The sequence below is a fragment of the Vidua chalybeata genome, chromosome 7 (assembly GCF_026979565.1).
Source record: "Vidua chalybeata isolate OUT-0048 chromosome 7, bVidCha1 merged haplotype, whole genome shotgun sequence".
NCBI classification, from domain to species: Eukaryota; Metazoa; Chordata; class Aves; order Passeriformes; family Viduidae; genus Vidua; species Vidua chalybeata.
Genome location: NC_071536.1, coordinates 1,037,980 through 1,178,841, shown reverse-complemented (window position 1 = coordinate 1,178,841; position 140,862 = coordinate 1,037,980). Strand labels below are relative to the sequence as shown.

General features: G+C 50.7%; 2 protein-coding genes and 3 long non-coding RNA genes across 13 annotated transcripts; all 5 read right to left on the bottom strand.

The window, feature by feature from the left end:
• Positions 1-40,095: 40,095 nt before the first annotated feature.
• LOC128791100 (uncharacterized) lies at positions 40,096-47,019 on the bottom strand. Its single transcript, XR_008431972.1, has 3 exons — positions 45,150-47,019; positions 44,368-44,564; positions 40,096-41,448 (listed from the first exon to the last, which is right to left on the bottom strand). It is a non-coding gene; the product is annotated as an uncharacterized LOC128791100 (long non-coding RNA).
• Positions 47,020-51,761: 4,742 nt separating this feature from the next.
• LOC128790378 (uncharacterized) lies at positions 51,762-58,649 on the bottom strand. 2 transcript variants are annotated; one of them, XR_008431730.1, is made up of 4 exons: positions 58,561-58,648; positions 57,849-58,036; positions 56,954-57,103; positions 51,762-55,422 (listed from the first exon to the last, which is right to left on the bottom strand). It is a non-coding gene; the product is annotated as an uncharacterized LOC128790378 (long non-coding RNA). The 2 variants fall into 2 exon arrangements; XR_008431729.1 differs by having other exon boundaries at positions 57,849-58,649.
• Positions 58,650-62,347: 3,698 nt separating this feature from the next.
• On the bottom strand, positions 62,348-112,710 carry NDUFA10 (NADH:ubiquinone oxidoreductase subunit A10). Of its 8 annotated transcripts, none has more exons than XM_053947035.1 (10): positions 112,187-112,492; positions 111,609-111,777; positions 110,986-111,201; positions 110,816-110,902; positions 109,742-109,863; positions 108,168-108,247; positions 105,049-105,103; positions 101,040-101,125; positions 95,745-95,853; positions 62,348-62,368 (listed from the first exon to the last, which is right to left on the bottom strand). In XM_053947035.1, exons 1-10 carry the CDS (start codon positions 112,268-112,270, stop codon positions 62,363-62,365), a joined length of 1,014 nt encoding a protein of 337 aa, XP_053803010.1. In that variant the 5' UTR covers positions 112,271-112,492; the 3' UTR covers positions 62,348-62,362. The 8 variants fall into 8 exon arrangements, 7 of the variants coding, with proteins under 7 accessions (XP_053803010.1, XP_053803014.1, XP_053803012.1 ...); XM_053947039.1 differs by lacking the exons at positions 62,348-62,368; positions 112,187-112,492 and adding exons at positions 85,458-86,158; positions 112,506-112,710; XM_053947037.1 differs by lacking the exons at positions 62,348-62,368; positions 112,187-112,492 and adding exons at positions 85,458-86,158; positions 112,563-112,600.
• A 4,009-nt stretch (positions 112,711-116,719) lies between these two features.
• Positions 116,720-117,854, bottom strand: LOC128790961 (uncharacterized). The gene is made up of 2 exons (XR_008431920.1): positions 117,433-117,854; positions 116,720-116,889 (listed from the first exon to the last, which is right to left on the bottom strand). It is a non-coding gene; the product is annotated as an uncharacterized LOC128790961 (long non-coding RNA).
• Positions 117,855-124,764: 6,910 nt separating this feature from the next.
• LOC128790960 (uncharacterized) lies at positions 124,765-127,488 on the bottom strand. The gene is made up of 8 exons (XM_053948187.1): positions 127,449-127,488; positions 127,083-127,147; positions 126,630-126,968; positions 126,297-126,445; positions 125,892-126,039; positions 125,498-125,688; positions 125,278-125,415; positions 124,765-125,007 (listed from the first exon to the last, which is right to left on the bottom strand). Exons 3-7 carry the CDS (start codon positions 126,966-126,968, stop codon positions 125,379-125,381), a joined length of 864 nt encoding a protein of 287 aa, XP_053804162.1. The 5' UTR covers positions 127,083-127,147; positions 127,449-127,488; the 3' UTR covers positions 124,765-125,007; positions 125,278-125,378.
• Positions 127,489-140,862: the final 13,374 nt, after the last annotated feature.

The following is a 140,862-nucleotide window of genomic DNA, read 5'->3' as shown; positions in this document are numbered from 1 at the left end:
GTTATTACCTGAAACCACTTGGAAAAATAACACATCCAGGAGGCTGCCATGAAGCCATCCTGGAGATGGGGGCTGCCATCGGTGATGCTGACATTTCAGGGTGTATTTAGGACACCACGTGGGGTTAAACCATCTGTAATGGTTTCAAACAGGTTCAGTCAGTCAGACCACTGGAAGCCACAGTGCTTTCCAGCAGGTAATGGTGGGTTTTTTGTAACTAAGTGGTAAAAATGGGGTCTTCATGGACACCCAGATCACACTGGGACCACACAGGCAGCCAGGAGAAGAAAAGCAGGCAAAAAGCAGGTGGGCATCCAGGGAAACCTCCTTGGCTTCCTTGAAGTCAAACTGAGCCCACTAAACATTTCCATATCAGCACAAGAGGGTTTCCCCCTCAGCCCTGTCAAAATTACTATTTACCTGAACAGCTTCTCACGAGGTGATTGAGCAGAGGTTGTCTCCACAGGTCCCTGGAGACATCCCTGTCCCAGACAGACCTTCAGGATGCTCTTCTCTCCAAGAGCACACCAGTTCTAGCTGTAAAAACATGCAGTGTTAGCTTAATGGTTGGGCTTGGTCCCAGGAACCTTTTCCAGCTGTAATGATTCTGTGGTTCTACAAAGAGTAGCCTATGAAGTTTCTGCTCCTCTTTTCCACACCTATAAATTCTGTGGGCTAAAAGACCGGGAAAAAAAGAGCAGCAGAGAGAGCCCAGCTCCCGGCACCACAGAATTCCCACAAAAGCTCTTGCTGCAAAAGGGTGTGAGCGCCAAGTAGACACAGAACTGGCTACAGGCAGGAGAAGGATGGAAAAGTAGGATTTTCCAAAGGGAATGGGGTAAGAAGGGATGCCCTTGCCAGGATTATACAGCTGAAGCAGCCAACATGGTAAGAACAGCCTGGAGTGGGATGCAGGGGTACTGGGCTGTACCAGGCCCATGGTGGGAAGGGGGTTGGCACAACAGAAACGCTCATGGTTAATCCTGAATACACAACAATTCCTTTGAAAATGTTGGCTTTGGGGTAGAATTCCTGCAAATGGAGATCTCTTGGATCACCTGCCCGTAATCCAGGGGTAATGGAGAATGATCCCACCATCCCTCCATGGGCCCAGATGCCCATGAACTTGAGAAGGGAAACAAGGACTGATGTCTTCCAAAGGGAAGAGCTGCCCTGTTGAGCGGTGGATTGCATGATCTGAACCAGAAGCAAAAGGTCTCCTGCCCACTCATCCCACTCCCGGCCCATAACTCTGTAGGACATCAGCTCCCAGCACCACAGGGAACAGCTCGAGGTCACACAGAGAAACCATACACATGCAGGAAGGCAGAAGTAGGGGAGATAAATAATTAAAAAACAAAAAGGAAAAAAAAAATTTAAAACTAAGTGGCAGTGGTTAATTGTTCAGTGTTTCAGCTACTTTCCCCTCAGAAAAGAGGAGTTCCTGGGGCTGGAGAACACTCCAAGGAGCAGGAGGGCCTGATACTCTCAGTGCTATGGGAAGCCTCTGGAGCCCAGCATCTGATTCCTGTTCAGCCCTTTCAGGGCGTGGAGGGTCCCAGGTGGGTCCCTGTCCTCTGTTCTGTTTTAGGGGACTGCTTTCAGGCAGGCAGGAGGTCCACAAATCTTGGAGTTCAGCATTCCCGACCTCCTGTCGCTCAGGTCAGTGGGACCATCACCTGCACCCTATGGAGCCTATGCGCATCCATATTTCATGGGCAGGATCATACACTTCAGCTGGCATGCCATTGAGGGAAGGAGGAATCCTCTGCTCTGGGATATGCTGTTGAGGACCACTACAGCCAAAAAATGAGTTACTGAGCTCAGCATCTCAAACTGGAACCACCAGGAGCCTTGCAGCAGGTGGAAGCCCCTTTCCCATCCTTCCAGCCTCTGCAAGAAGTGGAAGAGAGCCACAAGCCACCTGGACCAGGCCAGCATGGCTTGGAGCCCAAGCCTGGTGGGATGAGGGACACCAAAGCCACACCTGCAGCAGCTCCATGAGCCAGAGAACCTAGAAAGGGATGGAGGTGCTCTGCTACCCCAGGGTTGCAGAGAAAACAGCTCTGAAAACTGCATGTCCAGAGCAGCATTCCGTCTTTCCCCCACCCCCTTCTTTGTGGGGATGGCAGAGCTGGGTTTATTCACCCCCTTCTTTGTGGGGATGGCAGAGCTGGGTTTATTCACCCCCTTCTTTGTGGGGATGGCAGAGCTGGGTTTATTCACCCCCTTCTTTGTGGGGATGGCAGAGCTGGGTTTATTCACCCCCTTCTTTGTGGGGATGGCAGAGCTGGGTTTATTCATCCCCTCTCCATTGATGGGCGTGCGTCAGCGGCTGCACGGGTGTGGGAGGCGCAAGCGTGCCTCAGTCAAATCCCAGCCTTTCAGCTTAATAACACCTCAGGGGGCGCAGGCCCGCTTCCCCTGGCACGGAGAAAAACAGCAGGGGAAAGAAATGATCCGTCGATATAAACCAAAAAGGAAGGGGGGGTGAAAAAAAAAACAAACCCCACCCCAAAGCCTCCGCAGCAGGAGGTGAAGAAAGAAACAACGCCTGGAAAAAATACATCAATAAATAATTGAATCTCATTTTCTTTGGCACGAGGCAGATAAATCTCAGAATGGTTTGGATTGGGAGGGATCTGAAAGATCATCCCATTCCACCCCCTGCCATGGGCAGGGACACCTTCCACTATCCCAGTGTGCTCCAAGCCGCATCCAATCTGGCCTTGGATGCTGCCAGGGATGGGGCAACCTATGCCAGGGCCTCACCCCCTCACAGGGAAGGATTTCTTCCTAAAAAAGAGAATTATTAAGAATGGATGGTTGATGGTGAGGGTGCTGGAGCAGGGATGCCGAACAGAAGCACGAGAGAAGGGGACTGGGCTGCACAAAAACACACAGTGGTGGAACCAGCCACTGACCTTGTGATGAACATCACAGACATGCCAGTGGTTTGCACCGCAGGGGTAGGAATATGGAGAGTAGAGGACAGCAGACATTTCCCATGGGATGAGGCAGAGGGTGCCAGCTCCCATATACACGGGATTCCTTTAGAGCAGGATAATGCTGACCATCCCTAGACAAGGAGCTTTTACACCTGAGTGGCCTCAAGAGGAGTAGCACAGCCTGGACAGACCCACATCCCCAGCTGGGAGCCAGGAACGCTGGCAGGAGCCCATTCATCCCATTATGATGAACTTCCCCAGAATGTGGGCACATTCAGACACAGAAAAAAGCTGTGCTTTGAGAACAGCACTCAGCAGGGAAGCACAGACCTTGTGGAGCTCATAAAACCCCTCCATAGCAAGACACTGCTGGCTTTGCCACTGCCCCTCGTTGCCCAGCAGCGCTGGCTCCACAGCCTGGGCTCGTGGCTTGCTGTCCCAGCTGGAACTGGGATGCTGTGGGCTCCAAAGCAGAGCCCCAGCTCTGCCTGGGCAGCAGGCAGAGCCCCAGGCTGGCTCAGGGCTCCCAGGGTGCTGCCACCCCTCCCGAAGCCATTCACGTGCTGCCGGGCGCTGGCTCCCGTGCCACAAGGTGCCCGTGCCGCACAGCCCACGCTCCGGCAGGCAGATGATGTTTTTCTGAATGCATCCCCATCTATAATGAGACATTACTCACAAGCTGCGGAATAAAATGGAATAATAGCATCTCTCGGCGTTAGTCATGCTTTAAATGCGTACCTTTCAGAGCAGGAGGGGATTTGATAGGATAATCTTCCAAGAGACACGTAGGAAGCTTTCATTGAGGGACACGGCCCCATTGGCAAATTACAGCTTGCTGCTCTTCGTGCTGCTGCACTGAATGATGCTGTCGGGGGAGACCAAACGTGGGGCAGGGGGGCCCACAACCCCCTGCGGAGCGGTTTGGGGCAAGACAACAGGATTTGGGAGTTTCACCAGCTCCAGGTGCCACAACTCTTTCAGTTCTCAGTGCCAGGCCATGCCTGACCACAGTCACACAAGGGCTTTTTCTTCCCTTTGCCCTGCTCTCTGACTCCGGCATCCTCGGTGGATGTGCTCCCTACCCAAACAAACCCTGTGTGGCTGGAAGGGAGCACGGGCTGCTGCAGAAGAATAAACTCATTTTGCACATGTGGAACCAGGCCCCAGACCTCTGCGAGCAAGGAATGCTGCAGCCTCCCGCAGGCACCGCGCTGGGGATGCCTTACCAGAAGGGGCCGGGAGTGCTGCAGGGAAGCTGCTTAGGCTGGGAGAAAGCAGTTTTGCCCCAAAGCCACGTCTGTTTGGATGACCCCTGACAAGGACCAGGAGCCCACTTGCTGGGAAAGCCCAGCATGCTGAGGTCTGCCCTGGGGGAGCCCAGCGAGACGAGCTGGCTCAGCACCGCTGAGCTTTGTTTGGGAAGATTCATCACAGGATCTCAGTCCTCTGATGAGCAACTCTCCCCTCGTTTCTTTACCCGCGTTTGAGGCATGCTAAAGTCTGCCAGGCAATCTTTCCTGTGTGCTCAAGGAGATGGAGAGGAAATTTGGTTCCCAGTCAGAGGCTCTTAACCAATTTCAGCCGCGGCGCAGCGCAAGAGAGAAACAATTTCACGCAGCAGTGCAGGGACGTTCCTGCAGCCTCCTGCCGACCTCAGAGAGACTTCAGTGAGGGAGGAACAAAACACAGCAGAGGAGGTGAGGTGAGGCCCAAAGCCTCCAGTCCTGCCCCAGGGAAGAGCCCCTCAACCTGCCTAAGAGGGTTTTGTCCTTAGGGGCTGCCAGCCCCAGGGCAGCACGGTGGGGCCACTCAGGCAGCTCTCACCCTTCAGCTGGAGGTGCAAAGGCTCCAGCTCTGGTAGAAAACGCAGGAAGCCTCCAGGAAAGCAAAACCTCACCCCCATGCCCTTCTTTTATGGTCTTCTTTTATTAAAAAAAAAAAAACCAACCAACCAAAAAAAAAAAAAAAAAAAAAAAAAAGCAAAATAGGGTAGAGAAAAGCAAAAAGGGAAGGGAAAGAATCACATGAGGATGTTGCAGTTCTTCCACTGAGAACCACCTCCTCAGCCACAGGGAGCTGGCACCTCCCTCCCTCCCTCCTCCTAAGATGTGACCAAGCCTGCACACCTGTGTGGCAGGGGATGAGATCTGGGGGCATCCCAAAGCCCCAGAAGGGGATTAAAGCCACCCTGTCTTCAAGTGATGGACCCTTAAAAACACATGGTGCACAACTCAGGTCTCTTCTGAACTTCCAGTGGTGCTTCAGATCACCCCAGAGAAGGAAAAATCTCCATTTTCCTATGGCAGTGCACACCTGCTACAACACCAGTGCAAAAATTCAGAACAGCAAGACCCAAAACACTCCCTCTCCTTTTCTTCTGCATCCAGATAGTGAATTAATTTGGAACAGCAGCAGCTAATTGATGCCACAGAGAATTTAACAGCAGTGCTGATGATTCCTGCACACCTCCCTGGTCTCTACAGGCACATCAGGCCCTGGTCCCTGCTAAAAGAAGCAGGTGGGAAAGCAACAACTTCCCCTTTAAACTAAATCAGGGTGAAAGCAAAAAATTAAAAGCGTGCCCTGCACATTTCCAAGCATGAGACTCCCATACAAATGGTCCCCGCAATGTTTAAACCATTTGGGCTCCTTCCTTATGCTGTTTCTAAGTTTGAAGAATGCCTGCTGGGGATGATTAATATTCCTCCTCCTACACTTACCCGTTACTCCTGACAGCAAAAATTAAAACAGGAGCTTCTCTTCATTCAACCCCGGCCCACAGGAACGTGGTTACATGGGGAGAAGCTGCTAATAAAAAAGGGAGAAGGTTTGTAAATCTGCTGCATTCACAGGCAGGAGAGGTGTGGCTCTCATTCAGCATCCCCGCTGGATGAAAGCTCCCTCACCTCCTCCCAGCAGGATGCTCAGACAACTTTTGGGGGAAGGCAGGAGCAGGCAGCTCCTCGATCCGGGTGCCTGGCACGGCCGGGATGCCCGCGGGATCTCTCCAGCCCAGCTCGCACCAGTTGCTATGGGCACTGCCTAGGAGCAGCCGGCAAGGCGGGGAAGAGAGAGGAACCATCCCAGAGCCTTCCAAACTCAGCTCCTCGCTGAGCTGCTGCTTGTCCCCTCAGCCCTGCTCCTCCTGCGCCTTTCACCAGGGACTAAAGCGTTCCCCTCAGCCGAAGCCCTGCTGGCAGCTGTGCTGGTGCAGCGCCCAGACAGAGGTTCCACGCCGGGGCAGGAGGCAGGGAAAAGCTCGGTATCGATCCGTGGTCAGCCTGGGCAGCCCCGCGCGCTGCGCCCATCCCTGGGCCGCCATCCGACAGGATGCAGGGGAGACGTTCGGAGCTGGGTGTTCTCCCCGTCACCCTGGCACAGCTTGGGGTGAAAGGGGCCTTTGAAGCTGCCCCAGGACACAGGATGCTGACCTGGGCTGCACCTCAGTGACACAGGTGCAGCTTTGTCACACTACCCTGGACCGAGTCCCACAGGGTAACCCTCAGCTGGTGCCTGGATAGCGTAATTAAAATCCCCACCAGGAAGACAGAAGGACTCTTGAGCTGCTGGAATCCAAGCAGGTTCATTGAGGACTGATCAAAGGAGTAGGGAGGCAGAAATAGGAGCAGGGGGACAACCACACTCAGGGGAGGCAGACTCCGAGAGGAAGGAGGGGCCAGAGGATATAACTGGGGAGGGAAGGAGTAACTAGGGTACAAATGATCCAATGGGAAGAGGGTGTAAGGGATGGGGCAACATAAACTGGGCCAGTGAGGGAAAAGGGAAGGAGTGGTTTACAGAGGGAACCATTAGAAACAACGAGAACGGGGAACTTTCCAGAACTTGGGTAGGTGACAACAGTGACAACTCACTGACAGGTGATGGGCATGTGCTCATTTGCACTGGGGGGCAGAGGACTCTGGGGAAATGCCTTATGCCAAATGACTGTAGTTTCCCATGGCATTGCCACACTGTCCTCCCCATGGGCACATCCCACAGATCTGCTTTGAGAGAAGACTTGTTTTGCATGTGGGGTGGCCTTGACCTGTCACTGCCACAAGACCCTCATGGGCTCCACCTCAAACTCGTTCAAAACTCATCAAAGACTCTTCAAGGTTGTCCAGCATCCTGAACCTGAATCCTTGACAAGTATCCCTGCCATGCTCAGGAGGGTTTGTGCTCATCACATGCAGGCAGGAGCCCTAAGTCAAAGCCCTCAGCTCCCTATAAAAATGGTTCCCCATCGGTTTGGCCCATTTATATTTTGGGCAGGGATAGTGGTTTGCCTTTCCTTTGTCCTCCTTGCATGGAGGGCTGGGGAAGTCAATTTTTTTTCCCTGTGCTTCACCATGTGGCTTGGCTACAGCAGATCTCCAAGTTCCAGAGGGCAGAGTTAACTCTGCGTCTGGAAAGCTTCAAGGGACATCGTGCAAGAGACACTTACACAACCCTAATGAGCCAGAGATGTCCTCAAGACAAAAAAAAAAAAAAAAAAAAAAAAAAAAAAAAAAAAAAGAAACCATGGTAATTGCAGCCCTTTCCCTCCAATTAGCTTCCCTCCATTTAAAAGAAGGAATGAGAGATCAGAAATTTCAGGCAAGCCTAAGAAAATGGGTGTTCCACAGCAGCTGAATGGGGCTTGGAGCACCCTGGGATAGTGGAAGGTGTCCCTGCCCGTGGCAGGGGATGGAGCTGGACAGGCTGTGAGGTCCCTTTCCAACCCAAACCATTCCATGATCCCAAGTGTGCTGCCCCGGGAAGGAGGAGATTGCCCAGCCCCATCCCCACCGTGACGTTTGGATGTCCTCAGACTCCGCAGGTCTTTAACAAATCGATTTAATCACTGCCTCACACAATGCACCTTCACGGGGCGGGTGCAGAAACAGCGAGGAGCAACGGCGTTCCTCTTTAATGAGGATAAAGATCAAAATGAAGTCAGTTAAGTCTGCCGCTGGTGACATTTGTCTAAGCACATGAAAATTGGTATAAGCTGAAGCAAGACAAGTTGTTTGAACTCCGTGGGCAGGATTATTTCTTTTTTTTTTTTTCCTTTCCCCCCCCCCCCCCCCCTTTCAAAATTAGTTTTTCATGATGCATTTCAATTCTGTTTCCCTGCGTTACTGGGTAGGTTCAAGGGACATGTGGGACAGATTCCACTCGACAGTTTGTAAACAGCTGACGTGGGAGGGAGAGGGCACTCGAGCTATTGGAATTGTTTTCATTCAAAAAATTTTGTAAATTAATTCCTCCCCCAAGTGCCTGCTCTAAACAGCGCGGAGCCGCGTTCCTCCCCTCGGAGCGGCGCACGCAGACAGATGTGCCTTCTGTTCCTTCCAAACATCAAGGCTGCCTCGCTCGCCGCGCAAATGTCAAGGTGCTAATTAGCTGTAGCAGGAGTCAGGCGAGGACAAGGCGCAGCGCGGGAGCGCGAGGAGCTTTCCGAAGGCTCCTCCGCAGCCTCCGAGCAGGAACAGGAGCGGGAATTAGGGCTGAGGTGTGCGGGATGCCCTAGGAAGAGCATCCACAGGCTCCCTCGCTGACGGACCTCTGTGAGCAGGGACAAGGGACGTGCATGTCCTGTCCGTGCTCCTGGTGTGTCCTTCCCAGCTCAGGATATTCCGTGATTCCACGTCAATCCAGCCCGCGCGGAGTTTATGATCTCTGTTTCTGTGCTAAACGCCGGCCCGTCGCCCTCCAGCGTGGCACCAACAATCGGATGTTTCCTCCTCTCACTCAGGGGAGCCAGAGTTGTTACATCCGTCGCACTTCCATCAATACTTTCCCGTCTCCATTGCCCCCCTCCCCGCCTTTACCACACCGGAATATTTTAAGCCTCAGGACAGGGATGTCGCTTAAGCCCTCTTTGCTCAGACGGTGCCGGCTGACCACTTAATGACAGAGCCATTACCAGGCGTAATTACACACTGTGAACCTCCCCCTAGCAAAGTGGAAGCTGATACGGTGGAGGTGGCACCAGGGAGGTGCCTGGCTGCAGAGCCACAGCCCCCGGGTGCCAGCACCCGCGGAGGGAGGGCAGGAGCTCAGCTTGGGCACAGCTTTGCTCGACACATCTTTGCTCTCGGCCACCAACCCCAGCAGCAGGACCCGAGTGACCCGTCCTGCAGCCCCAGGGATGCTCCAGCCCTCGTTCCCCGGGCTGGTTCTGCACCTGGGCGAGAATACCCAACCACAGCCAGGGCCCTTTTCCACCAGGCATCAGAGCTCTCCTCTCCAGACTGGTGGGAATGAGAAGTAATTAAATGTTATTTCTCGCTATTATTGCTTCCCCTGCCTCTGTGAGCAGCTGTCTCCTGGCTCTCTCTCACATTTGGAGCTTGCTGGAAGCATCCATTGGATTGCCCTTCCTGCTCTCCAGCAAGCTGCTTTTCCCAAGGACTCCCTTCTGCATCTCCCTGCAGGAAACACAGAAAGCACTGCCTCCTCCACTGACTCAAAATCCTTCCCTCAAACATACAGATTATTCAAACATAAGCAGGGATTTCATGCCGGGTTTCAGAACGCCGGGGGCTGCAGAGCATTAAAACCCACCATTTTATCCTCAGCGTGCCCAGTCCCAACACCCAGAAACAGAGCCACGGAGGAACAATCGCTCCCCCAGCCCGGAGATGGAGCCCAGCGCCTTCCCCTCAGTGGGAAAACGCAGACATGGCAGGTCAGCCTGCTCCTGGAAGCAAAACCCAAACCCCTCGTGGCACTGGGCTGTAGGGTCACCTCTTTGACACCAAAAAAAAAACCTAAACCTGCTGAGGTTGTACCGTGGTGGCCCAGGGCTGGGCTTGCTCTTTCACTCTCCTGGAAGTCTCAAAAAAGTCACATTTCACCCACACCTATCAGCAGGCAACAGTACAGCGATCCATAGCCCAGATCCCCAAGATATAAGCTAATTGGAATAAAAAAAAAATAAAATAAAACAAAACCAAACAAACAAACAAACAAAAAATCCACCAACCAACAAGAAAAACACTCACACACACACAAAACAAACAAAAAAAAAAAAAAACAAAAAAAAAACCAAACAAACAAACAAAAAAACCCAAACGAACAAAAAAAAAAAAAAAAAAAAAACCCAAACAAACAAAAAAAACCCAAGCAGAAGCACTGTGGGATATTCCCAGTTACAAGAACCAGGCAAACACCCTCTGAGACATCAAGCAGTGTCTCACACTCCCCACTGCACTCCCCAGATGTCACTCTCCCAGCAAGCCCATGGATCCGCACATCTACACCTCCCTCCCCAGCAGGTCCCATCTTTCCCAGGGAGCTGTTCCCCTCATACCATCCTAAAAACCCCAACAGGGCTCCTCACCTGTGGCTCATGCAGCTCCAGGAGCATTTACAGCCCCTGCTGACACCGCAGCCCCACAAAACACTCCCCAAAGCCTTGCTGCAGCCCTGCCTTTCCTTTTAAACCTTTATTCAACATTTTTTCATTGGCACTTGATTACAGCCTGGGTCAGTGATGAGGCACCTAATTAACCCCTTCCAGGCAGGAGTGAGGTGGGATGTTCTCAGTCTCCTGGTCGGGCTGAGAGGGTTTTCTCTTGTAAATCCATCTCTGCCAACACAGCAGCCCCACCGTGGAGGGACGGGGCCGTGCTCTGGCAGCTGTTGGGCGGCTCCCGGGCCACCAGACCTGATGGGATGGGGTGCAGAACACCAGGGAGCGGTGCCACAGCCGTCAGAGCCCGTGTGCCCCATGGCGTGGCACGATTTTAGAGTGAAAAGAAGGAAAAAAGCATCTGGGAATCTGCAACCAGGCCATGCTGCTCACGGTGGTCACCATCACTCATCCCCGAGCTGCTCTGCTCCAGCACCATCCTCTTGCTGGAAAAGTCCTCACATGAAAGCCCTTGGTGAAAGGTCTCCTCAACGTGTGCTTCAGTCCGTCTTTATTCCATTCCTGCCCTCGTTTGATTCCACCCAATCAGCCCGACACAGGGAAGCTGCTGCATTCCCTCCCCTTAGAGAGGGACGGTGTTTATTGTCGACTCGGTGCTCGCCACCGGTGTTTTCTCTTCAGTGGGTTTTTTCTCGTGATTCCAGCGCTTCTCCACGGATCCCTGAAGCTGACACCGTGCTCGAAGCAGCCGCCCCCTCCACCCCATCCCCGCCCTCCCCCCAATGTGGTCATTGTCACCCAGCTCCAGACCCGGCATCTCTATCAGCAGGTGCTAAATTGCCGCTCCAGCTGCTGAATGCTAACAATTAACTCAATTAACATCTAAACAGATGCAATTTTTGAGGAAACGAACAACATTAATAACAAGCGAAAGGGGGAAAAGCTGCAATTACAAATGTGGGAAAAAAAAAAAAAAAAAAAAAAGCCCTGCGCGGCTACAGACAGGCGTGCGCTGTTCCCAGTGTCCTCTGGAGAGCTGTCAGAGCACGGCCCTCTCTCGGAGGGCTGGCAGGACGTGCAGCTGGGGATATCCATCCTTCCTGCCGCTGGATGTGCCAGGGATGCAGAACCCCCCGAACGTATCCATACACCGGCTCCTCAGCGGCCCGTCCCACTGAAAAGGCGTTTCCTCGCAGGCAAAAGCTGCAAATCCCACTTAAAACAGATCTCTGCCTTGCTCCGGCTCGGTGACCTTTTTCTGCCAAGAGTGACCTCCTGCCTGAGCTCCGTGTAGGACACAGGGACATCTAATGGCAGGAGAACAACACTGCGAACGGCAGTGCGAACACGGAGGCAGCAGCAAAAAAAATTGGGTGAAAACCGCGAATTCCCAGCCTCGAGCTGGGGCTGTGTCCTGGCCCGCACCCCTCCAGCGCCCACGTCCTGGGAATGGCTGCGGAATGAGATGTTGCTGCCCCAAACGTTCATGGAAAGGAAGATTTGTCGCTTCCAAAAAGCCTTTATTTTTATATCCACAGCTATTCCCTGCCAGCTCGAGTCTCCAGACTGCCCTCCTGGCGTGTTTGGGTTATCACAAAGCAGCTTCCCTGGAGCCGTGGAATCACAGGGTGGTTTGGGTGGGAAGGGACCTTGAAAACCACCCTATCCCACCCCTGCCATGGGCAGGGACACCTTCCACTGTCCCAGGTGGCTCCAAGCCCCAGTGTCCAACCTGGCCTTGGACACTGCCAGGGATGCAGGGGCAGCCACAGCTGCTCTGGGCGCCTGTGCCAGGGCCTCAGCATCCTCCCAGGGGAGGATTTCTCCCCAGCACATCTTCATGGACCCCTTTCCCCAGCCAGCTGTGCTCCCTACAAACCCCTTCCCTGGGACCCTCTGTGCTCTGTGCCACAGCGGGCAGAGCCCTGAGTGTAGCTCTCTGCTAGGTTTAATGTTCAGATTAAATTTTAAAGAGCATTTAATTGGCAATTGCTCTGCTCTCTCCATTTATGTACATCTCCCTGGGCCAGTGCTTTTCCATGGGCAGAGGGGGAAGAGGAAGGTTTACAAAGAAACGGGATGGGTCTCCCCTCAAAGCCAAACCCCCCCTCTCTGAGGCTGAGGACGTTCTGTGTTGATTTGTGAGGGATTTGCCCTAATTTTGTGGGTTTTGGAGATTGATTGTTTATGTACATTTGCATGTCATTCCAGATGTCGGCACAGGGAAAAGGCAAAACCCAGACTTGGAGTTTCCATGTTCATTTTCCTTGCATTCAGGAGGAAAATAAAATGTGCTGGGACAAGCAAGAACATTCCCCCCCCACCTTTTTTTTTTTTTTTTTTTTTTTTTGTTTGTTTTTTTTTTTTTTTGTTGTTTTGGTTTTTTTTGGGGTTTTTTTTTTTTTTTTGTTCCAGCCAATTCTCAAAATTCTGTAATTACCATTCAGGTCAGGGGTTTCTAAAGAAAGCAAACTCCAATTTCTCGTGGAAGGAAGGAAGGAAGGAAGGAGTGTGGTGTTTCACTCTGTTTGCCAATAAAGCAGGATTTCATCCCAATAATACCTCCTCAGAAAAAGACTCCACTTTGGTTAAACAGCAAGAGACTTGGCTGACAAATTTGGGGTTAAGGATACACAAACAAGCTAACAGGGTTTTGCCCTATCCCCAGTTTACACCTGTCCTTATTTCGGTGTAAATAGGATTTCTGGAGCAATGTCCTGGGTCCTATAGCCCACATCACAGCCAGTTGTTGACAAATCCAACCCACTGCTCACTGCCATCCTCTCATTTAATTTTTTATTCCCTGTAATTAGGAGGTCTACTGGAAACAAGGCAAACTTGGGGATAAAAACAGCCCAGGGTTTGGCGAGGTAGAGCCTTCACCCAGGATTTATCCTGGACAAGGCAGTTGAAAGAGACTCAAGACCTTTCCCGATGCAAATGGGAGCGAGCATCAGTCTCCATTTCATCTTTATTTAGTCTCCCAGTGTTATGGACTGGGCTGGCTGTTTGCAGAGTGCACGCCCAGGCTCTGCTCCTGCTGCATCCTACATTCCAGGATCTTCAGCAGCATCCCAGGATTCAGGGGTGCTCTGCAGCTTTTCAGGCAACACACAGAAAAAAAAAACATGCCTTGGCACCTGTGCTCCGGGTGCTTTTGGGTTTTTTCCCCCCCAGTGGCAGTGGGCAGTGACACCTGTGCAGTTATTTATGCCCAGGCAAGGTTTGGGAAGGGCTTTTCCGGGCCATGGGTCCATCCTAATTTCCTTCTGGAGGGGGGAGGTGGAGCCTCACACCAAGATTTCCCAGGGCAGGCATCAGCCTCCTCCTCCAGGCTAGCAAACCCCAGCCCTGCCCAATCCTCTCCCACTGGAATATTGAATAAGGAGCTGCAAGGTAAGTAAGCAGTGCTTGGAGGGGGCTGAAAAAAACCAGGAAACATTGGGATTTTGGCTTTTCAGAAGCAGGCGCCTGGAGGGGCTCTCCCTGCTGGCCCTCCAGGCAGGAGGTGCAGCAGCATCCCTGGCTTTGCCTGGACACAGTGGATGAGTTCACCCTGTGGAACCCCGAGCTCAGTCAGCCTGCAGAAAAAGAAACCAGTAAGTGGAGTGAAGGAGGGAAGTCTTTTTGGCCACATAACCCCTCACACATCACTGGCTGGGTGTGGAGCTCCCCTAAAGCCTGTGGGCCTGATCGGGTCACCCTGCTGCTCACTCATCCAAAACCATGCAAATTCCTGCCTTTTCCCCCCAAAATCTGCTCCCAGCAGAACCCAGGAGTGCTGAGGAGTTGCTGGGTTAAAATCTGGATAAAGAACCATGTCCCTCAGCAGGGAGTCTCCAGCAGAGTGGTCTACACAAACACACTGACAAAACTTGGGTGCTTTTTCAAGCAGTCATGAAAGTTGTGCAGGATATGAGCCAATTCCCATCTCTTTTAGCATCCACTTACTCTCCACGCCAAAGTTTTTTGGAAACCCTTAACTGGTAGCTTTGAAGCATTTGGGAAAAAAATGGTTCCCCTTTTCATTGATGTACTGTCTCTTTTTTCTGCCAAAACCCACTTTTTTTTTTTTTTTTTTTTTTTTTTTTTTTTTTTTTTTTTTTTTTCAAAATAAAAACCCACTAGTGTATGAAAGCAGAGCTCATCCCCCAGGGAGGGCAGAGCTAGCAAGTAAGAGCTGACAGAAATAGAAAAGCTTCCAGGAAATAATATCTTCAGTGCTGTTGTATCTGCTCCATCATCCTGCAGTTGGGAGAGCAATTTTACCAGGGTCCAGATGAGCCAAATTAAAGCTTTCTAATTTTCACAGACCTCTCCAGAAAATATGTGGTGTACAGAAGTCACAGAGACCTCGTGGAGACAGTGTTGGTGCTCACTCCCTCCTCTGGCAACACTGACAAGCCTGGCTGTGATTTGCTTTGCCACACACGGGGGGTTTATTCCAGGTCCCACATTGCCCTCAGGAGCACGGAGGCATCCACCAGACCATCAAACATCTCCAAGAAATTCATCAGCTCTCTGTAGTTCTTTAGGGAGGGACAGCAGACCTTTCCTGCCAGGTTTGCAGAGTAGGGATGGTAGGATTGACCCTGTTTGGCTGGAATTTTTGGGGCTGAGAAAGCAAGCACACTACGGACATCCAGCTCTCCAAGGCCCAGCACGGCTCACCAAGATTTTTTCACCAAGGGGGCAGAAGGAAAACCCCAAAAGAAAGCCCCTTCCACAGAATCGGGGGCAGAGTCACATCCTCGGTGACCTGAGGACTGCAAGCACCCACAGTCCTGGTTCCCCCCAGGTTTTCTGAATGCCCATGCCAGCACATCTGAGCTCTCCAGAGGAGACAGACAGGCAGGGTGCCTCTTGCAGGGCAGATGTCTGGGAGGCATTTGCCATCAGCTCCTTCCCAGCGGTATTTCCAGAATGCAAAGGCACACCGGGGGAGGGCTTTGCCTCAGGGCAAGAAAGGCTGGCTAAAAACCTCAAAAGAACCCCAACCCAAGTTACTTTGAGCCCACAGCTTGCTGAGGGTACAGGGGTGACTTTGTGAGAGAGGGAGTGAACCCATGGGGACACTTGCTGCCCTCCTGCCCTGCTGTGGGTGTGCAGGAGGGTGGCACCAGCCCAGGGACATCCCAGTCAGCCCAGCACATCGCCCAGTCCCCCCACACCAGAGCGGGAAATCTCCCAGCCTCAGCTTTCAATTAACCTTTCCCACAGGGAAATCCAGAGGTTTACAGCTTCTCCCCCAGCAAGGACTGGGAAAAAACCTGGCAAGTCTGACTTACAGATGCTGCTGGCATGATTTCAGAGGGTGCCAAGCTTGCCCCCATGGCTGGTGCTCAGCAGGGCTGCGATCAGCCCAGGGGGGTGAAGCCTCTTTCCACAGCAGCTTTCCACCCCCAGGAGAGGCTCTCTGGGGAGATGGGCAGCAGGTCGGGCTGGGAAAGTCCTGCTAGGACACGTGTGCTCCTTTATGGCTCCGAAGGGAACATTTCTCATTATCTCTCCTCTCAATTTAATTAATCTGCATTCAGTAATGAACCTTGAAATTTCAATTAAAAACATCATTACTAATCAGGACAGGATTCAAAGCAGTCAAGGGCTCTTGATAGCTTTGCAGTGGCAGGAAGTTTGGGTTTATGTGCTCGCGTCTCTTCGTTTTGGACACAGACCCACGGTGGTTTGCCTCTCCTCTGTCAAACCCAGGCACGGGAGGTACATCTTGAGCTCCCTTTGTGCACAAAACCACGGGGCTCCAAAATATACCCAAAAACGGGGGAGTCACCCAAAAACTCAGCAGAACAAATAAATAAATAGATGTCTGTCCCGGGACATCACTGCCTGGAGCGTTGTCCAGCGATTAAATTCTGGGGAAATGGAGACCTGCATCTCCTCAGCCCATTAACGAGGCACGGGCGGCTGGCAGCAAATCACAGGAGCTGCGGGATGAGCGCTGCCCCAGGAATGTCAGAACAGCCTGACCCGAGCGAGGCATCCCTCCCCATGCCCCACAGAGATTCCCCTCCTCCAGCAGGGCTGGTCACGCCCTGCTGCTCCCGAGTTTGTCCTCCCAGTGCCGGCATTGGAACATCACTCCTGTGGCTGTAAATCCCGAGGTAACGGAGCCCTTCCCCTGGTTCCAGTAACAACTGGATCATGGTGATAAATACGTGGAAAAAATAGCAGAAGTAAGCAAAGTAGGAAGGGGCGAAAGAGAAATTAATCCTGCGTTCCCCGAGTTGCCTGTGTTCTTTAGAATAGATAAGAATAATAAATATATTCGCTGGAAGAGAATAAAATTGATGTTTTTGCTTTGTTTCAGAGGAAAGCTACACCTCCAGCAAGGCTGCAGGAGGATGAGGAAAGCTCAGGGGGCAGGAGACACAGGAATGCCAAATGTCCTGGCAGTGCAGCCTTCAAAGGGAAAGCCAGACAGTGGAAGGCAAAGCTGGATTTTTTTGTCAGCTCCCCCAACTTTTGGGCTGTGCTTTTTAGTGCACTGCAGGTGTGTTATTTCCCAGATCCATGATCCCATGCTGACTGTAGCCCTCTGCACATCCCAGCAGATTGAATTATCCCTCCCAGGAGGTATCGATGGGACGATGCTCTCCTGGCATCCAGCACTGCTCCAGCCCAAACCCCCTTCTGACCACTAAACTCCCATTTGGGAGCAGAGACACAGATTATTCCCTGAGGCCCTTCCACAAATAGTTCAGAACTGTGAACAGAGAGAGGATGGGTGTTTAAGCACAGCTCTGTGCAGTGCAGGTAAAAGCCCCATCACCCCAGCTGCCTCTCCAAGGAAAACGCAAATGGAAAAGGGTAAATGGCAACTCCGGGATCAAACCCCGCTTATTCTGCGTGCTGTTTCCAAAGCCTGGCCAGTCCACAGCTAGGATAATGAGATTTAAGCCACAGAGGTAGAATTCACAGAATAAATTATTAATCACAGGTTGCTTGCCCAGGATCAGTGAGAAAGGGGGGAGCATTCTGAAAGCTCCAAGAAGCAGCGTTTGTGCTGCACCACCAAAAGGTGAGGCGCAGCACAACCCACAGCTCCAGGACATTCTCCTCATTCCCTGCCCTGGGTTAAAGTTGGGATGGGGTGAGGTCTCGTTCACGTGCAATGTGTTCATGTGCCCGGATGACAGGACAAGGGGAATGGCTTTAAGCTGAAGGGAGGTTAAGGTTGGATATTGGGCAGGAATTGTTCCCTGCCAGGGTGGGCAGGCCCTGGCACAGGGTGCCCAGAGCATCTGTGGCTGCCCCTGGATCCCTGGAGTGTCCAAGGCCAGGTTGGATGGGGCTTGGAGCAGCCTGGGACAGTGGAAGGTGTCCCTGCCATGGCAGGGGGTGGGATGGGACAGGCTTTGATGTCCCTTCCCACCCAAACCATTCCATGATGACCAGCACAGTCATGCCATGGCTATGGAGAGAGCAGGTGCCTCTCCCCCAAAATCCCAGCTGGTACACACTGAGCACGGCCCTGGGGGGGTTCAACCTGTTCAAGAGGGGCTCTAAGCCCACTCTGGGGCCTCTGCAGCTGCTTTGTACCTTTGGCTGTAGCTGCGTTTCATTTCCCCAGGAGCTGCCCACCCTTTCTGTAAGCCTGGCTGGGCTCAGGGCTCAGAGATGTTCCCTGGCACAGAGAGCTGGGGTAATTTTCAGTGGGGCCCACACCCAGGATTATGGCTTTGAAAAAGGAGGAAACACGGGAGCTTGGCTCAAAGGAACAACACTAATTGCCTGAGCAGGAAAAGAAAAGAGCCTTTTTTTTTCCTGGTAGAAGGCATCTGATAAAAGCCTGAGACCAGTGGTATTTATATTAGCAGATTTTACATCCTCCTTGTGTGTACTTGGACTGTGAGATATAAATCAAAGCAGGAGTTCATTCCAAGAACAGTTTATTTTTATCAGAGAAGTATGTGCTGGCAAACCAGATATTGGTATGTTGATTTTGTTGGTTAGGTGTGATTTATAATAGTTCCTATTGTTTTATGGTGTGTTTCACTTAATTTATCCAAGTCATGGGTTTAGGGTTTTTTTTTTTTCTCCATTTAATGTATATTTTCTTATGGGTGGTTTTGCATTTTAGTGGTTGGCTGCAGTCTAGGAGCACTTTAATGTGAAGAAAGAGCCTGAAACCATGAAAACAAATCCTAAATGGTTTTGCAATCTAACATCCCCCTCTCTAAATGGATCCCTGCGAGGTGGAGAGCAAAGCAGCACAGAGTGCTTCTCAGTCTATCAGTGCTCCTTAAGCAGGGCAAATCCTCAGCAGGGTTTGGGAAGCAGCTGCATTCCTGGGAGCATCCAGAGGCTGAGTTCCCAGGAGGCATCTGCAGCAGGGGATGTAAAACCACAAAATCATGGAATATCCCGGACTGGAAGGACCCCACAGGGATCATCGAGCCCAACTCCTGGCCCTGCACATCCCAAGAATCCTCTGTGAATGACCAGGAAGGGAACAGCCCAGAAAAAGGCTGAATTCACAGCACCCAGGTGTGCCCAGCGTCCCCCCAGCTCTCCCTGCAGCTTAGAACCAGGGTCCTCAGGAGCCTTTGCAGTGGAATTTCAGGGATTTCAGCAATTCCCTAAGCCTGGGCTCAGCTTGCAGCTCTGTGGCAAGGAGAGTGTGCCCTGTTCCTTAGCTAGATGCCTGCGGCTGGTAATTAAAGCAGGGAACGAGAGAGAAGATTAAAAAAAAAAAAAAATCACCTTCTTCAAGATTTATGAGAATATAAACTCGGAGCTGAGATGTTCCTATCACCACCTCCAGGCCCCAAGGGACAGCTTTGCCCTAATGCAGAGTCGGATGTTTGTCCCAGTGATGGATTTGGATTTGGAAGGTGAGCAGGGAGCTCAAGATCTCCCAGAGGAGCACACGGGAGCCTTGGGGCTGCCGGGCTCTGATTTCCCCAAAGCCTGTCCAGCTGATGGGGGGCAGTGAATGTCCCCCAGCCCTGGCCAGGGGGAGGCTGGGGAAGGAGCATGTGGGCAGCGGGGTCTGAGCCACCCCCCCAGAGCCACATGGGCCCCTCTCTTGCACAGCTGGGCTGGGCCTTGCCTGTCCCACCAGGGAGGGCTTTGCTGCCCTGGGGGGTTCTGAGATGCATTTTGGACCCTGCCCTGGCAGGGGTTTGCTGCTGTTCCTTCCTCCCTGCTTGCCCACAAGCCCTTTCTTTCCAGGGGTCCCTGGTGAAGGCATCCATCAGAGAGGCCAGAAGGATCATGGCCCTGCTCTGATCAGGAATTTGTGACTCAGGGAGAGCAAGGAAGAGCAATGCTTGTGGCTGTGCTGCCCCAAGAACCGCAAAGCCATGGCCAGGAGGAATCTATCAACAGGCATTCCAGAACCTTTTATCTCTGAATCAAAAAGAAAGGTGAAATAGATAAATAAGTAAAAGCAGGGCCAAGGAGGAATTTCTTAAAACACAAAAATGGAAACATGCAACACGAAGACTCCATATGCACTCTGGAGCCAAAGTTTCTGTAAGCAGCTGCAAACTTCCCGTAAAAGCAAGGAGAGCCTTTCCCATTTCGGGTTTCCAACCCTCCACGGGGAGCCTGCCCACCCCTCGGAGTGAGCCCCAACTTCACTGTGGAGGGAAGAGCCACATCCATTCCAGTTAAGGTAATCTTCTGCCTTAATAATTCATGGGCTGCTTTCAGGAGAGCTCGGAGCTCTGAGGAAAGCTGTCAGCAGCACCAATCAGTGCCTACCTCTAGAACAGAATAAAAATCAGTGAAAGCATTTTGATTAAGCGACAGGGTCAAGTACTGGCTCCTTCCAAGCCACAGAAGTCACATCTGGCTTATTTACACATTTTTTCTCCCCTAAAGTCACGTAATAAAAGCATAATCCTGAAAAGAAGAGAATGATCTTGGGCTGATAGCCATGCTACCTGACAGATACACTTTTAACTCCAGAGTGCCTTGTGGAGATTGTTCCCAAGGAGTTGTCCTTGGGAACATCTCCTTGGATGGTTTGCATGCCCATTTCCATATTGTCCCCCCTCTCTACCCTCATTCTACTCTTTACTTGTCCTTATTGCATTAGTGCTGGTGGATATTATCCTGGGGAACCTTGGATCTGTCAATTAACTTGGCAGAGCCTAAAAAAACGCAGCTGGGAGGCAGTGAAATGGCAGAGCCCATGGATGTCCAGCTACACCAGCTCCAGGTCTGATCCTTTACTATTCAAAGACATCCTTTGCTGTAAAAAGGCCAGGGCTTGGAGCAACCAGGCCCAGTGGAAGGTGTCCCTGCCCATAGCAGGGGGTGGAACAAGAAGAGCTTTTTTTGTCCCTTCCAAAGCAAACCAGTCCACAATTCCTGGTTACCTCCTCTGCTGATGAGGAGGTGTTGGTTTCTCCCCTCACAGCCCAGACTCCTCTTTTCATTTTCTCACCACACCCACCCCTTTTCTTTTCACACACCTTTCCCCATTTTACAAGGAGTTCTGGCTTTCAGCGGGGTTTTGTAATCCTTTATGAGCCTGCGCTGATTTAACAGGATTCTCAGAGATGACTGAGGAATGGAGACAGGCATCTGGCTGGGAGAGGGGAAAGTCCTGTAAACCAACTTCGGGCTGTTTGAGAAGCTGGGCTGACACAGGCATGGCCTGACACACCATCAGAGCTCTGGGATCCATATTCCAGGGCTCAGGAAGATCCCAGGTGACTGTCCCAAAGGATGTTGGTTATGAAATGCAAGCAGCTCCCCAACCGCAGCAATCATTGGAGTGGCACAGGCAGAGCAGCTTTGAAGTTCATGAGGACTCCTCTAAGATCCTCCCAGGAGGTTTTCCCTATGAAGATCCATCTCCCAGAGTCCCTGCCCGAGGACAAATGCCATGTTGCTACGAATCTCCCAAGCTCCCAGCCTCCAAGACCCTGACTGCTGTCTGCTAGCCCCTGATGTCCCAGCCAACATGGGATTTGCGGAAGAAGCACGTTGTGGCACCAGGAAAATTGTGTCTAATTACACCAAAAGCCTCCACAAACCTCTCAGTGTGGCTCTGACTCCGTGTCACACTCGCAGACACTGTACTTTTATTTCAGGCAGCAGAGAATAATCCTGCAGTCAATTACTCCCACTTTCGGCCTTTGTGCACTGCCAGGTATTTCAGACAGCATGAAAGACACTCTTAAAATATTCTGAATGACTGCTCCAGGCTGTTGCGAGCAAGCACTTAATACAATGCACAGGGAAAAAAAAAAAATCTCTCTTTTCACTGAAGGAGTCAGTGGGCTGCATCCGTGATGAGGCAGGAGCTGATCCTGCACAGCACTTGGGCTGGAATGAGGAGGCTCAGCACGAGGGACTGGTGCTGCTGGAACAACATCCACTGACACTGCACAGTTCAGGGCTACACCCTGATGTCAAGTGATGATGCTCCTTTTTAATTTCACCTGCAGCAGAGGCAGAAAAAAGAGCCAGGAAAGGAACAAATAGCTCAGAGGCAGCCAGGGCCAGGGTGGGGAGGTGCAGAATCCTGCAGCAATAGCTCCAATAAACACTGATTTTTATTTTTCCAAGTAGCTAAAATCACTGACTTCCTCTCCCAGCAAAGGCAAGGAGACACACAACCCCACACAGGAAAAGCAAGGAACAAATGCAGAGGCACAAATGGCTTTTTTTTAGCAGGAGATGCAGCTTCAGCTGGTTGGTTTAGCACCTGCATTCCAGCCACACTGCTGGGAGCCAGCAGAGATGGTGAGGCCACCACTGTGCCACCAAATGAGCCCAGGCTGCACGAGCATCCCGTTCAGTGCTCTCTCTGTTGATCCCCAACTGCTTTACCACCTGCTGCAGACACAGATGTCCCAAAGCCGGGGTGGGGATGCAGGAGGGTGGGATTGGTCACACAGCAGCCGCTAAACCTCCCCTTTCAGGCCTGACACCTTTTCCTCTCTGCTCACGATGAGGAGAGCAACTGAACATGTGGTGTCTTGAACCCCAGGCAGGAGCAGGTCTGACCCCAAATTATCCTTCGGTGCCCACCCCCCCAAACACACAGCAAGAAATTCCAGAAGGTCAGCAGCAGATGAGGCCTTTCCTTTTGAAAGGAGGTGGGAAATTTCAGAGGCCTTTCAAAGCAAGCAGAAAATGTCTACTTTGAAACGCCTCTTGCCATCACTTAAAAAGAAAATACTGAAATGTCAGCTCCATGGCTGGGTGTGCAGACAATCTTTCACGCCATCGAAACCTTCTGACTCCCGCTCCAGGATGCTATAAATAGCTGTGTGCACAATTAGCAGCTTTGGGGGCAATCTACAGAAAATCATAATCCACGTGAAATCAATAGGATCAGCTTTCCCAGCTGCAACAGCAAAGGTCAGGGGGAGATGCAAGCAGCAGGAGATCTGGCCCCAGGGGCGGGTGGCAGTGGCAGCTCTGCAGCCTGGCGATGCTGCGGGCTGCCTCTGCTTCCACGGGGTGATCCCAAGGCCGTGGGTGCAGGGCAGCACCTCCCCAGGGGCCTGCACCATCCCGCTGCAGCGGCACACGTGCTCCTCTGATGAAAAATGCATGGCAGCCACCATGGCTGAGGCTCCCCAGCTGTGCTTTCAATGTTTCACCCGTGCTGGCTGTTTGGCCAGAGAGGATCTATTACCTGTCTCTCCAGCTGGCTGCTGCCCCAGAGCTGGGGTGACACAAGCTGAGAAGGAGTTTTTCTCCTTTCTCGCCCCTGCAGCAACCAGGATATGCAAAGCTGACTTCACAAACCAGGGTTTGCTTCAGGCTTAAAACAGTTTGGGTGCCAAAAGCATGGATGGAGGCTGAATCATAGAAACACAGAATGGTTTGGGTTGGAAGGGACCTTAAAAGCCCATCCCATTCCACCCCTGCAGGGACACCTTCCACTATCCCAGGTGGTTCCAAGCCCTGTCCAACCTGGCCTTGGGCACTTCCAGGGATCCAGGGGCAGCCACAGCTGCTCTGGGCACCCTGTGCCAGGGCCTGCCCACCCTCCCAGGGAACAATTCCTTCCCAATATCCCATCCATCCCTGCCCTCTGGCAGTGGGAAGCCATTCCCTGTGTGCTGTCCCTCCATCCCTTGTCCCCAGTCCCTCTCCAGCTCTTCTGGAGCCCCTTTAGGCACTGGAAGGGTCTCCGAGGTGTCCCTGGAGCCTCCTCCTCTCCAGGTGAGCACCTCCAGCTCTGCCAGCCTGGCTCCAGAGCAGAGGGGCTCCAGCCCTTGGAACATCTCAGTGCCTTCTCTGGACTCTCTCCAGCAGCTCCACATCCTTCTGCTTTGACTCCAGAGCTGGAAGCAGCTCTGCAGGTGGGGTCTCACCTGAATGGGGCAGAGGGGCAGAATGTCCCCTCCCTTGCTGCTCACACTGTGGGATCAGCACAGGGCGTGGCTGCTTCCTGGAGGTCAGCACTTGTGACCAGGGCGTGTCCAGCCTCCCATTCACCCGCACCCCCAGGTTCTTCAGGGCTGCTCTCAATCCCTTCCTCCCCCATCTCCTACTGATCCCAGGCATTGCCCCAAACCCCTGGGGAAGTCTCTGTACATGGGAGAGACCAGTGCAGGCCTGTCCTATTCTTCCTCTCTAATCTTGGCTGGGACAGGGAGATGGAGCCTCCAGTGTTGGTCAGGAAGGAGAGGGAAGCATTTGGGCAGCTCCTGAGCAGCCTCTGGAGCGTGCTGGCTTGCTCCCGGGTGTGTGCTTGTCTTAGGCTGGAATTTGGGGGTGTATTCTATTCCTATCTGACGGGGCAGGTGTCTTCTGTTCATTGGGCAGTTTTCTTTATCTCTCCCACAGCCAATCCTCCCTCTGGGAGATCTCTTCTGTTCATGGGCCAGTGAGTGTCCCTGCATGGCTGAGAAAAATTCCATCATCCCATGGAGAGATGCTCTGCCCAGGGGGAGGAGCCAGGCATTCCTACCTGGATAGTATCAGAGATCTGGAAGACCACAGGCAGCCTTTTCCACTGCATTCCCAGAGGAAGACCAGGCCCATCTACACCACCACTGGATCTTCAGAGGAAGAGTACACCCTTTACAGGATCACTGCTCCAGCAGAAGCACATGTGTCACTGCAGGAGGGCTGAGCCACCATTTAATGGGACTGCCATCAACACCCTGACCCACAGCGTGTCAGGTTGTGTTCTGACTCTGTCAGTGTTGCTTTGTATTACTGCTTTTTTTTTTTTTTTTCATTTTCTTCCCTAATAAAGAACAGTTATTCCTACTTCCATATCTTTCCCCAAGAGCCCCCCTTAATTTGAAAATTATAACAGTTTGGAGGGAGGGGGTTTCCATTTTCCATTTCAGGGGAGGCTCCTGCCTTCCTTAGCAGACACCTGTCTTTCCAAACCAAGTCAGTGCTACAGGTTGGAGCGTGTTCCCCACACATTCGGCAAGGACCGCGGCGGTGACAATGCCTCCAGGATCCAGATGGAAGGGGATGGATCTCGGCCCACACTCTGCTCAGAGTCCATCAGAGCCGTCGTTTTGCGTGAGAAAAAGAAGGACAATGCATTCAAAATAGAAGAGAATAATTCCAGAAATGCCTTCTCCCCCTGCGTGAGATGGCTGGGATGGGCCTGACCACCGCATCAGGCAATTTGAACGGCTCACTGCTCTCAGGGCCGTGCTGGAGCTCGCCCTGCCAGCACTTCCTGCCGGGCAGAATTTCCCTTTACAAATGTCACGGAGGGAATTGTTTCCCCGGGAGGTTTCCTGCTGATTTGACACAGAAAGCCTGGCATGTGCTTTTTCGGGGGGGGGGGGGGGGGGGGGGACATTTGGCTTTGGAAGCCACTATGGAACGGTTTGCAGAGGTGAAAGCCCAAAAGCAGGAGAGAAAAGGCTCTGCCTAGGGAACACATCAGGATGGGATGATTTCCAGGGCAGGCAATGATTTTTCAAGTTTCCATCCCCCAAAAGCCACAGGACTTTGCTGTGTCACCTCTGAGCGTTTTGAAGGCAGCGGATGTTTGTGCAAAGCTGTTCTCCCGCAAAGCCTGTTGATAATCAGGTGCTTTATTCTGGGTAGAATGATCTCTTTTGGTGCTCCAATCACACCATATTCACCCTTCTCTTTCCACACCTTTAATCTTCTCCCCTTCCAAATAAGCCGTTTTCCCCTCAAGTATCTCCATCCCTTCCACCCAAAAATGTATCAACCAGATGACTAATGAGCAATTAACACTCATTGGAAAGCTGCAGTTGACTCTTCTTTACATTAAATCACTCACTACAAAAGGCACATCACCCTGTCCATGTAAAAGGCAGGTTATTATATCTTTTTCTGCTGCTTGCTGGCTTTTTCAGGTGAACAATAACGAGCTCAGCCTCATTTCTGACCTTGGTGTGCACATCCCAGTGAAGCATTGCATGAGAGGAGCGACCCACAATCAGAGGGATCAGATGCCTATTCCCTGGCCAGAAGGAATTACCAGGAGAGGCTTGTGCCTTTGATACTTGGAATAAATTCTCACGCAGAAAATTGAATGCAGAGAAGCTCAGGGAGAGCAAAGAGCAGAATGCTTTTTTCTAGTGTCGTGATTGGGCACAGCAATGCTGAGCCCTCCAAGAGCTGCCACTCTCTTGCCAGGAGATGCTGGGAGGCTCTGGTTGAATGCAGGCCATGAGGAGGTGTGCAGGCTTGTGATGCAGGGTTGGGAAGTGGAAAATGACGTTCCCTGACTTGTCTGAGGTTTGTCAGACAAGTTTTCTGTCTGGTCATGGGAAGTCACAAACTTCTCAATGCTCCGGTGTTTTATGTGTTCCATGCTGGGAGAGGCAGCATGGCAGACAACTGAGGTCATGGCAGGAGGCACCACAGCTGGGCGATCCTTTTCCTAGACCAGAGTGGCTCCAAGTGACCTTTTGGCATTCCCAGAACTTGTTTGCTCACCGTTTAAGCCCCTTGGCGGAGTGACAGTGAGCTTCTCTTAACGCAGCTTCTCCGAAACACTGGGATAGTGGGAAGGTGCTATTTTGAAAACCACCAATGTGACTTTGGAGCTGCAGTCTGGCTTCCAAAAGCCTTTTAAACAATCAACATATGGAGATAGTGGACACAACATTATAGGCCCGGTCCTCCAGATGTGAAACCTCCCAGTGAGCTACTCGGTGTCCCCTTGCTGAGGGGTGACAGAGGATTCCAGGCAAAGCCTGCAGTTTATACAGCAAAGAAAAGGAAGATTAAGCTGTGCATGTCTGGTCTTGTGCTTCTGGATCCCAGACTGGAAATGTCCATGACAACACAAGACAAACACAGCAGCAAATATGTAAATATGCATGTGCTCTGCTGGATACTGCACAGAGCAGGGAAAATGGGGAATTGTGGTGGCACTTTTCACCAGATATCCATGACACTCAGGGATTTTCCACTGTGGATAGACCGGGAGCCTGTAAATCTATAGAGAGTGAGGACAACTGCTGTGGGGTACAAATTCCAAGTGTTCAATATGGGGAGGAGATTTGCTAGTCTGTATATTCCTCCCATTCATCAGCTTGGAATCATGACCCCTTAAAGGAAAACTTGGAAATTCAATTGCTTCTACATTTTAAAAAAGGGGAGAAAAAAAAAAAAAGGGGGGAGGGGGGGAGAAGAAAAAAAAACCAAAGAGAAACTAAACAAAAAAAGCCCACTGAACCATTTATTGCCATGAGCCATCCCTTCAAAATGTGGGTGTTCAGCACGTGGCAGCCTGTTTTCCAAGGATATACAGCAGCACAAGGCAGGATTGCCTCCAGAGCCACTCGAAGGGGAGTGTCAGGACCAGGCTGCTCTGAAAAAAGGGAGAAGAGAAAGGAGAAAATGACGGGGAAGAATGGCAGGGCGTCTAACACTTTGCATCTAATGCCTCCACATGGCTGCAAGTGCCATGGCAATTTGGCCCCGATAACACGGATGGAGAGATGTTGCTAACATATTGCTTCCTTGTCAAATGTCTCACTGGTTTTGCAGCCAAGTCTCCTGCCAGCGAGGCCGCAGCAGCGCCTCTCCGCTACTTTCATATGCAAAGAGGTTGTTAACTCAATTGCCAATAAAACTCTAGTGGGTGGAGAGGAGGACATCTGCCTGTCTAGTCCTGTGCTTGCCAGCATGGTTCTTTTATTCCTCCAGAAGCCGCGAGCTCCGACTCGAGCTGGTATTTTGACAAGCATTTCTGTTTTCCTGACACAATGGGCAAAGTGGGCACAGATCTTGCGTGCCACTCGGAATATGTTTTCAGTACCGTGATTTGCATCCCTCCCTGGATGCAGCAGCTTGGACAGTGGGGTTTGGTCTGACATGGAAATGTGCCGCCTCTCTACTTGTGACCGTGTGGGGACAACGTGGGGACAACGCTCTGCAGGGGCCACGGGGCTCAGAGAGGCTCAGAGGGGCTTTGGAGGAGGGAGGAGAAAGGATGGGGATGGCGCTGAAGAAAACGAGTTGTCACAGCAGGAACTGCGCCATCCTGTTTGTGTTAATGACACAACTTTGGGCTGCTGCAACCCCAGGGGCCCAACTAAGCCAGGCTGCAGCCCCCCTGAGGATGCTCCTCCAGAGAAACAGGGGCTGATGGGGCATCTGTGCTCTTGACACTGTCACAAATCCACCCTCAAGTGAAACCGCAGCTGAAAATGAAAGATACTCGATGACTGGAGGTGGCAGCCCGGTCACCAGGAGTGGGGGAGGTGGGCTTCATCCCCTGGGACTCGTAACCAGATTCTCCCAGTGCTTTCCAGGCCCAAATTCCAGGTAATCTCTGCTTTCCTGGCTAAGGATGCGCCACCCCCTTTGCAATGTGGTTCAACCTGCCAGAGGAGGCCAAGCAGCCGCAGGGATTTCTGTGGGAAAGGCTTAGGCACATCAGACTGTACAGATGGCAAGAGCCAGAGTCTCTCAGGTATCACACAGGGCACAATCAGCTCTCTTCCCCTAGCTTGCCCTGTGTGCCAACCCTGCTGCCAAGCCTCATAAATTATCCCTCAGCTCTCCAAGCACCACTCCATGGAGGGTGGGGAGCTCCTGCAGCTGCCCAAGGGCACAGCAGCCACACTGCTGCTCTGCCTGCACCCCCAGAACTGTGCCCCTCCCCTGTGGGGGACCACAGACCTAAAGGACAGCTAATTTCATGCCTTTTAAACCAGATTCCCTTTAGTACAAAAAGAAAAATAACAGAGAAGTTTCTTATCTCCCTGGGGAATGTCTCAAGACTGGAGCTGTTTTATTATCTGTGTTAGTCTGACATGTGAGAAGATTGTGATCTGAAATCTGCAATGAGAAGGGGGTTAGTCCTTCCCTGCATTCATAAATAAATGACCAAGAAGAGATACGTGTCACTTTGTTTTCATTTTCTGGGCTGAAGGTTCATCTCCAGAACAAAAGATCAGGGATTTATTGTCTTGTTAACTGTCTGGAGGCTTTTAATAAGGTGCTGCATTACTCTGACCATCTTACCATTCTGTAATTTGATTATCCAGACATTCTGGTTCTTAATTGATAATTAATTTGAATAATGTGCAAAGAATTGAATGATGGAAGGAAGAAAGAGAAACAGATGGTTGGTCTGTGCCGCTAGAAAACATTTAATGGGGGAAAAAACATCGCATTTGGAGCATAACAATATACTTTGTTCATCTCTGGGAAGAGACAATGGCATATGTTGTGGCTCATGTCTTCAAACTTCTGCCCTGGTTACAGAAAAGAAGGTAGATGGCAAAATGTGTGAGGACTGGAGAGCTGGCAGATGTGAAATCTGGCACTGCCATCCCTGGAAAGAAGAGATCCAGGCCACGCCATTTGTTGGAAGTGGTGCTGCCGTGGACAATCTCAAATTCCAGCTCTCCTTTAATGTGCAAAGCGGTTGAAGACAGGGAGAAGTAAAGCTGCAGCATCAAGGGCTCTGTGTGGTTGTTTGGAAGGGATCTGTGTATTTTATGTTCTCAGATTCATTCCTTGCCTCTGAGTATGTTATGAAGAAGATGCAACTCCAGGAAACAGAGAGCAGGGAAAATGGCACTGAAGCGGCACCATTGTCCTTACCCGCTGCAACACCACTCCCTAAAAGCCTCACTGCCCCTCCCAGCCCCTTATTCCCACCTTCAAAATTCCCACCAATCTCTGGATAGGATGTGGCTGCCAGGGTTTCTGCAAAGGACACCAACCCCTGCCGGGGCCTGTGCTCAGCAGTTTGTTCCAGCAGGGAGCCGTGGGCAGCTGCTCTTGACCTTCTCCCTTCACCTCCTGACATTCCAGGCTCCTGATCGAGTGTTTTTCAAGCCATGGCCTCCAGAACTCTTCCTTCTGGGGTTTCTGGCTATCACATGGCTGAGGCTCCTACAACTATGAGCTTTATGAAAGCATCTTTTCCTGGAACCTACACCCACTTTTTTTTTTTTTTTTTTTTTCTGAAGGGATGTTACTTAAATGTATTCACTCCTCCTTCAAGGGCAGACTATACTTACGGAGACAGCAGTGAGAGTTATGGCTGAAAGTAATTCAGATTCCAGGAGGGAAATAGGAACAAACAAGCAATGCATTTTCTCCCATCCACCCACAGATGCCAAAGGCCCAAAGCCCTTACCTCACTGGGAAGATGAATCAGGAGCCCACAGACACGTTTGCTTTATTCTATGGACAGTGCCACACTGGTTCTGGGTCTGAAAGCAGCAAAGCTCTCTGCACAGTGCTCTTCCCTTCCTTCCTCCAAGCTAAATGCCATTTTGTTTGTGGAGGATGTGCAGGAGAACTTATCCCCACACCCTTATGTCCAAACCAGTGCCCAGTGCTTGATCTTGATTCGTGAGCTGGGATTTCAAAAAGGGTCCAGCTGAGGTGAGCAGGATGGCAGGGGGATGCCCAAGGTCAAACATTAAACACAATCTGTTTTGGTAGGGCCCACAGAAATAATTCCTTCCATTTTTCTGGCTTTTCAACCCCTCCAGTGGAGTAAAGAACCAAAAAAAACCTGCTAAAGAGGCTCTCATTGATGCAAATGGATTGCAACGGTTTTTAAAGGAGTTAAATCTGCAGCCTGAACTACTTGGCAGAATCTCTGAAATCATTATTCTTTTATTCATAGCAGTAATAAATAATAATAAACCTAAACATCCCAATGGTCCCCACACCTCCTGCATCTCCCTAGCTGCAGATCTCGAACATGAATAATAATTACAGCTTATCAAATCAGCCCATGATTAGAGACAACAGAAAGACATTTCATATTGTTAACTTCCTCGCACAAGATGGGAAAAAAATCAGGTCATAGGGGTATTAAAAATTTATATCATAGCATTTGACTTGACTCGTCTCTTAAAAAGGAAAAAAAGCCAGCATGTATTATGTATTTAGGCAATTCCTTTTAAACCCTCTCCCGAATGAGCACAAGACAGGCCAATAACTTGATGGATGGATGGCTCCATCCAGCCTGTGTGCATATTTTATACACACACGCACGTGCAGACACTTACCGGGCACTCACACCTATATAAAACATCATATACATACACAGAGAGAGGTATAAATCTATTTATAGCCCTTAGCTGAAGGCAGATGCAGAGCTAATATTTAAAAAAGAAAAAAAAAAAATTCCTACGCAGAGATAGCATCTTATTTCAATCTGGCAGCTTTGGAAGAGCAACTTTTTTGCCAATTTTTTGTGGAGTCGCAGCAACCTCAGCAGAGCTTGGTTCATTAGCTGCCTGATTCCTGTTTGAGTGTGATGCTTGTGTTGTTTGTTTCTCTTTCCTTAGGTCATTTTTTCTGGCTTTTGTGGTCCAGAAAATACCTTGACAAGGGAAAAAAGCAAGTCCTTGATGCCACAGAGCACAGAGGAAGGAGTCGAATAAATCAAGTCAAGCAAGAGGCTGAATTGTCATCTTGTCTCTCATAAGATCATGAGATGGAACCAGCTCCTGCTTGGATGATTTTCAGGACCCACATCATGCCCTGTCTGCCTACCGGGGCTGCACATTTGCTCTAGGCAGGTCCCATCCCATCCCATCCCATCCCATCCCATCCCATCCCATCCCATCCCACCCCCTGTCCTGCCAAAGATGTGCTCGAGGACCTGCCTAGTTCAAAGGGAAAATGAACAATTTCAGTCAAAGCTGCCTTGATATTGGTGCCCACTCCAGCTGATGGAAGAAGAAGCCTCCAAATCTTTCTGGATGCCTCCTCATTCCTTGGAACCTGGCTCAGAGTTTTCTCCAGCCCATTATAACTGTTCTAAAACCCAGCCAGAATCCTCACACCACTCAGAAAAATCCTTCCACATGTTTCCATGCAAAAATTCCCTTTTTATGAGAGACGCGGTTCCGTGTCCAAGGGTGTCAGCACCACATCTCTCCAAAATGCTGCTGGAAATCTTGGAAAGGCATAGCCTGCAGAGTGCTGCAGCAAATGGCTCTGTGCATATGCCCTGGCACCAGCCTGCTCTTTTCAGGAGAGGTCAGCACATCTACATAGATGCTTTAATAGAGCAGCCACCAAAATCTCCTCTAAGATGTTTTGAAAGCTTAAAAAAAAAACTAAAAAAACCACCAAAACCCTCAAATATATTTTTTTTCAACATCTGCAGTCAATGAAAGGAGAGATGCAAATCTGCTGTCATTTGCATGCAAATTTTTTTTACATCAAATCAGTGACAGAATGCACAATAAACACACTTTAAATTGAAATATTCCACGTTCACTTCCTCCTAGCCTTGCCTGCAGCTGGGATTCAATTTTCATGCACAGCTCCACACAGGTGACCGTCCTTCAGTGGCTCTGAAGCCAGGAAGAGTGTGGGAAAGATGGAATTACAGAGGCAAAGTAATTGCAACCAGCTCATGACTCAAAACCCAGCTGTCATGAGAGAGAGTAAAGATGAAGGTTCTTCAGAAATAAATGCTGTTGAAAGAGTCTGTATCTGTCTCAAAGCCTAAAGCATCCTTTATGATAATCACTAACATTTTGATCACAGGGAAATATGATAATCGCTCACCCCGGAGTCCACGCAATCAGGAATAATAGCAAATATCTCTGTAAGGCTTGTTTGCTCCAGGCTTTGAACGGCTCAGCCTGCGTACGGCGTTGCTGCAGGGGAGGGCAGCGCTCCCAGCATCACTGCGGGGCTGGGCCGGGCTAGCTAGCCAGGGAAAGGGCTGGCTTGGGCCGAGTGGGAAGAGCAGTGGGGCTGGAACAGAGCTGGGCTCCCCCCAGGGCAAACAGCCACCCCTCTGTGTCCCATGGCCAGCTCCAGCTCCAGGCCCGTACATCCCCATTCCCCATCTATTCCCATCTCCACCGCCAGCCCCGTATCAAGCCTCAACCCCATCTCCATCCTCATCTCCATCCCCATTTCCATCCCCATCCCCATCCCCATCCCCAGCCCCATCCATCCCTATCTCCATCCCCAAACTCATCTCCATCTCCATTCTTCATCCTCATCCACTTCCCCATCCATCCCTATCTCCATCCCCAAACTCATCTCCATCTCCATTCTTCATCCTCATCCACTTCCCCATCCATCCCTATCTCCATCCCCAACTCTATCCCCATCCCTATCTCCATACCCTTTCTCTTCCCATCTCCACCCCCATCCCCATCCCCATCCCCCTGTGCATCCTCATCCATCCCCATCTCCTTCAGCCATCCCTCTCCATCCCTTCTGGAGCCTGCTGGTTTCAGCAGCATGCTCCAAGCTGTAGCTGGTGCTTCACTTTTCCTACCAGGGAAAAACCCTTCCTGCTGTCTGCCCGAAACCTTTCCTGCTGTAATTTTAACATTCTTGTCATGCATGGTCAGCTGAATATTGGTCAGCTCCCCCCATCCCCATGGCACTGCACATCCATTGAGTCCATCCCAAGCTTTCCCAGGGAGTGCCCATTCACCTGGAGGGCAAACCAAAGGAAACGCTGGCAAATCAATCCCTTTTGTTTTAACAGCCCAAGGCCATCTGGGAACCCTTTGGATGCCTCGGTGTGCTGTTCTCTGATGCTGTGGGAGCAGGACAGGTTGCCAGGGCTGGTCCCAGATGCATGGCTGGAGGGGTGATAATGTTTGGACGTCACCGGAGGGGTGGGGGCATTTGGAAGTCGCCTGGATCTGTCTTGCCCCCTAAGCAGCCACAGGTGCTCAGCAGCAAAGCTTCACCAGGACTCACACACTGTTAAAAGCCACGTTTTCCCCCCAGATTGCTCAGCAAGGCTGCAAAGGCACTCAAGGCTGGTTAGGGAGATCTCCCTGGAAGTTAAGCACCGAATCCGAATCCGCCCGCCTGTGAGGAATGAGACGCCGTGTGAAATCCAGCCTCAGGCACTTCTGAGCTCCTTCTGAAAGCCCAGGTCACCCCAGACACAGGTCAGTGAAACAGAGCTGCACCTTCCCGTGCTCACTTCTGCACGTGGCAAAGCCTCTGAGCCCGGGGAAGCACGGAGGACACACTCTGGAGAAATCCCAGTGGAATTCCCCCAAAACCCCACTGCTGGTGCCCACTTGTTGAGCTACTGCATGTGTATTTTGAAGGGAACTTCTCCAGATTGTCAGAATTGCTGAAAAAAACCAGCCCTGAGAGGGTCCCAAGTGCACCTGATTCCTCTTTTTTCTGCAAGAGGAAATGTCCGGGATAGAGCAGTGAGGTGTGAAGGAGCATCACCTGCCTCTGTGGGAATGAATGGGCTCTCCTGTGCACTTGCTATCCAAAGGCCATTTAAAATACAGAATGGCTGAGCTGCTTGTTTTCTCCTTTTGCTTTTTTCTTTCTCCCAAGAAATTAAAAGTCCTGTTTGAGACCCCCTTATCTGGCAGGTGAGGGGATAATTGGAAATGCCCTGGTAGAGCTGATATGTCCGGAGATACAGCAAGGAGCAGCAGGAACATCTCAGAGACATGCAGAAACTTAATAAACGTTGCAGGGGAAATCTAATAATTGCTTTGCTGTCTCAACAGCTCCTTAGCTGATAGAGGAGACACTAATTTTTCACTGCGTGTCCACTGTTCTTTAACCCTGTGAGAGCTCCCATAAAACACCCACGCTCCGACATGTCCTGAGTCAGCAGCACATCTGCTCAAGGTCTCCTTGGCAAACCTCGGCAGCTGCCTCTGGAAAAACCCAGACACTGCCGGCTGCGGGTCAGCCAGAAAATATTTCCTCCCTGGCTTATGTGCCCAGGGGCTTGAAAAATGCTATTTGTGGCCATCTCCCACCTTTTCTGTTAAAAATAAAGCTTGAGCACTGCTCAGGGCTTTCTGGAAAGCAATCAGGAAAGCACTAGCACCAAGAATTTGGAGGGAAGCAGGCAGTGGCCTTCTGTTGCTTCACTCCCATTTCCATTTCCCCTCCCCATTTGTTGGGCAAGAGTCTCCAAGGTTGAAATCCAGCATCTGGGTGCGAGGACAGGTCCCCATCACAGAGATCCCATGGGACACGGTGGGCCGAGCCCTTGCTCTGAAGGTGACGTGCCAGCACGGGCAGTTATTCCAGACGAGGCACCATAAAAGCAATTCCAGCTCTATTTCCTCATGCATGAGCAGCTTCCCCTGCCCTTTGGCCTCCCATGCAGTTTGCATTTTTATGGTAAAGCTTTTAAAAAAAAAAATGGTTGCACAACCTGAAGCATGAGCCCCTGGCTGTTTTGGGAATGGCGTGGCCGGTTATCTGTACAGAGGCTGAGGACAATTCCTTGATGGACGTGTGGAGGACGGACACAGAGCCACACAGGCTTTCCCACCACTCATGGAGCCACCCTCCACGATGGATGTGGGGTCACTAGTGGGGATATTTTGGCTCAGAGGTGCCCAGTTTGTGCACAATGCAGGTTCATGGTGGGTGGGCTTCCATAGAATCATGGGATCATTGATGTTGGAAAAGGCCTTGAGTCCCACCATGAACCATCACCACCATGTTCACCAATAAACCATGTCCCTAAGTGCCACATCTACTCCTTTTTTTGACCTCTTCTAAGGAATGGTGACTCCATTCCAGGTCCTGCATGATCCCTGCATGCATTCCCCATGGACAGTAGGGTAGAGGCAAAGCCCAGTGTGGAGAAATCCAAACAGCTGGAGCAGAGGAAAAAAAGCCATCTGCCCTTTTCCAACCTGACTGCTCTTGTATTTGTTTATTAAACACAGGTTTGGGGAGGAAATGCCTCGCTGCTGTGACAGGCTGCGTTTCCAAGGTTATCCTGGAGTACAAGGCAAGACAAGAGCCATTTTTCATCCCCATAATTAGAGAGAGCACGTTAGCAGATTAGCATTAAGCAACATTTACATACTGTGATGTGCTCCTAACCATTTTAAGGGCTTTCTCTGTTGCCCTTCTCAGCACCTTGCAGCAGGAGGACTGTGCTCACAGTCCTGCATCAGGTCATTAGGTTTCTGGAATTTGCTTTCCCTGCTTCTCATCGCATGCCAGAGTGTCTTCCCAGAGGTAAATTTAAGAACAACCTCCCTCCACCACCCGGGTTTCCTTGGGTTTGCTCATCACTGGCAGCAGCTCAAATCCCAGACCGGGAGGCCTGGCAGGGACTGGGCATGGTGTGGTCACAGAGCACTCCCAGGCTCCTCAAACCACCTTCCACGAAATGCTCCACCTCCCCTTCCCCTCCTCCCCCTCAAAAAATCCAGCCCTGAGCCCAGCCACTCCCAGCTCCTCCAAAGCCATTTCCCAGGTTCCCAGACTTAACTGTCGAGGCTGCAGACACATTTATTATCTTTTTTTGCCATGCCATCTGGCATTTGTGTATCAGAAGAAGATTATATCTATGTCAAACAGGGGGGAAAATATCTCTCCCTGTAACAGTTGTAGAAGCAAGGGGGAGAAAAAAATACATTAAAAAAAAATTTAAATCCCGTGGACCATATGGAAGATCTTTTCCTTAAGTGATCTATCTTGAGCAGTTAGGAGGAGTCACAGCCAATGTGCAGCTCCTGGGCTCGCTGGGAGAGGAGCAGGGTGGCAGCCTCACTGAGTTACCTGAGTCACTGCCACCGCCACCGCCTGAAATAGCCGTGAATGTGAACTACCCCCCTCTCCTCTCCGAAAATGGGGGCAGAGAGGCAAGTGAGAGGAGAGGGAACAAAGCAGGACAGCTTGCAGCATGCCGAATGAATCAGAGCAATGGCCTTTCTTTGCCTTTCGGGATTTTATCATCACCCGTCTTGCGAAAGCGAGAGGTGTGAACCCGCCATGGAGCCCGGCCAGGTTTGCAGTGCCTGCTCCGTGCCTCCCCGTGCCGGGATAGTGGAAAATTACCAGCTTCTCCTGCCAGGGCTGCCACACGGGCCTTGGCAGGGCCAAGGAACCAACCCTGGCGCGGCCCGGTGAGCACCAAGAGCAGCCAGCGCTGCCACCACGTCCCGTGGCGCATGAGGTGGGGACCGTGGTGTGCCCAGGGTGCCCTTGGCTCGGCAGGGTGGGCACGGCCTCTCCCGCCTTGGCAAGGTGGCTCCGTGGTCACCTCCTCACCAAGAGCATCCTCTGCAGCACTCCGGCTCCATTCCTGCAGCTGGGAGAGCGCAGGGAGATGAAGCACTGCCAGCACCAGCCAGGAGAAGTCCTGCTGGGAGGGTGGAAGTACCAGCAGGAGATGTGCAGGTCCTCCTTTCCCAGCCCGTGGCCGGCAGCTCCCGTGGGGAACCCGGGGCACTGCCGCTCGCCAGCCTGGAGGGTGGGAAAGCGGCTCCCGCCCCGCCCTGGCAAAGCAAACGGGTTCAGACCGACACCGCACCGGCAGCCCAGCCCCATCCTGCTGGGACACAGGGTAAACAAAGGAAATACCACAAAATCAAACGGCATCACTGCCCAGGGCACAGCCAGCCGGCTTCCCCCACTCCTCTCAGGAAAGGCTCCTTGCCTCTTCCCTTTCCCCCCCACTTCTGCAATTGGTGCTCTTGCCTCTGGGAATCAGTTCGGCCCAGTATTTATTGTTCTCCCTGCCCCCCAGAATTCCCCCTGGGTTTTAGCAGTGCCAACCAGAGCCACTCTTTCCTCGCTGCGATTCGCACATTGCCGGGGCAGATGTTTGCTGATGTGGTGGTGGGAGGCGGTGAAGCCCCAGCTGCTCTCCACTCTTCCTGATGTGAAAGTTTATGCCGTGGAGTTATTTTTACCAGGAAATCCAGCTGTGGTCAGAGCTCTTCTGGCAGCCGCCTCACCCAGGAGGGGGGAGGAGCACCAAAACCCACTGTTCCAGCACCCCACACTATGCTGACCTGCCGTCCCTCTGCCCCCCACATCCCCCACATCAGCATCCCTGCAGAATGTCCCACGGGGCAGGGACGTGTCAGTGGCTGCCCCCGGAGCCGCTGTCCCTGCCCATCCCACTGCAAACACCCACAGTGGCATCTCTGCCCTGGGCCGTGTGCCACTGACAACAGCCAGCGGGCCTGAGTCACCTAGGATGTCTCGTTGGGACTTGACCGTGGCACCCCAGATTTTGGGGAGAGGTGGAAAGCAGCCAAGGGGCAGAGAGGCAGCTGAACAGCAGCAGGATTATTTAGAGTGCTCCAGCCTCCTCTGCTCTGTCCCAGGAACACAGGAGCCCCACACTGAAGAGTATCCCCATCCCAGCCCAGCATTGCCCCTGTGCTTACAAGCACACAGAAGTCAGTCAGGTGGGCCAAAAATTTCCACTGATGTCTTTTCATTGTAAAAATAATTTTGGAAATACAGAATAAGCATGAAAGTCCGGCTACCAAGCCAAGGCTGGTTGTGATCCATCCTGCACCCAGGGAGAGAAGATCCCTGCTGGGGTGCACCCTGTTAAAACTGCTCCCTGCAGGTCTGGGGCTGAGGAAGGGGGCCTGCCAGGCTGGTTTAGCAAAGCTGGTAAGAAAACCCTCAAAAACAACTTGTTAGAAAATATGTCCCAGCAGAAATGTTCCTGAGGTTGCTTGTGGCTTGCTTGTTTAGGCTTCTCCATTCTTCCCAAGGATTCACCTGGAGCCTGCTCCATGCTCCGAACTCCCCTCTTCAGGGTCACTTGGAAAGCTCTTACTGTGGAGAACAGGACACTCATTCCTGCCTTGACCTCCCTGCAGAAGCCTCTACAGACTCACTCATTCCTCTCTTTGGTTACCTTCACGAAAGTTTCAGATATTTCCCATCCCCAGTTTGTTCTGGCAGCCCCAGCAGTGAGTCCCCTGCCCTTCTGCACCCAGATTCTCCTTTTCCCACCTGGCCTTTCATTAGAAAAGCCCTCTCCTCTGGAAAATCCCAAGCTCAAAAATCCCTGACTCCATCTTCGGAGGAGCTCCTCCAGCTCTGCAGGTTTGGGCAGGAGATCTCCTTCCTCACCAGCATCCTTGCTCCCTTGGAACTCCCCATCCTGCTCTCCCAGGCCTGTGAGCCCTTGCCCTGCTGAGCTGCTGTTCTGCAGGAAAATAAGGGGATGAGAGAAATGAAGAGGGATGAGGGGAGGATGGATGTTAGCTCAGGAACATCTGAGTGGAAATGAGAGCTGGCAGTCACCAAGGATCCCAGTTCTTTTTCGATTACCTGTTTCATTAGATTTTATTTCTGTTCCAGGAAAGCTGGGGGGAAAAAAATGTATCTGAAGTCAAACAAAACATTTTCTTTTGCTAAAAAGGAAGGATTTCATCTCTGCCTCAGCATTACAATAGTTTTCATTTCAAAAGTGGGTTGTGATTTTGAACTGAAAATTGAGACCATCCCATTCCCAAAGGCTGAAGTGGAAGTGGGATGTTTTGACAGATGACAGATCTCTTTTTTTTTTTTTTTTTTTTTTTTCTTTACCTCTAGGGCCCTTTTGCCTGGAATCAATATATATCCCTGCAGCGAGCTCTGTATTTGACAAGCAGCAATTTTTCACCAGCTAAACATCCCCTTAAATCTTCGTCAGTCGAGGACAAGGCACAGAAGTGCAGCATCCTTGTCGAGGTCCCTCTGCCCTTGGATGCAGTTTCCTGCATCCTTACCAGTTCCTTGAGGATGTCACCTGGCAATCCCCACAACTTAATACACAGCAAGAGGAGCTGGTACCTATTCCTCCCATCTAAAATAACCTCCCAATGTTTGGAAATAAACGGCAGAAATATGTCCCAGCAGGTGTTACCTCTTCAATGTTGTCTTGTTTGTAGCCAGTCACAAGACAACATTCCCATAACACCAGAGGTAAGCAGATGGCACTTATTAATTTACATCGTAAATACGCTCTAATGTGTACACTGAGAAGCCACTTCTGTGGGAGGCAGCTCTACCTGGCTCACACGGAACATCACAGCCCAAACACTTCACCTGGGACCAGGAACAGCAGTGCCATGTCCCTCCTCTGGCTCCCACGCTCCCCTCCACGCCTTTTCAGAGCAGCACCAGAGCAGTTCTGCAGCAGCCACGGCGATCTGCACCCCCTCTTCCCACAGCTGTCGATCGGACGCCCCAGGCGCCAAACCAGAGAAAATTACACCCAAAGTTATTAGAGGCAGCAAGACTGCAGGCAGCATCAACACAGCATATGTCCCAAAGCAAACAGATTGTGTGGAACTTTCCTGAGCATGCTGAGGGGCCAGCAGTGCCGACAGCGCTCTTCCCGAGTTGTGGAGATGCCTGCGGGGAGGGGGACGTGCGCTGCCCCCAGGGCCCAAAGCTGCAGCTCTGCTGGTGGCTCTGCTGGCACCCCACTGCCAGCAGGGACGCGCTGGAATGGGGACCTGGAAAATCATGGAAGGTGCTTTCTTGGCCAGGCCACCTGGCGCATCCAGTAATGATCGGGGCTGGATAAAGAATTATCAACACAGATGGGTTTGCACAAAAATAGCTCCGTCCCATCTCCTCCTCCCAGCCCTCCCCTCCTCTCTTCTGCAAAGCGACACAGTGGAAAATTGGTGAGTTTTTTAATTTTTTCAAGATTTTTTTTTAAATTCTGAAAAGAGGCACAAGTAAATGGGCAGCAAAAGAACCCAACATCACCGAGGGATCTAAAAGATGCAACTTTTTTTGCTGAAGGTGGGGGAGCACCAGCCCACCCTTCTTGCTGTGGACACTGTGGCTGCAAAGGGCTGTGGCACTGGAGAAGGAAGGACACGCCAAGGACCGCAGTGTAGCCTCCAGCTCCAACCTGCCAAAAGCATCCAGCCTGCCTGGAAATCCCTGTCTGTGTTGCCTAATGCAGGGGCTGATCCCAAATCCAGCTGCCACCCATCCTACTTGGAGACTTTGGCAGTGTTGCTCAGAGGCCTCGTCCCCAATGTCACCTGCGCTCAGCAATGGCTGTGAGCACCGAGGGTAAAAACTCAACCAGAGCACATCAGGAGGCTGTGATGAGAGGTCCACAGCATAACACTAACCCTGCAGGATTTAAAATCCACATGCCATCAGATCTGAGCAAGGAGAGCCCCATATGTGGTGCAGCACCTGCCCAGTGCCCCCTTCTCCTGCAGCCACCCCAGAGCCCACGGCAAGGGCTGGATGCAGAGGAACATCACCCACACTGTAGAGTCTGCGCTGGGGAGAGGAAATTCACTCCAGCTGCCAGCTCTAGCTGATAAAACAATCTCCTTTCATCTCTTACTGCCTCTCACTCCACTCCTTCATTCTTTCTTTTCTTTTTTGTTGCACCCAAGGGCCTGTGCTGCCCTTCGTGCCCTGCGTCACACTGACGTCAGGAAGGCAGCCAGGGCCACAATCATGGGGCTTCTTTCATAACCTGCCTGCCCTGGGGACTCTCATTAATCAAGATCCGCAGATAACAGCCCTGCAGAACGACTGCCAGCAGTCCCAAGGGAGCCCACACTGGATTTTCCAAATAGCAGCGGGAACAGGGCAAAGTGCTGGGAAAAGAGGCTGGAAAAGGGCAGGTACAGGGCTGGAGGGGCTCCAGGTGTGTGCACTGTGGCAGCCCTGGTCCAGTGGAAGGTGTCCCTGTCCATGACAGGGGCAGGGAATGGGAAGAGCTTTAAGGTCCCTTCCAACTCAAGCCCCTCTGTGATTGCTCCAGGGTTGGCACAGGACCTTCTGCATCCACCCTGGGACAGAAAAAGTCATGGATTTGGCCACAGGCCTCTGGCTCAGGCAGTCCTTCTTGTTTGTCCATCCCATCCTGCTGGCTCAACACTTAGCTGTGGCTATTGAGCATCAGCCCTATCAGGAGACATCAGAGTCATCCTACATCCACAAGGCAGTGAGAGGAACAAGTCTTCAGTCTTTCAATTTTCCTTTCTTCTTGGAGATCTTTACAAAAGAAAAGGAAAAAAAAAATCTTTAAGAGTTTCCCAGCTCTACCTCCTTCTTCTTCATGCCTGTTCCCAGCTGGAAAACAAGGATTACCTTAGCTGCTGGATTTCTCTTGCTCAAGGATGGTTATTTGCATGGCTTTGTGCTAAAGCCCTGGTTTTGGGAAGAGGGCATGAATTTAGGGCTCATTTCAAGCCACAACCCTCATTTTCAGAATGTGACCCCTCCTTCCTGCATAATGAAAATCCATTCCCTGTCTTGGGGGCAGGTTCATTATAGGCAGAGGAGACCAGTGTGGTTTGTACATGGAAAAGAATTACTATGAGACACTTCTTAAAATTTTTTTTTTTAATTGATGTGCTCCTAGTCTCCTGTTTGCTGGTGGGTAATTAAGTCAATTAACAAGCATCTGTTTATTTATTTCCCTCATTGATGGATGTAAGCAGTTTGGGTAGCAGTTTGCAACAAGGGCCCGCTGCAGCTTGCCCGCCGATCCATGAATATTCAGGCAATCGCTGCACTCCATCTACAGGACCTGCTCCTCCACCTCCAGGAACCTGGGAATGAGCTCCAGGGTGGGCAGGGATGGGACAGAGTGTCAGCCTGGGGCTGGGATCCTGCCCTTGGTTGGACAGGGCTTAGAGCAAGCTGGTCTGCTGGAAGGTGTCCCTGCCCATGGCAAGGGGTGGAACCAGATGGGCTTTAAGGTCTCTTCCATCCCAAACCAGTCTGTAATTCCATGGTTCTAAATTCCCTTGTAATCTGCATTTTGGCAAAGTCCCTCAGACACTCTCAAAGTCCTCTTGGGGCTGTTTTTGCTCCTTCAGACCAAGGCCTCAGCATCCTTCAGAAAGCATTTGAGGGCAGCTCATGGAGGCTAGAAAACAACACCCACCTGCCCTTAGCCCACGGGGAGATGGTCAGATCTAACACCTCACCCCAAGCACGGCACTCTTCTCCTCCCCACATCCATGTGCTTCCTCAGGGGCTTGGGGAGGAAGCGCCACCTGGAAAGCAGCAGTTCCCTGGGAATTTGTCTATCTTGGGATCATCCAGGCAAATCTCCACCAAGCCCACTGACCTTCCTGGGGGGTCTCCCCTGCACCTTTTCGGGGTCACCAGAGCACCCCAGACACTACTGTCCCCATGTCCTTTGTGAAACACGCTCCGCAATGCCCAGAGCCAAAGGCTACAAGCCTGGCCAGCAGCATTCCCACATGGACCAAACAACTCCCAGCGCTGCCTTCAAGGAGTTACTTAATCACAGGCAGCACAATTAAGGAGGCCTCGGAGTCAGAGAAGAAGGGATTTAGCAGACTCCGGGCAGAGCATTCATCACGGCGAGCAGTTTTGCAGGGGCGCATCTGCTGCTGACTCCTCTCCTGCAGACACACCGGTTTTATTGCCGTGTCAGCACCGGGGATGTTTACTCTCTCCTGGAGCCCAAACCCTGCAGCGCTGAACATGCTTGTTTTCCACGAGCTGGGGGGAAAGGGATGCTCCCAGACCGAGGAATTGCCATTAGCACCTTGGAGAAGGCTGCACCAAAAGCAGTTGTGGGGCTCCCCACCCCCTGCCTGCATGCCTGGGAGAAGGGAGGGCAAGGCTCCTAAGCACCCTTTCAAAATTCCTCCAGTTTGATAAATTAATTTGTTTAAATGAGCAATTAGAGCTCGATTTAGCGCTGGCTCGTTGCAGCTTTGCTGGACCTCCTTCCCCTTTCTCACTCTTCAAATTAGAGTTTTGGGGTTTTACAGGAAAAATCATTGGGGTTGGGAGTGAAGTCAGGCATGGAAGAAAACAGGGATGACAGTGGGTGAGGGAGAGCACAGGTGGGAGGGTCATTGCCAGGGTGCAGGAAGATGGTCACCCTTATTTCTCCACGGCGCTGGAGATTTGGCCAAATCCTGCTGTTGGACATTGCCAGGTCGGCCTCGTTTCAGAGCTCACAGAAATTTGCCATCCAGTTTTGAGACAATTCAAAAAACTCCAACAAGAGTCCCAGGAAAACCCTCCAATTTACAACAGAGCAGGATGCATCATAATAACAATAATAACAGTAATGATAATTGGATGAAAGTTTGCTGTAATGAACTGGCTGCAGCCCAAATCTGCTTAATAGACTCAATTTCCGTGTGACATCTGAGTGAAGGCACCGGAGAAATTCACGTCCCATGGCTCTGTTGATAAATAAAAGATCCCTTCATGGCAGTGAAGAGCTGGGACCTTTTTTCCACTCACATTGACCCCAGAGAAGCCAACTCGGTCATTGATGCCCCTGGATCCCTGGAAGTGTCCCAGGCCAGTTGGACAGGGCTTGGAGCAGCCTGGGTTAGTGGAAGGTGTCCCTGCCTGTGGCAGCAGGTGGAATGGGATGGGCTTTGAAGTCCCTTCCCACCCAAACCAGTGTGGGATTCCAAAATTCCACAATAACTGCACACTCTGAGCCCTCCTTTAATTATTTTCAGAGTCTCTGGAAGACAACTGTTGAAGACATCATTTTCCTGGGCAAATGAAATGATGTGCTTCCCCCCGAGGAAATCATTTCTATTTTGCACCTTTTCTTTAATCCCACACAATTTGTGAGATGGTTGATTTATAGATTTCGGAGGCTCTCTTTTCTCCCACTGCTGCCAGAAACAAAATGGATCAGGCACATCGCACCCTGGCTGAGGTTTCTGTGCGTGCGCCGAGCGTTCTCTGTGTCCCCCACGGACACGGTGTGCAGGGATGAGGTAGTGGAGGATTTCAAACAGCACCTGGGACTCCAGAGATGGCACGCAGGAGGCGTATCCTGACCACAGAAAGGGGTACTTGATCTGAATTCCAGGGAGGAGAAGTAGATGGTTTTGGGGGCCTTTACAACCCAGCCCAAATAGGGTCACTCTCACAGTTATAATTAGAGTTAATAATTACCTCTGCTTGATAGCCTCCTCTCCCAAGACTTTTACACATGGAGTCAACACAGAGCAGTAGGGGAAGGATCCAGCAAGGATGAGACCTCTGGAGACACAGGGAGAGGGGGTGAGATATCCCATCACTGCATCCCTGCCAAACCCCACTCCCTGAAGGGGCAGAGCTGCATCCCGGTATTCGTCAGGAGAAAAACAGACCTAAACCAACCAACCAAAACAAACAAACAAAAAAAACACATAAAGCCTGCTTCCCCAGACAAAACAAATAATTTTAAAAACCCCCAACTCTTCCCCTACAAAAAAACCCCAAAACTCTAGCCCCCTCAAAATACACTACTTGCAAAGAAACAGGCAAAAAAAAAAAATTAAAAACAAACAGACAACACCCCAAGAAACCCAACCCTCCGCAAAAAAGAAAAAAAAAAAAAAAATCCCCCAAAAATATCCCCAAACAAACCCACCCTCAAAAAACTCCCCAAAAAATGAAACAAAAAACCCAACCCCCCAAAACCCACCCCAAAACAAAACACAGACAAACCCCAAAAACCCTAGAAACAAACAAATGCAAAATGAAACCAAACCCCACCCCAAAACCCCCTCAAAAATAAAAAACCTCCTTCAGAAACAACTCCCCCACCCCCCAAAACCCCAGAAAAATCTTCAACACTCCAACAAAACAACAGGTTTTGGTTTGAACATGGAAAACTCTCTGCAAGGAAGGGACATGCTGCTATCCACATCCATCCTGAACTTCCCAACAAACCATCCTGGGGTAGCACCTACCCTTGGCCAAATCTCTGCGTGCCCAACACCGTCTGGTTTTATCATCCTTTTCAGCAGAGCGGTCCCAGCTCCTGAAAAACATCCTCCTTTGGCCATTCCTTGGGGACATCTCATCCTTCCCAGAGCTGTCCAGGCCTCGCAGGTGCTTGGAGCTGCTGCCCCTCAAGGGAGGAAGGGGCTGCTCCGGGCTCCCGTTCAACAGGAACATGAAATAAACCTTGTGGCATCACCTCATATGGCTTTGCCTCTGCTCCAGCTGCTCCTGCCTCTCCCCCAGAGGTGCAGCTGCCTTGGAGGAGCTCTGGGTTGGAGGAGGAGAGGTTTTGGCATTTGGTTTCCCCCCAGCGCCCCCTACACTTTCTGGGGTGATGGGGTTGCTCACATCGCAGCAAAGGCAAACATGCTTTTCCTGGATTTCCCCCTAGAAGGAACTCGTGGAAGGGTTTGGGGGGACTAAAACTAAAAAATAAAAATAATTGAAACCCCTAATTTTAAGCTGGAGGCACCAGCACAACTGATAACAGGGTCTCCATGCCTGGGGTTTAGGGTGGGTTGAAAGCCAACAGGGATACAATCCTACAAGGAACTGATCCTGCTGCTTCCTCAGCTCCTGCCACGGCTTTGGGTCAAACTCACATTCCTATGTGGACACCTTTGGGACTAACTGGAAATCATAAAATCATGGAATAGTTTAGGTTGGAAAGGATCTTAAGACACCATCTTGTCCCACCCCCTGCCATGGGGAGGGACATCTTCCATTATCCCAGGTGGTTCCAACCCCATCCAACCTGGCCTTGGACAATGCCAGGGATGGAGAGTCCACAGCCTGGACTTGCTCCCCTGTTTTCTTGGTGCCTAGAAATTGTCTCACAGAAAGTATGGACTTTCCCCTTGAATCAGCACTACCATAGACACTCACTCCTCTCTCAGAGAATTTCCCCAAATATGCTACTGGTGCAGGAGGTGCTGAGGCTGGACTGGCAAACACATTGAGGAGTGATACAGGCTGAGCTTGGAAAGGGGAGAGCAGAACTGTCAGCTTCCAGGGTACAACAAACAGAGATTCCTCTGACATTCACATGTTCCCCAGGAAAAAAAGATGATATTGAAAACACCCCATGTCAGAACAGAACTTCCAGAACGGCCCCTGCAGTCCCTCCAGCAGGGATGGTGGGTGGGAGTATCATCCTCAAAACGTTCCTCCCAGTTAGCTACAGACCTGATGACAGGGGGATCTGGGACACGTTTCTGGAGGTTTTGAGATCCTCTTACCTCTGTCCCCTCTTACCTCTGCACTTGTGGGGAGGGAACTCTCAGCACTCCTTCCTTCTCCTGCAGCTGGGAGCAGGTCTGATGCATCTCTTTGGTACACTGGGTGCTCCAAGCTCCCTCCTTCATCCTCACAGATGAGCTTTTGTGTCTGGGTGCAGCCTTCAGTGCTTCGGGGCTGGATCACAGGATCAGAGAATCCCAGGATCCCAGAATGGTTTGGGTTGGAAGAGACCTTAAATCCTAAATCCTATCTCGTTCCAACTCCCTTCCACTGTCCCAGGTGGAGTGTGACACTGCCATGGTCCTTCCTCATACAAGTCCCTGCAAATGGCTGAGGGATGGACCAGCCAACACTCAGGGAGAAAGGGAAAACCTCCCAGGACTGCTGCCTGCCCCGAGGTGCCCGGAGCCGGGCAGCCACACAATGGAGGGAATACAATAAACCCATAAATCAGACCAGGGAAAGCAGGGAGCATAAACACCCCTGTGATCCCTGAATACACAGGGAAGTGGACTTATAAGCAGAGGTGGGAGTTTTAATAAATACCCATTCCTGGGCAAACCCCGCCTCTGGCACCATCAGAGTGGAACCAGAGGGATGACTGGTGTCCCGTGGGCACAGAGAGAAGACGGAGCCTGTGACCCACCTGTCTGGCACTGGGAATGTGGCTAATGTGACTGGGAGCACCCTGGGATTGAGGAAGGTGTCCCTGCCCATGGCAGGGGGTGGAACTGGATGGTCTCTAAAAGCCCTTCCGACTCAAACCATTCCATGTACAAACACGTGCTTTGGGAGCTGTGCCCACTCCACTGCCCTCCCTCCACCCCATGCTGGATTTAAACCAAAGCAGCATCTGAAATGACTGCCCTGAATCTCCCTCCCAGCTGCCAGCTACATTTTCTGGGCCACAAGCCCCTGACAACCCATTCCCTGAAGGATGCAAGGAAATCTTCAAATGTGATATGGCAGCCTTTCCTGCCTTTGTTACAGGGATGAGCCCCGTATTTATGCCCTCAGCTAGAGGATGCTCAAGCAGGCTCCAGCTCCAGGGGGACAGGCAGCATCTGACTCCATCCTCCATCCTCCTAAATCCCTGACTCTTCAAAATGCCCTATCCCTCCAAACCACCCTGCAGGGGACCAGGCCCGGGGTGAACTCCAGCCCTTGATGGCCACGGAGGCAGCTCTTCCTCTGCAGCTTTCTGCTTGCTTAAGCACTGCTTCTGTTATTAAATTCAGAAAAGCAATAACATCCCCAGCAATAGATGCCACTCACGATAGCTCAGGGAGCAGATAAGGCTCCCAGAAATGTGTTATTCGTGTTCAAAGCCTTGGTCACAGTGACCTCCGCAGACACTTTAAACTCAAGCTGGTTTAAATTTGGTTCTTTGTTTGTCATTGCATACACTTTTTAAGGAAACTTTCAGTGATCCTAAGCCCTGCTCATATCTGCTGTGCTCTGGTTTCTTTCTTCATTTAATGGGGCAAAGACTAGTTAATTAAAAAAAAGATCTCCATCTCCCAGCTGACAGATTGCCCCAAGCAATCGTGCTCCCCACCCCTTTCCCTCCTCCCAGGAGATGGAAACCAGCCCTTTGATGGGATGTGCTGACACCTTACAGGGATCCAGTAAATTAAAAAAAAAAAATTAAAAAATAAAGAAGCAGAGTCAGTTTGCTTCCCACTGGACCCCAAAGCTGGGGAATGTTACTGCTTTAGGATGCAACACAGTCCCACAGCATTCCCACACTGCATCCCTGGCCCAGGCCCTGCACCTCTCCCACTGCTTCCACTGAGATGTCCATCACCAGCAGGAGATGGAGGCAGCTCCAGGCCCCAACCTTGCACCACACACCTCTGCTTCAGGCTCCTGAGGTGCAGGTAGGAATAAAACTGGTTTTTTTTTTCCCCAAAAAAGGCTCCTTCCTCCCCTTGGATGGCAAGGCCTGTTTGGCACCCCCAAATCTCCACCAAGACAAGTCCTGGTGGGCACAGCCAGGACCAGGCTGGCTCCTGGAAGGGGCAGAGACCAGAATAGCCAAAGCCAGGCAGACTGGGCAGCTGGAGAGAGAGGGGCAGGGTGGTTTCATGGAGCTCCACATGGAAAAGCTCCCCTATCCCTGTCCCCACACCATTTTCAGTGCAGAAGCTGCAGACACACACAGCTGCATCCCAAACCCCTCCGTGTAATTACAGATCCACGGTTTCTTCTGGGCTTCCACTTATTTAATCATCCTTTCTCATCTGCCTCTAATACCCTGAGCTCTGTCAGAGGGCAGAAACACAGCCTTTACATCCAGAAGGACAAGAGTTCCCTGCAACAGCTGCTATATTTAACAGAAAAAATACACTGGGTTGCCGTGGCAACCCTGACTTCTAAAAATAGACCTGCCATATCCAGCACAGCCGAGAGCACAGGCAGTGCTGACGGAAACTGCTTTCCCCAAGCACTGGGGAATGGAAGTAAACTTTTATTCCTCGCTGGAATTGCCACGGAGCAAACTGTGGGGGGAAAAAAAAAAAAAAAAATCACACAAGCCTTTGCTAATTAAAGCCTCGTGCCAAGGATCCCCACTTCCCTCGGCTCAAAGACTGATCCCTGAACTGCAGTTCCTGGGATCAAAGGGGTGCTCTGGGAATGGGGAGCAGGGCTGAAGCCAGCTGGATGAGGATGGACTGATGGTGCTGGATGTGATTGGTTTCCTGCTGGCACTGACACGCTGAGGCTCAGAGTGACCACGTGCCCACGGCTCTGGCATCAGGGTCACCCCCAGCCAGCAGAGCCACTGCTGGTTTGGGCACCCTCAGGGGGCACTCGGCCTTGCCTTGTGTGTTTCAAATGACCTGCAGAGAGCCGTGATGGGGATGTACAGCTTTCCAAATGGCCTTTTCCCCCCATTCTGCCAACAACACCACTTCTCTGGGCATTGAATCAGGAGCGTTCTCCTTCCCCACTGGAACACAGACCCTGTCACCAAAGCATACGCCGAGCTCCCTACAGCAAGAGCCAGCTGAGCAACCCCCAAAATCTGATTAGCAAGGCTGAGTAGTCACAGCCTGCCTAGGAACAGCAGTTGCTTCCCGTTGCACCCCAAGCCTCCAGTCACCTCCCTGCTTCTCCTTGACATTTCTTGCTCCGAGTGGAGGGCGTGCCTCTGACAGATCGCAGCCCCCCAGCCCTGATCCCGTGGGTGGGAGGATCGCAGGGCCCTCCCCGAGCTCTCACCGAGCAGCTCTGGCTTCCAGGAACCCTTGAGCACAGAGGTGGAGGGCTGAGTGCCTGCTGGAGGAGGCATGGCACTGCTTGACTCCTGCTCTGCTCGCGGGAGGAAGGGCTCTTCAAGAGGAAAATACTTCACCTTGTTGTAGCAGTCAGTGTGTGTGTGTGTGTGTGTGTGTGTGTGTGTGTTCTTTCTTTTTCTTCCCCCCCCCCCCAACTTAAGAAAAAACAGATTACCTGATGGGAGCCTAGGGCAATCTAGTGCAATATTTCCTCTATTTCGTGGTTGGTACCAACAGCCTCAGAGCAGGGCCCAGAGGAGGCCATGAGGATGCTCAGGGAGCCAGCCTGGCAAAGCTGGGGGTGCTCATCTGGAGAGGAGGAGGCTCCAGGGAGAGCTCAGAGCTCCTTCCAGAGCCTAAAGGGGCTCCAGGAGAGCTGGAGAGGGACTGGGGACAAGGGATGGAGAGACAGGACACAGGGAATGGCTTCCCACTGCCAGAGGGCAGGGATGGATGGGATATTGGGCAGGAATTGTTCCCTGGGAGAGTGGGCAGGGCCTGGCACAGGGTGCCCAGAGCAGCTGTGACCAAACACCAGCAGCAGCCGGGGTTCTCTTGACTCATCTCCCACCCGTGGTGGCCACGTGGACGTCGCCTCCCCTCCACCAGCTGTGCCTCTGGGTTTGCCAGAGGGGCGCAGGAGATGCCCCAGTCCAGGCTGTGACCCAGGGCTGGACGGGATGGGAACGCTGGTGCGGGGCGCTCAGCTGAGAGGTGCCCAGAAGGTGCTGCTGCTGTGCCACACACACCACTCTGCCCGTGTGCCCTCGCCAGGCTGAGGCTGCTGGAGCATCTAGCTCCTCGAGGGGCTGGCAGGAGAGTGCTGGAGCAGGGGAGAGCCCGAGAGCATTGGCACAGGCTTGGCAGAGGGCAAAGGGTCCTCGCTGAAGGATTTCAGCTCTGTTTGCTTCCTCCTGACCCAGTTCCTGGCCAATCCCTACTGGCCATGAGCTCACTGCAGAGAGGAAAAAACACTGGATGTTTTTCTGGCTCCCTCCACCACCCGTGATGTCCTGCTGCAGCTCCTGCTCGGCCCCTTCCCCCAGGCTCTGGGAGCAGTGCACACTTGTCCTCCTCTGTTTTATGTCATGCCTGGCCCACTTTTACACCCGCCCTGAAGCCCCTTCCCCCCTGCAGTGCCCAGGATGGCGTTTCTGCAGCTGGCGGCTGTGTCAGCATCACAGCAGCACCCTCTTGTCACCGACAAGGACAGTAAATTCGTGCCCAAACAAATCCCTACCTTTGCAAAACCGTGTGAAAGGCAAGGCTTTAATGGTGAATAAACCCCCAAACCGGCCAAGTGGAAAAGGGAGTGGATGAGATTCATACTCTGTTGCCACGGTGTGATGGCAGGGGGTGCAGCTCCTCTGGCTAAGCATTGGGAGGATGGAGGGAGGGATGTTTGCTGCTGGGGCTGCTGCTTCTAGAGCAGGGCAGGGAGTTAAGTGCACGGAGCTTGTTGCTGCTAATGATGTTTGTGTTTAGAGCCTAAACTCAGATCATGGGAAGATTATTTAGAAGGAAATTCTTTAGTACAAGGGCAATGAGTCCCTGGCACAGGGTGCTCAGAGCAGTTGTGGCTGCCCCTGGATCCCTGGAAGTGCCCAAGGCCAGGCTGAATGGGGCTTGGAGCACCCTGGGACAGTGGAAGGTGTCCCTGCCCATGGCAGGGGGTAGAACTGGATGAGTTTAAAGGTCCCTTCCTCCCCAAACCATTCTGAGATTCTACGAAATAGATTTCACCAGGGCATCCTTCCCTCACCAGGAGAGTTTCCACCACTCAGTGAGGCCAGACCAGGTGTGGAGGTAACAGCAGCCTGCATGTCCAGGCCCAGCCATGCTGTGCTCATGGTCAGGTGGGTGCTTTCCCAAGGAAACCTGGCTCCTGACAGCTCTGTCCCAGCCCCAACCTGCTGCCATCGGCCACAGGAATGCAACAACAGCCCTGCACAAGCCCACACTGACCCATGGAGCTCGCGGCTCACACGTGGGCTGCGCTCTGAAAGTGAAATGTGACAGAGGTCATAGAAGGTGCTCAAGACTTACAGGGGATGAGGCAGGACAAACACAATAAGATGCTTAATTTTATGTGGATCTGGACGGATTTACCTCAAAGGTTTGCTAGGACCCCTGGGAGAAGCTTTGTAGGTGGAACATTCCCAGCCCCAAAAAGGATGAGACGTATTGCAGCAGAGCCAGAGCAGCAGCACATCCAGGCAATGACTCCAAACAGGAGGTGAGATCCCAGAATTCTGCATCCCTGGATGTCCCCCCATCACAGATCCTTACCTCCCTCCTGGTTTCATGCCACCAGGCTGGCTCAGGTTTTTGTCCTGTCCTTGCAGACATCCCTCATTCTTCACCCTCACTTCTGGCACGATAAAAATGAGAAAAATCACAGCAGGATATTCCTGTTTCATCAGGAATCCATGGAGAACCCACGTTACAAGCCAAGGGGCACCATAGGTACATTCAATCTGCTGGAAATTATGAGTTTTGATCCCACTGCTGTCCCAGACCATAAAATCCCAGACTGGTTTGGGTTGAAAGGGCCTTAAGGTTCATCCTGTTCCACCCCCTGCCACAGGCAGGGACATCTTCCACTATCCCAGGTTGCTCCAAGCCCCAGTGTCCAACCTTTCTTGGACACTCCAGGGATCCAGGGGCAGCCACAGCTGCTCTGGGCACCCTGTGCCAGGTCCTCACGGTGGCTTGTCCAGCCTTTCCTCCAACAAAACCTGATTCAACCACACTGAATTTTGCCTCAGGTTTCCTTTCTTTGCTCCAAGTCCAGCTGGGTCTCTCTCTAGGAGCCAGGAATTAGGTAGCACAGCTATTCCAAAGTAAATTGCCCTACAATTTCTTTTCCATAGCAAGAGGGTTGTTTTTTTAGGGCAAACCAGTTTTATCCTTGAGGAAAATGTCAGCAGGAGGAATAGCCAGGGAAAACTTGGCTGTGCTGCTGTCCTGGAGTTACTATCAGGTAAAAAAAGGCCACTGAGTTTCTCCTCTACAGTTTTTGTGGCCAAGTTCTTTAACTTTCCCTCAGCTCAGCTGAGGATGTCAGAGCTGGGGTTCACTATAAATACTCTCAGCCTGGGCTGGGGAGAACGAACCGAAAGGGCACAGAAACCATGGAGCTGCTCCAGCCAGGGAGAAACGTCTGTAATTAATGTAGTGGGGCAATTACACATTTATATGCCCCCCCCCCTCAAACACAAGAGCAGACATCCATTTCCTGCAGGGCTGTGGACGCCTGCCAGCCCACAAACAAATCACAAAACCACAAAGCCAGCAAGGAGGAAAAAAAAAAGGGGAATTATCACAGAGGATGCAGCAGCCTTTTGTACCAGGAAAATCACCAGTGTCTCCACCAGACATCTATTGTTTATCAATAATATTCCCTGATGCTTCCCACCATTTGGGACTGAGGTGGGGAGGGATATTCAAGCAGAACAACAGAGGTCTCCTTGGATTTTGCAAACTCCAAAGGCACAGCCAAGGGGTGGCTTGAGAGATGCACTGACCTGCCCCAGAGGCGTTTGTGGGACCAAACCCAAACAAACCCACAGCAAACCTGATATTAAATAGTCTGTGGCATGGGTGAAAAAATGGAATAAACCCAAAGTTGCCAACTTTCTTCCAGGAAGAGGGTGTCTGGAGCGCAGGGATGGAGCACTCAATGGTCTGGCAGCACCTCCAGAGGGATCACGTCCAGTGATGCTGGAGATTAAAAATAAGAGAACAAACAATTTCAGTGAGGACTTGCAGTCCTACTCCCATGCATTTTTTCTCCTCTTGCCTGCCCCCATGGAGGTTTGATGGCCTGGGCCCCCACTTCACAGCACCCTGGAGTCACTGAGAGCGTCTCCATTGCTTTCCTGCCTCTGGCTCCAGCAGTGGGATCATGACAGCAGCTTTGCAGCTTCCCTTGTGGCCTGTGAAGCTGGGCTGTGCCAGCACCGGGGGACCGGAGGAGAAGGTCCATCAGTGGGGTTCTGAAGGGCAATTCCTGTTTTCTGCACAACCCAGGGCTTGTAAATGAACCATGGGTGGGTGCCATGCTTCCTGGGATATATTGTGGCTACAGAAACCCTGGCAAATGTATCAGCATTCCCAAGTGGGTTTTTTTTTCTTTTCCACTCTGAGCTGGAGCGCTTTAGGGGGCACATCCTGTGCTGCTCTCAGAGAAGCTTCTCCACCACCCCTTTCCCTGCCACAGCCACAGGAACGCTGAATCTCATGGGTTGCAAGGGACTCTAAAGGACATCCAGTTCCAACTAGACCAGGTTGCTCCCAGCCCCTTCCCACCAGGATGAGGTGGGTTTATCTCCCCAAACCTCCTGATTTCACTGCCTGGCCACCAGAACCTGAGGTCCCACAACCAGGGACAGCTGTGAAGAAATTTCTTCCCTATTCCAGGCTTGCCCATCCCAAATCCTCAGCCCTCCTGCTCTTATCCTGCAGTGGGGAAACACAGGTGGCACTGAGCAAAGTCAGGGAATAGAGCAAAATGCTTCCCTGCACCTAAGGCACTTCAGCTTTTCCTTTCCTTCCTTGGCCTGCCTTAAAAAAAAATAAAAGAGAGAGAGAGAGAAAATTTATTTATTCACACACACAACAGTGAAACATTTGTTTAGGAGAAAAGCTCACTGATTCTTGGCTGTTATTCCAGACACAGAGAGAACAGCAGCCCTTAATGTCTTCCTGTTCCTCAGTGATTTGTGCTTTTGTGCTTTGAGTGACGTTCCCAATTCTGATAAAGGTATTAGAGCATTTCTTGGGCTGAATTATAAATTATGAGATGCAAAGCCCTATTTATGCACTTCAGTGCTGAGAACTTACATGCAAAACAAGACACTCAAGCTCTCAAAGTTCCCACAGCAACTCTCTCCACTCTGCACAGACAAAGCACCCAAATTATTTGGCTGTGTTTATGAGGGACACATTTCAGGGATTAGGGCAGGAATAGACATCTCCTGGATGTTTTCACAGCACTTTGCTGAGAGCAGTGGCTCCTGCAGCAATATCCTCTGAGCTGGGTCCAGGGCAAACTCCCCCTTGAGCTCAGCATGACCAAATGGCACACAGGATAAGGACATTCAGGACAAACACATCTGGAAGTGGCTCCCTAGCTGCAAAGAAATGCTTATTAACATACTTTTTTTAGGGTAAAAATCAAGCTAAACTAAAATGTGGCAAGCACAGATTCAAGTTTTCATCTGGGGAAGGAGGGGAGGGGAAAGCTGTCCCCAAAGCAGAGCACGCCCAGCACTGCAAACAGCAGATTAATCCTTTTTCATTTGTGTTTCCACTTCCTTTTAACCGAAAGAATCACAGAGTCATTAAGGTTGGGAAAGACCTCCAAGATCATCAAGTCTAACTGTGAATTCAAGAGCACAAAAGCATTTCTCTGAGCACCACATCCACATGCCTTTTGAACATTTCCAGCATTGGTGCCTCTGGGCAGCCTGGTCCAATGCCTGACCAACTTTCCAGTGGGGAGATTTCCCACAATTTCCACTCTAAACCTCACCAGGCACAACCTGGGGCCATTCCCTCTTGTCCTGTCCCTTGAGCTCCAAAGCCTTGCCCAGCTCTCTTACCTTCTTAGGACACTCATCCCAACAACACGATGGAACAACAGGAAAGGGAGCTGCACTACCCCAGGGCAGAGCTTTTCCCCTTCATTTTTACAAAGAGGAAGGAAAAAAACCACCTGGAAAAAAAGAAAAAAACTGTTTAGGCTAATCCTAAACTGAAAGTTTATATTCATTAGTTAGATTTCTAAAAACTAAGTTTGCTTGGCTCAAAGTCAAATGTCTAATTTGACCTAAAAGCTTTAACTTTGACCTAAAAGCTTTAACTTTGCTTAAAGTTTCTTAGAATCTTAGAAATCAGAGGACTAAAGAGCTCATTTTAAAAAAGGAAAAAAATAAAGCACTCTTCCCATCAGGATTTGAGGCAGGTGACAACAATAAGCAGTGACAAAAGAGCAGCAGTCTGTGTTCACAGAAAATGCCTCAGCTTGCCCATGTGCCCACAAGGATGCATCAGTTCATGTTGTCAAAACTACCCTATTTAAAAATAATAACACTTAAATGTTCCCTCGGCCAAATGGAAAGAGGTGGTGATGCCTGGGCAGGAAATGGAGCCAAGGGTCCCAGCCAGGACTGCTGAAGTGTCCTGATGAGGGAGGGCCAGATCCCACGTCCTGCTCTTGCCCTGCTCCATGAAGTGGCTGCTGTGGCTCCTGGGAGCTCACGCTGAGCCCTGCACTGCAGTCACAGCAGCCCTGACCCAGAGGGGAGAGCCAGGCCTGCTTTTTCAGGAGAAGCCACTGCATTCGTGGCTCTGCTTCATCTCCCCCTCTGCATTTTGCTTTGAAGCCTTTGCAGCACCCCAGAGATCAGCTCATCGCTTCCCCACCATTCCCTGTCCATCAGTATTCCTCAGAAACTGCTCTGTGAGTGCATACATCTGCCTGTAGCTCCAGCTGGCAGGAGTAGCTCACTGTGCTTGGCTTTAGGAACACTTTGGAAAAGCCTAGACCCGTCCCCATCCATTTCACACAATCACAGAACCACTAACTTGGACAAGACCTCCACCAAGCCCAGAACAGTGTCTTTCTTTCTCTGCTTCCAAGAACTGAGATTTCCCTTCATTTGAGACTTCTCTAACAAACCAAAAACACACATTCACCCTCATTTGCAGTTTGCTGGTGTATTTTTCCAGGCTTTCAGTGCTCAGTGCCAGTGGCTCCACACGGAAGCTCCAGCAGGCTCCAGGAGCAGGCTCTGGGCAATGGAATTTTTGTCTGACACACGGTGAAAACTGATTTTTGGGGGCAGCCACCCAAGCCTGCTGCGTCTGAGATCATTGCCCTAAATTCTTGCTGCTCCTCTCCACTTTCCCAGCCATGATCCAATCCCAAGGGGAATTCCACATTCCCTGCAGCTTCTTCCAGTGCCCAACAAAGGCTCAGGAGAACAGCAGCTTTTTCTGTGCTGCTACCCTCTGGATCTGAAGGATATTCCTGAACTTTAGCCTGGCTCTTGCTCCTGGCCCCTCTCTGAGGCTTTGATCCAAGGAAGCCTCTCGACACGTTCCCCTCGCTCCGCCGGGGAATTCAGCGCTGCAGTATCTTGCACTGCAGATTATTTTTAGGGATGATCCAATTGAGACAGATAAAAATAAGAAACGAGCTGGAAAATGTTTGCTGGAGCTGACGGCAAGATGCTGTGGCTTACCAGAGCCTCGTGGCCAGAGTGGAATTCCTGATCCAGGAGCACATCCCAGAACAGGTCAAGGGCTCATCCGCAGGGCTCGATGGCCCAGCGTGCTCCAACCAGCACCCAACAGGACAACAAACAGGGATCCCCACAGATAAACACAGGTACCTGCATGCCAAAATACCCAAATCACATCCAAATTTCATTTTAAAGTTCAGGAAACATCACCCATAGCTGCCAAGGACATCCTAAGCAATAGCGGCCAGCCAGACCGGTGATGTACTGCTGAATTTCACTGAAAGCCCTTAAAAATTATTATCAGATCTTTAATAAACTCAGCTGGGCTGTGCAAGCACAGCCCTCACTGTGTAGCTATCAACTGAAGAGAAGAGCAGAAAGCAGTGAGAAATCTCCCTGTGGCATATGCCCAGACTCCAGAAAATGTTTGGGGCAAAATTCCAGAGCACAGTAAAGGACAAAAACTGATTTTTTTTTTTTTTCTTTTCACTGACGTGAAGAAACAGGATTTGCTCTCAACTGGTTGGTCAGTATTGCCTGGGGAAAGAAAGTAAAAAAAAAAAAAAAACACCCTTGAGAGATGACATGTCTAAACCAGTCACTTAGAGGTATTTTTTTTTTTAAGAAGGGAATTTTCCCCTTTTTTTTTTTGGTCAGGTTGATTATTGCCAACAGTATTTTAACATCTGCTGTGCCTGCTGACCTACCACATTTACCCTACTTACATTAATTAAACTTTAATTAAGCTTACTAGATGTTCAACTAACATCAAAAGTAAGGCAAAGGCTTTGCCAAGCAAAGGTCTTGGTGTGGCCGGGCAGTTTGGGTTTACATAATTTTATTTATACATTCATAACAAAGGGGAGGGGTTTTAAGTGTTTTCTGATCTACTCACCTGACCCTTCCAACACCTGCTCTGCAGTTTTGTTCTGAACCAGCTTCACAAGGACTGCCACTTATTGGGGTAACAGATATTTTAGGGGACTGATGACTGTTTCTTTTGGGATGCTCCCATGAGTCCAGGCCCTCAGGTACCTCAGGTTTCTCCTCCCAGGCTGCCAATCAGGTCTTGTATTTCTGTTTCTTAAAAAAAAAAAAAAAGAAAAAGAAAAAGGGCTTTTCTGACAGCCCACCCTGGCAGTGCAGGGGTGCAGTCTCTGCTCCGTGCACACGCAGCTGTTTTCCAGTCAGCCTCGCTCAAACAACTCCAGCCAAGTTTCCTGACAAGTCAGTTTTCCTCTCCTCTCTGCCTCCAAAATAAATTCGCTCGAATCCCAGGCTTGGGAAGGGAGGGAGAGGCAGCATCAGGAGTTTCTTGTGGCACCTGGAACACGGGTGTTACATTTCCCCTCACCAGCTGCATTAACCAATGGGGATTAAAACAGATCCTGGCGCTCTCCTCAGCTCAGAAGATTCACAGAATCCTTAAGGTTGGAAAATACTTCGAAGATCTTTGAGTCCAACTGCTAACCCAGCACTGCTCTTCCCTAATTTCAGCAGGATCAGCTGGGAAAGCAAAAGCCAGCTGCACGTGCACACTTCAAGGATCAGCAATCGGATTTTTGGCACCCAGAATTGCCCTCTTGCATGGTTCACTCCATCCTCACCTTCAGCAAAATGGCTCTGCCTTTGATCCTGGGAAAGCCACTTATTTTAGAGCTATTCCTCTAAAATTGTTTGAGCAAGACTCCTTTCTTTCTTTCTTTCTTTCTTTCTTTCTTTCTTTCTTTCTTTCTTTCTTTCTTTCTTTCTTTCTTTCTTTCTTTCTTTCTTTCTTTCTTTCTTTCTTTCTTTCTTTCTTTCTTTCTTTCTTTCTTTCTTTCTTTCTTTCTTTCTTTCTTTCTTTCTTTCTTTCTTTCTTTCTTTCTTTCTTTCTTTCTTTCTTTCTTTCTTTCTTTCTTTCTTTCTTTCTTCTTTCTTTCTTTCTTTCTTTCTTTCTTTCTTCTTTCTTTCTTTCTTTCTTTCTTTCTTTCTTTCTTTCTTTTTTCTTTTCTTTCTTTCTTTCTTTCTTTCTTTCTTTCTTTCTTTCTTTCTTTCTTTCTTTCTTTCTTTCTTTCTTTCTTTCTTTCTTTTCTTTCTTTCTTTCTTTCTTTCTTTCTTTCTTTCTTTCTTTCTTTCTTTCTTTCTTCTTTCTTTCTTTCTTTCTTTCTTTCTTTCTTTCTTTCTTTCTTCCGCAAGCAGGAACTTTAAAAAGAAAGGTTTTGGAAAAGGATATTTTGGCAACAAACTTTTCAGTTTAGTGCTTGGCAGGCACCAAGCATTTAAGCTTTGAAAAATAAATATTTGTTCAGAGCTTTGGGGTTTTGCTATTCTTTTGGCCTTTCTAAATGAAAGTGCAGGTTGGTGCTGTGAGTGAGGAGGTTCTGACACACACACACACATATACACAAAAAAAAAAAAAAACCAAAAACAAAAACCCAAACCCACAACCCTCAAGGATTTCCAGTGATCTCTGCATGAGAAGATCTGAATCCAAGTGCAAATTCCCAGGAGGAGCACACATTGATTCATGGAGTGATTTTCCCTGAATGACAGCTCCCAGGTAGCATTGAAGGGTGTTGGAATCATGGAATGGTTTGGAAAGGATCTTAAAACTCTTCCCATTCTCCTCCCTGCCATGGGCAGGGACACCTTCCACTGGACCAGGTGGCTCCAAACCTTGTCCAACCTGGCCTGGAACACTCCCAGGGGTGGAGGGGCAGCCTGTTTGAGGGTGTAAGGGAATTAATTCATTGTTCCAAACAAGAGCCACCTATTTGTAGTGTTTTATTTTGAATCCATCCAAGGAAAAATGCTCCTGGTGAGTGTTCTGTGCACAAACAGGAGTTCCCAGTGAGACATCCTGTCCATCAGCTGGGCCCAGCAATGGAAACGGTCTGTACAGAATGAAATGGGTGCCTGTGCCACAAAGGCCTGGGCAAAAAGGTGCCCTGAGCACAGAGCCTGGAGCCAATCCCCCTGTTATCCCTCGGCCTGTGGTGTACAGAACAGGGCAACAACCGCTTTAAAACCACATCCTGCATCTCTCTCAGCAGCCCTGCAAAGCCTGCAGAGAGCCTCCTTTCCTTTGCTTCCAAACTCATTTGCTCCATGGGACCAAAAAAAAAAAAAAAAAAAAAAAAAGAAAAGAAAAAAAAAGAAAAAAAGCAGACAGGTAACAAGAGAAACGGAGCATTTGCAAATGTGTTCTGAACTTCAGACAGTTCAGTTCAGGCCGCCCTGTCTCTATGGCAACCAAACAGCACAAAAACAAGGCATTAACACTTAAATTTATTAGTGGGCAAGTGCTTAGCTTTTATCATTCCAGGGGTGTATTCCCCTCCGCAGCTCACTGGGGTTCCCAAGGAAGACGGTTTTGGTTCAAATGCCAACATAAACATCAGAACACCATTTACAGACAGCCAAGCTGGAACTTTCATAGTTTCAATCACAGTTTGGAAAACAAACAACAAAACAAAACCGAGAAAAAGAGGCTGTGTGTAGGGGAGTTACCCAATTTCCACTTTGCTGTGCGAAATTGTTAAAGGTTTGCAAGTCACGGGTAAGGGGCGAGAAATATTTTCCATCCTATCCTAACACCATGAGGCTCTTCATCAGGAGGAGGAATGGGGGGGGGTATAAGCTGGTTCTCCCAAAATTATGTCCAAGTGCCCTGCCTTTATTTTAAATGGATATTACGAGCCCTAGGAAAATGTGTAACCCAATCTCCCCTGTGCCACAAGGTCATGCCACAGGCTCTGGGGGAGGAGTGGGGCTATTTGGATTTGGAGTATACAAGAGCTTGGGCAAAAAAGATGCTGGAAAGCCACATTTAAATGCTTTCCATTTAAAGCCTCTTCCCCGTTCTGAGGGCCCTGGGTGAATTCCAGCGGCCCCAAGAGAACAGAGCATGCTGGGACAGCTTGGAGAAGATAACAAGGTGTCAGATCTCTCTCTGCAGGTCGGAATGAGGCAGGAGAACAAAGCATGTGTCTCAGCCCAAGGCACACTTGAAGCTGTGCTGGGGCTAACAATGCTCTTCACATTTCCATAAGTGCTCAATGAACTTCTTTTTTCATCTTTGCTCCAGGGTTTAGAACAACCTTCAGTAGGAATAAGGATCTGGCTTTCTTGGGGTGGATAGTCTTAAGGAACCTAATCCTGCTCACTGTCAGAGAGAGGGAATCTCTGCCCAGGGAAGCTGTGGCTGACCCTGGATCCCTGGCAGTGCCCAAGGCCAGGTTGGATGGAGCTTGGAGCACCCTGGGAGAGTGGAAGATGTCCCTGTCAGGGGGTGGAACCGAATGAGCTTTGAGGTCCTTTTCAACCCAAAGCCATTCTCCCTTCCATCATGCACAGCTGTTTCCAGGTGAGAGGCACCTTGTCCTGGGGCTAATTCAGACCTAATCACTAAACATTCTGTGTCTCCATACAATGACAGCAAGGAGAATCCAGGCTACATACTCAGGAAGTTTAGTGGGAGAAGCAACACCGCACCAGGAGACGATGTCTTAAAAAATGTCAAACCCATCTTCTCCTCCAGCGTCCCTCAGGTGGAGTCAGAAGAGCACCTCCGCTGCTACCAAGCACAGATTTAGCCGTCACAATGTAGGAGGTCTGATGGCAAATTGGTTGTCACCTGATTTCAGCCATGTGACCAGCAAGTGCTTAACACAGGGGGAGTGATGCGCTCAGCACACTGCTATATAGCAGCAGCAGCACGAATATCCATCCCCGGGCAGCACCTCCTCCTGAACCAGCATTTCAGCTGACCAGGGCCCTGCTTCCCAAGCCCTTCAGGCAGGTTGCAAGAAAGCAAATTAACAGGTTGAAACCCTGACAATTTTCTTCTGGAACAAGGTCGCTGAGGATCTCACAAGTCCCTGAGTGGCTGGCTTGCTATCAGCTCAAAGGCATTTCAAGAACATTAGCACTGGTGCCAAAAATATCTGGGCTCATCCCTGCGGCAAAACAGCAGCAGGGGGAGGAGGAGGATGGGATGTAATGGCAGCCTCTGAACAGACAGAGGGATGGGGGAGCAGAGATGTTTGGGGGGTGTTTTTTTGGGGGTGCCTCCACCACTGGGAAGAGTAAACAAAAGAGTTTTAAAGTCTTCCGTCAGCCAGAACTAACTCTGTCACCATGACGACCTGATGGTTCTTAGCTGGACTCGAGGATCTTACGGGGAGGTCTTTTCCCACCGTAATGATTCCACATTTACCTCTGGCAAAAGGTCTCAGCACACAGCAGCAAAGCCAACTCAAAATAAACCTTCAGCACACCCAGTCCCCTACAAAAGGCGCTACAAAAGGGCTTGCTGACATGCCCAGCTCACCAGTGGTTTTCCTCTACTGGAAATTTTGTTTGCCATCTCCAGTCTCGCCTTTCGGTCTTTTCAAAATGAGAGGATTTTGGGTTTTACCAGCGAAATCATTGCTGTGGAACAAAATTCAGTAATCAGAACAACATTTAGCAATCAGAACAACATTCAGCAATTGTAACAAGAACCATACCTGCAAGCTTCAGTACAAATCCAGCTCCACATGGACCTGGAATAAGATCTCTCACAACCCTCTTTCACAGCGTTCACCATTTTATTTTCGGATTTGATGTCTAAATTAAGCATTTAGAGGGCTCCATTCTGAGTCCTGGGCTTCTCCCCCCAAAGTTCTCCTGGCTAACATACCCTTGGGTCGAGGTGGATGCTCTGCCCCTGGTCCCTGTGAGCACAGACCAGCTCTGACTGCTCTTGTCACACACAGCAGCATTTCTGGGCACAGGGGTAAATGGATTTGAGCTGAAGGAGGGCAAGTATTAGATGAGATACTGGGAAGGAATTGTTCCCTGGGAGGGTGGGCAAGCCCTGGCACAGGGTGTCCAGAGCAGCTGTGGCTGCCCCTGGATCCCTGGCAGTGTCCAAGGCCAGGCTGGACATTGGGGTTTGGAGCCACCTGGGATAGTGGAAGGTGTCCCTGCCCATGGGCAGGGGTTTGGGACAAGAGGAACTTTAAGGTCCCTTCCAACCAAACCATTCTGTGGTCTGACCCCTAAAATTCACACCTCCAGACCTCTGTCCTGATGGGCAAAGCCACCCTGGGACAGATGCAGATCCTGGGAAGCAGCTTCTGTTGTTGCTGCCCTCACTGCACACACAGAGCTGCAGATTGTGCAACAGCTCTGAGAACGGTGCCATGCTGAATGCATTAGCTGTGCTAGGAACAAATGGATGACCCAAAGCCAGTTTTGTTTTTGTGCTGGGGGCAGAGGAGTGAGGCACGGAGCGCGGTGACACTGCTGTCCCGAGTGTGACGGATCAGCCTGGGTGCAGCCCCACATGACCCAGAGGTGCCCAGATCCAGACCTGGAGGCTGTCGCTGCTGGAGCGTGTTTATTTTAGCCCTGCTTCCCTGCGTGCATGTTCCCAGCAGGAGGGGATGTAAACTGGCTCAACCATGCCTGCCCAGCCTTCCATCCTCCTCCACGTGCCAAAACTCTTCTGCTCACACTCTGCTAGGTCACATTTCTTGGCAGAGAGCTCGGCTCCTTCTCCCCTCTCCCTTCCCCCATGCTCCTAGTGAAATATGAAAACAGCCTGCCACCTGCCATTTGCCTGGCCTGCTTCTCTCTGTGTGCCAAAAATTAGCAACATACCCCAAAATGTAATTGGAAACACTGCACGGCACTGCAGGGGTCCCATTGCTGTTGCATAGAGGAGGCTTGACAAAAAGCCAATTTAATTTCTAGATTCCCCAGGCTGCATGTAGCCGCTAAGTGAAGAGGTTAAAAAAAAAAAAAAAAATCTCTTTTATCAAGCCAATTCCTATTAGTAGATTCAGATCTTTTAACAAGCCATGCCGTAGGAATCAGCGAGCTGTCACTGCCAGCAGATTTAGGGCATTGTTTCTTGGAATTGGAGTTGTGTGGGAGGTCAGGAGTTAGAAGTCGGCATTCCCAAACTTCAGAGCCAGGAGCTGGGGTGTGCAGGGCGGAGCTGAAGGTGGCAGAGGATTCGTGAGGGCTGACATTAACCCCAGGAAGGAAACTGCCCCGCTCCCCCTCCTCCCCAGCAGAACTTGCGCAAGTCCCGGAGGATCCTTGCAGGAGGGATCTGGAGATGGCTCGCACGCCTCCGTGCTCAGGGCAGCTCTGACAGCGGAGCACAGCACCACTGATGCTGCCCAGGCTGCAGACCAGCCCTGCAGAGCCAGCAGTTATCTCCTTTTTGCAGGAAAAGGGCAGGACAGGCGAGCAGGAAAATATAGAGCACCTCATTCACACCACTCCTTGGCACAGAGCTCGGCCAGCAGATTTGTGAAACTGAAAAGCAACATTTCACCCCGAAAGAGCTGTTTACATTGTCAGGGTTGACTGGCCAGGCTTAGGAAAGGGCTGTGCCAAACTGGATTATTATCTCCCTTCCCCAAAACACTCAGGGCCTGCTCCTTTGTTAGGGGATGTCTGTATCCACGGAGCTGTGCTGAAATCCATGTGCCTCGGGGCCACCTGTACACACAGACAGAGGGAACTCAGCCACTCTGACAGCAGTAAAGATGGATACTGGGAAGGAATTGTTCCCTGGGAGGGTGGGCAGGCCCTGGCACAGAGAAGCTGTGGCTGCCCCTGGATCCCTGGAAGTGTCTAAGGCCTGGCTGTCCCACCGTGGGACAGTGGAAGGTGTCCCTGCCATGGCAGGGGGTGGAATGGATGAGCTTTAAGGTCCCTTCCAACACAAACCACCCTGGGATTCTGTGAAATTAATTGCCAGGCTGGAGCCAAAGCCTCACTGACTTAATGTTTCCCCTGAAATTGTGCTCCCTCCTCAACCTTATACCAAGGCTGTACAACACACTCAGGAGATCCAAACAGGAACAATCCTTCCATCTGCTCTTAGGGAGAAAAGTGCTTAAAACCAAATCACAGCACTATTAAGTATCTCCCCAAATCCTCCCTGGCCAGATTCCCCAGAGAAGATGCAAAGAGGTGCTCGGATCAGGCACCCTGGGGACACTCAGGTTTGGCTAAAGGCTCAGACAGGACACTGGGACAACGGAATGCCTCTGGGGATGGAGTTTCTCAGCCCATCTCACAGAATCCTTCCTGGGTGGAAGGAACCCACCAGGATCATGAAATCCAACCCCTGGCCCTTTACAGGGCAGTGCCCAGAATGCTGTGGTTGAGAATGTGCTTGAGAATGTTGTGTTTGGGACTGGGACTCGGATACCCAAACACCATCACAGATCTGCTGCATGGGACTGTGTGCTGCCTTAATTTCAGCCTCAGAAGGGCAAGGCAAGAGGGAGCCCTGAGGAAACTCCACATTCCTTCTCATCAGGCTGATTACTGAATAGGCTTTAATAGATCAGAGAATGAAGAATTTGGTTAAGTCTAAATAACTGCTTTGAAATTCTCCGAAATTAGATTTTTTTTCCTCTATAGCAAGCATGCTATGCAATACTAGGGAGATGACCCCACGTTTCCAAAGACTAAACCAAAAAAAAGTCATCGCAAAATCCACAGCTGCTCCCCATTTGCAATAAGCTGTTTAAAACAAAATAAACCAATACATTTTGCTCCAAGAAACATGCATTAGGCATTGGCAGCTTGCTTCCTTCATTCCTCTATCCCAAACACTTTGAATGGAAGGAGGAGGAAACCTTGAAGTGATACATATGTGAGAAGCCCTGAGAACAATAGCTGCTCCCCAGTTGACTCCAGAGCTGTTAACAAACTCAAGGTTCCCGTGCTAGAGGAGCACAGCTGAAGCAGCACCAGAACCAGGCTCTGAGAACAGCAGCAAGTCAGATTTCCACCTACAAATTCCTGAAAGTTTGCAGTCCAAAGAGCAAAACACCACGGATCCATGTGGGCAGGCTCAGAGGGATGGCATCCTGGAAACCTCCCCTCCAGGAGCAAAATTTCTGCAGGCTAATCCTCAGATCAGGAGGGGCAGGATCCTGCTTGGAGCCCAACTTCACCACTGTGTTTTTAAATTGAATTCTACTCACAATGAGGTGCAGTCACTACAAAGAGGCTACAGTAGGTTTGTCACACCACGGTGTCTGGAAGTAGCAGCTCAGTCCCTGGATGTGTCAAGAAGGGGAGAAGAAACTGAGTGCTGCTGTTTGCCACCAGCTCACAGCTCTTGTCCCTGCTGAAAATGAGGGCAAGAATTGGAGGGTGCATTGTGCACTGGGGGTGGCTCTGAGGATCCCTTTTTCTAGGCTTTGGAAAATGTCAAGTTTCTCTTGACACCCACAGCTGCAAGCTTGTGCAGCTATTCCCTCTGATTCCCAGGACACGGAGCTGGCCCATGGGAAACACTGCCATGAAAGTTTTCTCTGGGTTTAAAAGCTCAGAGATGCCTCTGAAGCACTGCCTTCAAATGAAGCCTTCACCAAGGGACACCTTCAGGAAGAATGAGCAGCCCAGTCCACTGTCCAAGAGAGCCTCACCCCAGGCAAAAAACAGAGGTGAGGAAAGAGCTGAGGGAGGACTAAACCACTCTGTTCAAAATCAGATCTTCAGGCATCAAGGACTCAGAAAAGCAGGTGAAGGGAGGTTTCAAAGGCTGCCTGAGACTTGTACACATGTACCCCCCAGCAGGCTGCGCCTCTGTGCCCACATTAATCTCCTTTCCGCAGAGGACACACGAAGGGGACATTTCACGGCATTCACAGCAGACCTTACCTGAGTTATGCATCAAATACCTCCCAACTGCCATTGGATCCCACTCCCTGATTCCCAGAGAGCCCTGATAAATTCCCAGCCCTGCATTAAGGACTCCAAGCTCAGCAGCAGGATCTCTCTATCCAGCACAGCAATACCCCCACTCCAAGATTTCCCTGAATGCACATTGCTCTGAGTCACCTCTTCTCCAACCTGATGTTCCCAGAAAGGTTGGGGAAGGGACCTTAACATTCCCCTGCCATGGGGTGGGACTCCTCCCACTACTCCAGGTTGCTCCAAACCCCATCCAGCCTGGCCTTGGACACTTCCAGGGATGGGGCAAAGGATAGGGGAGCACAGGAGACTTCCCAGAAAGTTTCAGATGTGAGGAAGTATCTGGGTTCTCCACTGAGTGCTAACAAAGCTGTCCAGGAAACTTTTCATCCCAGCTGTTCTGGATGTGGGTCCAGTCTGGCCTGTCAAACAGAGAGGCCCAGGCTTGGCATCTGCCACTCTGCTGTTTGGCATGGGCAAGGGGAAGCCTTTGAAATTTAGAGTAGGGATAAAATGATCCCTCAGCATTCCTGCACAATGACAAAGGGGAGCTCTGCCCGCTCCTCTCTGCAGGCTCTCAGAGCCAGTGGTTTGCAAACAGCCTGGTGACAACACTGCTGAGTAACATAGAGAGTATTAAGAGTCAATTAAGAATTTATTAAGAGAGGGTCCGCAGGAGGTACTGACCTGGATCCAGCTGTTGCACCCTTCTGGGGGAAGAAGTCAACTGGAGCTTTCAGACCTTCCCAGGGAGACCAGGAACAAACACTTCAATCAAAAAGGAGGATTTGCTGTCTCACAAAACCCCTCTCCCTGCCAGCTGTGCTCCAGCCCCTCAAGCACATCCCATCCTTTTCTGCTAAGCACATCCCGTGCACAAAAGCTCATTGAACTCTGTGGTCATTCTAAAGGGGTCACCCAAGACCTGAACTGGCTGAAGCCAAGGTGTGAATAATAGAAATCAGCTGCCAGAACCAGACTGTAAATCATCTGAGACCTCTGACGGAGCCTAAACAGGAAAATCTTTTGATTTTTGCTGCTTGGGTTGGATCAAAATCATTTAAAGTGGCAAATGCAACACCTGCAGGGAGCTTCAGGAAAAACCCTTGGGGCTGCAAGGAGTTCAGTTCTCTTAGGCAGAAATTCTTCCCTGCAGAGGTTGCTCAGAGCAGCTGTGGCTGCCCCTGGATCCCTGCAAGTGTCCAAGGCCAGGTTGGACACTGGGGCTTGGCGGAGCCTGGGACAGTGGAAGGGAGTGGCACAGGATGAGCTTTGAGGTCCCTTCCAACCCAAACCATTCTGTGATTCTCTCATTTGGATGGGCTTTGATTCTGGACAAGGTCTGCAGGCAATGCTCCTCTTCTTCCCACTGCCTTCATTGTTGCAGCTGAGCTCTGACACCTGGAGAGGACTCTGTGCCTTCCCCAGTGACTGTGCAGCACTTGGCACAGGACTTTCCCTAAGCTGGAAAACCTTCAGCTTGGAAGTGTTCTGGAGACCCTGGAGCAGGGTGATGCTTCTGCTGATGGAGAAGGTGACCTTGAGAGGCTCATAGCTGACTTTAGGTACCACAGGTACCTGTGTCCTGCCACCCTAACCCTGCTGGAAGGCAAAAATCCCAGGAGCTCTGCTTCCAGCGAGAGCAAGACCCTTTTCATCCAGCATCCCAGCAAAGCTGCTTTCACGGGAAGCCTTGCCAGGCCTTCTGCAACATTTCCTCTAGCCAGGCCTGTCCCCTGCCTTCCCCAGGAAGGAACATTTTGTTCAAAGACAGCTAATGACCCCTTTACATTTGCCTATAAAACAGTGTTGGGTTGTTTGTCCCTCCCCTCCCGCCTCTCGGCTCCTGCTGCTGGTCTGCAGATCCTGTCAGGGCTAATTACGTTGGCTTTTCTGTGCAGGGAGTTTTCCCTCTTCCCATGTGTTTTCTGTTCAGGGCATAGCACAATTTCAACAGGTTTTTGAATCTGTTGCTGTTGTTGTTGTTTCTGACAAGAGCTGCAGTTATGAAATGCATCCTCACGGCCCCACCAAGGCCCCAGCCAAGGCAGAACCAGCTCCCTCTGACGCAGGAGCAAATTGAGACCATTTGGTACTGGGGGGCACTGGACATCTTATTCCATCTGCAAGGGAGCTGTGAGAAGGGCTGAGCTTCTCCTCCCTCCCCTTCCCTTTCAGTATACTCATTTATCCCTGCCAAAATGCACTGTTTCCCTTCCAGTCTCCCCTCATCCCTAATTTTATCCACATGCCGTCAGGGTGGACGTGGAAAATCACCTGCCCATCTCTCTCAGCAGATACCTGGGACAATCCCTGAGCCAAGGGGACACGACACTGTCCCTTGTACCCTTTTGCCAGGGGCGAAGCTCCCAGGGTGGCAGAGCAGCCCAGGCCAAGCCCCGGCATCAGCGCGGGGCAGGGAGCTGGTGAAGGATCCAAGGAGGTGCTGCTGGAGCCAAGCTCTGCAGGAGACCAGCCTGGGCAGGAGCTGCGCAGCGGGACCTCCTCCCCCACGCAGAGGGGCCCACGCCGCGGCTGCTGCGGGCTGGCCGGGCGCTCCCTTCTCCCCCCACGTCGCTCCCCAGGGTGGCAGCAGCTCGTTTGTCAGGAGAGGTGCCAGCAGCAGCCGGGGAGGTGGGAGAGCTGGAGCACAGCTGTGCTCCTGGCAGCCCTCACACGGCGCAGCCAGGACGCCCCACGTGCCCCCAGCGCCATGGAGGCTGCGTGGGACACCTGCTCGGGCAGCCGGGCAGACTGCACCTGACAGAAGGGGACAGGAGGGATGCTCTGGGTGGAGCACAGTGCCAGCTCCAGAGAGGTGACCGCACGAACCACCCCACAGGCTGCAGAAGGTGACAGGGTCAATCAGCAGAGTTTCCTCACTACCCTGGCACAAGGGATGGCAGCACAGCCTCCCCTCCACTCCCTGCCATTTGAGACACCTCAGGGCATCGGCTGTCCCCGAAGAGAGGTTGCTCCCTGTGGGATTCCCTCATGGCCAGCTTGGATGACAGTTGCCTTGTCCAGCCCTCAGCATTGCAGAGCTCGGAGCTGCTCCTGGAGACCTAGACACCACGGACTGACCCCGAGGAGCCCTTGCAGCCCACAGGAGTGCAGGCACTGGTTTGATTACTGAGGAGACCTTGCTTTGCCACTCACACCGTCCTGCCAATCTGGGAAATGAAGAGCCATCCGTTCAGGGAATAGTAGCAGCAGCACCTTCACACCTCTTGACCTTGCCTGGAGAAGACACCAGTGCAAAGGCTGGATTGTAAATAATTTTCACATGTTAATCCAATTGGTTTTGCCAGGGAAGAAGGGAAATAATGGAGTACATGTATCATGTCTTTAAACACTGCATAATGGCTTCAGATTGAAAGGGAGTAACTTAAATTGGATTTTGGGAAGAAATTGTCCCCTGTGAGGGGACAATTAAGTTACTGGCACTGCCCAGAGCAGCAGTGGCTGCCCCTGAATCCCTGGAAGTGTCCAAGGCCAGGTTGGATACTGGGGCTTGGGACAGTGGAAGGTGTCCCTTCCCACGGCAAGGGCAGAATGAGATGGACTTTGACGTCCCTCCCAACCCAAACCATTCAGTGGTTCTTTGTTTCTATGACAAAAGAGCTCCAGGAGCCCTCCCTTTTCAGGCAGGGTCTGGACCTGCCTGCCTCTGCCTCCTGCCACGGGTGGGAGCAGCTTTCCCCGGACAAAGTTCTCCAAGGATGCCCACTAGCACAGCTGCCCTGCTCTCCCTCAGCTGAGAAGTCAGCCCAGCATTTCAGGGAAGGCTCATTAAGGAGGAGGCAGAGTTAAGTGACAAAGCAATCAGGCTTATCAAGGTCCAGCTCGGGCTTTGGGAGGAAATGCAGCCGCCAGAGCACATGCCAATATTGTTAATGCCTTTTGGGGCTGCATCTGAGACTGGGTTTGTTTTGGCAGCTGCAAAGCCTGATATAAAAACATGTCCTTGGTGCACAGACCGGCAGAGAGAGCCAAGGCTGCTGAGCAGGGCAGCACAGGGATGCAGCAGAGCCTGAGCCTCACCTGGCAGGAATCCACCTGGCTCCAGCCAATCCATTCACACCCACGGAGCAGCTGGACCCAGTTGTTTGTTTGTTTGTTTGTTTGTTTGTTTGTTTGACATCTCCTTGGGGCTTCTCCTGCTGAATCTCCAGAATGATGGGGTTTAGATGCCACAGTGCCACAGTGGCTGTCATCAAACCATGTCCTGCGGCAGTTCAGCAAGGTGTGATGGGCTCTCCTGGAGCCAAACCTTCCTTGTAGCTTCAGGATGGCTTCCTCAGCTTGGATACCCCCAAAACTCAGGAGGGCTCAGGCAGTTCAAACAGTTCCAGGAGCAAAAACTGGGAAGTGCGAGGTCTCTGTTTGTCAACAACCATGCAAGCAAGTTTTCCCTCCTCTCCTGGCACTTCTTCCACAAAAGCACGGGTTTAGAGGGCTAAAACCAGAACTAAGGGGGTCTCCTGGTTCATGGGCAGTGGGTGACAGTGACTCCTCGATTAATCAGTACAATGAGGGATTTGGGTCGATGGGTTGAACCAAATCTGAAGCACATTTGCATCCTGTAGGCCAGAGAGGGACGGCTACAGCCCATGAGCCGTCAGCGATGGCATCCCAAAGCTGTCATCCTCAGCAGGATAATGGATCGCAGGATGCTTTGCATGGGAAGGGACCTGAACCTTCCCTGATGCCATTTGAGGTCATTCCCTCTCCTCCTGTCCCTTGTTCCCTGAGCAGAACTCGACCCCCACGGCTGTCCCCTCCTGTCAGGGAGTTGTGCAGGGCCAGAAGGGGCCCCCTGAGCCTCCTTTTCTCCAGGCTGAGCCCCTTTCCCAGCCGCTCCCCATTAGCTTCGAGCGTCTCGGGATTTTTTATTTCAGCAGCGGAGCTGAGATCGCACCCACCGTGCTGCTATTGGTCGCTCTCTCCGCGCTCCCCCCACTTTTCCTCCTGCCGCCCCCACTTCATTCCACATTTTTCACATTTCTGGGGATTGTTTTTCACCTCCCAGCGCTTTCTGGAGCGCGCCCAACAGAAATAAACGCAGCCTGACCATCGCTGGTGGGGCGAGGGGCAGGGGGTTACTCTCGCGGTAAATTTAGCCCCTCACTGACAGATTTATCTTCCTTAATCAGAACCAAGCGTAGTTAGCGATGTTTGTTTTTGTAGACTGAACTTCCCCAAAGTCAGCGCGCACTCACCTCCCCCTCCCTCCTCAATTACATAAATGCTTTTAGTTAAGAGCTAATTTCCTGGAGTGTGTGTGCCAGTGCTCTCCTCAAGCAAACAAAGCAAAGACGACACTGAAAAGAGCCCGCGTTTGGCATTGAAAAGGAAGATTATCCTCACAAAAGGTGAGAAATAAGGTGTCAAAGGGTCTCTTCCCCGTTTCTCCTCCTTAATTTGCGCACGGGACTTAAAGCACAGCTGGGGAGCACCTTCCCAATCCGGAAACTCGGGTTTGCCCTGGCAGACCGAGGTTTGGCCAGAAACTCAAACACACCTCCCATTCAGCAGGGGAGCCGGCAGATCCATCAGCTGCTCCAGTTCCATCCAGGCTGCCTGCTCCCGTCCTTTCCTCACCCCACGTTCACAGGCTGGCACCAAAGCATCCCGTCCTGCCGCAGCTTGGACCAGCGCAGGGGCTAAGCTAGGCTTGGCTCCACCGTCCTCTCCCGGGAACAGTTTGGAGGATGTGTGGTTGAAGAGACTTTGTGGACATCTTCCCTGACGGAGCTTCTCCTCTGCATCTGTCCACAGTCTTGCTTTAACATTCCCCTTTCCTTTTCCTTGCCACCACGCCACTGATTAAGAACATCTCTAGCAGGTTCCAGCCTGGAATGTGTTGTAATGACCATTTATTTTCTTCTGTTTCAGCTTAAACAATTGCTTTTACTGAGCTCAGACCCTTTCCCAGCAATTAGGAGCCACGATGGATATTGGGAAGGATTTGTTCCCTGGAGGGGGAGGGGGGGGGCAGGCCCTGGCACAGGGTGCCCAGAGCAGCTGTGGCTGCCCCTGGATCCCTGGAAGTGTCCCAGGCCAAGCTGGAGCAACCTGGGGTAGTGGAAGGTGTCCCTGCCCATGGCAAGTGTGGAATGAGATGAGTTTTAAGGTCCTTCCCAATCCAAACCATTCTGTGGTTCCATGTTTCTATGGCAAAGGAGCTCCAAGAGGCCTCCCTCTTCAGGCAGGGTCTGGATCTGCCTATCCCTGCATCCTGCCATGGATGGGAGCAGCCTTGCCTAAGCTCTCAAAGGATGTCCACTCACAGCCCCAGCATCCCGGGAGAAGCCCCACACTTCCCAGTGCACAGACAAATTTCAGTGGAGTTGGGTTTCAATCATAATACCATTAACACTTTTCCCCCATTGGTGCAATAAGGATGAATCCTTCTGTTCCCTTGTAGTTAAGGCAGGCCTGAGGCATTGCTGAAGCACTGGCGAGCTAAGCTGGGCAGAAAGGAGAGAAATTCCCTCTGCTAAGAGAACTTGCAGGAGAGGGAGGCAGCAAGGCAGAGGGGAGAGGTGCACTAACATATTTTGTGGCTTAGCACAGGCTGAGATGGAGTCCTGACCCCGTGACATCACTGATCCACTTCTCCCCCACCTGGACACAGGTCCTGTTGTCCAGAGGGTGAGCTAGGAAAATAAATTTCAGTTTCTTTTTTTTTTTTTTTTTTTCCTTTTCCTTCAGATGAAAATTCCCCTCATTTCCCCTCAAAAGCGAGCACACGTGGGACTATTTTTACCCAGGTTTATTTTTAGCTCCTCTTGTCTGCGTTGCCTCTCACATGGCTGCACGGGGAGAGATGGCAGCGGCTGCAAGGACACAGTCTCCCTCTCTACAGCACAGCAAGGCTGGGGGCAAACACGCCGGCAGTAATTACAGCACAGCCTCATTAATCAATCACTGCTCCCAGCCTTGCTCAGGGTGCAGCAAGCTCCTTCCCATCCAACACTCCTGCCCACACTTCCCCCATTCCTAGAGATATCCCCACCCAAACATGTCCCCATCCCACTGGTGCTGCCCCAAGGGACCTAGTTCCTGCTGTCCCTCTCTCTGCTGGACTCACAGCTTGGCCACAAGAAGGCAACCAGAGGCTGGAGCAAGCTGAAAGCCCTGGGAGCTGGGTGGGAGCCAAACCCTGGCAACAGCACCAGCAGGGCAGGAATTGGGGCACTGCGTGGCCCCTCTGGGACAGAGTTTTCTGTGCCTGGCCCTGCCTTCAAAGGAAAGCCCAGCAGGCAGACTGCTGGGACAAGGGGGTTGGGATACTCAGGAGCTGCTGTGACCAGGGAGAAGGCTGTGGGTGCTGGCCCAGAGGAGGCTGCAGGACACTGAATGTGTTTGGTTGGGATGAGCAACGTACAAAGGTCTGGGTTTCACTCTTTAGGGGAATTCACACACAGCCCAAGCCTGGGTGTTTTTTCCCAGAGGGGAATCCCTGCTGCCAGCAGCACGACCAACCTGCCTCATGGCCTGTGTGCTCCATGCAGCAGCAGCCCAGCTGGGAGCAGCACTGCGACTGTGGCCATGGAGGGCAAAGGGGAGGCTGGATCCTGTTCAGGAGACTCTCATGTCCCACAGCTGCCTCTCTCACCCTGGCACCAGCTTTCAGAGCATCTTCCCAAGGCTTCTGCTGACTTCCAGAAGGGAAAGCACAGCCTCTTCATGGCACCAGCCCTCTCCATCCTGGATCACAGTGTGCCACAGTGCCCACAGTGCCATGCTGCCTGTGCCAGGCTGCAGCAGGCACTGGCAGGTCCCCTGTTACCATGGCAATGCTGCCAAGGTTCACATCTTTTCCTGAATCCCGATTTACCCTGCTGCTTTATTTCCCCCCCACCCCCCACACCTCAGGAAGGGCCAGGATGTAGCTCTGCCATCAGGGCTGTGGTCACATTGCATGAAGTCCTTGCTCAGGAGTAACAGCCTTAGATCTCCTGTCAGCACAGAGGGAAATCAGGGAGCAGATACTGATAAATCCTCTGCTGTCTCTTCTCATTAGACTTAGTCACAGAGAAAAATCCAGAAGGCCTGAAACATTTTTGTTAAGTGACAGGGATTTTTTTTTTCCTGGTCATTATTTTAAAAGAAAAGCTCCCTGTGCAGAGGGGACAGCTGTGGATGCAGATCCTTGTCAGTGCTGGTCCCCCCACCCACATGGCCTTGTCCTGGGCATCCAGCCCATCCCAGTGTCCAGCACCAGCCACCTGGGTGAGCGGGAACCTCCCCTGGAACATCTCCCTGGGGCCACGGTCCCCTCCACCCATGTGCAGTTCCACAGAATCACAGAATCATTAGGGCTGCAGAAGACCTCCAGGATCCTTGAGCCCAACTCCAGCACCACCAAGGCCACCACCAAACTGTGTCCCCAAGTGCCACATCTACACATCTTTCAAACATTCCCAGGGATGGGGACTCCACCGTGGCCCTGACCACCCTTTTGGTGAAGGAATTTTTCCCTTATCTCCAATCTAAACCTCCCCTGGCCTAGCCTGAGGCCACTCCCTCTCCTCCTGTCCCTGTTCCCTGGAGCAGAGTCTGATGCCCCTCCAGCTGCCCCCTCCTGTCAGGAGTTATGGAGAGCCAGAAGGTTCCCCCTGAGCCTCCTTTTCTCCTGGTGGCCTCCATCCAGCTTCTCCATAGCAACATCAAGACACTCAATATAGATCCCAAAACTGCCTTTGCTAAATGCCACCTCTCCCCACCACAGAGAAGCATTTTCAGGGAAAATCCTAGCTTGATCCCAGCCTGGGGGGTTCATCATGCAATGACAGCAGCTCCCCTTTAGCTGGAATTTCCAGGCTCTTTCCTATACTGACATTGTACCTTGTGCACCCAACTCCTTTTAGCTTGTGGTGTGATAGGACAGGAAAGAGAGACCTAAAGGAGCTCCAGGAGAGCTGGAGAGGGACTTTGGACAAGGGCCTGGAGTGACAAGACAAGGGGGAAATAGCCTCCCACTGCCAGAGGGCAGGGTTAGATGGGATATTGGGAAGAAATTGTTCTCTGAACTAAACAGAGAGCTCAGTCACTTGGAGTGATCCCTTATCCAAGCACTGAACCCCTTGGAATAGAGGAACTGGAGCTTGGATTGCCATCCTGCCCTACTCGGGGTTTTTCTCCTCATCATCCTTGAGTTACAGGAGTGGCACTTTGGCTGAGGATGCTGATGAGCTGATGCTGGGACACAGTTCCAGGAAAGGCAAATCCATTTATCAAAGTGCTTACAGCTACCAGTTCAAGACGGGTGAAGCACCAATAAATATTGAACAAAGCAAGGGAATCAGACTCCAAAGTAGCTTCATAAATAAAAGGCTATTAAATATATATATATATATATATATATATATATATGCAGATGCTCGTGCCAACCTCCCCGGAGTCCCAAGCCAGGTCTGAATCACAGCTGAGAGGGCCTGGCTCTGCCCGCCTGAGCTGACATCCCAGAGGAGAAAGGTCCAAGGCACATGGCAGGCTGCAGACGCGGGTCAATGGGAAGGGAAGTGCTGTCTGGCAAAGGAACGAACTGCTAATTTATTGAAATGCTTTGGAAAATAATTGCATTTGGAAGCCTTCAGCTGTCCTGGGTTTGTGCCTTCGTGCAGGACTGGAATTTCAAGAGATGGGACATAAAAGGGAGTGGAAAAGCAAAGAGAGCTTTGAAGCTGGAGCAGGAGAGCACTCAATCAAACGTCAAACACAGCGCAATTCCCAGCTCCCACGCAGGCAGAGCTTTGCAGCTCCCATGGACGAGCAGTTAGGGAACAAATCAGCCCTGTTTGTTTTCACCGAGGTGAGAAACACCTCCAAACCTGGAAGCACCTTCTGCTCCTTCAAACAACTGCAGGGATGGGGAACAGATGCAGCATGAAGAAAAACAAAGGGCAGAGAGCAGCCCTGGCTGGGAAGGGCTGAGGAGGGAATGAGCATGGAATAAGCACAATTCCAGCCCCACCACCCCCAGGCTCTGCTCTGCCAGGGGTTCCCAGGCACTTTCACAGCACTTGCACTGAGGCAAGGGCAGAGGATGGATGGGGTCACTGCTCCAGCAGCACAAAGAGGGGTTCAGAGCTCTTCCCACTGGAGCTGGCTAGTTTCCCTCCCTGCTCCCAGGGTCTGCTGACTGCCACCATCCCCACCTTCCTCTTGAGCCATCTCCTGGAGGAAGGGTGTCACACAAAGCAAGAGCAATGGCCCTGCCTTGGAGGGCTCCTCTGAAAATCAGCACATTGAGAGAAAAGCTTCCTTGGGGTCCTCTGGTGCCCAGTGGATGGGACCATGCTTGTTCTGAGACAGAGCTCGTATTCAGGCTCTGCAAACAACGGGCCATTCAGAGGCAATGAAGGGACAGTAAATCCAGAAGTGATGGACAAAAAAAAAGCATCTTTTCACGCAGTTTGCCTCGAGGAACTCCGTGTCATATGATGTGGCCAAGGGCAGAGACTTGTGGGATCAAACAACTGCTGAGCCAGCCCTGGGTATTGCTATTGTTCAAACCAAAAAATAAATTATGTTAAAGATGGGGAAAACTCCCTGAGTTTAAGCAGCAGAAATCACTCATGCTCTTGAAGGACTATGCTGAAGAAGACTTCCTAAGGACAGAACACCTTTGCTGGGAACAGGTCCTTGGGAGCAGCCTGGATGAAGTTCGCAGGACACCCTGCAGCTTTCCCTGAGGTTCCTGGCACCAGCTGCTGAGCCAATAAAACCCCTTTGCTAGCCACAGTAGCAAACAGCCCTCTCACCACAAGGATTCTCTCCATCCAGCCACTCCTGGGAGATTTCCTTACACCTGGCTTGACCTTCCTCTTCATCTCTGCACCTCCCATGCAAGGAGCTGCATCCACTGCTCAGACCATGGAATCATGGAATATGGGGTGGGTTGGAAGGGACCTTAAAACTCACCTCATCCCACCGCCTGCAATAGGCAGGAACACCCTCCACTGTCCTGGCATGCTCCAAGCCCTGTCCAATCTGCCCTGGATGCTTCCAGGGACAGAGATCCCACAACTTCTCTGTGCACGAGACTTGCCCTGGGAACTTGGAATAAAGCAGGTTGCTTCCCTTCTAAACTGCAAAGGGAGGGAAAGGTTTAGAGAAGAGGAAGAGCTGCTACAGTAAAACGTTACCTCCAAAACATTCCAGCAAAAAATATGCCAACAAGAGCCTCCAAACACCTTCAATTATTGAAGTTTCCCTATCAACACTCACAGCATGTTAATTCTCCCTTTGGGTACCGGTGATGCAGATGTGAGACCACAGCCTGGGAAGGATTTGGTATGCCATTGGAGCTTTCCTTGCTGTATTGAGCCATCCCAGCACATTCCCAGGCTGAAGCTTTTCGAGCTGCAGAGATGGGGAAGAGAGTGAGAAGGTCACATAACCCAACCCTGCAGCTCAGGATTTTTAGTGTTTTGGTTTTTTTAAGCTGGTCAGATAAATGCTTTCAGAAGACACTTTAAAGCCATGGCTGCTCTCTCCAGGGAGCTATCACGCTGATTTCCTTTGGCCAGAGCATGCTCCCATGGTCAGGCTGTGAACTCTTATTAAGATTTGGATGTGTCACTGAATGGAAAGCACTTGGCTCTATTACTGCTCATTAGATTGCTTTATGATAAGCCTAATCATTAGCCTACTCCACTTGGCCTAGCTGAGGGTGATAAGGCTGGTGCTGCAGCCATCCCAGGGGAATCCAGACCAAATGGCTTTCCCAGGAAGGGCAGCTCCATCACGGCCATGCCAGGTCTCCCTGCTCCCAAGTCCCAGTGGGATGCACCTGCCCCAGATTTGGACCTAGGAGGATGGGTTTGGGTAATTAAGAGTAATTAAAGTTCGCCCATGTGTCACTGCTTCACATCTCCTTCTGCAGACCCAGCAGGGCACAAGGCTGAGCTCCAGCACTGCTCCATGGGCATCACTGGGAACAGAGGTGAAAGCTTCCCCCCCTTTTTTTAAGGCTTGTCCATGGATCAAGCTCTTTGTGATTCCTCCCATGCCATATCCAGGGGTTGGAAGCCCACTGCAGGTGGTACTCACAGGTGTAATAAGGCTGCTGGGGACCCAGGCTGGGACTGAGCCATCCCAGGGTGCCACAATGGGGTCTGGGCTGGTGGCTTTCTCCCTGGACATTTGGGCTGAAGGTTTATCTGCTCCTCATGCTTTAACACACCCAGAGAAATTACTCACATCCCCTATCACCATCATCATTTACAGAAACTGAGCAGCTCTTCAAACTCCTGTGACCACCTCCTCTGTGGGCACATGGGTGGGCAGAGGTCCAGAACAGCAACAGTTCCCTCCTCCTCCTCCTGAGGGCATCCAAGAGGACAGCCAGCCCTTCCCCAGGGCACGGGAGCATTCTGGGACCTCTGATCATGGCAGACGTGGCAGCAGTGCCACAGCTCCCCAGCCCTCGGCTCCTGTGGAATGCTTCCCATCTTCCTCTGGCTCCATGAGCTCACAAATACATTAAAGGGAATTAAGCTGCTCCTGGTTGAGACATCCCAGAGAAGCTGTTGGAGTCCTTCTCTTCCAGAGCAGGACGGGAAGGGCTTGGCACCATCAGACCAGGCAGAGCCTCTGTCTGGAAATGTGCCAGGCCATGGCCAGGCCAGCCAGGCCATGTGTGGTGGGAGCCTGTGCCATCTTCCCAGGCCTGGGTGGCACAGGCCCATCTCCATGGATCCTGCTAGAGATGGAAAGTAAACACAAACAAGTGTATTCTCTAAGGAATTTAGGGAGCTGGAGCAGGAGGGGTCCTGCTGGGAAATGCAGAGCTGTGTTTTGAGCCCCTCAGGGGCAGCAGTGGCTCCCCAAAAACCATCAGATCATCAGGTCTTTGCTGAAGGAGGCTGCTGCCTTCTAGCAGCTAAGCTGAATTTTCTCTCCAGCAAGCTGGCTGAAGTTTCATGCCCTGGATTAATTTGCCCACAGTATTTTGGGAAGACCTTGGGATGGCAGCACACATCTAAAGCCTTGGGTGCACCAGGATCCATGCTAGCAGAGAAGACTCTCCAGGTGGAGCATCCCTGGGATGCCACAGTAGTTTCCCATGCCCGGGGCTGTCCCTGGCAGGGCTGATGCCAGCCCCTGGCAGCCCCAGCACTCCTGCCTGTGCTGACACAGCAGCCCGGCACAGCCGGCCCAGGGCTGGTCCCAAACCACACACGGAGCTGCAGCCACAGACAGCAGGAGCGGCCTCCCCTCCCTCCCAGGCACAAGGGCTGCGAACGCAGTTCAAAGTTCTCCTCGGTACAAAATCGGGCTTTGAGGGTAATTTGTTGCAGCTTGAAAGCAGCTGAAGTTAATTACAGAGCAATGAAATATCGCACTTTAATATTGCTTCATTCCCCTTGGCTGGGCTGCTGCGGAACGCTGCTCCACTCCGGGATCTGTACCCGAGCGCTCTCTCATCTCCAGATAACATCCCAGATAAACAGGGAGAGGCAGGCTGTGGGATGCACGACCCTCCGGAGCTCAGGAGAAAGGGGGCCGGAGCACGGGGCTGCACCCGGGGGCTCCCAGCAGGCGCGGTGCTGTTCGGTGCATCCCTAACCCACGCCAGGGCACTCACGGAGCCTCCAGCCCCGCGCTCTAAGCTCAGCCCCCGTTTGAGACGCAGGCCTGTTGCCCCAGCCAGGCACAGGGCACCCCCCTGGTGCTGCCTGGCCCAGCGGTCAGCCCGGGAAGCCCCTGGCTGGAGGCCAGCCCTGCCCAGGTGAGCTCCTGACTCATGCGGCTCCTGAGCAAGAGCTGGAGCACTGTGGCCAAGGGCAGTGCAGGTGTCTGCATCCTCTGCAGGCCTGGGAAAGGCTGCCGGGAGCATGGGGAGCAGCAGCCTTGTACTGCCTGGAGCTCGGGCTGGCTCTGTCAGGCAGCCAGATGAGCAGGACTTGTCCTGCACGCTGGTCACCCCAGAGAAGATGCCAAGTGCCCCTCTTGCCCCGATGCCACTGGGGTGCTTTCTTCTGCTTGGAAATGACATGGAATAAAGCAACGGGGAACACCAGGGTGGACAAAGCACTTGCAAACAGAACTTGTGTAGCCTAGGCAAGGGATGGAGTTGGCCCAAGCATGGCCACAGCCACCACTACACAATACAGGGCACCTCAAAGCCAGAAGGGTGGGAATCCCAGCGTCCTTCTTAGTGTCAGCAGCCAAAATAGAGTCATAAGCACAAATCTGAGAGCCCTTTCCACACACTGAAGAGCCTTGGCCACCCCAGCGCACCCCACAGAGGCTGCAGCCCCTTTCTCAGGGCTGTCATCCTGCGGGGCCACTCAGAGGAGCAGGCCACATTGCCACCTAATGGGATGTGCTGGGAAAGCCCGAGCATCCTGCTGGAAACGAGCGAGACCAGGACCCCGGGGGCTCTGCAGGAGCCTCACACGCCCTGCACCACCAGGGCCGACCCGGTCAGGCCACCCCCGGCTCTGTGACACAAACAGTGCTGGGGCACAAATCAGAGGGGCCAGGCAGGATTGAGAGACGGGTTTGTGTGCTCGGAGCTGTGCCAGGGAACAAGGCACAGCTCGTCACCCACTGGTATCACCACCCACATCTGTCTGGGCACACCAGAAGGCTTTATTGGGTCTCAAAGTCGTTTTCCCCTCACTGCCTCCCACAGCTCATAAAAGCTCCTGCCAGCAGAGCCCATTGAATATGAAGCTCCTCGAGGAAGCGGCTGTCCAGTTAAAGCTGCCTCCTTGCCAAAATGCTGCATGTGGGCAGACACCACAGGGAAAACCAGCTCCACAGGGACTCCAGAGATAGACGTGGGATGGAAATCAGCATGGCTAGGAGAAACAGGAGTGATTGTGCCAGGAAAGCCCAGGGACTGATGCACTGTGCCAAACCCACAGCGCTGAACACAGCCTTCCACCCCGCTCTTCTTCATGACCAGCTGGAGAGCAACACCTTCCGTGTGACATCACGGGGACTGCTGGGAGCAGCAAGGGTCCCATCTCCTGAATTACTGCACTGACAAAGTCACAAATGCACCGGCAGGAGGGTCTGTTCACATCCCCGCTCCTGCCTGCAGCACCAGCCCACAACCTGGCACAACCCAGCCTGTGACCAGGGAGCAGCAATCAGAGCAGCAGCTTTGATGCCTCGCTCCTGAGCCCCTCGCCTCCCTGCAGAGTTCTCTTGGCTCACAACAAACACCTCAGGGAGAAGTCAGAGGGGATTGGAGACCCATCAGAGCCCATGGTGGCTTTGGTTTCCCTTCCTCACTGAAGGTGCAGCCCCTGCCCATGCCAGCCTGACTTCCAGGACTGCTTCAGCTGCCCGCTGAAGGCAATGGAACTTGATTTTTACCCATATCCAAAGATAAAAATGGAAATTGATTTAATCAAGTTCCTCCCTCCTTCAGCCTTGAGTCTCTCCTGTAAGCAGAGAAAAGCATTAAATGGAGTCTGTGTCCTAATGGCAAATCCCAGCCCAGTTTCTGATACCCTCACCTTTTGTGACAAAAACCCAATTAACCTTGTCTCCCAAAACACCCAGAGGTGAAGGGAATGTCCTGGGAGCTGCCATGGACCCTGCCAGGACTGCACAGGTCATGCCTGCTGTATCTTAGCACCATTTTGTACTTCTTTTTTTTTTTTGCATGCATCAACTCCTTTTATAGACCAGAAACTGTCCTGCGAGCTTTCCATCGAAGCATTTGGTTCCTGAAAAGGAAATCTACTTCCACAGTGAGCAGCAATGTTTGGAGCAGCCACCTTCTCGTAGGCAGGAGAGGAAGCAGAAAAGAGCACACCTGTGCATCAGCAGCTTGTTAAACCCCATCCCCTAGTCTGCAGAGGGGCACTGCTATGCCACCCTGGCACTGTGACATTGCCCCAGGAGCTGGTTCTTAGCTGTGCTCCCTGCTCCAGGAGCAGGTGGAGGAACGAGGAGGGGTGCCTGCCTCTCTCAGAGGGAACCACAGCGCCTGCTGCAAATTCCAAACCCAGCTGCCTTTAAAGATGCTCAGCACTGAGCTAATTGAGACAAAGCTTTCTCAGGCATGGAAAATTGAAGTCTCATTTGTAGCTGCAGTTTTTGCTCGGGACGGTGGAGAGCACAGCAGGAGTGGTCCCATCAGATAGCAGCAGCCAGGCTGGGCTCCAGAACCTGCGGAGGAATTACACGACAGCGGCAGGCAGTGCGCCGGGCTTGGTCTCGCTGGGAACGAGCATTTGGCAGAAAACAGGGCTTAAAGCTGGGAACCACAGCAAGTTCCATGGCATCCTGCCACCCATGGTGCCAGGTGTAAGAGCTCAGCAGGATCATAGGGAGTGATGTCATCAGGTGGGATCAGTGCTGGCTGACACAGATGGGAGCTCCTAGGGCCAGGCACTCCCAAGGAGCTTTGGCCAGTATCACACAATCATGGAATGGTTTGAGCTGGGAGGCACCTTAAAGCTCTACTCCAATGCACCTGCCATCGGCAGGGACACCTTCCACTATCCCAGGTTCCTCCAAGCACCATCCAACCTGACCTTGGACACTTCCAGGGATTGCCACTGCTGCTCTAGAAAGTGTGTGGTAGGGCCTCCCCTCCCTCATGCTGTCATCTCCTGTCACCCTCACATCAAACGCATGTCAACAGAAGGCCACCCCAAGGAGGAGAGTCCATCCTTTTCCTTGATCTTCACACCTTTTCCCCCAAGCCCCCCCCTGAACACCGATGGCTTCTGGGGTTCTCCATAAACATTCAGCTCACACTAAACCTGCGCAGACATATTTTTGGAAAGCAGCCCATCAAGTGATATTGTGCCATCCCATCTCCCCTCTAGCTTTGGTTGCTTCCACTCACTTTTGCACAACTGATTCATTTTGCTTTTGCAGCACTGGAAGACAGGTGGGATTTGTTGTGCACCTAAATTCCACTTGCTCAGCAGGCTCTTCCACAGAAGGCATTCATTCCAACCTTGGTCTGTAGTGGGGGCACAACAGAACTGAGGCAGCAGGGATAATATTGAAACCTCACTGCTATTGCATTGCCCAGAGAAGCTGTGGCTGCTACAGCCCTGGAAGTGTTCCACGCCAGGCCGGACAGAGCTTGGAGCAACCTGGGATAAAGGAAGGGGTCCCTGGAGTAGGAGTAGGACAGAATGGGCTTTAATGTCCCTTTCAGCCCAATCCCCTTCTGTCATTCTGTAATGAAAACATCCAAGTTTCACTGTGAAGGAGGAAGAAGAAACTTGCTGGATCTCATAACTGCAGCCCTAGGCTCGATGTCACTGCTGAGGAGCCAATTTCTCAGGGAGAAGCTCGGCCATGCACAGCTATCTCCACAGCCTGGATGGTCCTAGCCTGCCCCAGCTGAGGGGGAAGCTATTAATAGACATACTGGGATAGCACAGACAAGCACCAGTCACTCATCTCCTCTCTCCCCTCCTGTGCAAAGTGAAGCCAAGGGCAAGGTTGTTGCTGAGCTGGAGTGACCACAGGGAAAGCTGGTGGTTTTGCCCATAAATGTGACCTTCCCCAGAGAATCTGCCCTGGGAAAGCAGGCAGAGCCAAGCACAGGACAGGACAGGCAAGAGGCAAACCCCAGGCAATTGGAATTTGGAGAGAGAGGACAGACTGCAGATGGGTTTCATACATGCCCCTATGCAGAAGCATGGAGAGGATTCGAGCCGTATTATTTTTCCATATCCAACTAAGAACTGGAGATAGATTCATCCAATTGGCACAGCATAGCCTCCAAAACCCAAATCTCTACACCTGGTTTGCTAAGAGATTTTTCTTGAGGTGTTGGAGTGGGAAGGAGGGAAGAGAAAAACACAGAGGAGGGAAGAGAAAAGCTAGTGCTCCTTCCTACAGCAAAGGGAGATAAAGTTATTTCCTTCACAGATTTAGCTTATAAACAGTTTTAAAGCAGAGTTAAAGCCTGAACAAAAGTTTTTGAAAGTGCTTGAGATGCATGTTGTCATACCACAGGGCTCACCAGCCTTACTTTTCCTGAGTGGAATTAAAGTCTTTTATATCCAAAGCTCAGCCTTCCGTGCTGCTGGAGTGGGTGGGGAAGGCTCCTAAAGCTGCTTTGCACCCCAGTGAACCCCCCACAGTGTCCCACAGCAGCTTCTCCAGCTCTACCCACAGCACAAAACACCTCTCCAGACCTGGCATTGGGCTGCACACACTGCCAAGTGAATTCCAGCACCCAGAGAAGTTGGCGACACCAGGATGGAAGAGACATGTACAAACAGAGCTGCACTCTCCAGAGGAATCTTAAAACCACAGCGGGTGCTCCTTTCATCCCCACACCCCTCAGAGCTGGGACATGGTGCTCTGGGCAGGTGGAGGGAGGCTCACACTGCTCAGGATCTCACTGCACTGGCTGGGAGTCCTGAAGGGTTCAGGCATCCCTTCCCAGAGGACAGATGGATGAGACATGAAACACAGAAGCAAAGCCCTACAGGATCAGCAAAAAGAGCCACAGTTCTTCCCACTGCTCCTTCATCCAGTAGCTCACCAGGCCCCCAAGGCTCTCATTAAGGGACTCTTCATACTGGTTTCGATACAGGAAGGGGCACAAGCGAGACTTGGCTGCTTAACTCCAAGGCACTGCCCTAAATTCTGGAAGGCCTGGCAGCCCTTTTCCTCAGTGGCTGAAGCAGTGAGCCCCATGCTGGAAATGCAAAATTAACTGCAGCCTAAATCTGGACAGTGGTGCTTGAACCAATGCCAAGGTACCTCATTTCTGTGACTAATACTAAATTGAATCATTTCTTTTAAAAGAACCCTTCCAACTTGGACTCTCAGGAACTTGCAAAAATAATAATTTCACTTGTCTTTTATAGCCAACAAATATCTCACTCTATAGTAGAATCAAAGCAAGAAGCTGTAAGTACAACTGCTGGCAATTATTTTGACTATTTTTTTAGAATTTTAAGCAGAGATTTTTGCTGTATTAATTGAGATAACTCATTTCCATCTCTCAACGAACTTCTTATGCTTTGCTGAGGTCCAGTCAGTGCCTTTCAGAACACGTTGCTGCTTCTAATGAACCTCATAGAACACCATGCATGACAGAACAAGATATTAATTTTGTGAGAGCCAGGAGAGTACAGGTTTAATTCCTCTTGAATCAGCAGAACAACACTAATCCTGGATAATAATGTGCCACAGTCTTGAGGAAGAGAAAATTCAGCTCTGATGTTCAGCCTGCCCCAGCTCACTTGGCTATCCCACACTGACTATCCAACATCCCTGAGTTCCTCAGGGAAAAACAAACCAGAATGAAGTGGTTTTCCTTCTGGGAGTCTACTCCTTTCTGCTGGGGATGGGAAATTATTTCAGCAGTGTTTCCTTGGTGCTACACAAGTGATGTGCAGCAGGTGCACTGAACGTGGCTCCTCTTCCCTCAGGTCCTGTGGTCCATCCTGGCCAGGGCTCCAGCAGGAACAGATTTCATTTCAGCCAGATCCACTTGTCCCCAACATCAGCATTGTAGCCTGGTTTGTACTTGTGCCCAGGGAGCTAAAGAAAGCAGAAAGCTCAGTCAGAACTCTGGTCACTCCCCTCAAAGTTCTGAAGTGCCTTGTGAGATCTACAGAACATGAAATACTGTTTCTACATTGTAATGATAAAAATTACAGAAAAACCAGTCTCTCAGAAAAGACTGAGCTGTGCAGCTGAAGGAGGGACTGCAAAAACCAAAATATATATATACGAAAACGAGGCCAGTGATCTCAGCACCACATTCCACCTGGATTCATCCAGCTCCTCCCAGCCTGAGATGGCTCCCCTAACTGTATCATGGAGAAGAGGAACTGAATCTCATTCCAAAATAGGCACACACATTATTAAATATATGAAATACTTCATGCATGAGATATTGAGTTAAATACCACGTTAAATTAAACTGTTCAAATGAAATTGCAGCTTTAGCCTTCAAGAGTTGAACTTTTCTTCATTAAAGCAAAAACAGTATCTGCCTGCCTTCATCAGCAAAGTCAGGAACCACTTTTTGATGGAAAAACCCAAAGAGTTTTGAAGCCTTTACCAAAATTTCAAGTTCCCTGGGACCTAAGCAGCAGCCTGTGAGTCTCAGTGCTGAAGTAGCGCCCTTTGGAAGGTACTGACCACGACCTGGAATGCCAGAGATGGTGAGATCCTGGTTCTAAAAGCAGAACCCATCTCCAGAACATCTATTCCTACCTCCAGGAACCAAAAAGAAAGAACAGAACACCTCTGAGCTCAAATAGTGGAAAAAAGCCCATGAGTTTGGTGAGAAAGGCTGAAGCCAGCAAAGATGCTGTAATAAAACTCTTCCTTTAGAAATAAGCTATCTGCTGGCAGCCTCTCCAAATAATTAAGCACAGATCATCTGCTCTGTCTCCAAACAAACACTGGTTTCACACAAGACCCCAGACTTGTCCTGAGGATTTTCCCTTTCCAAACAAACATGTAAGAGGATCCAGTTGGGGAGAGCTGCCCCTGCAGAGAGAAGCAAGATGCAGTCTTGATAAAGTCTGTAGTCAGGCCACAAAAATGAACTATTTATTAAAAGATGAAGCCTGTTGTTTTGAGGAAGGGGACTTGTGTTTCTATTCACTTGAATGTTAAAAACCAAGACACTTCTTTCCCTAAAAATCAAGTTGACAGAAGACCTGACCTCCTCCACGAGACACTTCCCACCCTACCTTGTCACAAACCAGTTGTGATCAGTTTTTCTGAGGTTTTTCAATTAATGTCTTGTCTAAACATCAGCAGAAAACACACAGTCCTGTTGAGAGGTTCCCCCCACTGAGCAAAGAGGAGATGGGAGATGAAGAGAAATGATTACTATCTCTGCCCCACGGATTCCCAGCAGTGAGCCAGGGAGGACCTGTGACCAACCTGTGACACAAAAACAGCCCTCCCTGGTCCTCTCCAGGCAGCACATAATTGGCCCTTTGATACTTGAAGAGATTCCCAGAGAAGTAGATTATTAAAGCAACAGGAGATTCTGGGAAAATACAGCAGTTTACAGTTTTGTTTCTGGGTACATCTGCCCTCTTTAAAAAGCTACAATATCAACCCCAACAGAATTCACGTTCATTGTCCAAAACAAATTCCCTGTGTGCCTTTGGTTAAAGACATGCAAGACATCAAAGCAAGTCTTAAAAGTATTCATCCATAACTCCATCATTCACAGTGGGCCTTGGCAAAGGCAGGAGAGTTTGGGGATTTGTTACAGCTAAACTTTCAAAATAATCAGAAAGAAAAGAAAAAAAAAAGGGAAAAAAAGGGAAGAGGGAAGCAGAGTAAACAATTCCCACATTACCTAGGAAGCAAGATGATGGGAATTGATGCTCTGTGCACAAGATGCACACGTGACACCGGCCACTTTGCCAAACTTTGCTCTTCAAATCCCACATTTTCCAGCTGTGACTGCAGTAAAGGAGCTGCATGGCTGGAACAGGGTAGGATTCTGCAGAGAGGTGTGGTAGGAGCACCAGGGAAGGTGTGGAGATGCAGGGCAAGGGGTAAGATGGGCTGGTTCTGGTTAGGCTGGTGTTCCAAAGTGCACCCAGCTGAAATTCCCAGGCTGCTCTTGGCCAGCACAAGGGCAGGGATGGAAATCAGGGACCAGCCCTGAGGCTGCTGGGTTTGTCTAGGCTGGGCAGCCCAGCTGCAAGAGATGATGGAAAGGAGACAGGAGAAAGCTCTATGGGACTTGCCAGCAGCTGAGACAACAGAGAGGGACTGAATATTCACCTTCTTTTGCAGTACAAGTTCCCTGGAAGTGTCCCAGGCCAGGCTGGAGCACCACGGGGTGGTGATGGAAGGTGTCCCTGCCCATGGCAGCGGGGCTGAGGTGAGATTTAAAGTCCCTTCCAACCCAACACATTCCACAATTTTATGATCACAGAGATTCCACCAGGCAGCCCCAAGAGCTCCCCCACATTCCTGCAACTCCTGCCAGGTCACCAAGGAACAAATTTTTCCACTCCATGGAAACTGAGTGAGAATGAAGCCTTGCCCTGCTGCATTACACTCCACAGAGCCCAAAAGTTGGCAGTGAGGATTATTTCCAGAGGGATGGGATAAAATCCATCACACATAGCACAAAACTCCTGAAACGAGCTGAACCCAAAGGCAGAGCCAGCTCAAAGGCATCAAACTGCTCAACTTTAAAAGAGCATTAGGAAAAGAGATGAAAACAAGACCGTCTCATCAGTTAAATTAAGAACCTGCCACAGAAGTGCCTGTCAAAACTATAAACATGATGAAAAGCCCTATAAAGTAGCAGAGGCTGTGGAAGAGCAACAAGCAGCTCCAGCCAGCTGCTTGCTCCAGATCATTCCACACCAGGCACGTGCAGCTAGAGCTCTGGAGAGCTCCAACCACCTGGAAAGGTTGTTGAGGAGGAGCCTGCCTTGTTTTCCAGCCTTTGGGGAACAAACAGAATTGCCATTACTGCCTTCTATTCCTGCTCTGCTCTGTGCTGATGGCTGGGCTCCACAGCTCCAAGAGCTCTATAAACAGCCTGCTCAGAGCAGCACTGATCAAAGAGCACTTAAAAGCAGAGTCATTGCTCTGGGAGTTCAGGCTCATTCATCAATACCCCGAGGCTGTTTAGAACAGCCCAGTAATAGCCCCTTCCACCACTGCTGGGAGCAGATGACTGCTTCCTACAGGAGAAATCCTTGCTTCCAAAGGGTTGTCAGTGTTGTAGGCACACAGCTAAAAGCTGAGAGAATCTAGGAACACGGAGCTGCAGATATTGGCTGGATTCTGGGAGGGTTTGGTTCCTGATCGCTCCATATGATTCCTCCTCTGGTTCCTCTCTACAGCTACACCAAAGGAGGATGTAGCCAGGTGGGGTCAAGTCTCTCCTCCCAAGCGACAAGAGGAAACAGCCTCAAAATGCATCAGGGGACATTGAAATCGGGTATTAGGGAAAAAAATTCTTCATGGAAAGGGCTGTCACCCTTGGCAAAGGCTGCCCAGGAGTCCCCATCCCTAGAGGGATTTAAAAGCCACGTGGATGTGGCACCTAGGGACATGGGCTGGTGGTGGCCTTGGCACTGCTGGGTTTAAGTTGGACTCAATGATCTTCTCCAGCACCACCGATCCTGTGCTCCAGAGTAGTTAAAGCAAGGAAGGGGAACAATTTCCCCTCCACACGCACATCTGAGGTGCGCGTGGCTTGGTTCCCAAAGGCCTGGCACAGACAGATGTTTGTTACAGCCTTACTCCTGCCATCCCTTACTCAAATAAAGCCCTCAATGCTGTTAACATCCATCGCAGCCCAAGTTTTGCTGAACTGAGGCTAAAATAATTCCAGTTTGCTGGAACTGTTCAATGACTGCTGTCCTGCCCTTCATTCATTCACTAAAAAAACAAGACAAAAATCCTTTGGAAAGAGAAGTGCCCATAAGAGGATCAGTTATCCACTAGAGAGTGCAGAGAAAAGCCAAGGAACTAATCCAAGCCACACAGCACAGTTAAACACCTCAAACTGACTCTACTTCACAGTGTAAGATCCATGGAGGTGCTACCCCTCTCTTAAATTCGATTCCAATTAATTTTAATTTAACAGAGATCTACCCTGGGGATCACATCCCTCCACAGGTACGGGATTAAGAGGGGTTTGGGAAAGGGGGATGTGCTCCCACACAAAAAAGCGTTTCCTTTCACAGGGACAGACTATCAAGATGAAAATGGATTACTTTAATGCCAGTGAGATTTGACTGTCTTTTTGATTCACAGAGGCACCCAGTGCCTGGGACAGCAGGGACCATCACCTAAAATAAAACAGACACAACCACCAAACCCAAGATTTGAGACAGTTACAAGGTCTGTCAGGCTCCTTCCCTACTGTTTCTGGGATAGATATCCCTGCCAACTGTCCATGATATTTTTCAGGGTGAGCAGGGTGGAAAAGCTGCCTGTTCCTTAGGAGGGAATGCTCTCACACTCTCTCCATATGGACAGGATTAGTGAGAGCAGAGGAGAAGTGGGAAGGTGGGAAGAGGAGCAAATCCAGGTATCCTTGAGCAACAGCTCTGTCATTCCCAGGTTTTTGTTATTCCTCAGGTTCTTTTGGTCTTACTGATACCTAGCTAGGCAACATCTTGTTACTTTAGAAAGGGCTAAAAATACTTTTGCAGAGATAAAACAGAAAAAAAAAAAAACCTTAAATGAAGCCTCTTCTAATTTATTGTGTGTCTGTTTTCATTCCTTCCTGGATTCAAGAGCAGATAGGGCTGGGCATTACAGCTGTCAAATACCTCCTTTAAAACAGAGTTAGGAAAGGAGATCTTGATCCTAAAAAGAATGAAAGCTTCATCTAGCCAAGAAAAAATGGCAGGAGAGAGAAAACAGAAGGTTCTGTCAAAGGCAGCAGCTATGGCAACAATCGCAAACATGGAGAAGGAAAGACATCCTAAGCTCCTTGCTCTTGCAAAGGCAAGAGTTGATCCTGTTGTTGATCCAGACTCTGGCTTTCTGAAAGCTCAAGTATTCCTTTTGTAGCTCTTCCAGGAGATTTTTATGTGAAGAGGTCCCTGCACTCTCAGCAGAGCTAAGGGCCCTGCTAACCCTCTGCTTGCCAGCAGCCACCTTCAGCCCCACAGCTGCCAAAGAGGGGCCAGAGCAGCTCTTGGGCCCCTCAGACCTGCAGAGCCTTCCCTTAACACCCTCTCTTTGGGGCTGGCTGTGATTTCCCATTGCAAACACAAGCTCTTCCAGCACTCTCAGTGTTGGGTGGTGGGACAGAGCTGACCCATGCTGCAGGCTCACCTTCCACCACTCAAAGCTACTGTCCTGCAACCACCTCCAACCTGGAGGCATGGCAGACATTGGAGGATCTTCCCTCCTAAGACTGCATCCTTATGGAAAAGAGTGATGAAAAGCCTGGGGAAAGAGTGTGGGATTCCCCACCCTCCATCCTCTTCCCTCTTCTCTGCTTGCTGCTAGCCAGGACTGCAGGGCCCTGCCAGCCACACATTCCCAAGCCCTGGGGCAGGAGGGAAGAGGATGAGGAGCAGGGCACAAAGATGAAGTTAGGATAGGCAGCCGAGCTGTGCAGTTGCTGTGGAAGGAGCTGAATTGCACCTCACAGCAGTAGCCAGGACTTCGATCTGCTCGAGCTTTCCTTGCTTCATGCTCAGCATCCCTATATTCCAAAAGCAGTCTTCCAGCAAGGAAAACAGGGAGGGAAATAAAATGAGAGCCTTGTCTCACCTTTCCATGGCACAGGACAAGGAGGAATCACCTCACACTGCCAGAGGGCAGGGTTAGATGGGATATTGGGAAGAACTCCTCCTCTGTGAGGGTGCTGAGGCCCTGGCACAGGGTGCCCAGAGCAGCTGTGGCTGCCCTGGATCCCTGGAAGTGTCCAAGGCCAGGTTGGACAGGGCTTGGAGCAACCTGGGACACTGGAAGGTGTCCCTGCCCATGGCAGGGGGTTGGGAATGAGATGAGTTTTAAGGTCCCTTTCAACTCAAAGCATTCTGTGATTCTTTGCTTCTCCAAATTCCAGCAAACAGCTGCACTTTTATGTACACAGAAAAGCACACGCACGTCAAAGACGCCGTTTTTCCCCACTCCAGGAGATGCAGCAGGAGCATGAAGTACATCAGCACAGTATTTAAGTACACTGATTCCATTAAACAGAGCCATTTGTTTTCATCTTCACTGCAAACACATCTGCCTAAGTGCTCCAGCTCTCCAGCTTCACAGGGCGCACACGGAGTTTGAAGCATTATCCCTGGGGATTGTGTGCACTTGGAAGAAAGGCAGAGAGATACAGCAGTTGTTAAGGGAAAAAAAAGGGTAGTCAAGCCTTTACTAGTCTGACAGCTCCTAAAATAATGTTGCTTCCCTGAAGAATGAACGTGCTTCTCTCTGATCTACAGAACCTGACTAAAAGGTTGCTTTTCCCTTGCCAGAAGAGCATCCTTAGAAGTTCCTGAATGCCTGAGCAGAACTGCTGGACCCTGCCAGAGGACTTCATGGTATAAGAAGGCTGCAGAAAGCCACCTCCTCACACATGACAAGACCCCTTACATAATTTAGAGGATATACATTAAAAAAAAAGTGAGTTTCGAGTATTCAGCACTGTATGTGGCCATCTCATTATTTCATGGAAAAGCACACACACTAAAATCTTGAACTCTGAAGAGTGTTCCTTCCTCCTCCTTCTTGGTTGCTTCTAATGAATATTTTGAACAAAACCCAGCTTCTACCTGCAATTTGTAACTCCCTGAAAACCACCATTGTTAGGCAGCATGAATTGTGTGCATGGAGCTCTGAAAAGCACAGCAGTTTGCTGCCTATTGGAGAGCTCAAGGATTTATGAGTAGTTACAGAGGGAAAAAATCCCCTATGCAAATCATTGTATTTATGTGGCAAACATCATTACACCAACTTTAAAAGCACACATTTCCCACAAGGCAAAGTTAGACTTCTGTAATTATCTCATAATTAAGCCTTTACTTATAAGTCAGCCTAAACTTTTACTTACAAGTGAACCTAAACCCTTTATCTTCAAATGCCAAAGCGGCAGCACAGCTGTGACCATCCCTGCACAGCCACGGGCAAGGCAGGGGCTGTGATTCCCTCTTTACAGACCCAACAACCTCCCAGCCCAAATCTGGGTGTCTGGAAGGTCATCTGCTCTCTGTGCCTGTGCTGGCTGGCTTCTTGCTGGATCACCTCTGCACAGGAGCCTTGCCTGAGAAAAAAATTCAGCCCTTCATTTGCTAAATAAAGTTGTAAGGTAAAAAAAAAAACCCAGATCTTCGAAGTTTCAGCACAAAGAATGCAATTCTCAGAACATAAAACAACAGGTGGGGCTGGCTTTGTGTTTCCCCTTCCAGTAGCTGATGGAAAACAGGAAAACTCAGCATCTTTTGCATTGTGCATCATCCCTGTACAGCCCCCACACTATTGAAGGATTACAAGTATGCAAGCATTTAGAAGAGAGAAAATTAGTATTAATGTAGCCTAATTTCAACAGAGTACTACCTGAAACAAGCAACTCCTCCTGATTCCAAAGGACATTATCACTTTCCACAGCACTTTCCTGAATCAGGGCCTACAAACAAGGCTGCAGAAGGGAGATTATATTTTGGCAATGGTTTGTTTTGTTCCGCTTCAGCTGTCAACTAACTGGCATGGAGCAGAGCAATCCGAGAGCACAGCTTTCCTTCCCAGGTAACCATATTCCCTCTCCTAAGCATCCCTTTGCTACATCTGCAAGGCAAGTCACAAATTCCTCCTGGCAGCCAGTCACTGGATGAGCCAGGACATTCTCCATTTCCTGCCAGCACAAAGAGGCACGTGCTGCTGTACAGCCAGAGGGAAAAAGGCTTTCAGAAGTCTCACCCCAGGCTCTCAGCACACAGCACTGAGGTCACATCTAGCTGTGTGTCAGGCAGCCTCAGTAATTCCCAGCTCTACTGCAAAGGGACATCTCAGCCCCAAGAAAGCCCTCTCATCTTGGGGAAGAAAGGCACAGGCAGTGCAGATGGATGCTGTGTGCTGGAGACGAGTCATGCAGCAGATCCTCCTCAAGTCTGTGCTGCACAACACAGGCAGCTCTTGGAGGGAAGGGCTCCAAAAATCCTGAGCCCAAGCTTGAAGTTTTGTATTTCAGAATGTGACAGCAAGGAAGAGGAAATTCTGAGAGCAATTTCTCAGCTGGACCAGGGAGTTTTCAAATCCATTAGACAACCTCAGATGCTTTCTGCTGCTTTAACCTTTAGCCTCTTTTACAAGCTGGAAAGGTCACATCTCAAATGAGGCAGAACAGTGTGAATCCAGGAGCCTCTCCACTACACAGCCGGCCGAGGAGGAACAAATTATTGGAATACTCTGTCTATTCCAGAAGAAAACACTGGTAGATCAGCTTCCAAACATGTCCGTAAATCTGTAGCTTACATTTTAATCTCAGTAAAAGACTCTATACTACCAGGAAAAGAAAAATGATAGGCTTTGGATTATGCAAATCGTGGCTTCTAACCATTTATATTGTATATTCCTCCCTTTTTCTTCAGGATTGCCTGGAAAATCATAAGATGCAGTGGCAGAGAAGATTTCAGCCCAACTGGAAAACAGAGGCTCACCTGTAACTTTGGCCACTCAGTATTAATTATCAGCTCCACAACTTCTCCAAGGAGCTTTTCCAATACCTGGGCCTTAGGCAAGCCTCGTGTGGGGTGAGGACACCATGCCAGGGAACCACTGAGCAGCACAAGGGCAGAGCTCCAGGGGGATTGGAAGCTGCTGTCTCCAGAAGCAGCAAGGCAGGAGCTAATTAAAACCCTGTGTGGGAGCCTGCATGAGGTGTATGAGAGCACTGGGCACAACAGGCTTTGGATGTGTGCCCACGTGCAGAAACACTCTATTTAAAGCAGCAGCACTTTGGGGAAGTGAGGCAGCATTCAATTCCTCCTCTAAAAAAACCCTCCCTCCCTCAGCATTCGATAAGGAATGGCCATGGGTTTCCAGTGTTCTTGTCTGACTTAAAGGACTCTTAGATTTCAGAGGTCACAGACCCATCAGGGCACAAGAAACAGAAACAAATAAAACCCATTTATCCTTTAGTCCACATCTAAAGACAAAAAGAAAAAAAAAAATCAGATTATAAAAAAAACATTTGCTTCCTTATTCCTCTTGGGGGGAAGCTAGACTTCAAAAAAGGTGGGGATTCGGGCAGAATGCACGAGTTCCCAGTAGCAATGGGCAAGGTATCCCCAGCAGTGAGGAGCCTCCAGCCATGTCCCCATGCCATGTCCCCAGCAGTGAGGAGCCCCCCGGCCATGTCCCCAGCAGCGAGGGGCTCCTTGGCCGTGTCCCCTGGCCGTGTCCCCAGCAGTGAGGAGCCCCCTGGCTGTGTCCCCAGATGTGTCCTCAATGGTGAGGAGCCCCCTGGCCGTGTCCCCAGCAGTGAGGAGCCCCCTGGCCGTGTCCCCAGCAGTGAGGAGCCCCCTGGCCGTGTCCCCAGCAGTGAGGAGCCCCCTGGCTGTGTCCCCAGATGTGTCCTCGATGGTGAGGAGCCCCCTGGCTGTGTCCCCAGCAGTGAGGAGCCCCCTGGCCGTGTCCCCTGGCCGTCCCCAGCAGCACTCACCTCCCGGTACTCATAATAGATCTTGTCGTACTCAGAGCCACCAATGGTGATCTCGGGGACGAAGCGTGGGATGGACACGGAATCCAGCACTCCAGCCTTGTCCTGCACGCTGAAGGGAAAAGGAGCACTCAGTTCACACCCTGCCCCAGCAACAGCCAAGTATTGTACCCAGAGAAGCTGTGGCTGCCCCATCACTGGAAATATTCTGAGCCAAGCTAGATGGAGCTGGGATGGAGCAACCTGATCCAGTGGAAGGTGTCCCTGCCCATGGCAGGGGGTGAACTGCCAGGGCTTTAAGGACCCTGCCAACCCAAACCATTCTAGGACTCATTATCATCATTCTATGATTAAAGAGCTACTTTTCTGTTAAATACAGCTTCCAAAGACTTGAGCTATTTTCCAAACACTTATCCTTCTCTTTACAAATCTATGATGTATTGCCCCTCATCCTTGCCTCCACTTTGTTCCTGCTCCAATTTCCTGCTTCTCCATTTCCCCTCCCAGGTTCATCCTCCTTGGAGATGCTCCATCATTCCTGGGACCCTTCTCCATGAATCCCCTCTGGCTTTTTTGCTTTCTATAAAAGCAGTGTAAAAAACAGTGGTTTTACTGAATGCCACACACTACCTTGCCAAATTCCCATCCTAAATGGACCAGTACTGAGACAGTGAGAGGGTCTGGAAGGAGGCAGTGCCCCCAGCACCCTGCCTTGGAATACCTGGAGGAAGCTGCAGCAGCTCTGGTGATGGATCTCGGGATCCACCACTCTGCACAGCACCAGCACTTCAGATATACCAAATTTAAAATGCCTGAGAAACTGCTAGAAAGCCTCCTGCTGCCTGTGGTTATCCACAGGCTGACAGTGCCACCTGCACGTGGCTGGCAAAAACACATCCCTTTCCAGGCAGCACTGACCTAAATCCAGCACCAGAAACTCTGCAAATTGGGTTGTTTTCAGTGAATTGCATTTCTCAGCAAATACTGACGTGCACATCAAGCACATGCCCTGAGCAAAGCAAAGTTCATCATCTTCAAGCAATTATTTTTACCCCCAAATCATAAATTTTGGGACCTTTCCTCCCAGCAGTGAAGAGCTCCAAAAAGTGAACCAGTAACATACCCTGATATTCACTCTTTAAATTATCCCACTACAGACAGATTTGTAAGGAAATACAATAATCCAGTCGAAGTTCAGATGGAAGAAGGTGAGGATAAATGCTCTTTTCCAAGATGAGGATCAACAGCAAAGATGCTTCCTATAAACTACAACAATGTTTAACTTCAACAACATTAAAGGTGCATTTTACGTACTGGAAGGCACAAAAGGGAGTCCAGGCAGATATAAAGCATAACATCACACATGGAAATAAGGTTTTGTGGTCACCCATGCTGCAGTGAATCCACTCCTTCCTGAATCTCGGCCAAGTGGCCATTTGGAAAGGACAATTCCCAGGCACAATTCATTTTAGTTAAGGGCCAAATGACAAACTTGCTGCTTCTAAAAGCTATTTGCACAAGAAAATAATGAAAGCTACTGATGGCTTCTCCATGTTCTCTGCACCTTCAGAAATAATTTGGAATACTAAGCAAAAGCACACCCATTGCCACAACAATGTCTAACCACAAACCCACAGCCACTTGCCAGGACTAATTCCTTGCTCAGCAGGAAGCATTTACAGACCCCTTTTATCTTTCTTGCGTTTTCTTTCTCTCCCCCAGCAGAAAACTGTCACTGTTTATTCTTTTCTGACCCTTTACCAGACTTTCCTGAAGGAGCTCTCAGCATGCAGCACCTTGCTAAAGGTGCATGGTGGGGTAAGGGAAGGAAACAGGTTAGAAAAAAACAAATTAATGAAGCAACCCAACAAAAACCACCTGAGTTTGCATAGTCTGGGCTGGGATTTCTCAACATCTGATGTTGGCATACTCACAAAACCTCAAGTGACAAGAGAGACCTAAAAGCCAACGCCACAAAACCATTCCAGATAAGTTCTGTGTTGATAAAGGAAATTAATATTCTTCCTTCTGCCAAAGGGACTCCAGTTCCCTCATTTAGCCAGGCAGAACAGGTACTGCATGGCCAAGGTGAGGCACAGCCACTGCCTTGGTGAGCAAACACTCAACATCAGCATCAAGAACAAAAAAAAAAAAAAAACATTCCAAAAAAAAGCAGGTCTGCAAGAAAAGGGAAGAAGGTGCAACAACAGCTCTTCAAACCTAGAAAAGCCACTGCAAAGAAGAAATCACAAAAGAAGTGTTTCAACTGCAGCAAAAAGACAGGGTGGACAGGGCTTGGAGCAACCTGGGATAGTGGAAGATGTCCCTGCCCACGGCAAGGGGAGGGATGAAATGGGCTTTTAAGGTCCCTTTCAACCCAAACCATTCTGGGATTCTATTATTTTATGATGAAGAGAGAACCAAGGTGCTAAAGAAAATAGCTTCTAGTGCCAGAAGTTTTACAGTTAATAGTTCATGAGATTTTTGGAGTCTCCATGACAGAAGTTTCAAAGCCAGGTCCAACCCATCTCTTGCCAGCCCTTCTAGTCCTGCTGTTTGCAATCAGACATTTAAACAGGGACACTTCTTCCCCTTGCTAGGCAAAGCTACACTGGGAAGCAGAGCTGCAGGGTCTCTGTCCCTCTCTGCCAGGTTCTGAAGGAGCTGCAGGGACAGATCAGATTTAGTTGTGCAGTTGTCTGATGCAACAAGCGCAGCAAGTTCCCCGAGCTGATAAATAACACAGGCAAGGCTACACAGCCTGCAGCTCCTCCTCACAAATGCAATTTATTTTGCAATACATGTAGACAGACAAATGGCACTGGGAAGGGCCCAGATAAAAACATGCCTGAAACAGTGCAGTGGCAGCAGAGGAGCTCCCCGAGACATTTAAAAAGCCATAACGGTTTCTGTTGGAGAGGAAGGGAAGATGTGAAGAACATCCTTTGGAAGACACCTCCAGCTTCCAAGCCACAAATGCAGCCCTTTTTAATCTTTTACCAAGACCCCACAACCAAGCTGTCAGGGCAAGGGAGAGCACTTAAGGGCAGGCAGGGAGAGAAAAGAGATCATTATGCAACTGATTGCCCATGGGTTGGGCTCAGCGGTTTGATGAGCTGCATTAAGCACTCAGAGGCCCTGCTGGGGTTTCCATGCATTAGATCCTATCCATGTGCAATAAAAAGTTCTCCTCGGTCCTGCTCACCCATCCCGGTCCCCCAGACACAGTGGTACAAGCTGAGGGTGGAAGAAAACAGCAGGGCTGACAGCCCCAAGAGCTGGGAGGTCAACAAAGGAAGCAACTGCAGATGGAAAACCCAACAGGGCAGAACTTCGATTAGATGTGAGGGGAAATTTCCTCACTGGAAGGGTGGTCAGGCATTGGAACAGGCAGTGCTGGAATCACTGTCCTTGGAAGCATTCCAGAGCCATGAGGGTGTGGCACTTGGGGACATGGGCTCTCGGTGGGATCGGCAGTGCTGGGAGAATGGTGAACTCCATGATCTCAGAGGGCTTTTCCAACCTAAACGATCCTAAATAGCTGCTGGAGCCTGCCAGGAACACCCAGGAGAGGGCAGCAGGTGCCTGCACACGAGGCAGGCACTGGGAACCTGTGCCAGGAAAGCAGGAAAACCACTTTCCAAAGGAAAAATTCCCATAGGCACGGGACACCTGCACAACTGTGGGGACCACAGGCTCTTTGCTACTCGGGCATTGGAAAAAGGGAGAAAAGCATCAACTTTAGGCTTCATGGACTCACACCTGGGCTGGGCATTGAATCCAGCATGCAATTCCAACATGGCCGACCTGCAGCGGGCTCCCTGCCTTTCTGGAGTTACCATGGGGAAAAATCATGTCCAAACACACACTTTTACAAAGAGTCTCTTCCCATGCTGCCCGAGACATTGCCCAGGATTCCCTCACTCTGCTGAGCAAAACATGAGCTCAAGGCTGGCGCAGGATGTGTTGTCACCCCTTTATCGATGCTCTGACAACCCAGCACAAAAAAAAAAAAAAAAAATCAAAAGCAAACCCCAGGAGCTGGGCTCAATGCTCAATGCGGGTCCCTTCCACACAGGATATTTTATGATTCTGTGGTTTAAATAAGCAGCTTATCGCATTCTAGGATCTTCAAACAACCCCGTGTTTTTGCCAAAAGAAAAATTTCTTATTACCTACGGTGACAAGAGCCTTGTGCAGTAGACTCACCCCCCTCCAAGGTTCAATGAAAAATTCAGTCCTTAAAGCAATTTGTTCCCTTCTAAAACTGTGAAATAGAATTTTCATACAGTATCTTCACACATTTCTGTAATTGTAAGGTTTCCTTCAACTCCCTCCTACTCATCACAATTAATAATCCTTTCCTAATACTGCATTAGTAGTGTGGGGCTATAGGAAAACAAGCAACTTACTTCCTCTTTCAAAGGAAGTCTGACTGTGATCATTTTTTAGGGCCTAAGTCACCAGATTTTATCCTCCAATCACTACACAAAGAAACCTCATCTTTGACACATAAAATGCACCCAAATCATGACTTGATCCTTTCAGACACCACCCAGCACTGCTCTTCTGCAATTTATCTTCACTCCTTGATAGAAAAACCATACAATTAGGAGCATTATCTCTAGCTTTAGGAGGTATTTAAAGTAACAGCACAGAAAAGTAAAATGCAAGAAATGTCACAATTCTGCAAAAAAAGTTTAACTGGCTTCTCCAATGCCTGTCACAAAGACAAACTTAGGGACACATACTCAATTTAAAAATCTGTGTTTCTATTAACCTGTGAGATGACCAGGAAATAATGAAAATAATATAAGTCTTACATTTTGTTTTAAAAATGTAACTATACTGAAATTTCCAGCTGCACATTCAATATGAAGATGAAGTTGCAGCAAAATGGGGAGCCTGTCTCACTTCTGGTATTAACAGCCTTACAAGTGCAGCTATATTCTTTATATACATCTTTGTATTTTATATAAAGAAACTGACAAATTAAACATGATGCATTTGCAAAGAATTATTAAAATCAAATTAAATTCTATTCCAACAAGTTATTTTCCAGTGTCTGAGTCTGATCTCTTCCAACTGGGCAGACAAGGATCTTCGACAAAAACCACTCTTAAACTTGTCTGGAGCCTCTTGTCTCAACAATCAGCAGCAAAAATGCTACACCATGTTCCAGTGCCAAGCATCAATATCACAAAACATAACCCCACCTTCAAAAACTCATGGCTTTGACCATTTTCCCTGAGATTTAATGCCAAGAATTGCTCAGTGGCTGGATGATATCACACTTACTAAAGTCTCAAGTGATGGAAAGAAACATCATCTTGCTCCACCCATGGCCCCTTGTCAAACTTCAGGTACTCAATGTCTTCAATTACCTGGAATCAGAAAAGAAAGCTCTCTAAGGGTGGTTTGATCCAAAACTCAATGAAAGAATCAAAACAGTTCATTAAACAAATGAGAGAGGCTTCACTGCTAAAGCTGTAGTAATAAGACAAATGTCTAGAGATAACATGATCATCTCCCAGGTCTACTTCTGGAGGCTGTGGCCCTGCCAGGAGTACTGGGCACACACGTGGGGGATCTCCTAACATCCTGTGCTTTCAGCTTTGGACGGCAGGGAATAAACTGGCTGAGAGGTGCCTTGTTGCCAAATTCTTACCAGATCCAAGACATTCTTCTTTAACCTGCCACTGGGGCTGAAAAGCCAAGAAGATACAACCTCACCCCTGAGGGAGAAGGAGGACGAAATGGAGATAAGTCTAAATTTAACTCCTTTGTGTTACAAAAATAAGGTTTGGTCAGTTTTATTCCCAGAGAGGCTCAGTAACACATCCTCAGAGACAGGCAGGGGAGCAGGTGTGGCATCTGCCTCAGTGCTGTGTGCTTCACAGCACAGAAACAAAGGCACATTTCAGGCTGGAAAACTCAGGCCTACAGGAGCTGCAGCGATGAGTCCAAGGGCTCAGGATTTCACCATCCACCACAACCCACCCATGCATGAAAGGAAAGGTAACTCACAGCTCAGAACCCTTCAAATAAGCAATGCCACCTCAGCAATCCATTCCTTCACCATCCCCAAACTTATCAATCCCTGGTTTGAGCTTCACTTACAGCCTGGATCCACCAGAAAACAGACCTTTGCTGCTCCAGGAGGTAATTGCTTATCACACCTGGCTGCCTGGAGCTGAGGGAAACCTGCCCTGGAGTCAGGAAAATGCACTTCAGGTGCCTGATGAGATGGAGACAGCACCTAGGAGCAACCTGGGAAGGAGCAGATTGTTACAGCTCCAAACATCCCTTTCCAGAGACCTTTTCCATAGGGAAAGGATAAAGCTGAGGTCATGACCAAATTCCTGATGGCACACTGTCACCCCATTGACAGGTGAGCCCATGTCAGCGATGAAGTGACAGGATGAGAAAAGAAAAATCCTTGTGTTCTTTAAATACACTGTAATTATTCCCTGCAAACACTAAATCCCAGATATTACCACTTAAAAAATTATAACCAAGTGCTATTACAAAGTAGCCTTAACTATAAAGATCCACTCCTACCAGAATTGGGAAGAAATAATGATTTGGACATGACTGAATAAACACTTTTGAAGCACAAACTGCTGCAACATAACTCCAAGATAAGAGGAAGAGAGGTGTAAGTTAAGTTAGTTCAAACAGCCATTATTTCTTTGACTTATTTAACTGACAAGCTGAACACAAGCAATTCCTTTTCCACTCCACAGCAAAGCTTTGGAAACTCTCTGAACCTGGTAACAGCACTAATCACAGAGTTGCTACAATGGGCTCAAAATGTGCTACAGGGGGAAAGGAATCTGCATTCAAATTAGTTTTGCTCACTGCTATCATCACATGAGAAGGTCTCTCTCCCAGCAGCTCCTTAACAATGGCATCAGTTTCACAACCAGGACAGAAGAAAACTTCTTAATTTATACGGAATGCCCTGGCACCCCCCAGGAATTAGAGCAAATATCCAAGGCTTTAAAAGAAATTAAACATAGAGCTAACTTTGTATTCCCAGTTTTACCCTCAAGCTAAACAAGTGTGAAACATCCTAATGAAGCTCATTTCAGCACTCATTACTCCTTCAGCCACTAGAAGCAAAGTGAATTACAACAGGAAACCCCAACTGACCTTTTTAGGACACTTAAAAAATCGTTTCTAAGCTGTGTATGTGTGCTCTGAACAACCCAAAAGTTATTAAACTGTAAGGCCATAAAAATTCAGCTCCCAAATCCCTAAGCAAACAGACTGGAGTGGGCTAATGAACACTGCTGTCTGTCAAGAGGATACACCTGTGTAAATACACACCTTACAAGCCAAAGCTCTCCTGCCAATCCTTATTTCCAAATTTCTTCTGTGTCATCCCAGAGGGAAACTGAATCTGAACAGAAAAGGGGGAAAAAACAACCAAATTCTTTCAAGTATCAGTATCTACCAGCAATACCCATTGTCACTGACAATGACAACATCATGGGCTGGATAATCTTACAGGGTCTTTTCCAACCTTAACCATTCTGTGGCATTATACTTTAACTTCCAAATAATAATTCTTCCCTTTGATTTGTCCAAGCAAATCAAAGACTGCACTGGTGCATCTGATGACCCTATTTAGAGCAATGACAAGATTGCTGAGCTCAGGAGAGTCCCTCCTTGAACACTAAGAGCTTCAGACTGACTTTAAACCCTGATTTAAAGGATTAAAATCAAATCTCTAATAATGGGGTTTCCTACAAAAAAATCTAGGGAGCAAACAACCTGCTTTATTCTGACCACTTGGAGATGTGTCCAGAGAGAAGGAAATGGGAAAAAAATCAGGCATTTAACCCCCATCCCAACCTTCCTTAAATTCACCAAGAACCCATCTTGAAACACCACAGCTCTCAACTCCTATCCTTGCTTCTATATCACTATCCAGAAAAATATATTATTTATATAATTTATTACAATTAAAATACATTAATATTTATTAAAATATATCAATAAACAATATTAAAATATATAATTAAACATAAATTTATTAATATTAATACATTAATAAATTAATATATTAATTATATATTAATATATAAATTAAATATAATTTATTTTATATATTAATAAAATATATATTGTTATATTAAATATTAATATTGTCAATACTATTAATAAATTGATATATTAATAATAATATTAATACTCTATTTTGAATATCATTAATATGTTAATATTATTAATATATATTTTATATATTATTTTATTTTGATATGTTAAAAGATATTAATATTATTAATATATTCATATATTATTATAATAATATATTCATTAATAAAATATAATAATATTAACAATATATTCATATTATTCTCTATATTCACATCACAACCTCAGCTTTTTTGTTCATTTCAGCCTGATTTTTTGTGTATTTTTGTATTTATTATCTGCTGTCACACTGAAGCCACCAGCCATTTTTTAGGGGTATAAACCCACACCATCCCACAGGTCTACTGGTTATTAATGATAACCTTTATTATCAAGTGCAGGAGCACCCAAAAATCCATCCACAACAGCAGAGGACCCAGAATGTGGCACACAACCCTGTTCTTATAAAGGCAACCCAAAGGCCTAGAGACAAACAGCAGTGCACCTGTGGGGTAAAATGGAGTCTTAATTTTAGGACCAGGGAAGTCCTTATCAATCTTTTCTGCTTCACACAGTCATATAACCAGAACATTGAAGGACACCTCAGGCAAAAATGTAATTTTAGTCTGATTAGGGCAGTGAAATATTAAAATACAAGCTCTGAGTATGCTAATAAGCTTAATGAGGTACAGGCTACCACACATATGTATACATTACAAAACTCTCTGCCAAGATCACACTGCACATAACATAGGAGGAGAGGGGGTTTGGGCTGTGTATAAGTAGGGTAAAAATTTCATCTCATCAGGATGAAGACCCAAAAAGCCCTTGGAGACAGCCCATGGGTAATTCTCCTCTCCTTCCTCCCAAGTGGGGATGATTCCTTGCCAAGCTTCCACGTAGGATTATTATTATTATTATCCAGTTAACATCATATTACTGTTATTAACAGACATCTATCCCTAGAACCAAAATGGGCCCAAAACCTGTTCAGAGTCTCAAAAACCTTGGTGCTCTTTCCCTCAGGGAATAGCAGCTAGACAGGACAGTTAACAATGGTGAAGCAAAAGGCTTCTCTTACCCTGCTAATAACCCTCCTTGAGGGGGAAAGTTCACTGAACTAAGGGAAATCGATTAAACTTACTCCCAGAAAAGCAAAACTTACCTTCTCCACATCCTCAGCTGCAGTTGCTGTGTACTGCAGAACTTCACTGCTCTCACTGCAAAGAACACAGAAATTGAATTCCCCTGATAAAACTGCTATACCCATCCTCCCCTGCTGCTCCAAAAGGAACAGAAATGAAGTTAAAAGGCATAAACACCAAACCAGAATCATTGCCATTTTTTAGACTGCTCCTAGAATTCCTGTTGCACCTGTCAGCTGCTTCTTGGCTGGTGGAAAGTTGCTTTTAAAGGGCAAATGGCCTGGATATCTATGTAACTTCAGCTGGAAAATTTTTTTTTAAACCACACATGTGATTTTATTTTCATTTACTTCGTGTGGATACTTGCCCCTATTACAACTGCCCAATCTACTTGAAAATAAGTGAAATTTTCAGCCTAACCCAAAACTGTGGTAGATTTTCCTTTTTTCCAAGTGCATGACTAGCTGTGAGTCATTTCAAGACAAGAATGCATTCATTTGTCACTATTTGCTCAGGCTGAGCTAGCTGAATGAGTACAAGTGTAGGCAGCATGATCTGTAAGTGCAAAAACTTTTTAAAAAGGTAATGTTTCCTGGTTAGAAGATTGCTTTTTTTCATCAGCCAGCAGCCTTCAGAGAAAAGGCACTTGCAGAGCAGAGCCACAACAGGAGCTCCTACACGAACCTTTCAAACCACACATGTTCAGCCACATTCAGCAATAGCTGTTTCCAGCTGGAGAAGCTGGAAGGTCCTGGAATAGCTGCCCAATGTGGACGTTATACCAAACATCACACAACAAAGTTTAGGAGTGTGGAGAAAAATTGGTAGAATCCCAGAATGGTTTGGGTGGGACAGGACCTTAAAGCTCACCCTGTTCCATCTCCTGCCATGGGCAGGGACACCTTCCACTACACCAGGTTGCTCCAGGTGCTGTAGGACCTGGCCTTGGACACTTGCAGGCATGGGGCAGGCACCTGGAATGAGAGATTCTCCTCAATATCAGCCCAAGGGAGAGGTCAGCCTTCAACAGAGCCTGACACCAGCAACTGCATTAAGGACACCGATCAAATCACTTCATCCCATCTCCTGATTTGACTCTGCAGATTATCAGGGCTTCATTAAGAGAAAGCAGCTGCTCAGTGACTCTGCAGATTATCAGAGCTTTCCTTAAGAAAAAACAGCTGCTCAGTGGAAGCAGTGCTGGATATGAAAGAGAACATTACCAATCTTAAGGCTCTGCTCCAGGAAAAGAGAAAAATCAAACAGAACCCAAACACTGTTCCAAATCACCAGGCAGTACCTGCCACAGCACCCAGCTCACAAATCTCACTACCAATAAAAACATTAAAGACATTCGTAACAAGTCAACTAGAAAGAAAGCATCAGTTTTAAGGCAAAAATCCACTATAAACCACTTCAGGCAGCATCAGGCTGCTCCAGTGAAACAGCACAAGATAACAGGAGTTTTGCCCAGTAACAAACTGCTTTTCAAGGAACAAGCAAACAAACGCCAACATGGAAAGCAGGCAGGAGTTTGCTCAGCAGTCTATAGCAACTCTTGTTAGCCTGTTTGGACCAGATTTTGGGCATTACCAGGAGTCAGGGAATCAAAATAGGCAGACTAAGAGGTAACAGGTAGCATGAACACAGCCCTCTGCGCCACTGACAGCAAACAAACAGCTCAGGCAGCTGTGGCTTCTGCATTTACCCCAGATCGGAGCCACCCTGAGGTGCACAGAGCTGGATTCACACACTCCCAGCTCCCCCACAGCCAGGGGACAGAGACACAGATCAGTGTGACAGGCTGCTGGGAGCCCATCTGCTGCCAGGATGCCGAGCAGAGGGGGTTTGCCCAACAGGGGCACTGACCATGTACGCACAGAGGGCAAGGAGGTGAAATCGCAGCAGGATTTAGGATTTAGCCTCACTGAGCACCACAAGATGCACCTGGGGCTTGATCTGCTCCAGAGAACAAGCAGCAGCTTTCTCCCCACCAGTGACTGCAGCAGTTTGCCCTCAGGGGGATGACATTCCCAAGGCTTCCCATTCCCTTCCAAGAGCCACGTGCTGGCTGTGGGGACACACGGGGAGGCCGCTGACCACACGTGACACCAACAACCCCTGCCTGCACGAGTGACAAGCTCAATATCGAGTTACCCGCTTCAGGAGCTGGCAGAGCCACCACACTGATCCACCTTGGGAGATGCAGCAAGCCCCAGGGGGACACAGGCAGGCTACAAAACACCTGGGAATCTACTCTGATTTCTATCCTGCACGCACCAGAACTTACAGTTAATTCATCTGATACCCTTTGAGAGTTTCCCTTCCAGAATTATGAGGGACCATAATTCTGCTTTTAGATTTTTAGGACAATTTTAATTTTCCTAGAGCTCTTTTATAAGAGCTGGGAGAGCTGGCAAGCTCTGTTTCATCCAAGGTTTACAGGGCACACGTTTTTGCTTCCCAGCTAGAGGAAGCCAGGGGAGCCCAGCAAGAGACAGGACACAGGGAATGGCTTCCAACTGCCAGAGGGCAGGGTTAGAGGGGATATTGGGAAGGAACCCGGGAGGAACCATTGAGGCCCTGGAACAGGGTGCCCAGAGCAGCTGTGGCTGCCCCTGGATCCCTGGAAGTGTCCAGGGAAGAGGCCAGGTCCTAGAGGGCTTGGAGCAACCTGGGATAGTGGAAGGTGTCCCTGCCCATGGCAGGGGGTGGTACTGGATGAGCTTTAAGGTCCCTCCAACCCAAACCATTCTGGGATTCTGGGACAACTGAAAGCACTTCTTGAGGAGAGAAAAGCCCTAAAGCCTTCCAAAAAGGCCTGAGAAAAGCTTGTATTGCATCACTCTCTCCTCAGGTCGTGCAAACACACACAGCCATAGCTGTGGCATTCTGCACACCATTCCTGAGCCCCTTTTCATCTTGCAACACTGGCATCAGGCTTCTGGGATGGCAGAAGTAACTACACTCACACAGTTCTTATGCTGTGAGTGCAGCACCCCTTCACGAGGCCACAATACTGTACCCTGCAGCACAAGGAGGATTTTTTCACATGATTTGTTGATATTGGCAGAGATTTTAAGGTTTGCACACATTTTTGCTCAAAGATCTAAGAGGTAAAACATTTTGCTTTGCTAACCTGATCTCTGGTAGGAAGGTCTTCTTGTAAGCATCCTCAATGCTCTGGAGATAGGAAGGAGACACCTTTTTCTCATATGGCTACAAACAAATAAACAGAAAAAGCTGTGGAATTAGCTTACTTTCTTTTCCCACCAGCACAGACTCCAAGGTCTGCTCCACCACCTGCCAAGGGCTCACTCTGGGATAAACAGTCAAACATCCAAGTGAACCACATGCACACGAGTGAAAGTTTCAAAGAATTAAGAGTTTTATTTGGAGTGTTTGGAATTCCTTACATGCCGTAAAATATCTAGAGCAGCCCCCAGCTATCCAAGGACCGACTGATCCTTGCTAACTACACGTTCCAGGGAGCTGTAATAGCCAGCCAGAAAACAGGAGAAGACTGTCTGAGTCCACCTTTTCTATAGGGAGGCCAAATTTGCACCTATTTCCACAGTTTCAGACAAGTGCATGGGCAAACACCCACTCCAAACTCCTGAGAAATTTCATGGATATCATCCCTGCTGTTAACCAGTTTGCTTTCCACACAGTGTACTTTCAATGCCACATTTACAAAACACCAGGAATTTCTCTCATCTACCATGTGTTCCCCAAATAAATCCTACAGAGCTCAGCACTGCCACAGCCCAGCACCCAAAAAGTCACAAGCTACATCAGCAGTTTCTTTCCAAAGGTTTCAAAAATGCCACTGATTTTCATGCTCAGAAGGGCCAAGAACTCACAGGTTCCCCCAGTACATGAAGAACTTCTTAACTGAGAACTTTTTTCTAATAAATCAAAGCCTTCTTTTAATCTATCAGGTCTCCCAGAGTTAAACTGCATTTCCCATAGCCTTTCAACAAGGCAAGACAAACATCCTTGAATCCTCGTAACACATCTGCAAACAGTTACAAGTACACATCTAAGTATCAAAGAAAGAGGGGAAATAAACCCCAAATTACAAACCTTACTTACATTAGTCATTCCCCAAAAGCACCCTACAGCTTTCCTGAGCCAAGACTAGCTCAGTAATGCAGTCATCCAGCAGTGATTTGCTGGAATTCAGGGAGTTAAGTGAACCTGCTGATCCCAGGTGACTCACACATGAACCCCAGCACAGGGCTGAGGCAGCAGTCAACTGGGAAGCAGGAGCCAGGGACCCCAGCTGGCCTCCTGGCACTCAGGAATAAGAAATAGATCATCTCTAAGTGCATTGCAAGCAGCACATCACCTGCCCACAGCTCCTGAAGTGGCAGCTACACAGACAGGTATGAAAATTCACCTGCTCTTAAAACAATTTCTCATTCCACAAATGACAGCATATTGATGCAGTCACACAAAAAGTTGATTTTTGCCTTTTTTTTTTTTTTGCCTTTTTAAAGCAAGCATACAAGAATACCCACAGAGTCACCACCACCACACAGATCTCACACCTCAGAGGACAAGCAGCTCCTCAGAAGCAGCATTCAGCAGCAAACCCCACAGGACTCCACATAAGGTGTGATTACAACAGACATTAGCAGGCAGCAATTGTGAGAGACAAGTAATAATAAAGATAAGAGAGAACTAGGCAATAATTAGAGATCAAATTACCTTGCCTTTCTCTTTAATCCTCTTCTGCACTTCTGGGACAGGCACATCTACATAAATGACCAAGTGAGGTGGCAGCAACTCAGAAATGCTGATCTCCTTGCCCTCTTTGTAGTGATCAAGGCCTGTGTAAAACACAAACAAATCACATTCCCACCTCTGTATTTGGAGTCTCTTCTTCTGGGCTCACAGAGCAAGTTTAGGGTATGCCTTTCCTCTAACAGAATTCAGGAAGTTTACAGAAAAACTTTCTCCAGAAAACTTCCATGCACTGAGATCTAAGAATCTAAACCCAGTTGTAGCAAAGAGGGACTTTATTCCTGGCTCAGGTTTACAGGAATCTCAGCTCTTCCTCCACCATTTAGAGACAATAAGCAGCAGTAGCTGTAATCAAGATTTTTGTTCCCTAAGGATTCCAGTACAATCCAAACTGGGATTTTGTATTAAACTGTGGATTACTGGGCTTTGCTGCCTCAGCAATGCAGACACAGGTCATCATTATCAGCTCTCAAAGCCATCCAGTAACTTACAGCAGGTGGCAAAAAACAAATATATACACCTCTTAAATCCAACAGCAAAACCAGGAGGCAGTCAAGAAAACAGTTATGTCCACCTCAGGAGCAGCCAAAAGAACAGATTTGCTAAGAACATGCAGCAACAGCTCAGGAGCTCAGCACCCATAACCCCAAACCAAATCACTCAGGTTGGCAGGAACATCCCCAAATCACCCGGTTCAAGCACTCTGCTGAGAACTCCACCCACAGCGTTCCAAGTATCTCCAGGGGGGAGATCCCAGGTGATTTGCTCCAGGGTTTGACTCTCTTCACAGCGAAAAAGGGTTTTTCCTTACAAATGAAACGCTTTGCATTTCAATTCCTGCCCTTTATCTTTTGTCTCCTCGCTGCCACTGAAACCAGACTAGCTCCACCCAGCAACATACAACACATGAACACTGAACCTTTAAAGGAATCCCTCCTTCCAAGCAGGAATGTTTTGTTTCTTTTTTAAAGTAAAGTTAACTACCAGACTCCTGAGAGATTATGGCCAAACAGCTTCCTTTTGCTGGCAGGAACTCACATCTCTTGTGGACATATCCCTGCTTTAACATGGCATCCAGGAACACGAAGTCACTGTAGGGAGAGCGCTCCAGCACCACGCCTTGACCTGCAAGGGAGAGCAGGCTCCAGGTTGGAACAAAAGGAGCTGCAAGGTCCCTTCCAGCCCAAACCATTCCATGATTCCCCAACCTGTGCTGAGCAGGTGCTCCAAGGCGTCGGCGTACTGCAGGACTCGGCTCCCGAAGATCCAGGACTGCAGGCGGTACGAGTGCCCGTCGGGAGACTCGGGGTCCGCGTAGAACTTCTCCAGGCTACAGAAGCCATTGAACTTCTCAGGCAGCAGCTTGCCCTCCCCCGAGATCCTGTCCTGGTAGTGGATGTCTGCCTCGGGGAAGTACTTCATCCCTGAGAAAGAGAAGAAACCCACAGCAGAAATAAGCTGTGCTCATGTGCAGCAAACACCTCTTCAGCTACTGAGCACACAGCTGCTCCTTCAACAGCTCCCCTGCCCATCACAGCAGAGGGCAACGAACCCCAACTCCGAGCTCTGCCACAGCCCAGGGAGAGCTGAGCTGTTCCAAGCACATCCACGTGGAAAAGCCAAGCTCCCGGGGAGCACACAGACTCCATTAGAACTGCAGCTTCGCTCACAACAAATCCCCATCCCAAACCTCACCAACATCACCCACAGAGCCTCCCCACTCCCTCCAGCATTTCCCAGTCAGGAACTGCTGCTCTGATGAACTTCCTCTGCACAAGAACCACGACTAAACTCTGTCAGCTCTCAGGGAAACAGACAGAGTGAGACATACCCAGTTTGTCTGCTATTTGCTGGGCCAGCTGGCCCTTCCCAGAAGACAGATTCCCCTCTACTGTAAAGACTTTGCTGTGCTCTGTGAACTTCTTGCTGGTCCTTTCTCCCAACATATAGGCCAGCCACTCATACTGCAGGCTCTGCTCAGGGCTGGTGTGGATTCTTGCCTGGAGAAAAACACATGGAAATCAGCAGCTTTGGAGGGATTTTTCAGCTCAAACACTGTTTCTTCAGACACACACACAGGACACACTCTTATGCATCTAATACAAGTTTTCACTCAGTAACCTTAGCACCGTCATTTCAGCTTAGCAACTGCAGCAGTGGTTAGGCAGGGAAGTTGTTCATCAAATTAAAGGCTGAGAAGACAAAAAAAACATGGAACAATTTTCAGTCTGAAGGCCAGACACACAACACACCCAGAGTTCCCAAGAGAGACCACACATTAGACTTTTGCTCGTACTTTCTGTGGTTCTGGGCACATAATAACACTAAACCCACCCGCAGGAGAGTTACAGCTTCATTTCAATACAGCTTTCAATGCACCATTTCTGAGCGTTGGCAAGAGGGACCCACCTGGGCTATGGGGCTGAAGGCAGGGCCTTTCTGACCCCGCTCAGAGCCTCCCCCAGGCCCCGATAAACATCGTACAAATCTCATTCTGAGCACTGCAGTGCCCTCCCTCACACAGGGGCGGTCATTTCTATCGAACACTCCTTTCCTCGCAGCACTACTGCCCACAGCCGCAACCGAAGGTCACTGCACTCCCCTGCACTTGCTCCAGTCTGCCTCGCATTTCGCCGCCTCTCCCAGCTCCCTGCCGGCAATGTCCCTTCCCAAGGAACAGCCCGGCCCCGGGGAGAGGCATCTCCGGCCCCCAGCTGTCTCTGCTCACCACCCCCCCAGCAGGACGGAGCTCCAGACACAGTCCTGCCCAGCCACCTCCACTCACCCCCCCGGCAGGGCGGAGCCCAGCGCGGCGCGGCGCTGCCCGGCCCGGAGCTCCCCCGCCGACCCCGGGCGGCCGCGGCCTGGCCGAGCCGGGACACCCACAAGGACATGGCGGCGCCGGGCGGAGGGCGGCGGCGCGCGGTGATGACGTCAGGCGGAAGAGGCGCTGCGCCCCGGGGAGGAAGGCGCTACGAGGCCACGCCCCTGGCCAGAGGCCACGCCCACTGTCCGTGTGGGCTCTGGCGGGAACGGGGACAGGGGACAGCGGGGACAGCGACAGGCGGCACCGGGAACGGCCGGGATAGGGAACGGCCCGGGTTAGGGACTAGGGGGGACAGGGGACAGCGACAGGCGGCACCGGGAACGGCCGGGATAGGGAACGGCCGGGATAGGGACTAGGGGGGACAGGGGACAGCGGGGACAGCGACAGGCGGCACCGGGAACGGCCGGGATAGGGACTAGGCGGGACAGGGAACAGCCTGGTTAAGAACAGGGGTCAGGCGGGACTAGGAGCAGCCGAATCAGTGAGCAGGTGGAACAGGGAACAGCCAGGTTAGGAATGGGGACTAGGCGGGACAGGGAACAGTCTGGCTGGGGAATGGCAGTCGGAACAGGAACAGGCAGTAGGCGGGACCGGGCCCAACCGAGTTAGGGAACAGTGGGATAGGGAACAGGCGGGACCGGCGACAGCCCGGTGGGACAGGGAACAGCCTGGATTGGGAGCGGGCGGGATAACGGACAGCCGGGTTAGGGAACAGGTGGGAATAGGGAACAGCTGGGTTAGGGAACAGGTGGGAATAGGGAACAGCCGGGTTAGGAACGGGTGGGGCCAGGACCAAGCGGGGACAATGAACAGCCGGGTTAGGCATCAGACGGGATAAGGGACAGACAGGATGCCTGCACTATGTCTGCCCGCAGGTCCCCACAGGAGGGAGCCTGGGATACGTCTCTTTCCAACACCTGCACATCCAGTTGTCCTAATTCCCTCTGCACCCTGCTTCAGGTGCTTGACCAACATCTCCAAGCTTTTAGGCTGGCAGCATGTGCAGTAACCCTAACCCTTATGTAAAATCACTGTTAAATTACTGGGCCTGGGAAGGTCATAACCAAACGTTTTACAAATTTCCCATCAAAGTGACATCAGCTCTGCTGATCTGGCACATTTGTGACACCATTAGCGGCTTCTGCTTTGCCCCCTGGCAAGAAGCAATCAAGTTGCATTTCAAGGATTTGTCCCTGGAATTTGCAAACAGCTTGAAAAACCCAACCAAACAATCCACAAAGGATTGCGTCGAGGTTTCCTTAACAGCTCTGTCTGCAACCAGACTAGTTGGGTGCTCCAAGCCCTGTCCAACCTGGCCTTGAGCCCTTCCAGGGATGGGGCAGCCACAGCTTCCCTGGTCAACCTGTGCCAGGGCCTCACCACAGCAGCTGGAGATGGTCTTTGGGGGAAGAGTTTTGCTGCAGCAAACTCGGTTTTAATCAAGTTAATGCTGCCCAAAAGTTTTGGGCAGCATTAACTCAGGGAAAGGCAAAGTGAGAAGGAACAGGCTGGCTTTTCCTGAGCGGGCATCAGGCTCTCAAATGGTGGCCCACGGACATGGTGTTTGCCAGGATTCCATGTTTCCCTTGGACAATGGCCCACAGACATGGTGATTCCCACAATCCAATGGTCCCGGAGGATGGTGGCCCACTGATAAGTTTCCCAGGATACAGTGTCATCTGTACATAGGATGGTGGTCTATAGTCATGGTGTTTCCCAGCATTTGGTGGCTCCTTGGGGATTTGGTGGCCCCTGGGAAGAGTGGCTTGTGGACACTGTGTTTCCCAGGATTTGGTGTCCCCTGAGGATTGCGGCCCAGGTGCGTGGTGTTTCCTAGGATTTGGTCTCCTCTGTGGATGGTGGCCCAGGGGCACAGCGTTTCCTAGGACTTAGTGTCCCCTTGTGAGGGCAGCCCCTGGGGCTCAGTGTTCCCAGGATTAGGCTGTCACCTAGGGACAGCGGTCCACGGGCACAGTGTTTCCCAGGATTTGGTGTCCCCAGGCACGGCTCCCCGGGCGCGGTTGCCACTCAAGGGGTGTCCGGGGCGTGGCCTGTGCCGGTGCCCCGGAGCCCCGCCGGTGGCGCGGTGCTGCCGCTCCGGTGGGCGCTGCCGGTGGCTGGGGATGTAGACCGGCAGGAAGAGGAAGAAGCCGGTGCCCAAGAGGTAGGTGCGTGGGACCGGGCAGGACGAGCGAAGGCCGGGCAGCGAGAGCCCAGCTGGTTCTGGGGAAGTGCCTGGAGCCGCTCTGGTGCGAGCGCTGCGGGTGCAAAAGGGAGCAGCATGCTTGGGTTACTCGGTTTTAATCAAGGTTAATTGGAGCTAACGCTGTGTCGGCTCTGGCACACTGGTGGGAGAACAGAAATCCCAAAGATGCTTGTCCTGCATCCCGGTGAGGAAGCTCGCCGGAGAGTTTGAGCCGCTCAGCAGTGATTTGCAGGCTGGGCTATGTTTTGGTGCCCGCCTAAATCAAACATACAGCAATTAGTAATTACCAAAACATCTCGGTTCCTTAATTATTAATTACCACGCTGCTCAGTAGCTGTTGCATAACATCCCCCTCGGTGTCCCTGGTGTTTCCTGCCTCCTTCATGCCTTCCCCAGCTCCCAAGTCCCACCAGCCTGTTTAAGCTCAGCTTTTCCAGGTGTATAGGAGCTAAAGGTGGGTATCTGTTTCTGGGAGGCTGTGGGGGAGGACATGGATGAGCTGAGTCCAAGCCCAGGATGAAGGAGGGAGCATCAATACTTTAAACCTGTGGTGAGGTGACCCTGAGCCTCTCTTGGGTATTTAAGTGGGAGTCTTGTTGCGTAAACATGAAGGATAGCTGTTTTGCCACAAAGCTGTCTTCTGTTCATCTCGGAGTGGTGATTCCAGCCCTCTGGCATACCAGCCTGAGGGTTTGGGCTGGATCTGTGTGGCTCCGGGTGCAGGAGAAGGTGTCTCTTTGGAGCAGAAAGGCCCTCGTTCCCTGGTTCTGCAAGGCCAGCCTTGGGAATGGGAAGAGATTGTTTTTCTCTGTGGTGGGTCAGATCTTGGAGCGGGATCCTGCTGGGAGCAGCCAGGCGGAGCAGGGCTGGTGGCAGTGGGATGTACAGCCAGCCAGAGGGGACAGCGTGGGCTGAGTGGCTTCTCCAGCCCCTTTGCAGTCTGCTTGGGGCTTTTCACTTACTAAAAAAATCTAATCATAAGAATTAGGAGACAATAGATCAGCTCAGGCAAGTTCCACTGTCGGGAATAATCTCCCTTGGTACTTGCCAGCTTGCAGAAAGGACACGCTTCCTACTGGGTTCCCGTTGAAAGAGCAGCTGAGGAAAAACAAACCCCAGCAGCAGCACAGCTTTGGGGCTGGAAGCTGAGCTTTCCCTCGGCACAGGAGCCACTAGCTTCACCATGAACCCCCTGGCACAGTGTGCTTCATAACCACTGGGCCAAAGGGAAGGGAAATTAAGCAGGTTTGGAATGTCTAGAGCAAGCTTCACTGTTTCCATGAGGCATTTTCCTCACTGGCATTCCCCCTCTCAAGGCTGGCCGTGGAGCACCCTGCGTGCTGCAGCTGGGCCGTGCAGGACCAGAGGTGTTGCGGTGTCCTCCTTGGGCCTTGGGGTGACTTGCTGCTGGCTGTGTCACCCTGTGTGCCTCAGCCAGAGGATTTTCAGTATTTGGCCAGGCTATCCCAGTGGTTCTGTTATATACCTCAGTGTTTTACCCACTGCCGTGCTCATCTCCAGTCTCATTTTCTCTTCTTTCTGTCTGTTTGGAGCTGGATTCGGTTGGTGAGTGGCCAGAAGACTTTAAAGGATATTTGAGGAATCTCAAAAAATTTTTCTTCACCCCTTTTTTTTTTTTAATCAAAGGAAAACTATTTTAATTTTTCTCCTTCCTGGTGCATGACTGTGATTTCAAAAGTGTTTAAGCTTTGTAAAAGCCCTGGTGCCAGTGTCTTTTAGCCAGCTTGTGTGGACTAGTTTGGAGCTGGGTTGTGCCAGCCTCCCTGCAAGAGGGGATATCCCTCCTAATGCTGCTCTTACAACCCAGCAGGCTTGAGCTTTCCTGGGGAAATGCTGTAATTTTCCATTCAGCCTTAAAAGACCCCTCAATCTCTCTCTGAGCTGCAAATTCAACAGGCACTTCAGTGCATTTCATTTAATGCTCATTTCCTCTCGTGTCACATATGTGAGCAGCCCTGCCAGATGAGATTGGAGAGTGGTGGTAGAGGAGAGAACTTAAATTGCTGCCAAACACTGGCAGACCCCGTTATCCAAAGCTCCTTCCTGAAGCGAGGATGCCTGCAGAGAGGGAGTTTGTGGTTAGACAAATTACATCAAACCAAATGAGGTGCGTGTTAGGGGGATGCAGCTGAGTGAGACACAGATCTGGGGGGGACTGAAGGGTTTGTCTTTGAGCTATGAAATTCAGATTGGCATTAAAAAATGAAGGACACAGGGTGACGTCCAGGACTTGTTAAAGTTATTAACTGAGCTCTTACTGCTGTACTGGGGTTTTGGCTGGGGTGAGTGAAATAACTGCAGCTCACAGAGAAGGGACCTCGTGTAGGCTTCAAGCTGCTCTCCTGGACATTGTTCCTTTTGTAGGCTGAGGGTTGCCCCTGGTGCCTAAGTTTGGCATCAAATGCTGCTTAAATTTGTAAATGCCCATCTGAAAGGGACATATGTGCTGGGAGCGGGGAAAAGCCCCTGGAATCAATCCCCAATGCACAGCTTGTGTTCTACCCCAAGCTTTGGGATGGGAGGTTGTGTTTCCTGCAGGAAGCATGATGGTGAGTTATGGGAGCAGGCCCTTGAATGTTGATACTGGCAGGAAAATGTCACCATGGATGGTGGGAGACACTTGGGAGCCTGCCCAGCAGCTGAGACCTCCTGCAAAGTTCCTCCATCTCATTAGCAGGCATCCTGTATGTCCAGAACTCCTCCTGTGTTGCACTCCCAGCACCCTGTGGAGAAGAGAGAGGTGGGTAAAACAGTGTGTCTTGTTGAACTGCAACAATGCCCTCATCTAACTGGAATGGCAATTTAAAATTAAATTCACTAAATAATTGAATGTTCATAATATAATACATATTACATGTTCCTTTTTATTATACTTCATATTCTGTATTTCCTTATTTATTCCATATTTGGTATTCCTATATTTCCATATTCCTTCTCCCTCCCTCCCTATTCTTCTTCAACCCTTTATTATTATTACAGTTACAGTAGGTTTAATAAATGTTAACATTATATACAGCGCAGAGCCTGACTGGGGGCAGTCACCACATTCCCAGAAGTCACCAGAATGTGCAGATAGGGACGCGTTCCCCCTCCGGCAACTTGGGCCCGATGGAATGGGTGATGGACACTGGGGAAGGCAGAGCACGTGGGGCAGGAAGACAGCAGTAGCTTCTATTTAGAGGCTCTTACTACGTCTTCTTCCTGCCACAGATTGGATAAACTTGGCTCCCTTGGTTTTTCGCTCATGCCCACTCCTCTGGGCTCTCCCAGCGCCCTCTCCAGCTGGATGCTGGGCTCCAGGAGGAGACTCCTGTACCAGACTCTCCAGATGGGACCTGTGCCTCCAAGCAGGAGCTGGTTCCCAGTGGATGTGCTCAGTGTGTGCTTCCCAGTGAGAGAGCTGCTCTGGAAAAGCATTTGGCATTGCAGGGGTTCTGGCGTCCCATTCTGCCAGGCCAGTTATTCCCATCTGGCCACTTGCCTGTGATTTCCAGCTCCTTCCCCTTGCTCTGCCCTGAAGTTCATCTTGTTTGACTTCAGATCATCCCAGATACATCAGGGCTGGCCTGGGTCTCAGGCATGCCTGATGAAGACCCGTGCCAACTGCAGGTCACAGCAGCCTGCTGCTGGCATGTCCTGTTGGGCATTTTGGGGGGACATGCTGGCACCCCTTGTGCTCTGCTTTCTGCCTCGGGTTTGCTGTCCTGTGCTTTGTGCAGGCTCTTCTCCCGGAGCAGGAGAGCATGGCATCATCTGAAGAGCATCCCTATCCTCTCCCCATCCCCAGCCCAAGTCGGGCCTTATCTCCGGGCAGGAGAGAGATGGATGTTTTGATAGAGTGGTAATTGCCTTATCTCCAGGCAATGGAGAGACCAATTGCACAGTGGGCTCAGGGTGATGCCCTGAGGCTGCTTTTTCCCTTGTGCTGCATTTCTCCAGCCCTAGAGTGGAGCTTCCAGGTGTTGTCTGCATCTTGGCTGGCTGCTAACACCAGGATAAATCTGAGAAGGGGCTTCCTGCCTTCTCCACCTTCTCTGGTATTTTGGAGGTGTGGGTGTTTTGTGCCTCTGGCTTGGGAACAGACCTGTTTAATGGGGTGTAGGAAGCCAGGCATCAGAGCCTGGGGCAGGGTTTAGGGTGGGAGAGAGCAGAGGACAACCACAGTGGGTTTGGGTGCTCGTATCAGTGCCTGCTTCCACAGCGGATACGAGGAAAGGGATTTGTCATCTGTGTGGGATCCTGGTTTCTATTGCAGGATAGTGCCTCACCGCATCATCCTTTGAATCTGCTTTGCTTTTAAATATTATTCTCTGTCTGTGCTTTAAGAAGAAACCAGACTAATTAATAGTTTGCTGGAAATGTTAAGCTTCGAGCCTAGAGAGGGAAGCTCTGGGAGCTCCCTCCATGCCTCCACGGGCTGATTCAGGGTGTGCACATCTGTAACTCCTCTGTGCCCCGGGGCAAACGCTGCAGGGGTTGCACAGCTCTCTGCTGCCTGGGATCTCAGCCTTCCCTGCACAAAATCAGGGGGCTCAGGGCTTGGTCTCCTCAGGCTTTGCCCATCAGGCCCAGCCTGGGAGCAGTGCTGGGTAGCGGTGACAGCTCTGGTGCTATCACTGCCTGCCTCCAAGGCACTTTAAAGGTTTTGTCACTCGTGTAATCAATGACTGAACCTCACCGCCAGATTTGTGCTGAGCTCTGTCTGCAAACCAGTTTGCAGTGGTTGCTACTTGGACCTGTATCTGACAGCCTCCCAGAGAAATCTGGAGTGACTTTGCTGATCCTGTCTCTTTGAGAGCAAGCGCCCAAGGAGGAAAGCTGGTGTCTATGTTGCCAACTGCCACGATGCTCTGGCCTCTCTGTGGTGTGACAGGAGCCCCACTTGCTGCAAAGAGGGAGATCTCATGAAAACTTGGATGGATTTTAGTGGCTTGGTAAAGCTCCAGCTAGCTGGAGAGCTCTGCTGGGATTAGTTTCCTATGGTTCTGTAACAACGGAGGCAGATGTTGGGATTGCAGATGTGGCTCTGCCAAGGGTGAGCAAGAAAATAGGGCTTAAAATGCTCTCTGAGGTGGAGAGGGTGTGATTAGGAAATGTGCTGACATGCCTTCTTCCTAGGACACCAGGCAGAGAGGTCTGCAGTGGCAATGCGTTACTTTTCTCGGCCCCGGTCAGCTCTCAAGCGCCCGGCTTGGACATCTCGGCTTCTCGTCGGGGCCAGGGCTTGCCGCGATTCCCAGGCGCTTCTGTTGCCGCGTTCCGGGGTGGGCCACGTTTTGCCATTGGTGCGAGGGAGGAAACGAAGAGGCAGGGAAAACGTCCAAATCCGTCCACATGGCAGCTGGATGCTTTATTGGCCACGAGAGCCGCGACAGAGAAGCTGCAGCCCGTTCCCAACCTCGCGTGGACAAATATGCCCCCGGGATCAGAGGCGAGCGGGATGATATAGGGGTGGGACAGGGAGGACGGGGAGTCCTCCCGCCCAATGAATACAGATGCCATGGCGGTGACGTGTACTACAGCGACCAATGGGAACACGGCAGGGGGGGACACGGGGCTTCGGGGCGACTGGGACCGCAGGAATGGGGTGACAGGCACGGAATCCTCAGGAGTTGGCAGGGAGTGGTTACAGGAGTGACAGGAGGAAACTCCAATGGCAGGCAGCCTGGAGCTAGGCACCATGGTGGGGGGGGGAAACTGTGGGGGGATGCACGAGGGTACACAGAACTGGCAAACTAACAAAGATCAGAACCCCTAATCTGAACCCAAACCCAGGATGCAACAGTCTGCAAGAGAGAGGATCACAGAGTCCCAGACTGGTTTGAGTTGGAAGGAAGTTCATCCCATTCCACCCCCTGGCATGGGCAGGGACACCTTCCACTATCCCAGGGTGCTCCAAGCCCTGTCCAACCTGGCCTGAAACTCTTCCAGGGATGGAGTACCCACAGCTGCTCTGGTAATCTGTGCCAGGGCCTCACCACCCTCACAGGGAAGAATTATTTCCCAACATCCAACCTAAGCCAATCTCTTTCAGAACCCATGGAAAACCCTGTCGTGGTGCGAGACCACACTCTGGAGTCTGGCAAAGCTTGAGATATCTAACAGCTCCTAGCAAACAGTGAACAGTGGGCTACCTCGCCATACAGCTGACCTGGCTGGAGCAGGGGCTGGGCTTAGGAGGTCTCACCAGGTCCTTTCCCACCTCTGGTGCTGGTCTCGCCAGTTCCCTCCCCAGTGCTCCACTGCAGGGCAGCTGGCAGCAGGTCTCCCTGGGTAATCTCCCTGCAATCAGCACTAAATTAGCTTTGTTATTCATCTCTTTTGTTGCTACCAGAGCTGGCTGTTGGGCCAGAGCTGCAGGGGTCTGGGCCTGAAGTAACTGAGGCAGTGAAAGGAGTCAAGTTCAAGTCTGTCCCTGGACAAGATCCTGCAGGACTGTGTGGGATGAAGGTTTGCAGCAGCAGGTTGGAGAGGCCAATGTGTCTGCTGGATCGGTCCGTGTCTCACAAACGGGATGGGACCCTGACTGGTTGCAGACTTAGGATTTATTATCTGTCTGTATCATACAGGCAAAAAGCAAGAGACACAGGAAAATAACAACCTCCATGCAAACACAGATCAGAGGCAAGATGGCAGCCCATGCAAAGCCTTTTTCTACATATTCTTTGAACCAATAGCATAAAAGAAAAGGTGTAAAGGCATTATACTCTAACCAATTAGAAAAGGACCCACGTGGGTTTAACATTAACAAAAGGACTTCTATCAACCTCAAACAATACACAATAATTCATTCTTTAAGATGGAAACTTTTTCTATCTTTGCAGGGCGTATATCGAGGACTTTTCACATCTTGAGTTATCAGTAAGTTCTTGTCTTTCTTGTTCCTTATGATAAATATCAATAAATTCACTTAGTTCTTAAATCCCTAGCTTTCTCTTGAGAAGGTTTAGAAACTTCCAAGCCTTTCTAAGCTTTAGAAAGTGTCTTTTACCTTTTTATATTCCTACACCTCTTCACCTGCCTCAACACCTGCCTGTGTTCATGGCACCAAAACCAGGCTGTTCCCAGCCACAGACCAGAGCCCTGTTCCCGCAGGATGCTCTTGCCAGCACCTTCCAGGACTCTCCGCTCTGCACGCAGTGCTTTTCATGCCTGCTCCCAACAGGCTTTGGAAGGCAGAGCACAACCTGGCTGCCTCTGCCAGCAGCACACCCCAAACACAGGCGGAGGAAGAAGCAGCAGGGGCTGTTTTGCAGCCATGCCCAAGAGAAACGGGAAGGGTGCCCTCCCTGTGGGCTCACTTGGTTGGCTTTCTGACTGGCTCTGAGCCTGGGGCTGCCATTCCTCACCTGTGGGGACCAGAACCACACCCGGGATCCCGGCACTGCCTGACAGCGCTCCGGGCACTGGCACGGTCGCGCGTCCGAGTCCCGGGCGCCGCGCTGCTGCTGCATTTGCTCTTAGGCACACCCAAATCCCACTGTTAAGCCCGGATGGTTGCTGGTTCTGTCCTCTTCCTCATCCTGTGCAGGGATGGAGCACTGCTGAGCTTTAGGAAGCTATTCTTGAAAACTTCCAGCATTCCATGCTCCTTTGACCTCCGTGGATGCTTACCATGGAATCCCTCACAGCTGGGTTCATCCTCAGGTTGGCTCTTCCAAATTCCAGGGGCTCCAGGGTGCTCAGCAAGATCTGCAACTCCACAGTGTTGTGGAACTGCACCTTCAGCACAGGCACCTTTCCAGCCTGATCTGCCCTCGTTGCTCTGTGTGTGTGCATGAAACACCAAAACACGGTGTGGAAGAGAATGGCAGCAGGGGCCTGTGTGTCCCTGGGCTCAGGATTTGCATCGCTTCATCTCCACAGAGATGCAGGCAAAGTGAAGAAGCCAAACCATTTATTATATGGAAGATGAAACAAAGAGATGAGATGGGAGGGAAAAAGGGGGATGGGCAGGGTCTGAGGGCTGGAGGTAGGGAGCTGTCAACAGGGAGGGAGAGTGGAGGGGAAGAAAAGGTGATGGATAGGCTGAGGGCTGGTAAGGCAGAGCTATCAAAAGGGAGGACATGTGGAGAGAAAAAAAGGTGATGGGCAGTGTCTGGGGGCTGGAGGAAGGGAGCTATCTAGAGGGAGGGAGCTATCTACAGGCAGGGAGAGTGCTGAAGCCACGAGAACTGTGCCCAGCATCAGCTATGCCAGGATTTCCAGCAGCACTGAGAGGTGATGTCCTCTTCAATGTCTCCGGGTGTGTTCTTGGGACACTGGTTCACTGGATCCAGAAGGTGTGCCTAATTCCTTAGCTCTTTGGGGAAACTGGGCTTGATTTTCCAGGTTAGAGCATGACGGGCTGGCATCCTGCCTCTGGGCTTGAAGGGCTGGAAGAGACAGCAACAGAGACATGGTGAGATCCCGGATCTGTGGGAATGCTAGGAGTCCTTCTGAACAGGGCCAATCCCACCCAGAAGGGAGTAGGAGACATTGGAATCAGCCGGGAGGTACTTGCCATGACTCCCCGACGTGTGCCTGAAATCTCTGTGTGCTCTGCCCACAGCACCCCGGGTGCGCACCGGGAGCAGAGCACACTGCAGCCGGGGCAGGGCTCGCAGCTGCCCCCGTCAGCCCCCGCTGTCAGCCCGCTGCCCTCACTCACCATTGCAGATCAGCTGGAGCTCTCCCTGCTGCCCCCTCGAGCTGCGCCCGGCCATCCCTGCGAACACAGAGCCTGTCAGAGCCCAGCGGCACAGCTCCCTGCCAGCGGCGCTCCAGCCCTGTGGCCACACGGCCTCGTGGGCTGGCAGGGCTCAGCCCAGGCCCTTGCCGCACGCTGCCGCCCAAGGGCACGGCTGCCAGAGGGCGGCAGCAGTGCCCAGGCCACGCGGGGCTCCACGGCGCCGGGCCCGGCGCAGGTGCTCGGCCGCTCGGCTCCTGTCCTCTGCCAGCTGGAGAGAGCGGCAGGAGGGAAGGGTTGGCGCGGGCTCAGCCCTGGGCCGGGCGCTCCCTGCGCCCAGCCCCAGCCTCCCTTGCCCGCACAGCCCTGAGACCCAGCCAGCAGCCGCTGGCGCCGGGCTCTGGAGGGGGCAGAGGGCCGACTGCTGCCCCGGGAGCCGCGGTGCCACCCCGCAGCCCCGCCGGGCTGGGTTTCCATCAGCACCCGGCTGGGACCCACAGGAGCCTGGAGAAGAGCCTGCATGGCCTCTGGCTGCAGCAGCGGGCAGGGGCACAGCTGCCAGCCCACACACTGAGCACTGTGCCCATGGGGCTTCTCCAGGCTGAGCCTGGGCCTTCCAGGCCATCCTTACCAGGACCTCAGCAAACTTCCACAGATTCTCCTTCTCCAGCAGCTGTTCGAGATCCCTCCTGTTCAGGAGCTTGGCTGCACAATGCAGCGTTTCCCAAGAGGCCTGGAGAGCAGCAGAGACCCTGAGATGGCCCCACAGCCCAGGCCACAAGACCTGTGTCCCTGTGCCAAGGCCTGGAGGAGGCTGCAGCCCGCCAGGCGCCAGGGCAGGAGGCAGCCGAGGCCCCTCCCAGCATCATAGAAATGCTCACCTTTGCCACGTGCCAGTTCTCATCATGACAGTAGATGAAAAGTGTGTCCAGGCTCTTGTTCACAATTGTCTTCAGGGACTTTTTTCCCTCATCCACTACCAAGTCCATCACCTTACAGAAGAGTTGAATGGAGAGCAACTGCACATGGCTGTTGTCCTAGAGGAAAGGAAAAGACCTACACCAGCTACTCCAGGCCCCCCTAGGCAAAGGCCTGAAAATCCACAGGGCACAAAATTTCTGGGAAGCACCCGATGCCTGTGGCTCAGGATGCAGAACCTTACGTGGTCAAAGAGCAGCAGGAGTGCCTCAGCCAGCTTTGGGGCGGTGGTGATGGATACCAGGATGTCTCACAGGGCAGTGACTAGGGGACCCGGCCGGCAGGAGCCCAGAACCACACAGGGCTGGGCCCAGGCAGCAGCACAGGGCGTGGGCACTGTCCTGGCAGCTGTGGCTACGACAGGGCAGAGAGCTGGGAGGCAGCTCAGTGAGGCAGCGCTGGCCAACAGGCTCACCTCCACAAGGAATGCCAGGAAGGGCAGATCCCAGCACGGCTCCTCCCTGCGGAGGTGCCAGAGCAAGTGGAGTGCGATGCGAGAACACAAAGGGATCAAAACACGGAGCATCTTCCTGGCAGGGGGGAAAAAGACACCAAAGCCCTGAGGTGGGGAGACCAAAGCTCTCCCAGCCCTGACTCACAGAGCTCTGGTCTTTCCCCAGCATCCCTGGAGGGGATGTGAGCGCTTGGACAGGCAGCCCCTTCTGGGCACCATCCTCTCCCAGCCTTTTCCAGTCTCCTTGGCCGTCCCTCGCTGATGAGGCCCTCTGGCCCATGAGCACAGGGACTGTGTGGGGCACAGGGCACAAATGCTGGGGGCAGTGGGCAGAAGGGGGTCTCACCTGGCCAGCAGACCCACGGCATAGTGCTGGGTGTGAGCACACAGCATCATGTCCCAGCACCCCTTGCGCTCCATAGCCACCACCACATGGTCACACTGCAGTCAGCAGAGCAGATCCTTCATGGCCTGCACTGCAAACCTGTGTGCAGAGCAAAGCCCAGGTCACACTGGGAGAACTGCCGCTGGCCACAAGGGCACGGGAAGGACAGGAGGACTGGGACCTGTTTGGCTTGCTGGGAAGGCGGCGTTCTTCCCCGCATGCTCTCCAGAAGTTATCAACTTCCTCTGGTGGCATCTGCTGTGTGGTGATGACAACATGGGAGAGCAGAGCCACAAACAGGGAGGAGGAATAAAGGACGATGGTCTCGTGGCACTCAGGCACTTGGACAATCACCCAGATCACCAGAGTTGCCTGCAAAAGAAGCAGCCCAAGGCAGCGCTCAGTGCCGAGGTGTCCATCGGGCAGGGCCCAAGGGCAGAGGCAGGGGTAGCAGCAGGCCTGGTGCCCCCTGAGCCTGCCCCTAGGTCAGGTTTCAGCCCAGCGCCTGAGGCGTGGAGAGGATGGTGAGCTGCTGGAGAGGTGACCTGGGGCTGAGCAAAGGCCCAGAAACTCACAGCCAGGGCAAAAAGGTCCTTGTTGTCCCCATTGGAGGTGCACATTGTGTGCAGAGGCCAGTCCTCCATCACACAGAGCAGTGTTGGCAGCGCTTTCTCCAGTGCTGGTCCCGATGAGCCTATGGCTCTCCACATCATTGCAGCAGCTCTGTGGGATGGCAGCTCTGTGTCAGGGGCATCTCAGTCACAGCACCATGCCCTGTGCAGCTGTGGGGGCCCAGGTGACAGAGGCCTGGTGCCCTGAAGGGCAGGGGGGGAGCATTGGCAGCAGGCTCAGGAAACAGAGGGGCCCGAGGGTCCTGGGCCTCTCTGCCTGTCTGGCAGAGACCATTGGACAGGCTGTGCAGGGCCACGGGCCCTAAAGGCTGCTGAGCCCTGAGCTCTCAAGGCTCGTGGGCCCCGTACCTGTCACACGTTGGGGCACAGCGCAGGAGGGTCAGCACCGCGTCAGCAGGGTGTTCTTCTGCCAGCCTCACAATGTCCGTTTGCAGCCTGGCATCCACAGAGACATGGGACATGAGACTCTGGTGCATGTTCTTCACCTTGGCTGGCACCTGGAGGAGGCATGGGGGAGACTTGGAGCACTGTCCAAAGGAACAACTTCCCCAGCTTCCCCCAAGAAGTGCTTCTGTTCCCACCACACTGTGCTGGCCTCAAAGGCTGAGGGGGCCCAGAGACCATGGCTTGAGGGGACACACCATCCTGGGAGGCCTCCAGGTGTGGACCCAGGCTGCTTACCTGCTGCTGCTGGTGAGAAGGAACAGCACTCTCCTCGAAAAAATCCATAATGGGAGCATGAATCATAGTTGGAGCAGGCATGGTATCAGTATTTGTAAGGCCCTGAGTCTCTCTGGTTTTGGTGTTTGTGATGGCCACGTCCTCAGTCATTGACATGAGATGAGCCTTTGCCCAGGTTTCAGTCTCTGAGGTCTCAGAGTCTTCTGAGCGCTCAGCCAAATCTGGGCTGCCATCAGGCTCTGCCTGGAGCTCGGTCAGCCCCGAGTCAGGCTCGGCTGCGCCCGCAGCTGCTGTGCTGCTGGTCTTCCTACACTGAATGCGCAGGAACTGCCGGAACATCTGCAGGAGAAGAAAGGACAGGGAAGCCCAGGGTGTTCCATGGAGTGCTCCAAGCATGGTGCTGGGCTGAGCAGTGACAGCAGGCCCAGCCCAGGTGGGGATGGCTGCTGGTACCTTCAGGCTTTTGCGGAAGCGGCCACGGGCGGGTTCCTGCTCTTGTGTCCAGTCCAGGGCTGCATCTGGCAAAGAGCAAGCGCAGCCAGAGCTGAGGGGCTGCGGGAGAGGCCGGAGAACACAGCCCAGCCCTGCGCTCCCCAGGCAGGGAGAGCCCCGGGATGCCCCAGGGGATGGAGCACGGCCATGGCGGGGTGTCTGCCCGGCCCCTCCTCCATCCTGTCCATGGGCCTGTCCCCAGTGGATGGGATGGGATGGGATGGGATGGGATGGGATGGGATGGGATGGGATGGGATGGGATGGGATGGGATGGGATGGGATGGGGTGCTGCAGCCATCAGCCCTGTGGCCCAGCTCTGCCACTCACCATCCTGCAGTGTCTGGAACTGCTCCGATTCGCACAATTGTCAACAGTAAAGTTGTGGGTAAGCAGCAGTGATTCCTTGAGCTGTGTCTGAACCTCATTGCAAAAGAAAATACTTGTTTTTATTTCTGAATCATAGAATATTTTGAGTGGGAAGGGACCCACAGAAGTCATTTATCCTACTTCAGACTAGACAGTCTGTTTAACTTTTACATTTATTATGCTGCTGCTACCAAAGGCAGTTCAAGATCTGTCACAATATTTGAATTATATTGCATTTGTTCCTATTTTAGGCAACATAAAGAGGCATTTGCAGCAATCTCAGGTACTTTGAGTCCGTGGCTCAATAGTCATAACAAAATTATGAACTGCAACTTAGCTGTGTATCTCAGTTCATAGTTGCAAGAATTAGAGGTTCAAGGGTTTTATGCCTAAAGTTTATCTACTTATAATGAAAACTGCGCAAGGTCTAACACCACATCACAATAAATTTGTATCAGATCATGCAATCAAAACCAGTGTTGAATGGTTGCACCTCGTGCTGGATACAGTAAAAGTACTCCCACCCTCTCCAAAGTTTCCTTGCCTCTGATTATCTGATCTACTTCTACTGGTCTCTCACACTTTGCACTTGAAACAGGAATTAGAAGTGGGAACCACGGCAACGGGAAGAGTTCTTTCTCTATTTTCTACCAAGCATACCTTGGGTAACTGATCAGCAACCATCTGACAGCACAACCCAAGGGAGAAATGGCCAAACTCTTCTCAGCTGAATTAAAATAACAGCAAATGAATAATTTGGATTGTATTTAGAAAGTCACAAGAGCAGTGTCACTTTCTCTCTCCGACTTCCTTGTTTCCGCCCGGCTCTCTTTTCCCGGGGCACTGGCCAGGGGCTTCCAGGAGCGGTCAGAGAGAAGCAACAACCAACTTTGGGGTTCATTTGATACAGACAGAGCTGTTTCAAGAGCACGTCCATGACCGGGATAAAGAGACTCAAGAGACTGGACACTTGTTGTGCAGTCCGAAGTAGGTTGTATTTGCTCGAACGCCGCACATACAAGTGACCCCGGTCTGGGGTTGGCTTACTGTTTTTATAGGGGAAAGTGAGAGATAAGGTGTCATGGTTGGACACTGGCGCAATGCCAGCGTCCCCATGAAAATGCACCTTCCCTAAATAAATGCTGTGAGATGTTATCAGGAACAGAGCAGAGCAGGCCCAAGCTTAATAACAAAGGAAAAAAAAAACTTTATTAAACTACTACTAATACAGAAAACACATAAACTAAATTAAGGATGAAGACCTTTTAAAACACCCCTCCTCCTCCCAATTTCTAAAAACACTCAGCCATGAAACATCACCCGGGATTCTTGATCAAATTACCACCCTTCAGGTAATCTATACTCAAACTATCAAGGGAGAGAGAAGTCTCTCTTGCACCACAGACCCCCCAGGAAACACAGCTGCCACCCTGTGTTTCCCTGTCACACATGGCAACCGCCCGGAAAAAAATCTGCCAGTGTGACACTCTCCATTCCATGTCACAGTGCTCTCACCACCGTGCATGGACAGACTGCTCATAGGGCTCCTTTAAGGATGCTTTGCCACGGACTCAAAGATACAACAGTTCAGTTTCTCATCCTGGGACTACAGTCCCCCCCATTTTCCCCTGGGGCCGAGGGGTCCAAAAACAGGACTCATCTTCTTCCCGAAGACAGAGGGTATCACCATTCCCTCTTCAGCTTTCTTCGTTTCTCGCCATTCTTGTGCTGTCGAAGCTGAAACAGGTCTCCCTGGGTCACCACTGCATCCCCCTAAAATGCAGTCTCTATTGCAGGAGATTTTGGTTCAGTCCATGGCTAACAAGAAAAGTCCAGCCAAAAGCTACTTCATCATCTCCTCCTACCTAAATATTTCTTCTTCTACCATCTCAGGTCCCGGACTATCTCTCTTCCACTACAAATCAAGGAAGAGTAATACTTTTAAAAAGCCCTCATTTCCTGGAAAGGGTTAAAAGTTCAGACTCCTTGGACGGCTGATATCTCGGTCCGGTGTTCCGCCACCTCCCACGCTGGACATCCCTCCCCCCTTCTCCTTCTCCTCTGCCGGCAAATTTCCAGGTGCCACCAGGCTCTCTGTCTCTTTCCCTCTTGGTGGCGGGGGCGGGGGGGAACAAAGGCATCTCCACTCCTCTCCACCCTTCTGTCCAGGAGCTGGCTCGGTTCCAGACCCTCAGCCCCTCGGCCTACCCGGACAAGGCCGCGTGGCTTCCCCTCCCCCACCCAGCCCGTAGCTGGGCAGGGGAGCGTCTGCACTCTCTGACGACCGGAACCAAAAAAAGAGAGTTCTCCTGGGAGTTCTTGCTTTTAACCCCCTGTGTTCTCAGAGGCGTGTCCATACTTTCAGTGGTCACTCCAGGTGCCAATATTCAAACCTGACCACTGATTGGTTTGACCCAACTTCCTGGAAAAAATTCACTTCCATGTCAAACCACGACATAAGGTGAAACCAATAGAGCAATGTCCAGTATGAATACATTACAGGTAAAATCCAATGGGAATAGCTTCAGGGGGAATGGTAAATACACGTAAAAATACAGAATAGAAACTCCAACTATAGGTTTAGGAAACAGAAAGTCCAATCTCCAAATTCACAAAGCTTTCTGCTCCATTTGTGTAGCCACGCACCACCACATCTCCCTCTTCTTTGTTTAATAAAATGAACAGAGCTTTGGGGGAAGGAGAAACTGCAGCTATTAAACTTCCTGCAGTGTCTTCCTGTTTGCCATTCTCCCACCATTCTCTTCCCATGGTGGCAGCAGCAACGACAGGTGCGGAGGCTGCAAACTTGGAGGAAGCAATGCTAGAAATGATTCGCTTAAGAATCCCAAATGATAGCAGAACTAAAAAAATTGCAACTACAAAATAACAAATGTCCTTAAGAAGGGACAACACCCACCCAGAAAGATCCCAGCCTTTAAACATGCCCTTGACCCAGTCCTCATTCTCCTGCTTCACGCTCCCAATGAGGTTTCTCATTTCCCGGATGGATGATTGAACACTTTGGCCTTTTGATGACAAATTAAAGCAACACAATCCCTCAAATTCTTTGCATCCATGCCCATGTGCCAACAGCAGGAAATCCATAGCTGCCCTGTTTTGCAGGGTAGCCTTCCTGGTAATTTCCTCGTCTGCCAGGAGATCACTCAAAGCTGCCAATGTCAAACTTGCCTGCTTTGTCACCCAGCACTCTAAATTGCCTAATTCACTCAATGCTTTGGCTGCCGCTACCCATGGTAAAAACACAGAGACGGCAACCCTTTTTGATTCTGCTCAATGGTAAATTTCGGCGTCACAGTGTTCATCAAATTGACTTGCACTCCGTTTAGTAATTTTTGTTTCACTTTTTGCTTGCCCAATTGGAATTTGAGTCATGTTGGGGGAAGCAAGGGAAAGATGCCCCAGAGTGCATGGACCTCCAATAAGATGAGAAGGGATTCCTGGATATGCTCTATCCCCACAGATGAAAAACATTCCCTTTTCCAGCTTGCGGGGATAGAAATCTGCGGTGCTAGGGATCTCCAAAACAGCAACAGCTGTGCACCATTGGCCTGCTCTGAATTCTGTCTTGTATTGTCTGACCTCTGCATATAGGTTTATTTCTTTATCTGGTGAAAAATTAAATTGAACGCAAAATTCAGCTTTTGTGGAGCCCAGTAGTTCTAATTCCTGGGGCTCCCCATCAGCAGCGGGCAGGTCTAGAGCAAACTTTTGCCACAGGAGCAGGGGATTCTGAACAGGTATTTTAACATGTTCTACGACTCCCTGGTGCCTGTAGAACTCTGCCCAGATATTAGGTGGATTGTTTTAATTTAACTCTGTTTGCAAATGGATCAAGGACTTTGGAAATTCTTGCCCCTTACTCGGAATCCCTACCAGGCATATGGACATTGGATTTTCTGCTGAGGCAGAAGCTAAACACAGGTGTTCTTGTTTCAAGGCTTGGGCAAGGGTGACCCACACATTTTTCCGTGTCTGAGGGACGATCCACGCGTCCCCTGTGGACAGGTAGAAGGTCATTGTCTGGAGCCAAACGGGGAGCAGGAACGTAGAAACTGACATCCTGCTAGTCTGAAAGAAAAATGAAATCATACAACAGGGTAAACTAACTATAAAAAGTTCTGCCAGTATAAAGGAAAAACAGGAATTAGGGTTCTCTTCCTCCCATGCGGCGTTTCCTGTTTGACGCAACTGCGTCATCTGTGGGGTCTCCAACAACCCCCTGACCCACCCCATTTGTATCATCATGCGGGGTGGATCCGCGCTCCCCAATTAGTTTTTTTCTGGTTGGAGAATTCTCCCCCCACCTCCCTCCCCCCCTGAGGAAGTGCTGTCCCCCAAAAGGGGCACTGGCTGATGAGATGGCCTTCCTCATTGCAGTAAAAACACCTGCGTTTGGGAGGAGGAGAACTCGATGTTGGAGTTTTTGGGGTTGCTGATGTCAGAGCAACCACTTTTTCCTGAAGATTTTTCACCAAGTCCTCTGCCATCAGGGTGGCTTTTCTTGTGCACTCCTTGATGAGCCGATCCAGCGTTGGAGGAGGAGACGCTGGAAGAGCCATGATGACTCGCCGACAGGCCTCATTTGTATTTGTGGTAATAATTTCTAACATGATTTCGTCTCGTGCTTCTTGCCCTTCTACCTTTTTCTCAACCATGTCTCTCACTCAATCAACAAAATCCATGAATGGCTCTGAAACAGATTGCTTGAGAGCGATATAAGGTATTATAGGTTCCTTTGAGGGCATACTAAGAAATGCTCGTTCAGCTGCATCTTTTGTGAGATCTAACACTGGCTTTGGAATCTTGGCTGCTTGCTTTTGGGATTGGTTCCAATCCCCCTCACCCACAAAGTGTTTTGGAAGCCAACCCGCTTCCAAAAACCCTTTTCCCTCACATCCTGAGCTGAGACGTTTGGAAATCTTAAAACCAACCACTTAATAAACTTTTTCACAAAACTCTTAGAAAAACTTTCTCCTGACTCTGTCAGGGTTCCTTTTACTTGGTTATAAATCTCTTTCTGCTGTGTGGACAATTTCCCACCCATTCTGCCCACCAGCAAGCCTCACCCACCTGCTGCCAGAAAAAAACAAAGAAAACAACCTGAAAAGGTCTAAAAACCGATGGCGGCACCCCGCACGCTGCGCACCCACATGCCCTTTCCCTCCACAGGGACAGGGGTGCCTCTACCAAGTAAGATTTCCCTAGCCAGGCCCTTCCCATGCTAGAACTGAAACTTACCACACCGCCGACTCTTAGAAAACAAAAAACAGCAGCGGTTCCTGGTCTGAAGCCGTCTTCCAGGGTGTGCGGAAGTTGCGTCTACTCCCTGCTGAAAACGGAAGCGGACAGAAACCGGAACAGTTTCTCAGCAGCGATAGAGCTGCGGAGCTGCATGAAAGGGGGCGAGAACCCCTTCACGGATGCCGTGGTCCAAGGGCTTTTTCCCACCGGGAGGACTCTGGCGCTGACGGCTCAGCAGTGGCGGCGTCAGCGGCTGTGTCTCCCGCGGTGACGGCTGTGGAAAACAGCATCTGGAAAAGCCCCAAACCGGAGCGCTATCTGCCGTGCCCTAAAAACAGCTGCTGTATCAGAGCCACACATTGTGGCGACACTTGTCGCTTTCTCTATCCGACTTCCTTGTTTCCACCCGGCTTCTTTTTCCAGGGGCGTTGGCCAGGCGCTGCCGGGAGCAGTCAGAGAGAAGCAACAACCAACTTTGGGGTTCATTTGATACAGACAGAGCTGTTTCAAGAGCACGTCCATGACCGGGATAAAGAGACGCAAGAGATTGGACACTTGTTGTGCAGTCCGAAGTAGGTTGTATTTGCTCGAACGCCACACATACAAGTGACCCCGGTCTGGGGTTGGTTGACTGTTTTTATAGGGGAAAGTGAGAGATAAGGTGAAACCAATAGAGCAATGTCCAGTATGAATACATTACAGGTAAAATCCAATGGGAATAGCTTCAGGGGAAATGGTAAATACACGTAAAAATACAGAATAGAAACTCCAACTTTAGGTTTAGGAAACAGAAAGTCCAAACTCCAAATTCACAAAGCTTTCTGCTCTGTTTGCGTAGCCACGCACCACCACAGTGGAGTTGCAGATCTTGCTGAGCACCCTGGAGCCCCTGGAATTTGGAAGAGCCAACCTGAGGATGAACCCAGCTGTGAGGGATTCCATGGCAAGCATCCACGGAGGTCAAAGGAGCTTGGAATGCTGGAAGTTTTCAAGAGCAGCTTCTTGAAAGCTCAGCAGTGCTCCATCCCTGCACAGGATGAGGAAGAGGACAGAACCAGCGACCATCCGGGCTTAACAGGGGGATTTGGGTGTGCCTAAGAGCAAAAGAAGCAGCAGCGCGGGGCCCGAGACTCGGACGCGCGACCGTGCCAGTGCCCGGAGCGCTGTCAGGCAGTGCCGGGATCCCGGGTGTGGTTCTGGTCCCCACAGGTGAGGAATGGCAACCCCAGGCTCAGAGCCAGTCAGAAAGCCAACCAAGTGAGCCCACAGGGAGGGCACCCTTCCCGTTTCTCTTGGGCATGGCCGCAAAACAGCCCCTGCTGCTTCTTCCTCCGCCTGTGTTTGGGGCGTGCTGCTGGCAGAGGCAGCCAGGTTGTGCTCTGCCTTCCAAAGCCTGTTGGGAGCAGGCATGAAAAGCACTGCATGCACAGCGGAGAGTCCTGGAAGGTGCTGGCAAGAGCGTCCTGCGGGAACAGGGCTCTGGTCTGTGGCCAGGAACAGCCTGGTTTTGGTGCCGTGAGCGCAGGCAGGAGTTGAGGCAGGTGAAGAGGCAGCGGGCAGCTTGTGTTGGTAGAGGGTCGGGGGCTGCACCTCTGAACCTCCACCTGGAAACGCACTTGGGGGAATATGAGCTAGAGCTGGAGTGCCTGTCCTGAAAGGACCTGAACTCCTTCAGCCTTGCCAGTGTTTCTTGACGGGTGTGTTGGTGTTCCCCGGAAAAGCTGCGCATTTAGGGAAACGCCTTTGGAAGAAAGGGGCTTGCTTCTCAAGGAAAGTGCTTCCCCAGGGAGCTCCCAGTGAGGCAGCTGCAAGTGTCCCCCTTTGGCTCTCTGTGCTCCTTTCAGTCCTTGAAGGCCCATTGCACTTGGCAGAGGGGCAGGAAGAAGGCTGTGAAGAGCAGCATTGGCATCCACCTGGAGCTGCAGAGAACAACCCAAGCACCTGCTGTAATGAACAGTTTCCACATGTTCCCTATAGACGCAGGCAGGGCCTTCCTAGTTCCCATGGCAACACTAAAAAACTACTAACTCTAGCTAAGTACCGATATTGAAATGCTAATTAGCTAATTGCTCTGTTTGTTTTCTCTAAACTACCTGGAGATAACTGGCCTCCCACCCCTCCACGCTGCCATTCTGGGACTCACATGCAAATAAAAACCCCTTAGAGTCATGGGAGTATTTTTAGGAGATAAAAAGGACTATAAATCAAAAACTGAACACAGTAGAGGAGTCTAGACGAATGCCCTAGCTGAGGAAGAGGGAAACACATCCCCTGATTGACTTTTACCCGTCGCCATCACCTAAGAAAGAATAGACTAGGTTAGGCTGTGAGAAGCAGGGAGAGAGAAAGGCAGAGAGAGAGCCCTGGTGCTGCCACCACGGAAGGAGCGGGGACAGCTGTTATTCTGGACTTCAGCAACAGACTCTGCACACCACGCCTCCTCACCCTCTGGCCACCGGTGTGCTACAAGGAAAGAAGAAGGGACAGCTGCTGCTCTGGACTTCAGTGACAGACTCTGCATGCCTCCTTCCTTTCGGCCACCTGGGAAAAGCTACGACCGCGGGGGCGAGCTCTGCGTCGAGCCCCCTGCCCAGCTGATCTTTTTAATAAAGAGCTGAACATTTAATAAAGGCATTAGCCCTGTTCATTTCAATTGGGGGCTCGTCCGGATAGCCACGCCCAAAGAGGACCCCCGGACAGCTAAACAGCTCGACCACCTGCTTCGAGGGACCCTCGGGAGTCACTGGCTACCTTCGGACCCTAGGATCAGTGTGAGACGAGCAACACAGAGGAGCGTCAGATTGGTAAGAAAAACCGGGAGACGAGCGAATGAGTAAGTGAGTGAGACGGGGGCCGGCAGCTTGGCCCCCCGAAGTGAGAGGGACCCACTAGTACCGCGTTTCCGGACTCCTGTGAAGGGGCTGGCCGGGAACGGGGGGAAGCGAGTGGAATGCAGGAGCGACTAAGGCGTCTCCTTAGAAGTAAAGCAGGCCCTCCTCCGAGCGTGTGAAGGTCCCCTAGGGGCAAAGTAAGTCCCTGGCAATCAGGGCAAGGGGAATGCTCCCAGCAGGGCAGGTGGGATGTGGAGGTCCTAGAGGGCATGTCCCTGGCAGGCAGGATGGGATAGGATGGCAGGTGGGATGTCCCTGGCACGTAGGGCAGGATGTCCTAGCAGGCAGGAGTGGCATGTCCCCGGCAGGCAGAGGGCACGTCCCCACCGGGCAGGGGGCGTGTCCCTGCCAGGCAGGGGGCATGTCCCCGCCAGGCAGAAGGCATGTCCCCACCAGGCAGAGGGTATGTCCCCACCAGGCAGAAGGTATGTCCCCACCAGGCAGGACAGGATAACAGGGCAGGTAGGATGTCCATGGCAGGCATGGACGGAGGTCCCCAGCATAGCAGGTAGGGGAATGTCTCTGGAAGGCAGGGCAGGATGTCCCTGTCAGAGCAGGCATGAACCCAAGTAAGCAGAAAGGCAGGAAGGCAAGCAAGCTAAGCCTAGCAGGAGAGTCAGGCAAGGGAGCTTGGCCGGAGTTCGAGTGTAAGGCTCGGCAGGACGTTCGACCTTACCTCGGCAGGGAGACCAAGCTTCCCAAACCTAGTAGGAGTGTCAGGCAAGGGGGCTTGGCCGGAGTTCGAGTGTAAGGCTCGGCAGGACGTTTGACCTTACCTCGGCAGGGAGACTAAGCTTCCCAAGCCTAGTAAGAAGGTTAGGCAAAAGGCCAAGTAAGAGTTTGGGCGGGACTTAGCAGGGGTCCAAGCCTAGAAAGTCCATCAAGAAGTTCAAAACTTAGGCCAAGGAGAAAAAGAACAGAAGACAATAGATGGAAGTGTGACTAGTGATTGTCCTGGCCAAGAGACAATGTAAAGTGCCAAGAGGGTAGGACCAAGAGTGGGAATTTAGTTAAAAGAGATTAAGTTTAGTCAAGTGATTCAAAAGACTAAGTTGGGAGAGGCCTGATGAGCTTTAGCTGCCTGTCAGTATATTCCATTTTAGATAGAAGCACCATTTAAGGTATATATTTTTTTTGTTTTTGAGGCCTGAAAATGGGAAGAGGTTATAGTAAAGGAGCAAATCCTTCCAAAGCAAAAAGAATTCCCCCTAACAGCCCCTTGGGGCAACTGTTAGACTAATGGGATTCTCGGGAGACCATGAAGGGTCTCGACAAGAGTAAGATGATACATTACAGTACAGAAGTATGGCCGAAGTTAGAATTACAGGGAGAGTGGCCGTGGTATGGAACCCAAGATCAGTGGATGTGTAATCAGTTAAACCAGCACCTAAAAAACCCGAGAGGACCTTGATATAGAACAACTATCTTATGCAGCTTGCTGGCTGGAGAATTCTATAAATAATGAGACTGAGAATATGCAAATTACAAAGAAATAGAGAGGAAGACAAAGAGAATAGAGAGAGGGAGACTAGAAAAATAAAGGAATGAGACCCCCTCGATTGCCTGCCCCCTTCTGCTCCTGTTACTTCCCCAACAGTTTCCCCAGTTGGTCCTTCAGCCCCTCCTATTGAGTCCCTGATTCCTTTCCCCCGTTTTCCCACCTCTGTTTCATCGTCCCTTCCCTTAGTTTCCTCAACCATCTCCCCAACTCCCTCTTCCCCTTCTCCAGCTGGAGTTTCCTTGCCTCCTCCCACTTGGGAGCTGAGGCCACCCTTGCCCAGGGTTGGTTCGCCACCTGGCATGCCCCCTGGCCTCCAGTGTCTGTCTCCACTACTATTTCCCTGCCTGGTGTCTTAGAAAAAGGGCCGTATTGTAGCACCCAATCCAAAGCACCAAGGGTGGAGGGACTCTTTCCCCTTAGAGGGGTTCCTATGGGTAGAGCAGCTGGGGGAGTTAGGTTTGTGGATGCACCTTTGGCAGCTTCCAAAGTCCGGGGATTTGGGAAAGAGCTAAGAAATTTAGTGGAAGACCCTGTTGGAATATCTAGCCAGTTGGACCAATTTCTAGGGCTGAGTATTTGTACCTGGGGAGACCTGAGCTATTCTAAGCATTGTTCTCTCTGAGAGAGGTCCAGATGATCCGAGTGGCAGGGGTGAAGATATGGGAAAGAGAGGGTGGATTGGGGCCCCCAGGGAACCAGGGGATGCCCTTAGTAGACCCCAACTGGAGTCCCAGCCAACAAGAAGGTAGGCAAAACATGAGAGACTATAGGGCCCTCATGATAAGAGGGATGAAAGAGTATCCCTAGGGGAAGCAACACAAAATTGGCCTTTGATGGTACTCAGGAGAAGGATGAGACCCCGGCAATTTGGCTTAACCGACTAAAACGAAATTTCCAGTTGTATTCAAATATAGACCCAGATAGCCCAGAGGGTCAAGTCCTCTTAAAGGTCTAGTTTGTCACCAAATCCTGGCCCGATATTAGACAAAAACTAGAAAAGATAGAGGACTGGCAAGAAAAGAACATGAATGAGTTGCTCAAAGAAGCCCATAGAATGTATTTAAGTGGGAAAGATAACAAAAGCCAATAGCCTACCTCTCAAAACTACTAGACCCAGTAGCCAGAGGATGGCCAACTTGCCTGCAAGTAATCGCAGCAGCAGCAGCTATCCTGATAAAAGAAGCCCAAAAGTTGACCCTGCAAGGGAAAATTAAAGTACAAACATTTACTAGTGATCGTGGATCACCTCACTCACTGGGTGGAGGCTTTCCCAACCAAAAAGGAAACTGCGCAGGAAGTTGCAAGAATAATCTTAGAAAACATCATACCATGATATGGGCTACTCAATGACATTGGCTTGGACCAAGGTCCACATTTTGTCGCTCAAACTTTACATCAAGTAACAAAAGCCCTGGGGGTAAGGTGGAGATTGCACACCCCATGGCATCCTCAAAGCTCTAGAAGAGTGAAAAGGATGAATAGAACTCTTAAAAATGTGTTAACTAAATTAATTGAAGAAACAAAGATGAATTGGCTCAGGTGTTTACCTCTCGCTCTCTTGCGCACCAGAACCAGACCTCAGTCTGACATAGGGGTCTCTCCCTATGAAATAATGTTTAGACTCCCTTTTTTTTAATCACCCCTTTCAGTACAGCAGATTATCTGGAAGGGGAGGCAGCAACTCAGAAATATTTAGAGGTCATAGGAAAATCCCTAGAAGGCCTCCAAAAGAAGGGGTATCTCTCCCAAACTTCCCCTCTGGACGCCAATGCCCACAACATCAGTCCTGGGGATTGGGTGTTGATAAAGTCCTGGAACACTACCACTCCATTAACCCCCAAATTCGAAGGACCTTTCCAGGTACTACTCACTACACACACTGCGGTGCGGACCCAAGAAAAAGGCTGGACCCACGTCACCAGAGTTAAAGGACCAGTGCCACCCCCAGACGCCAGACCAGACCCAACAGTGTCACCCGCCTCCTCTTGTGCATGGACAGTAATTAAGAAACCAGAGGACTTAAAATTAACTTTAAAGAAGACTTGCTAGAGGCTGATATACAGTAAGGTGTTAATAACTGTTTCTGAGTTAAAGTACCATAGTAAAGGTTTAAGTACTTGGTAATTGTTTAATAAGACTAAGTGTCCTTTAGCCAAAGGAGTTAACTGAAAAAAAAATTTAATTAGAATATTATTAAATCTTACTTGGTTTCTAAAGGACACGAGAATTACCATCAGACATGAGTAAAAGCATACAAAAGCCAAAAGAAGTTAGCCCTCAAAAGCCAAAGACTGTAAGTTGATGCGGACTTAAGCCTGATCAAAGAAATAGAGGAGGGATTTGTAATGAACAGTTTCCATGTGTTCCTGAGAGACGCGGGCAGGGCCTTCCTAGTTCCCATGGCAACACTAAAAAAAACTACTAACTCTAGCTAAGTATACCGATATTGAAATGCTAATTAGCTAATTGCTCTGTTTGTTTTCTCTAAACTACCTGGAGATAACTGGCCTCCCACCCCTCCACGCTGCCATTCTGGGACTCACATGCAAATAAAAACCCCATAGGATCATGGGAGCATTTTTAGGAGATAAAAAGGACTATAAATCAAAAACTGAACACAGCAGAGGAGTCTAGACGAATGCCCTAGCTGAGGAAGAGGGAAACACATCCCTTGATTGACTTTTACCCGTCGCCATCACCTAAGAAAGAAGACTGTATTAGGCTCTGAGAAGCAGGGCGACAGAGACAGAGAGCCCTGGTGCTGCCACCATGGAAGGAGCGGGGACAGCTGTTGCTCTGGACTTCAGCAACAGACTCTGCACGCCACGCCTCCTCACCCTCTGGCCACCGGTGTGCTACAAGGAAAGAAGAAGGGACAGCTGCTGCTCTGGACTTCAGTGACAGACTCTGCACGCCTCCTTCCTTTCGGCCACCTGGGAAAGCTACGACCGCAGGGGCGAGCTCTGCGTCGAGCCCCCTGCCCAGCTGATCTTTTTAATAAAGAGCTGAACATTTAATAAAGGCATTAGCCCTGTTCATTTCACCGGACAGCTCTTTTCCCCTCAGCACCATCCAGCTGCCACCAGCAGCACAAAGAAATCATGGAGCAGAAATGAGATGCTGCCACCAGAACAGACTTTATCTGTACAGCCACGAGGTACAAGAGATCAGACACCAGTGACAGAGCACAGGGAGGTCTGTCACGGCCCCAAGCAACAGTGTCCCCAACCCAAGGCCCATCTCTTGCAGCACTGGGAGCCCCTGGTACGCCCCCAGCAGCGTTTCACAGTCACCAGCATGAGAGGCTAGTGAGCAGAGTCCATCCTGCCGCTTTTTGGATCTGGATCATGGCCAGTCAACTCCCTGCCCGAACTAGGTGCTCCTCGAAGCCACCTTAGAGTGGTCCAGCACGTTTCAGCATTGCTCTGCTCCCAGCCTGCAGAGAGGAGCTTGACCTTTCCCAGGCCCCATGAGTGGAGGCAAGGCTGGGCATGAAGGAAGAGACCCAGGGAGATGAGGCCACTCTACACCGGGACATGTGGGGTTGCTGCTGGCCCTGTGCTGATTGCCTGATTTAATTTGATCCGCAAATGCTTAACACAGGTGTGCGAGGCAGATGTGATGCTCAGGCTGATGGGTGCATGAGGGGAAGGTGTGAATGTCCCCAAGAACTCTGACCTCTCTAACCCAATGTTGCAAGTCAGTGTGGTCTCAAATCATC

What these genes read in the sequence shown, in the direction of transcription:
- LOC128790960 (XM_053948187.1), bottom strand. Translation starts at nt 126,968, where the DNA reads ATGTTCCGGCAGTTCCTGCGCATTCAGTGTAGGAAGACCAGCAGCACA. An exon ending in TGTGCCCCAACGTGTGACAG is followed by an intron (nt 126,040 to 126,296) that starts GTACGGGGCCCA and finishes GCCATCCCACAG; the next exon opens with AGCTGCTGCAATGATGTGGA. An exon ending in CTTCCCAGCAAGCCAAACAG is followed by an intron (nt 125,416 to 125,497) that starts GTCCCAGTCCTC and finishes CTCTGCACACAG; the next exon opens with GTTTGCAGTGCAGGCCATGA.
- NDUFA10 (XM_053947032.1), bottom strand. Translation starts at nt 112,270, where the DNA reads ATGAGATTTGTACGATGTTTATCGGGGCCTGGGGGAGGCTCTGAGCGG. An exon ending in CCTTCAGCCCCATAGCCCAG is followed by an intron (nt 111,778 to 112,186) that starts GTGGGTCCCTCT and finishes GTTTTTCTCCAG; the next exon opens with GCAAGAATCCACACCAGCCC. An exon ending in ACCTTCCTACCAGAGATCAG is followed by an intron (nt 105,104 to 108,167) that starts GTTAGCAAAGCA and finishes TGTTCTTTGCAG; the next exon opens with TGAGAGCAGTGAAGTTCTGC.